This window comes from Oncorhynchus tshawytscha, unplaced genomic scaffold (assembly GCF_018296145.1).
Source record: "Oncorhynchus tshawytscha isolate Ot180627B unplaced genomic scaffold, Otsh_v2.0 Un_contig_556_pilon_pilon, whole genome shotgun sequence".
Taxonomy (NCBI): Eukaryota; Metazoa; Chordata; class Actinopteri; order Salmoniformes; family Salmonidae; genus Oncorhynchus; species Oncorhynchus tshawytscha.
This window is the reverse complement of record NW_024609752.1, coordinates 78-144256: the sequence shown is the minus strand read 5'-3', so window position 1 is coordinate 144256 and position 144179 is coordinate 78. Positions and strand designations below refer to the sequence as shown.

Here is a 144179-nt window from a genome sequence, read left to right as displayed (position 1 = left end):
AAGGAGACTAGACATCTACCACCCCACTACCACTATCAGATTAGAGCCATAAAGGAGACTAGACATCTACCACCCCACTACCACTATCAGATTAGAGCCATAAAGGAGACTAGACATCTACCACCCCACTACAACTATCAGATTAGAGCCATAAAGGAGACTAGACATCTACCACCACTACCAGATTAGAGCCACAAAGGAGACTAGACATCTACCACCCCACTACCATTATCAGATTAGAGCCATAAAGGAGACTAGACATCTACCACCCCACTACCACTATCAGATTAGAGCCATAAAGTAGACTAGACATCTACCACCCCACTACCACTATCAGATTAGAGCCATAAAGTAGACTAGACATCTACCACCCCACTACCACTATCAGATTAGAGCCATAAAGGAGACTAGACATCTACCTCCCCACTACAACTATCAGATTAGAGCCATAAAGTAGACTAGACATCTACCACCCCACTACCACTATCAGATTAGAGCCATAAAGTAGACTAGACATCTACACCCCACTACCACTATCAGATTAGAGCCATAAAGGAGACTAGACATCTACCACCCCACTTCCACTATCAGATTAGAGCCATAAAGGAGACTAGACATCTACCACCCCACTACCACTATCAGATTAGAGCCATAAAGTAGACTCGACATCTACCACCCCTACTACCACTATCAGATTAGAGCCACAAAGGAGACTAGACATCTACCACCCCACTACCACTATCAGATTAGAGCCATAAAGGAGACTAGACATCTCCCACCCCACTACCACTATCAGATTAGAGCCATAAAGTAGACTAGACATCTACCACCCCACTACCACTACCAGATTAGAGCCATAAAGTAGACTAGACATCTACCACCCCACTACCACTATCAGATTAGAGCCATAAAGTAGACTAGACATCTACCACCCCACTACCACTATCAGATTAGAGTCATAAAGGAGACTAGACATCTACCCCCACTACCACTATCAGATTAGAGCCATAAAGGAGACTAGACATCTACCACCCCACTACCACTATCAGATTAGAGCCATAAAGGAGACTAGACATCTACCACCCCACTACAACTATCAGATTAGAGCCATAAAGGAGACTAGACATCTACCACCACTACCAGATTAGAGCCACAAAGGAGACTAGACATCTACCACCCCACTACCATTATCAGATTAGAGCCATAAAGGAGACTAGACATCTACCACCCCACTACCACTATCAGATTAGAGCCATAAAGTAGACTAGACATCTACCACCCCACTACCACTATCAGATTAGAGCCATAAAGTAGACTAGACATCTACCACCCCACTACCACTATCAGATTAGAGCCATAAAGTAGACTAGACATCTACCACCCCACTACCACTATCAGATTAGAGTCATAAAGGAGACTAGACATCTACCACCCCACTACCACTATCAGATTAGAGCCATAAAGGAGACTAGACATCTACCACCCCACTACCACTATCAGATTAGAGTCATAAAGGAGACTAGACATCTACCACCCCACTACCACTATCAGATTACAGCCATAAAGGAGACTAGACATCTACCACCCCACTACCACTATCAGATTAGAGACATAAAGGAGACTAGACATCTACCACCCCACTACCATTATCAGATTAGAGCCATAAAGGAGACTAGACATATACCACCCCACTACCATTATCAGATTAGAGCCATAATGGAGACGAGACATCTACCACCCCACTACCACTATCAGATTAGAGCCATAAAGGAGACTAGACATCTACCACCCCACTACCACTATCAGATTAGAGCCATAAAGGAGTCTAGACATCTACCACCCCTACTACCACTATCAGATTAGAGCCACAAAGGAGACTAGACATCTACCACCCCACTACCATTATCACATTAGAGCCACAAAGGAGACTAGACATCTACCACCCCACTACCACTATCAGATTAGAGTCATAAAGGAGACTAGACATCTACCACCCCACTACCACTATCAGATTAGAGCCACAAAGGAGACTAGACATCTACCACCCCACTACCACTATCAGATTAGAGCCATAAAGGAGACTAGACATCTCCCACCCCACTACCACTATCAGATTAGAGCCATAAAGTAGACTAGACATCTACCACCCCACTACCACTATCAGATTAGAGCCATAAAGTAGACTAGACATCTACCACCCCACTACCACTATCAGATTACAGCCATAAAGTAGACTAGACATCTACCACCCCACTACCACTATCAGATTAGAGTCATAAAGGAGACTAGACATCTACCACCCCACTACCACTATCAGATTAGAGCCATAAAGGAGACTAGACATCTACCACCCCACTAGCACTATCAGATTAGAGCCATAAAGTAGACTAGACATCTACCACCCCACTACCACTATCAGATTAGAGCCATAATGGAGACTAGAGATCAACCACTATCATATTTGAGCCATAAAGTAGACTTGACATCTACCACCACTACCACTATCAGATTAGAGCCGTAAAGTAGACTAGACATCTACCACCCCACTTCCACTATCAGATTAGAGCCATAAAGTAGACTAGAATCTACCACCCCACTACCATTATCAGATTAAAGCCATAAAGGAGACTAGAGATCAACCACTACCAGATTAGAGCCACAAAGGAGACTAGACATCTACCACCCCACTACCATTATCAGATTAGAGCCATAAAGGAGACTAGACATCTACCACCCCACTACCACTATCAGATTAGAGCCATAAAGTAGACTAGACATCTACCACCCCAGTTCCACTATCATATTAGAGCCATAAAGTAGACTAGACATCTACCACCCCACTACCACTATCAGATTAGAGCCATAAAGGAGACTAGACATCTACCACCCCACTTCCACTATCAGATTAGAGCCATAAAGGAGACTAGACATCTACCACCCCACTACCACTATCAGATTAGAGCCATAAAGTAGACTAGACATCTACCACCCCTACTACCACTATCAGATTAGAGCCACAAAGGAGACTAGACATCTACCACCCCACTACCACTATCAGATTAGAGCCATAAAGGAGACTAGACATCTACCACCCCACTACCACTATCAGATTAGAGCCATAAAGTAGACTAGACATCTACCACCCCAGTTCCACTATCATATTAGAGCCATAAAGTAGACTAGACATCTACCACCCCACTACCACTATCAGATTAGAGCCATAAAGTAGACTAGACATCTACCACCCCACTACCACTATCAGATTAGAGCCATAAAGTAGACTAGACATCTATCACCCCACTACCACTATCAGATTAGAGCCATAAAGTAGACTAGACATCTACCACCCCACTACCACTATCAGATTAGAGCCATAAAGGAGACTAGACATCTACCACCCCACTTCCACTATCAGATTAGAGCCATAAAGGAGACTAGACATCTACCACCCCACTACCACTATCAGATTAGAGCCATAAAGTAGACTAGACATCTACCACCCCTACTACCACTATCAGATTAGAGCCACAAAGGAGACTAGACATCTACCACCCCACTACCACTATCAGATTAGAGCCATAAAGGAGACTAGACATCTCCCACCCCACTACCACTATCAGATTAGAGCCATAAAGTAGACTAGACATCTACCACCCCACTAGCACTACCAGATTAGAGCCATAAAGTAGACTAGACATCTACCACCCCACTACCACTATCAGATTAGAGCCATAAAGTAGACTAGACATCTACCACCCCACTACCACTATCAGATTAGAGTCATAAAGGAGACTAGACATCTACCACCCCACTACCACTATCAGATTAGAGCCATAAAGGAGACTAGACATCTACCACCCCACTACCACTATCAGATTAGAGCCATAAAGGAGACTAGACATCTACCACCCCACTACAACTATCAGATTAGAGCCATAAAGGAGACTAGACATCTACCACCACTACCAGATTAGAGCCACAAAGGAGACTAGACATCTACCACCCCACTACCATTATCAGATTAGAGCCATAAAGGAGACTAGACATCTACCACCCCACTACCACTATCAGATTAGAGCCATAAAGTAGACTAGACATCTACCACCCCTACTACCACTATCAGATTAGAGCCACAAAGGAGACTAGACATCTACCACCCCACTACCACTATCAGATTAGAGCCATAAAGGAGACTAGACATCTCCCACCCCACTACCACTATCAGATTAGAGCCATAAAGTAGACTAGACATCTACCACCCCACTACCACTATCAGATTAGAGCCATAAAGTAGACTAGACATCTACCACCCCACTACCACTATCAGATTAGAGCCATAAAGTAGACTAGACATCTACCACCCCACTACCACTATCAGATTAGAGTCATAAAGGAGACTAGACATCTACCACCCCACTACCACTATCAGATTAGAGCCATAAAGGAGACTAGACATCTACCACCCCACTACCACAATCAGATTAGAGTCATAAAGGAGACTAGACATCTACCACCCCACTACCACTATCAGATTACAGCCATAAAGGAGACTAGACATCTACCACCCCACTACCACTATCAGATTAGAGCCATAAAGGAGACTAGACATCTACCACCCCACTACCATTATCAGATTAGAGCCATAAAGGAGACTAGACATATACCACCCCACTACCATTATCAGATTAGAGCCATAATGGAGACGAGACATCTACCACCCCACTACCACTATCAGATTAGAGCCATAAAGGAGACTAGACATCTCCCACCCCACTACCACTATCAGATTAGAGCCATAAAGTAGACTAGACATCTAACACCCCACTACCACTATCAGATTAGAGCCATAAAGGAGACTAGACATCTACCACCCCACTACCACTATCAGATTAGAGCCATAAAGGAGACTAGACATCTACCACCCCACTACCACAATCAGATTAGAGTCATAAAGGAGACTAGACATCTACCACCCCACTACCACTATCAGATTACAGCCATAAAGGAGACTAGACATCTACCACCCCACTACCACTATCAGATTAGAGCCATAAAGGAGACTAGACATCTACCACCCCACTACCATTATCAGATTAGAGCCATAAAGGAGACTAGACATATACCACCCCACTACCATTATCAGATTAGAGCCATAATGGAGACGAGACATCTACCACCCCACTACCACTATCAGATTAGAGCCATAAAGGAGACTAGACATCTCCCACCCCACTACCACTATCAGATTAGAGCCATAAAGTAGACTAGACATCTACCACCCCACTACCACTATCAGATTAGAGCCATAAAGGAGACTAGACATCTACCACCACTACCAGATTAGAGCCACAAAGTAGACTAGACATCTACCACCCCTACTACCACTATCAGATTAGAGCCACAAAGGAGACTAGACATCTACCACCCCACTACCACTATCAGATTAGAGCCATAAAGGAGACTAGACATCTACCACCCCACTACCACTATCAGATTAGAGCCATAAAGTAGACTAGACATCTACCACCCCAGTTCCACTATCATATTAGAGCCATAAAGTAGACTAGACATCTACCACCCCACTACCACTATCAGATTAGAGCCATAAAGTAGACTAGACATCTACCACCCCACTACCACTATCAGATTAGAGCCATAAAGTAGACTAGACATCTACCACCCCACTACCACAATCAGATTAGAGTCATAAAGTAGACTAGACATCTACCACCCCAGTTCCACTATCATATTAGAGCCATAAAGTAGACTAGACATCTACCACCCCACTACCACTATCAGATTAGAGCCATAAAGTAGACTAGACATCTACCACCCCACTACCACTATCAGATTAGAGCCATAAAGGAGACTAGACATCTACCACCCCACTACCACAATCAGATTAGAGTCATAAAGGAGACTAGACATCTACCACCCCACTACCACTATCAGATTACAGCCATAAAGGAGACTAGACATCTACCACCCCACTACCACTATCAGATTAGAGCCATAAAGGAGACTAGACATCTACCACCCCACTACCATTATCAGATTAGAGCCATAAAGGAGACTAGACATATACCACCCCACTACCATTATCAGATTAGAGCCATAATGGAGACGAGACATCTACCACCCCACTACCACTATCAGATTAGAGCCATAAAGGAGACTAGACATCTCCCACCCCACTACCACTATCAGATTAGAGCCATAAAGGAGACTAGACATCTACCACCCCACTACCACTATCAGATTAGAGCCATAAAGTAGACTAGACATCTACCACCCCACTACCACTATCAGATTAGAGCCATAAAGGAGACTAGACATCTACCACCACTACCAGATTAGAGCCACAAAGGAGACTAGACATCTACCACCCCACTACCATTATCAGATTGGAGCCATAAAGGAGACTAGACATCTACCACCCCACTACCACTATCAGATTAGAGCCATAAAGTAGACTAGACATCTACCACCCCAGTTCCACTATCATATTAGAGCCATAAAGTAGACTAGACATCTACCACCCCACTACCACTATCAGATTAGAGCCATAAAGGAGACTAGACATCTACCACCCCACTTCCACTATCAGATTAGAGCCATAAAGGAGACTAGACATCTACCACCCCACTACCACTATCAGATTAGAGCCATAAAGTAGACTAGACATCTACCACCCCTACTACCACTATCAGATTAGAGCCACAAAGGAGACTAGACATCTACCACCCCACTACCACTATCAGATTAGAGCCATAAAGGAGACTAGACATCTACCACCCCACTACCACTATCAGATTAGAGCCATAAAGTAGACTAGACATCTACCACCCCAGTTCCACTATCATATTAGAGCCATAAAGTAGACTAGACATCTACCACCCCACTACCACTATCAGATTAGAGCCATAAAGTAGACTAGACATCTACCACCCCACTACCACTATCAGATTAGAGCCATAAAGTAGACTAGACATCTACCACCCCACTACCACTATCAGATTAGAGCCATAAAGTAGACTAGACATCTACCACCCCACTACCACTATCAGATTAGAGCCATAAAGGAGACTAGACATCTACCACCCCACTTCCACTATCAGATTAGAGCCATAAAGGAGACTAGACATCTACCACCCCACTACCACTATCAGATTAGAGCCATAAAGTAGACTAGACATCTACCACCCCTACTACCACTATCAGATTAGAGCCACAAAGGAGACTAGACATCTACCACCCCACTACCACTATCAGATTAGAGCCATAAAGGAGACTAGACATCTCCCACCCCACTACCACTATCAGATTAGAGCCATAAAGTAGACTAGACATCTACCACCCCACTAGCACTACCAGATTAGAGCCATAAAGTAGACTAGACATCTACCACCCCACTACCACTATCAGATTAGAGCCATAAAGTAGACTAGACATCTACCACCCCACTACCACTATCAGATTAGAGTCATAAAGGAGACTAGACATCTACCACCCCACTACCACTATCAGATTAGAGCCATAAAGGAGACTAGACATCTACCACCCCACTACCACTATCAGATTAGAGCCATAAAGGAGACTAGACATCTACCACCCCACTACAACTATCAGATTAGAGCCATAAAGGAGACTAGACATCTACCACCACTACCAGATTAGAGCCACAAAGGAGACTAGACATCTACCACCCCACTACCATTATCAGATTAGAGCCATAAAGGAGACTAGACATCTACCACCCCACTACCACTATCAGATTAGAGCCATAAAGTAGACTAGACATCTACCACCCCTACTACCACTATCAGATTAGAGCCACAAAGGAGACTAGACATCTACCACCCCACTACCACTATCAGATTAGAGCCATAAAGGAGACTAGACATCTCCCACCCCACTACCACTATCAGATTAGAGCCATAAAGTAGACTAGACATCTACCACCCCACTACCACTATCAGATTAGAGCCATAAAGTAGACTAGACATCTACCACCCCACTACCACTATCAGATTAGAGCCATAAAGTAGACTAGACATCTACCACCCCACTACCACTATCAGATTAGAGTCATAAAGGAGACTAGACATCTACCACCCCACTACCACTATCAGATTAGAGCCATAAAGGAGACTAGACATCTACCACCCCACTACCACAATCAGATTAGAGTCATAAAGGAGACTAGACATCTACCACCCCACTACCACTATCAGATTACAGCCATAAAGGAGACTAGACATCTACCACCCCACTACCACTATCAGATTAGAGCCATAAAGGAGACTAGACATCTACCACCCCACTACCATTATCAGATTAGAGCCATAAAGGAGACTAGACATATACCACCCCACTACCATTATCAGATTAGAGCCATAATGGAGACGAGACATCTACCACCCCACTACCACTATCAGATTAGAGCCATAAAGGAGACTAGACATCTCCCACCCCACTACCACTATCAGATTAGAGCCATAAAGTAGACTAGACATCTACCACCCCACTACCACTATCAGATTAGAGCCATAAAGGAGACTAGACATCTACCACCACTACCAGATTAGAGCCACAAAGGAGACTAGACATCTACCACCCCACTACCATTATCAGATTAGAGCCATAAAGGAGACTAGACATCTACCACCCCACTACCACTATCAGATTAGAGCCATAAAGTAGACTAGACATCTACCACCCCAGTTCCACTATCATATTAGAGCCATAAAGTAGACTAGACATCTACCACCCCACTACCACTATCAGATTAGAGCCATAAAGTAGACTAGACATCTACCACCCCACTACCACTATCAGATTAGAGCCATAAAGTAGACTAGACATCTACCACCCCACTACCACTATCAGATTAGAGCCATAAAGTAGACTAGACATCTACCACCCCACTACCACTATCAGATTAGAGCCATAAAGGAGACTAGACATCTACCACCCCACTTCCACTATCAGATTAGAGCCATAAAGTAGACTAGACATCTAACACCCCACTACCACTATCAGATTAGAGCCATAAAGGAGACTAGACATCTACCACCCCACTACCACTATCAGATTAGAGCCATAAAGGAGACTAGACATCTACCACCCCACTACCACAATCAGATTAGAGTCATAAAGGAGACTAGACATCTACCACCCCACTACCACTATCAGATTACAGCCATAAAGGAGACTAGACATCTACCACCCCACTACCACTATCAGATTAGAGCCATAAAGGAGACTAGACATCTACCACCCCACTACCATTATCAGATTAGAGCCATAAAGGAGACTAGACATATACCACCCCACTACCATTATCAGATTAGAGCCATAATGGAGACGAGACATCTACCACCCCACTACCACTATCAGATTAGAGCCATAAAGGAGACTAGACATCTCCCACCCCACTACCACTATCAGATTAGAGCCATAAAGTAGACTAGACATCTACCACCCCACTACCACTATCAGATTAGAGCCATAAAGGAGACTAGACATCTACCACCACTACCAGATTAGAGCCACAAAGGAGACTAGACATCTACCACCCCACTACCATTATCAGATTAGAGCCATAAAGGAGACTAGACATCTACCACCCCACTACCACTATCAGATTAGAGCCATAAAGTAGACTAGACATCTACCACCCCAGTTCCACTATCATATTAGAGCCATAAAGTAGACTAGACATCTACCACCCCACTACCACTATCAGATTAGAGCCATAAAGTAGACTAGACATCTACCACCCCACTACCACTATCAGATTAGAGCCATAAAGTAGACTAGACATCTACCACCCCACTACCACTATCAGATTAGAGCCATAAAGTAGACTAGACATCTACCACCCCACTACCACTATCAGATTAGAGCCATAAAGGAGACTAGACATCTACCACCCCACTTCCACTATCAGATTAGAGCCATAAAGGAGACTAGACATCTACCACCCCACTACCACTATCAGATTAGAGCCATAAAGTAGACTAGACATCTACCACCCCTACTACCACTATCAGATTAGAGCCACAAAGGAGACTAGACATCTACCACCCCACTACCACTATCAGATTAGAGCCATAAAGGAGACTAGACATCTACCACCCCACTACCACTATCAGATTAGAGCCATAAAGTAGACTAGACATCTACCACCCCAGTTCCACTATCATATTAGAGCCATAAAGTAGACTAGACATCTACCACCCCACTACCACTATCAGATTAGAGCCATAAAGTAGACTAGACATCTACCACCCCACTACCACTATCAGATTAGAGCCATAAAGTAGACTAGACATCTACCACCCCACTACCACTATCAGATTAGAGCCATAAAGTAGACTAGACATCTACCACCCCACTACCACTATCAGATTAGAGCCATAAAGGAGACTAGACATCTACCACCCCACTTCCACTATCAGATTAGAGCCATAAAGGAGACTAGACATCTACCACCCCACTACCACTATCAGATTAGAGCCATAAAGTAGACTAGACATCTACCACCCCTACTACCACTATCAGATTAGAGCCACAAAGGAGACTAGACATCTACCACCCCACTACCACTATCAGATTAGAGCCATAAAGGAGACTAGACATCTCCCACCCCACTACCACTATCAGATTAGAGCCATAAAGTAGACTAGACATCTACCACCCCACTACCACTACCAGATTAGAGCCATAAAGTAGACTAGACATCTACCACCCCACTACCACTATCAGATTAGAGCCATAAAGGAGACTAGACATCTACCACCCCACTACCACTATCAGATTAGAGCCATAAAGGAGACTAGACATCTACCACCCCACTACAACTATCAGATTAGAGCCATAAAGGAGACTAGACATCTACCACCACTACCAGATTAGAGCCACAAAGGAGACTAGACATCTACCACCCCACTACCATTATCAGATTAGAGCCATAAAGGAGACTAGACATCTACCACCCCACTACCACTATCAGATTAGAGCCATAAAGTAGACTAGACATCTACCACCCCTACTACCACTATCAGATTAGAGCCACAAAGGAGACTAGACATCTACCACCCCACTACCACTATCAGATTAGAGCCATAAAGGAGACTAGACATCTCCCACCCCACTACCACTATCAGATTAGAGCCATAAAGGAGACTAGACATCTACCACCCCACTTCCACTATCAGATTAGAGCCATAAAGGAGACTAGACATCTACCACCCCACTACCACTATCAGATTAGAGCCATAAAGTAGACTAGACATCTACCACCCCTACTACCACTATCAGATTAGAGCCACAAAGGAGACTAGACATCTACCACCCCACTACCACTATCAGATTAGAGCCATAAAGGAGACTAGACATCTACCACCCCACTACCACTATCAGATTAGAGCCATAAAGTAGACTAGACATCTACCACCCCAGTTCCACTATCATATTAGAGCCATAAAGTAGACTAGACATCTACCACCCCACTACCACTATCAGATTAGAGCCATAAAGTAGACTAGACATCTACCACCCCACTACCACTATCAGATTAGAGCCATAAAGTAGACTAGACATCTACCACCCCACTACCACTATCAGATTAGAGCCATAAAGTAGACTAGACATCTACCACCCCACTACCACTATCAGATTAGAGCCATAAAGGAGACTAGACATCTACCACCCCACTTCCACTATCAGATTAGAGCCATAAAGGAGACTAGACATCTACCACCCCACTACCACTATCAGATTAGAGCCATAAAGTAGACTAGACATCTACCACCCCTACTACCACTATCAGATTAGAGCCACAAAGGAGACTAGACATCTACCACCCCACTACCACTATCAGATTAGAGCCATAAAGGAGACTAGACATCTCCCACCCCACTACCACTATCAGATTAGAGCCATAAAGTAGACTAGACATCTACCACCCCACTACCACTACCAGATTAGAGCCATAAAGTAGACTAGACATCTACCACCCCACTACCACTATCAGATTAGAGCCATAAAGTAGACTAGACATCTACCACCCCACTACCACTATCAGATTAGAGTCATAAAGGAGACTAGACATCTACCACCCCACTACCACTATCAGATTAGAGCCATAAAGGAGACTAGACATCTACCACCCCACTACCACTATCAGATTAGAGCCATAAAGGAGACTAGACATCTACCACCCCACTACAACTATCAGATTAGAGCCATAAAGGAGACTAGACATCTACCACCACTACCAGATTAGAGCCACAAAGGAGACTAGACATCTACCACCCCACTACCATTATCAGATTAGAGCCATAAAGGAGACTAGACATCTACCACCCCACTACCACTATCAGATTAGAGCCATAAAGTAGACTAGACATCTACCACCCCTACTACCACTATCAGATTAGAGCCACAAAGGAGACTAGACATCTACCACCCCACTACCACTATCAGATTAGAGCCATAAAGGAGACTAGACATCTCCCACCCCACTACCACTATCAGATTAGAGCCATAAAGTAGACTAGACATCTACCACCCCACTACCACTATCAGATTAGAGCCATAAAGTAGACTAGACATCTACCACCCCACTACCACTATCAGATTAGAGCCATAAAGTAGACTAGACATCTACCACCCCACTACCACTATCAGATTAGAGTCATAAAGGAGACTAGACATCTACCACCCCACTACCACTATCAGATTAGAGCCATAAAGGAGACTAGACATCTACCACCCCACTACCACAATCAGATTAGAGTCATAAAGGAGACTAGACATCTACCACCCCACTACCACTATCAGATTACAGCCATAAAGGAGACTAGACATCTACCACCCCACTACCACTATCAGATTAGAGCCATAAAGGAGACTAGACATCTACCACCCCACTACCATTATCAGATTAGAGCCATAAAGGAGACTAGACATATACCACCCCACTACCATTATCAGATTAGAGCCATAATGGAGACGAGACATCTACCACCCCACTACCACTATCAGATTAGAGCCATAAAGGAGACTAGACATCTCCCACCCCACTACCACTATCAGATTAGAGCCATAAAGTAGACTAGACATCTACCACCCCACTACCACTATCAGATTAGAGCCATAAAGTAGACTAGACATCTACCACCCCACTACCACTATCAGATTAGAGCCATAAAGGAGACTAGACATCTACCTCCCCACTACAACTATCAGATTAGAGCCATAAAGTAGACTAGACATCTACCACCCCACTACCACTATCAGATTAGAGCCATAAAGTAGACTAGACATCTACCACCCCACTACCACTATCAGATTAGAGCCATAAAGGAGACTAGACATCTACCACCCCACTTCCACTATCAGATTAGAGCCATAAAGGAGACTAGACATCTACCACCCCACTACCACTATCAGATTAGAGCCATAAAGTAGACTAGACATCTACCACCCCTACTACCACTATCAGATTAGAGCCACAAAGGAGACTAGACATCTACCACCCCACTACCACTATCAGATTAGAGCCATAAAGGAGACTAGACATCTCCCACCCCACTACCACTATCAGATTAGAGCCATAAAGTAGACTAGACATCTACCACCCCACTACCACTACCAGATTAGAGCCATAAAGTAGACTAGACATCTACCACCCCACTACCACTATCAGATTAGAGCCATAAAGTAGACTAGACATCTACCACCCCACTACCACTATCAGATTAGAGTCATAAAGGAGACTAGACATCTACCACCCCACTACCACTATCAGATTAGAGCCATAAAGGAGACTAGACATCTACCACCCCACTACCACTATCAGATTAGAGCCATAAAGGAGACTAGACATCTACCACCCCACTACCACTATCAGATTAGAGCCATAAAGGAGACTAGACATCTCCCACCCCACTACCACTATCAGATTAGAGCCATAAAGTAGACTAGACATCTACCACCCCACTACCACTATCAGATTAGAGCCATAAAGTAGACTAGACATCTACCACCCCACTACCACTATCAGATTAGAGCCATAAAGTAGACTAGACATCTACCACCCCACTACCACTATCAGATTAGAGTCATAAAGGAGACTAGACATCTACCACCCCACTACCACTATCAGATTAGAGCCATAAAGGAGACTAGACATCTACCACCCCACTACCACAATCAGATTAGAGTCATAAAGGAGACTAGACATCTACCACCCCACTACCACTATCAGATTACAGCCATAAAGGAGACTAGACATCTACCACCCCACTACCACTATCAGAATAGAGCCATAAAGGAGACTAGACATCTACCACCCCACTACCATTATCAGATTAGAGCCATAAAGGAGACTAGACATATACCACCCCACTACCATTATCAGATTAGAGCCATAATGGAGACGAGACATCTACCACCCCACTACCACTATCAGATTAGAGCCATAAAGGAGACTAGACATCTCCCACCCCACTACCACTATCAGATTAGAGCCATAAAGTAGACTAGACATCTACAACCCCACTACCACTATCAGATTAGAGCCATAAAGTAGACTAGACATCTACCACCCCACTACCACTATCAGATTAGAGCCATAAAGGAGACTAGACATCTACCTCCCCACTACAACTATCAGATTAGAGCCATAAAGTAGACTAGACATCTACCACCCCACTACCACTATCAGATTAGAGCCATAAAGTAGACTAGACATCTACCACCCCACTACCACTATCAGATTAGAGCCATAAAGGAGACTAGACATCTACCACCCCACTTCCACTATCAGATTAGAGCCATAAAGGAGACTAGACATCTACCACCCCACTACCACTATCAGATTAGAGCCATAAAGTAGACTCGACATCTACCTCCCCTACTACCACTATCAGATTAGAGCCACAAAGGAGACTAGACATCTACCACCCCACTACCACTATCAGATTAGAGCCATAAAGGAGACTAGACATCTCCCACCCCACTACCACTATCAGATTAGAGCCATAAAGGAGACTAGACATCTACCACCCCACTACCACTATCAGATTAGAGCCATAAAGGAGACTAGACATCTACCACCCCACTACAACTATCAGATTAGAGCCATAAAGGAGACTAGACATCTACCACCACTACCAGATTAGAGCCACAAAGGAGACTAGACATCTACCACCCCACTACCATTATCAGATTAGAGCCATAAAGGAGACTAGACATCTACCACTCCACTACCACTATCAGATTAGAGCCATAAAGTAGACTAGACATCTACCACCCCTACTACCACTATCAGATTAGAGCCACAAAGGAGACTAGACATCTACCACCCCACTACCACTATCAGATTAGAGCCATAAAGGAGACTAGACATCTCCCACCCCACTACCACTATCAGATTAGAGCCATAAAGTAGACTAGACATCTACCACCCCACTACCACTATCAGATTAGAGCCATAAAGTAGACTAGACATCTACCACCCCACTACCACTATCAGATTAGAGCCATAAAGTAGACTAGACATCTACCACCCCACTACCACTATCAGATTAGAGTCATAAAGGAGACTAGACATCTACCACCCCACTACCACTATCAGATTAGAGCCATAAAGGAGACTAGACATCTACCACCCCACTACCACTATCAGATTAGAGTCATAAAGGAGACTAGACATCTACCACCCCACTACCACTATCAGATTACAGCCATAAAGGAGACTAGACATCTACCACCCCACTACCACTATCAGATTAGAGACATAAAGGAGACTAGACATCTACCACCCCACTACCATTATCAGATTAGAGCCATAAAGGAGACTAGACATATACCACCCCACTACCATTATCAGATTAGAGCCATAATGGAGACGAGACATCTACCACCCCACTACCACTATCAGATTAGAGCCATAAAGGAGACTAGACATCTACCACCCCACTACCACTATCAGATTAGAGCCATAAAGGAGACTAGACATCTCCCACCCCACTACCACTATCAGATTAGAGCCATAAAGTAGACTAGACATCTACCACCCCACTACCACTATCAGATTAGAGCCATAAAGTAGACTAGACATCTACCACCCCACTACCACTATCAGATTAGAGCCATAAAGGAGACTAGACATCTACCTCCCCACTACAACTATCAGATTAGAGCCATAAAGGAGACTAGACATCTACCACCACTACCAGATTAGAGCCACAAAGGAGACTAGACATCTACCACCCCACTACCATTATCAGATTAGAGCCATAAAGGAGACTAGACATCTACCACCCCACTACCACTATCAGATTAGAGCCATAAAGTAGACTAGACATCTACCACCCCTACTACCACTATCAGATTAGAGCCACAAAGGAGACTAGACATCTACCACCCCACTACCACTATCAGATTAGAGCCATAAAGGAGACTAGACATCTCCCACCCCACTACCACTATCAGATTAGAGCCATAAAGTAGACTAGACATCTACCACCCCACTACCACTATCAGATTAGAGCCATAAAGTAGACTAGACATCTACCACCCCACTACCACTATCAGATTAGAGCCATAAAGGAGACTAGACATCTACCACCCCACTACCATTATCAGATTAGAGCCATAAAGTAGACTAGACATCTACCAACCCACTACCATTATCAGATTAGAGCCATAAAGTAGACTAGACATCTACCACCCCACTACCATTATCAGATTAGAGCCATAAAGGAGACTAGACATCTACCACCCCACTAGCACTATTTGATTAGAGCCATAAAGTAGACTAGACATCTACCACCCCACTTCCACTATCAGATTAGGGCCATAATGGAGACTAGAGATCTACCACTATCATATTTGAGCCATAAAGTAGACTTGACATCTACCACCACTACCACTATCAGATTAGAGCCATAAAGTAGAGTAGACATCTACCACCCCACTACCACTATCAGATTAGAGCCATAAAGTAGACTAGACATCTACCACCCCAGTTCCACTATCATATTAGAACCATAAAGTAGACTAGACATCTACCACCCCACTACCACTATCAGATTAGAGCCATAAAGTAGACTAGACATCTACCACCCCACTACCACTATCAGATTAGAGCCATAAAGGAGACTAGACATCTACCACCCCACTTCCACTATCAGATTAGAGCCATAAAGGAGACTAGACATCTACCACCCCACTACCACTATCAGATTAGAGCCATAAAGTAGACTCGACATCTACCACCCCTACTACCACTATCAGATTAGAGCCACAAAGGAGACTAGACATCTACCACCCCACTACCACTATCAGATTAGAGCCATAAAGGAGACTAGACATCTCCCACCCCACTACCACTATCAGATTAGAGCCATAAAGTAGACTAGACATCTACCACCCCACTACCACTACCAGATTAGAGCCATAAAGTAGACTAGACATCTACCACCCCACTACCACTATCAGATTAGAGCCATAAAGTAGACTAGACATCTACCACCCCACTACCACTATCAGATTAGAGTCATAAAGGAGACTAGACATCTACCACCCCACTACCATTATCAGATTAGAGCCATAATGGAGACGAGACATCTACCACCCCACTACCACTATCAGATTAGAGCCATAAAGGAGACTAGACATCTACCACCCCACTACCACTATCAGATTAGAGCCATAAAGGAGACTAGACATCTCCCACCCCACTACCACTATCAGATTAGAGCCATAAAGTAGACTAGACATCTACCACCCCACTACCACTATCAGATTAGAGCCATAAAGTAGACTAGACATCTACCACCCCACTACCACTATCAGATTAGAGCCATAAAGGAGACTAGACATCTACCTCCCCACTACAACTATCAGATTAGAGCCATAAAGGAGACTAGACATCTACCACCACTACCAGATTAGAGCCACAAAGGAGACTAGACATCTACCACCCCACTACCATTATCAGATTAGAGCCATAAAGGAGACTAGACATCTACCACCCCACTACCACTATCAGATTAGAGCCATAAAGTAGACTAGACATCTACCACCCCACTACCACTATCAGATTAGAGCCATAAAGTAGACTAGACATCTACCACCCCACTACCACTATCAGATTAGAGCCATAAAGGAGACTAGACATCTACCTCCCCACTACAACTATCAGATTAGAGCCATAAAGTAGACTAGACATCTACCACCCCACTACCACTATCAGATTAGAGCCATAAAGTAGACTAGACATCTACCACCCCACTACCACTATCAGATTAGAGCCATAAAGGAGACTAGACATCTACCACCCCACTACCACTATCAGATTAGAGCCATAAAGTAGACTAGACATCTACCACCCCACTACCACTATCAGATTAGAGCCATAAAGGAGACTAGACATCTACCTCCCCACTACAACTATCAGATTAGAGCCATAAAGGAGACTAGACATCTACCACCACTACCAGATTAGAGCCACAAAGGAGACTAGACATCTACCACCCCACTACCATTATCAGATTAGAGCCATAAAGGAGACTAGACATCTACCACCCCACTACCACTATCAGATTAGAGCCATAAAGTAGACTAGACATCTACCACCCCTACTACCACTATCAGATTAGAGCCACAAAGGAGACTAGACATCTACCACCCCACTACCACTATCAGATTAGAGCCATAAAGGAGACTAGACATCTCCCACCCCACTACCACTATCAGATTAGAGCCATAAAGTAGACTAGACATCTACCACCCCACTACCACTATCAGATTAGAGCCATAAAGTAGACTAGACATCTACCACCCCACTACCACTATCAGATTAGAGCCATAAAGTAGACTAGACATCTACCACCCCACTACCACTATCAGATTAGAGTCATAAAGGAGACTAGACATCTACCACCCCACTACCACTATCAGATTAGAGCCATAAAGGAGACTAGACATCTACCACCCCACTACCACTATCAGATTAGAGCCATAAAGGAGACTAGACATCTACCACCCCACTAGCACTATCAGATTAGAGCCATAAAGTAGACTAGACATCTACCACCCCACTACCACTATCAGATTAGAGCCATAATGGAGACTAGAGATCAACCACTATCATATTTGAGCCATAAAGTAGACTTGACATCTACCACCACTACCACTATCAGATTAGAGCCGTAAAGTAGACTAGACATCTACCACCCCACTTCCACTATCAGATTAGAGCCATAAAGTAGACTAGACATCTACCACCCCAGTTCCACTATCATATTAGAACCATAAAGTAGACTAGACATCTACCACCCCACTACCACTATCAGATTAGAGCCATAAAGTAGACTAGACATCTACCACCCCACTACCACTATCAGATTAGAGCCATAAAGGAGACTAGACATCTACCACCACTACCAGATTAGAGCCACAAAGGAGACTAGACATCTACCACCCCACTACCACTATCAGATTAGAGCCATAAAGTAGACTCGACATCTACCACCCCTACTACCACTATCAGATTAGAGCCATAAAGGAGACTAGACATCTACCACCCCACTACCACTATCAGATTAGAGCCATAAAGTAGACTCGACATCTACCACCCCTACTACCACTATCAGGCAGGTAGTCTAGTGGTTAGAGGGGAGGCAGGTAGTCTAGTGGTTAGAGGGGGAGGCAGGTAGTCTAGTGGTTAGAGGGGGAGGCAGGTAGTCTAGTGGTTAGAGGGGGAGGCAGGTAGTCTAGTGGTTAGAGGGGAGGCAGGTAGTCTAGTGGTTAGAGGGGGGGGGGCAGGTAGTCTAGTGGTTAGAGGGGGAGGCAGGTAGTGTAGTGGTTAGAGGGGGGCAGGTAGTCTAGTGGTTAGAGGGGGAGGGGGAGGCAGGTAGTCTAGTGGTTAGAGGGGGAGGGGAGGCAGGTAGTCTAGTGGTTAGAGGGGGAGGGGGAGGCAGGTAGTCTAGTGGTTAGAGGGGAGGGGAGGTAGTCTAGTGGTTAGAGGGGGAGGCAGGTAGTCTAGTGGTTAGGTGGTTAGAGGGGGAGGCGGGTAGTCTAGTGGTTAGTGGGGGGGCAGGTAGTCTAGTGGTTAGAGGGGGGCAGGTAGTCTAGTGGTTAGAGGGGGGGGGCAGGTAGTCTAGAGGTTAGAGGGGGGGGGGCAGGTAGTCTAGTGGTTAGAGGGGGGAGGCAGGTAGTCTAGTGGTTAGAGGGGGAGGCAGGTAGTCTAGTGGTTAGAGGGGGAGGGGGTTAGAGGGGGCAGGTAGTCTAGTGGTTAGAGGGGGAGGCAGGTAGTCTAGTGGTTAGAGGGGGGGGGGGTTAGGTAGGTAGTCTAGTGGTTAGAGGGGGAGGGGGAGGCAGGTAGTCTAGTGGTTAGAGGGGGGGGGAGGCAGGTAGTCTAGTGGTTAGAGGGGGAGGCAGGTAGTCTAGTGGTTAGAGGGGGGCAGGCAGGTAGTCTAGTGGTTAGAGGGGGGGAGGCAGGTAGTCTAGTGGTTAGAGGGGGAGGCAGGTAGTCTAGTGGTTAGAGGGGGAGGCAGGTAGTCTAGTGGTTAGAGGGGGAGGCAGGTAGTCTAGTGGTTAGAGGGGGGGCAGGTAGTCTAGTGGTTAGAGGGGGGGGGGAGGCAGGTAGTCTAGTGGTTAGAGGGGGGCAGGCAGGTAGTCTAGTGGTTAGAGGGGGAGGCAGGTAGTCTAGTGGTTAGAGGGGGAGGCAGGTAGTCTAGTGGTTAGAGGGGGAGGGGGAGGCAGGTAGTCTAGTGGTTAGAGGGGAGGGGAGGCAGGTAGTCTAGTGGTTAGAGGGGAGGGGGGGGGCAGGTAGTCTAGTGGTTAGAGGGGGGGGGAGGTAGTCTAGTGGTTAGAGGGGGGGGGAGGCAGGTAGTCTAGTGGTTAGAGGGGGAGGCAGGGTAGTCTAGTGGTTAGAGGGGAGGCAGGTAGTCTAGTGGTTAGAGGGGGGCAGGTAGTCTAGTGGTTAGAGGGGGGCAGGTAGTCTAGTGGTTAGAGGGGGGCAGGTAGTCTAGTGGTTAGAGGGGAGGGGGAGGCAGGTAGTCTAGTGGTTAGAGGGGGAGGCAGGTAGTCTAGTGGTTAGAGGGGATGGGGAGGCAGGTAGTCTAGTGGTTAGGGGGGAGGCAGGTAGTCTAGTGGTTAGGGGAGGCAGGTAGTCTAGTGGTTAGGGGGCAGGTAGTCTAGTGGTTAGAGGGGGAGGCAGGTAGTCTAGTGGTTAGAGGGGGAGGGGGAGGCAGGTAGTCTAGTGGTTAGAGGGGGAGGCAGGTAGTCTAGTGGTTAGAGGGGAGGCAGGTAGTCTAGTGGTTAGAGGGGGATGAGGGAGGCAGGTAGTCTAGTGGTTAGAGGGGGAGGCAGGTAGTCTAGTGGTTAGAGGGGAGGCAGGTAGTCTAGTGGTTAGAGGGGGAGGCAGGTAGTCTAGTGGTTAGAGGGGGGGGGGGAGGTAGGTAGTCTAGTGGTTAGAGGGGAGGGGGAGGCAGGTAGTCTAGTGGTTAGAGGGGGGTAGTCTAGGCAGGTAGTCTAGTGGTTAGAGGGGGAGGCAGGTAGTCTAGTGGTTAGAGGGGGAGGCAGGTAGTCTAGTGGTTAGAGGGGAGGCAGGTAGTCTAGTGGTTAGAGGGGGAGGCAGGTAGTCTAGTGGTTAGAGGGGGAGGCAGGTAGTCTAGTGGTTAGAGGGGAGGGGAGGCAGGTAGTCTAGTGGTTAGAGGGGAGGGGGGAGGCAGGTAGTCTAGTGGTTAGAGGGGAGGGGGAGGCAGGTAGTCTAGTGGTTAGAGGGGGGGGGGTAGTCTAGTGGTTAGAGGGGGAGGCAGGTAGTCTAGTGGTTAGAGGGGGGCAGGTAGTCTGGTGGTTAGAGGGGGAGGCAGGTAGTCTAGTGGTTAGAGGGGGAGGCAGGTAGTCTAGTGGTTAGAGGGGGAGGCAGGTAGTCTAGTGGTTAGAGGGGAGGGGGAGGCAGGTAGTCTGGTGGTTAGAGGGGGAGGCAGGTAGTCTAGTGGTTAGAGGGGGGGGGAGGCAGGTAGTCTAGTGGTTAGAGGGGGAGGCAGGTAGTCTAGTGGTTAGAGGGGGGTGGTTAGAGGGGGGGCAGGTAGTCTGGTGGTTAGAGGGGGAGGCAGGTAGTCTAGTGGTTAGAGGGGGGAGGCAGGTAGCCTAGTGGTTAGAGGGGGGGCAGGTAGTCTAGTGGTTAGAGGGGGAGGCAGGTAGTCTAGTGGTTAGAGGGGGAGGCAGGTAGTCTAGTGGTTAGAGGGGGAGGCAGGTAGTCTAGTGGTTAGAGGGGGAGGGGGAGGCAGGTAGTCTGTGGTTAGAGGGGGGAGGCAGGTAGTCTAGTGGTTAGAGGGGAGGGGGAGGCAGGTAGTCTAGTGGTTAGAGGGGGAGGCAGGTAGTCTAGTGGTTAGAGGGGGAGGGGGAGGCAGTAGTCTAGTGGTTAGAGGGGGAGGCAGGTAGTCTAGTGGTTAGAGGGGGGAGGCAGGTAGTCTAGTGGTTAGAGGGGGAGGCAGGTAGTCTAGTGGTTAGAGGGGGAGGCAGGTAGTCTAGTGGTTAGAGGGGGAGGCAGGTAGTCTAGTGGTTAGAGGGGGAGGCAGGTAGTCTAGTGGTTAGAGGGGAGGGGGAGGCAGGTAGTCTAGTGGTTAGAGGGGGAGGCAGGTAGTCTAGTGGTTAGAGGGGGAGGCAGGTAGTCTAGTGGTTAGAGGGGGGGCAGGTAGTCTAGTGGTTAGAGGGGGAGGCAGGTAGTCTAGTGGTTAGAGGGGGAGGCAGGTAGTCTAGTGGTTAGAGGGGGGGGGAGGCAGGTAGTCTAGTGGTTAGAGGGGAGGGGGTTAGAGGGGGCAGGTAGTCTAGTGGTTAGAGGGGGGGGGGAGGCAGGTAGTCTAGTGGTTAGAGGGGAGGGGAGGTAGTCTAGTGGTTAGAGGGGGAGGCAGGTAGTCTAGTGGTTAGAGGGGGGGAGGCAGGTAGTCTAGTGGTTAGAGGGGGAGGCAGGTAGTCTAGTGGTTAGAGGGGGAGGCAGGTAGTCTAGTGGTTAGAGGGGGGGGAGGCAGGTAGTCTAGTGGTTAGAGGGGGGGGGAGGGGAGGCAGGTAGTCTAGTGGTTAGAGGGGGCAGGCAGGTAGTCTAGTGGTTAGAGGGGGAGGCAGGTAGTCTAGTGGTTAGAGGGGGGGGGAGCAGGTAGTCTAGTGGTTAGAGGGGGGGGCAGGTAGTCTAGTGGTTAGAGGGGGGGGGAGGTAGGTAGTCTAGTGGTTAGAGGGGAGGGGGAGGCAGGTAGTCTAGTGGTTAGAGGGGGAGGCAGGTAGTCTAGTGGTTAGAGGGGGAGGCAGGTAGTCTAGTGGTTAGAGGGGGAGGCAGGTAGTCTAGTGGTTAGAGGGGGGGCAGGTAGTCTAGTGGTTAGAGGGGGGGGAGGCAGGTAGTCTAGTGGTTAGAGGGGGAGGCAGGTAGTCTAGTGGTTAGAGGGGGGGGGGAGGCAGGTAGTCTAGTGGTTAGAGGGGGAGGCAGGTAGTCTAGTGGTTAGAGGGGGGGCAGGTAGTCTAGTGGTTAGAGGGGGGGGCAGGTAGTCTAGTGGTTAGAGGGGAGGCAGGTAGTCTAGTGGTTAGAGGGGGAGGGGGTCTAGGGTTAGGTAGTCAGGTAGTCTAGTGGTTAGAGGGGGAGGCAGGTAGTCTAGTGGTTAGAGGGGGCATGAGGGGTTAGAGGGGGGGCAGGTAGTCTAGTGGTTAGAGGGGGAGGCAGGTAGTCTAGTGGTTAGAGGGGGGGGCAGGTAGTCTAGTGGTTAGAGGGGGGAGGCAGGTAGTCTAGTGGTTAGAGGGGAGGGGGAGGCAGGTAGTCTAGTGGTTAGAGGGGGAGGCAGGTAGTCTAGTGGTTAGAGGGGGAGGCAGGTAGTCTAGTGGTTAGAGGGGGAGGCAGGTAGTCTAGTGGTTAGAGGGGGAGGCAGGTAGTCTAGTGGTTAGAGGGGGAGGGGGAGGCAGGTAGTCTAGTGGTTAGAGGGGGAGGCAGGTAGTCTAGTGGTTAGAGGGGGAGGCAGGTAGTCTAGTGGTTAGAGGGGGAGGCAGGTAGTCTAGTGGTTAGAGGGGGGGGCAGGTAGTCTAGTGGTTAGAGGGGAGGCAGGTAGTCTAGTGGTTAGAGGGGGAGGCAGGTAGTCTAGTGGTTAGAGGGGAGGGGGAGGCAGGTAGTCTAGTGGTTAGAGGGGGGGGAGGCAGGTAGTCTAGTGGTTAGAGGGGAGGCAGGTAGTCTAGTGGTTAGGGGGTTAGAGGCAGGTAGTCTAGTGGTTAGAGGGGGAGGCAGGTAGTCTAGTGGTTAGAGGGGGGGGGAGGCAGGTAGTCTAGTGGTTAGAGGGGGAGGCAGGTAGTCTAGTGGTTAGAGGGGGGGGAGGCAGGTAGTCTAGTGGTTAGAGGGGGAGTGGTTAGGGGAGGCAGGTAGTCTAGTGGTTAGAGGGGAGGCAGGTAGGTAGTCAGGTAGTCTAGTGGTTAGAGGGGGAGGCAGGTAGTCTAGTGGTTAGAGGGGGAGGCAGGTAGTCTAGTGGTTAGAGGGGGGGGGGGAGGCAGGTAGTCTAGTGGTTAGAGGGGGGGGAGGCAGGTAGTCTAGTGGTTAGAGGGGGAGGCAGGTAGTCTAGTGGTTAGAGGGGGAGGCAGGTAGTCTAGTGGTTAGAGGGGGAGGCAGGTAGTCTAGTGGTTAGAGGGGGAGGCAGGTAGTCTAGTGGTTAGAGGGGGAGGCAGGTAGTCTAGTGGTTAGAGGGGGAGGCAGGTAGTCTAGTGGTTAGAGGGGAGGGGGAGGCAGGTAGTCTAGTGGTTAGAGGGGAGGGGAGGCAGGTAGTCTAGTGGTTAGAGGGGGAGGGGGAGGCAGGTAGTCTAGTGGTTAGAGGGGGGCAGGTAGTCTAGTGGTTAGAGGGGGAGGCAGGTAGTCTAGTGGTTAGAGGGGGAGGGGGTGGTTAGAGGGGAGGCAGGTAGTCTGTGGTTAGAGGGGGAGGCAGGTAGTCTAGTGGTTAGAGGGGGAGGCAGGTAGTCTAGTGGTTAGAGGGGGAGGGGGGTCCAGGGTTAGGTAGTCTGGTGGTTAGAGGGGGGGGCAGGTAGTCTAGTGGTTAGAGGGGGAGGCAGGTAGTCTAGTGGTTAGAGGGGGCAGGTAGTCTAGTGGTTAGAGGGGGAGGCAGGTAGTCTAGTGGTTAGAGGGGGAGGCAGGTAGTCTAGTGGTTAGAGGGGGAGGCAGGTAGTCTAGTGGTTAGAGGGGAGGGGGAGGCAGGTAGTCTAGTGGTTAGAGGGGGAGGCAGGTAGTCTAGTGGTTAGAGGGGAGGGGGAGGCAGGTAGTCTAGTGGTTAGAGGGGGGAGGCAGGTAGTCTAGTGGTTAGAGGGGGGGGGTTAGGGAGGCAGTCTAGTGGTTAGAGGGGGGGAGGCAGGTAGTCTAGTGGTTAGAGGGGAGGCAGGTAGTCTAGTGGTTAGAGGGGGGGGGAGGCAGGTAGTCTAGTGGTTAGAGGGGGGGTAGGTAGTCTAGTGGTTAGAGGGGGAGGCAGGTAGTCTAGTGGTTAGAGGGGGAGGCAGGTAGTCTAGTGGTTAGAGGGGGAGGCAGGTAGTCTAGTGGTTAGAGGGGGAGGCAGGTAGTCTAGTGGTTAGAGGGGGAGGCAGGTAGTCTAGTGGTTAGAGGGGGGCAGGTAGTCTAGTGGTTAGAGGGGGAGGCAGGTAGTCTAGTGGTTAGAGGGGGGAGGCAGGTAGTCTAGTGGTTAGAGGGGGGGGGGAGGCAGGTAGTCTAGTGGTTAGAGGGGGAGGCAGGGGAGGCAGGTAGTCTAGTGGTTAGAGGGGGAGGGGGAGGCAGGTAGTCTAGTGGTTAGAGGGGGGGGAGGTAGGTAGTCTAGTGGTTAGAGGGGGCAGGCAGGTAGTCTAGTGGTTAGAGGGGGAGGCAGGTAGTCTAGTGGTTAGAGGGGGAGGCAGGTAGTCTAGTGGTTAGAGGGGGGGCAGGTAGTCTAGTGGTTAGAGGGGGAGGCAGGTAGTCTAGTGGTTAGAGGGGGGCAGGTAGTCTAGTGGTTAGAGGGGGGGAGGCAGGTAGTCTAGTGGTTAGAGGGGGAGGCAGGTAGTCTAGTGGTTAGAGGGGGGGGGAGGGGGCAGGTAGTCTAGTGGTTAGAGGGGGAGGCAGGTAGTCTAGTGGTTAGAGGGGAGGGGGTTAGAGGTAGGTAGTCTAGTGGTTAGAGGGGAGGGGGAGGCAGGTAGTCTAGTGGTTAGAGGGGGAGGCAGGTAGTCTAGTGGTTAGAGGGGGAGGCAGGTAGTCTAGTGGTTAGAGGGGGAGGCAGGTAGTCTAGTGGTTAGAGGGGGGCAGGTAGTCTAGTGGTTAGAGGGAGGGAGGCAGGTAGTCTAGTGGTTAGAGGGGGAGGCAGGTAGTCTAGTGGTTAGAGGGGGTAGGGGTTAGAGGCAGGTAGTCTAGTGGTTAGAGGGGGAGGCAGGTAGTCTAGTGGTTAGAGGGGGGGCAGGTAGTCTAGTGGTTAGAGGGGGGGGAGGCAGGTAGTCTAGTGGTTAGAGGGGGAGGCAGGTAGTCTAGTGGTTAGAGGGGGGGGGAGGCAGGTAGTCTAGTGGTTAGAGGGGGAGGCAGGTAGTCTAGTGGTTAGAGGGGGGGGTTAGGGGGGAGGCAGGTAGTCTAGTGGTTAGAGGGGGGGAGGCAGGTAGTCTAGTGGTTAGAGGGGGGAGGCAGGTAGTCTAGTGGTTAGAGGGGGAGGGGGAGGTAGGTAGTCTAGTGGTTAGAGGGGGCAGGGGGGAGGCAGTTAGTCTAGTGGTTAGAGGGGGGCAGGCAGGTAGTCTAGTGGTTAGAGGGGGAGGCAGGTAGTCTAGTGGTTAGAGGGGGAGGCAGGTAGTCTAGTGGTTAGAGGGGGAGGCAGGTAGTCTAGTGGTTAGAGGGGGAGGCAGGTAGTCTAGTGGTTAGAGGGGGGGGAGGCAGGTAGTCTAGTGGTTAGAGGGGGAGGCAGGTAGTCTAGTGGTTAGAGGGGGGAGGCAGGTAGTCTAGTGGTTAGAGGGGGAGGCAGGTAGTCTAGTGGTTAGAGGGGGGGGTTAGAGGCAGGTAGTCTAGTGGTTAGAGGGGGGGGGGAGGCAGGTAGTCTAGTGGTTAGAGGGGGAGGCAGGTAGTCTAGTGGTTAGAGGGGGAGGCAGGTAGTCTAGTGGTTAGAGGGGGAGGCAGGTAGTCTAGTGGTTAGAGGGGGGAGGCAGGTAGTCTAGTGGTTAGAGGGGGGGGGAGGCAGGTAGTCTAGTGGTTAGAGGGGGAGGCAGGTAGTCTAGTGGTTAGAGGGGGAGGCAGGTAGTCAGTGGTAGTCTAGTGGTTAGAGGGGAGGGGAGGCAGGTAGTCTAGTGGTTAGAGGGGGGTTAGGGGGAGGCAGGTAGTCTAGTGGTTAGGGGGGGCAGGTAGTCTAGTGGTTAGAGGGGGAGGCAGGTAGTCTAGTGGTTAGAGGGGGCAGGTAGTCTAGTGGTTAGAGGGGGAGGCAGGTAGTCTAGTGGTTAGAGGGGGAGGCAGGTAGTCTAGTGGTTAGAGGGGGAGGCAGGTAGTCTGGTGGTTAGAGGGGGAGGCAGGTAGTCTAGTGGTTAGAGGGGGGGGCAGGTAGTCTAGTGGTTAGAGGGGGAGGCAGGTAGTCTAGTGGTTAGAGGGGGGAGGCAGGTAGTCTAGTGGTTAGAGGGGGAGGCAGGTAGTCTAGTGGTTAGAGGGGGGAGGCAGGTAGTCTAGTGGTTAGAGGGGGAGGGGGAGGCAGGTAGTCTGGTGGTTAGAGGGGGAGGCAGGTAGTCTAGTGGTTAGAGGGGGAGGGGGAGGCAGGTAGTCTAGTGGTTAGAGGGGGAGGCAGGTAGTCTAGTGGTTAGAGGGGGAGGGGGTAGGTAGGTAGTCTAGTGGTTAGAGGGGAGGGGGGAGGCAGGTAGTCTAGTGGTTAGAGGGGGAGGCAGGTAGTCTAGTGGTTAGAGGGGGAGGCAGGTAGTCTAGTGGTTAGAGGGGGAGGCAGGTAGTCTAGTGGTTAGAGGGGGAGGCAGGTAGTCTAGTGGTTAGAGGGGGAGGCAGGTAGTCTAGTGGTTAGAGGGGGAGGCAGGTAGTCTAGTGGTTAGAGGGGGGGGGCAGGTAGTCTAGTGGTTAGAGGGGAGGCAGGTAGTCTAGTGGTTAGAGGGGGCAGGTAGTCTAGTGGTTAGAGGGGGAGGCAGGTAGTCTAGTGGTTAGAGGGGGAGGCAGGTAGTCTAGTGGTTAGAGGGGGAGGGGGAGGCAGGTAGTCTAGTGGTTAGAGGGGGAGGCAGGTAGTCTAGTGGTTAGAGGGGAGGGGGAGGCAGGTAGTCTAGTGGTTAGAGGGGGGGGGTTAGGCAGGTAGTCTAGTGGTTAGAGGGGAGGCAGGTAGTCTAGTGGTTAGAGGGGAGGGGGAGGCAGGTAGTCTAGTGGTTAGAGGGGGAGGCAGGTAGCCTAGTGGTTAGAGGGGGAGGCAGGTAGTCTAGTGGTTAGAGGGGGGCAGGTAGTCTAGTGGTTAGAGGGGAGGGGGAGGCAGGTAGTCTAGTGGTTAGAGGGGAGGAGGCAGGTAGTCTAGTGGTTAGAGGGGAGGGGGAGGAGGGGGAGGCAGGTAGTCTAGTGGTTAGAGGGGAGGGGGAGGCAGGTAGTCTAGTGGTTAGAGGGGGAGGCAGGTAGTCTAGTGGTTAGAGGGGGAGGCAGGTAGTCTAGTGGTTAGAGGGGGGGGCAGGTAGTCTAGTGGTTAGAGGGGGAGGGGGAGGCAGGTAGTCTAGTGGTTAGAGGGTAGGGGGGGGAGGCAGGTAGTCTAGTGGTTAGAGGGGAGGGGGAGGCAGGTAGTCTAGTGGTTAGAGGGGGAGGCAGGTAGTCTAGTGGTTAGAGGGGGCAGGGGGAGGCAGGTAGTCTAGTGGTTAGAGGGGGAGGCAGGTAGTCTAGTGGTTAGAGGGGGGAGGCAGGTAGTCAGGTAGTCTAGTGGTTAGAGGGGGAGGGGGAGGCAGGTAGTCTAGTGGTTAGAGGGGAGGGGAGGCAGGTAGTCTAGTGGTTAGAGGGGGAGGCAGGTAGTCTAGTGGTTAGAGGGGGAGGCAGGTAGTCTAGTGGTTAGAGGGGGAGGCAGGTAGTCTAGTGGTTAGAGGGGGAGGCAGGTAGTCTAGTGGTTAGAGGGGGAGGCAGGTAGTCTAGTGGTTAGAGGGGGAGGCAGGTAGCCTAGTGGTTAGAGGGGGGGAGGGGGAGGCAGGTAGTCTAGTGGTTAGAGGGGGAAGGCAGGTAGCCTAGTGGTTAGAGGGGGAGGCAGGTAGTCTAGTGGTCTCCTCCCCCTTACTCAGTGTTGGTCATTAAACCCACAGCTTGAGGGCCATTACTCAGTGTTGGTCATTAAACCCACAGCTTGAGGGCCATTACTCAGTGTTGGTCATTAAACCCACAGCTTGAGGGCCATTACTCAGTGTTGGTCATTAAACCCATAGCTTTAGAACCCTCCCATTGGCTCCTCAGTGTCTCATTAGAACCCCTCCCATTGGCTCCTCAGTGTCTCATTAGAACCCCTCCCATTGGCTCCTCAGTGTCTCATTAGAACCCCTCCCATTGGCTCCTCAGTGTCTCATTAGAACCCCTCCCATTGGCTCCTCAGTGTCTCATTAGAACCCCTCCCATTGGCTCCTCAGTGTCTCATTAGAACCCCTCCCATTGGCTCCTCAGTGTCTCATTAGAACCCCTCCCATTGGCTCCTCAGTGTCTCGTTAGAACCCTCCCATTGGTCCTCGGTGGAATGCATGATATTCACAGCCAGGACCTCAGAAACCTTGTTACATTCCGCTCATGCATACCGAGAGTGAAACAGACTATTGTTGACATAACCACTCCTTATCAGTGAGACTGGAGAGACTGGAGACGTGTGAGAGAAGCTCTGGGGTTTAATTAACATATGTATAGATCCTGAACCCAGCCACACCTCCCACTGGGGTAAAACAATAGTCATTTCAACACCCGGAACCGAAACCCGTCTATCAGGAGAGACTGAAAACAATTGGTACCCCAATGCACCACAGCAGGAGTCGTACATGTGGTTAGCATACACACCTGGGTTTGTGGTCTGATATATTCAGGATGAGGAGTTAGGGGGTGGAAACAGGTATTCTAGACAGAGTTTTGTCCTAAATACACCAGGCTACGGACTCATTTTGAGGTTCAAATCACAGTTTTCACCGCCACAGAAATACACTGAAGCAGGCCCAGGTTTGGGCTCAGACAGGTGTGGTTAATGTTTTCAATGATGTTCTCCTACTGACTGCTTCCCCTGGTGGTTGTGAGAGGAAAGAGGAGGCTGAAGGTGTACAGTGGGGGGGAAAAACTAAAACCACAGAACAATGAGCCATATATTTTGCCAGAAGTATAAATGTGATGCATCTGGTTGGCGTTTCCACTCACTACCAAATATGGTAATGAGAGGAAGTCCAGTGGTCAGCAGTGGGAGAAGATGGAACAAAATGAATTTATGCCAACATTCTGCTCATTTTCTCATCTATGAAACATTTGAACTCCATACAGTTTTCTGTTTTCAAAACTAGAATCAATATCAAACAGAGTGGACTGCGTTTTGTAGACTTTAACCTTTGCCAGCGTTTTAGTTGTTGTTGAATGGTGTTGTTTAGGAATGCAAACGAGAAATGAGTTGTTACACATGCGCACTTCATCGAGTAGGCGTTCCCTAACGGAAACATGCAAATGACTGCTTGAACGCACCAATAGAATCTCAATAGCTCTTGCTTGGCTCTGCCCACCTCCTTGCCTGTTCTGCCCCACTATGATTAATTTAGCTCCCATTTGGAACGACAAGCTTTGGTCTATCTTGGGTTAGTTATAAAAATAAATATTAGCTAAAACAGCTACTGCACGCATACTGCGAATGTCTTTATGACTCAAAAGCACAGCATCTGCACATTTTCCAGACGGACACCCTCATCAGCGGGGAGGGAAATTAACACCAGCCGAATGCTGGTAGAGTTTGGCATTGACTGATACGAATGTATATTATCACCAGCCACGTTGGCGGGTTGTCACTCAGTTCAATCCAAAACCCACATGCAAAACAACGTGCACAACCATGCGTGAACTTGTTTTACCTCAAAGACCAATGGCTGTGTTGCATTTGCTAATACCAGAAATTTGAGAGCAGCAATAGCGGTCAAACCAAGGAATATTATTTGGTAGAATTGAAGAAGAAAACAAAACAAAAAAATCAATACGTGTATTGATCAAACAGGTCTTGATTAATAAGATCTCGCGTTGATAGGATCAGATGACGCAAACCAACGAGAGAATCTGCGAGATCTGTGTTTTAAGGGGGTTCAACAGCACATGACCACATGTTCATTCCCTTCTGCGTAGCTACGCTAGAGTGTGTTCCGGAGCCTCGGCACACATTTTATTATCAAAAAAAAAACACAAAAAAAATATATAAAATAAATAAACACAAGGGAAGATTATTTTTTTGTAAGAAAAAGAAAAACTCGGTGAAGCAGGACTAACAAGTAACCCGTCGAAAATAGGACGAGATTTCGGAAGAGAAGGTCATTTTGTTCCATTTGATAACATTGTTGGAAAGGCGTGGGGTGATTTCATATTAATAGTTAACCGAGACATTTTATTCTTATTTTTTATTAGCTAGAAGCTAACGTAGCAGGGGATTTTTGTTGTTGTTGTCGATATCGCATCTGTTATTATAGTAACGTTAACTAGTCGTAGTTTAAGACATATTGTAGCTACTAGGTAACTTTTGTTGTAATTTATTTCCTCCAGAAGGTAACGTTAGCTCGCTATAGACACCAGGTAGCAGCCAGCCGGCCCGCATTGCTTATTTTGGGGCCTAAAGTGCGAAGTAGTTAAACGTCCAAAACATTTTTTTAATTTTATTTTTTTTAGCAAGCAACAAATCTTCGGTGTCATAAGACACTATTTCACAGACGTTAACCTGACAACGTAACGTGTTTATTACCCTCCCGTATTATTTAAAAAAACCAACCAAAAACCCCGATCCGGTAGACATGAATCCAAGCGCCCCCAGTTACCCGATGGCCTCCCTCTACGTGGGCGACCTGCACCAGGATATCACCGAGGCCATGCTGTACGAGAAGTTCAGCCCCGCCGGGCCCATCCTCTCCATTCGAGTCTGCAGGGACATGATCACCCGTCGATCCCTCGGATATGCCTACGTTAACTTCCAACAACCAGCCGATGGTAACTATTGATGATTTATTTTTATTTTTTTTAATTTTTTTAAATAATAATACATCGTATTTAAATCGTCATGGTAATGGAATCACCATTTAAAAAAAATATATATATATAACATGACGTGGCTCACACGTTCACGTTGCACCAAAAAAAATGTCAATCCGGTGTGATGAATAACATTAGGTCGAAGTACATAATCACGCGTCAACATTTGATTGACATGGTTTCAGTTCAGCAAGCTATGTAGGCCAACGAGTCTTTCACTGTCCTAATTTGCTGTAGTGTTAGATTGACAATGATTCAATTGGGAGTATCGGCCGCATATGGTCTGCAATGGCGCGGGTTTCCTTCAACCGCATTTTAATGGTACGGCTCCCGATATGTGTTTCTAGCTGAACGTGCCCTGGACACCATGAACTTCGACGTCATCAAAGGGAGACCTCTGCGTATCATGTGGTCTCAGCGTGACCCTTCCCTGAGGAAGAGTGGGGTGGGCAACATCTTCATCAAGAACCTGGACAAGTCCATTGATAACAAGGCCCTCTATGACACCTTCTCAGCGTTCGGAAACATCCTATCGTGCAAGGTAGGACGAGAGAGACGCTTTCTGGCTGTGTGTGGCTGCCATGTGCTGTGTTGTTCACCCCCTCCTCCCCCCCAGTGTTGGTTGAAATGTGTGTTGAATTTCGAGTCTGTTGTTTTGGTGCGCATGATGTTTTTAAAAACCACTGCCTGTTGCTCTCCGATGTCCCTTCTCCCAGGTGGTTTGTGATGAGAATGGCTCAAAGGGCTATGGCTTTGTGCATTTTGAGACCCAGGAGGCGGCTGAAAGAGCCATTGAGAAAATGAACGGCATGCTGCTCAATGACAGAAAAGTGTAAGTGTGATCAGTCCTCGTGAACTTAGAGACGTAATCAATAATAGATGGGGGTGGAAAAGGGGGGGGGGGTTAGTCAGCTGTCTACAGAGTTAAAATGCAACTCAAACCGTACAGAAATGTAACGGAGTTGTAAACGCAGACTGGTTTTCAATTTCAACTGGATTCAAAAGAATGGTTTGATTTTTAAAGCAGGATTTTGTTTTTTGTGTGAGTTCTAACTTTAATCTTACTAACTCAAGGTTTTTTTGTTTTATTTCAAGTGTCAACTAATATAGAACTGTTGCTTTGTAGCCTTGTGCTTTTCTACTCACAGCCTTATCAAACGCAATCCTCTTCCCTGGGGGTTTAGTCAAAATGGTGGTAACAAACACTACCAAGCCCCCCCCCCCCTCTACAGAACAGGTAGCCCCTTTCAACACACTATTCAACTCACAATATTATTTTATTAACATACAATAGGTTCGTCGGACGCTTCAAATCCCGCAAAGAGCGCGAGGCTGAGCTTGGAGCCAGAGCCAGAGAGTTCACCAACGTGTACATCAAGAACTTCGGAGAGGACATGGACGACGAGAAGCTGAGGGAGCTGTTCGGGAAATATGGTAAGTGTCTTCCACGCGTTGTTCCACACCCGGGGGGTGTGTTCATTAAGAAGCAAACGGCACCAAGCGAGGAGGGAGGGACCTACCCGATTAATGTCCAATAACACAATGTTTTGTCACGGCACTATGACGGAATCTCGCCCAGATTGTCGATTTGTTCCTTGTGTAGTAAATGTCGGTTCCGTAGAGTTAGAATTTGATGCCGTTTTTGTGTTGGGTTCTACTGTTCCAGGACCGGCCCTGAGCATCAGGGTGATGACGGACGACAGCGGGAAGTCCCGGGGGTTCGGCTTCGTCAGCTTTGAGAGGCACGAGGATGCTCAGAGGGTGAGTTATACCGTACATTTCCTTATTATCGCTTATCTGGATGTTGAATAGAGCTACGTGTCCTGTAAAAGACGGGGATTTTTGACCTCAGCGGGACCGCCTGTACCCGTTACGTTCTCAGGCTGTAGACGAGATGAACGGGAAGGATTTTAACGGCCGCCAGGTCTACGTGGGCCGAGCCCAGAAGAAGGGAGAGCGCCAGACGGAGTTGAAACGCAAGTTTGAACAGATGAAGCAGGACCGTATGACCCGCTACCAGGGGGTCAACCTGTACGTCAAGAATCTGGACGATGGCCTCGACGACGAGCGTCTGAGGAAGGAGTTCTCTCCTTTCGGTACCATCACCAGCGCCAAGGTAACCTTCCTACAACCTTCCTACGTCAACATCACCCTCTGATTGAGCCATTACTATAGTGTGGTGGTACGCTTGTTGCCTGTCTCTATATAGTGGTGTGGTCTATAGGCCCCTGTCTTTCTGGTTCAGAAACCCCTTTTATTTAATGTGCCTCTCTCTCTAGGTGATGATGGAAGGTGGTCGCAGCAAGGGCTTCGGTTTCGTGTGCTTCTCCTCCCCGGAGGAGGCCACCAAGGCCGTGACTGAGATGAACGGGCGCATCGTGGCCACCAAGCCTCTGTACGTGGCGCTGGCCCAGAGGAAAGAGGAGCGCCAGGCTCACCTCACCAACCAGTACATGCAGAGGATGGCCACCGTCCGGCCCGTACCCAACCCAGTCCTCAACCCCTACCAGCCTGCCCCTCCCTCCGGGTACTTCATGGCTGCCATCCCCCAGACTCAGAACCGCGCTGCCTACTACTCCACCAATCAGCTGGCTCAGCTGAGACCAGGCCCACGCTGGGCCACCCAGGGTGTCCGACCACAACGTAATGATCTATATTTTTTATTTTAGCCACAGTTTAACTCCAGACTAGAACCCAATAGCTCCATCCAGGAAGTCGTTTGATGTTTTAATGGTCCATTCTGCTTCCAGACTTCCAGAACATGCCCAACGCCATGCGTCCGTCCGCCCCCAGGCCGCAGACCTTCGGTGCCATGAGGCCCTCGTCCTCCCAGGTGCCACGCATGATGGCCGGCCAGAGAATGGGTGAGTTTACCTGGTTATCCCAGAGAATGGGTGAGTTTACCTGGTTATCCCAGAGAATGGGTGAGTTTACCTGGTTATCCCAGAGAATGGGTGAGTTTACCTGGTTATCCCAGAGAATGGGTGAGTTTACCTGGTTATCCCAGAGAATGGGTGAGTTTACCTGGTTATCCCAGAGAATGGGTGAGTTTACCTGGTTATCCCAGAGAATGGGTGAGTTTACCTGGTTATCCCAGAGAATGGGTGAGTTTACCTGGTTATCCCAGAGAATGGGTGAGTTTACCTGGTTATCCCAGAGAATGGGTGAGTTTACCTGGTTATCCCAGAGAATGGGTGAGTTTACCTGGTTATCCCAGAGAATGGGTGAGTTTACCTGGTTATCCCAGCCCTGTATATACCGTAATGCTTTTCACAACCACCTTTCAGCTGCTATTTACTTGATTTATACCGTCGGTTGAAGGATTTAAGCCTTGAGACATGGGTTGTGTGTGTGTCAGAGGGTGAATGGGCAAGACAAAATATTTAAGTGCCTTTGAACGGGGGTGTGGTAGTAGGTGCCAGGCGCCCTGGTTTGTGTTGGTCAAGAACTGCAACGCGGCTGGGTTTTTCACACTCAACAGTTTCCTGTGTGTAACAAGAATGGTCCACCACCCAAAGGACATCCAGCCAACTTGACACAACTGTGGGAAGCATTGGAGTCGACAGGGACCAGCATCGCTGTGGAACGCTTTCTACACCTTGTAGAGTCCACGTCCCGGCGAATTGAGTCTGTTCTGGGGGCGGGGGGGGTTCAACTCAATATTACGCTGTTCTTAATGTTTTGTACACTCACCATGTCTTGAAATATATGAATCTGTCTCTTGGATGTTGACCGACTTCCTCTCCTCCTCTCTCCCCTCTCTTTCCTCTCCCCTCTCCAGCCACCCAGGCCCTGGGCCAGCGTCCTGCCGGTGCGGCGGCTGCTGCAGCCCCGGTGAGGATGCCTCAGTACAAGTATGCAGCAGGCGTGAGGAACCCCCAGCAGCACATGGCCAGCCAGCCCCAGGTGCCCATGCAGCAGCCGGCTGTCCACGTCCAGGGACAGGAGCCTCTGACGGCCTCCATGCTGGCGGCTGCTCCTCCTCAGGAACAGAAGCAGATGTTGGGTGAGTCTCCGGGTCACGTCTCGTTTTACTGACCTTCCCGTCTCCTTCAGTTAAAGGTGCTTTTACTGACCTTGCCCGTCTGTCCTTCAGTTAAAGGTGCTTTCTCTGCATTGGAAGGTCAGGAAGATGTCTGTAGTAATAGTGGAATGATAGAGTTTCATAATGTTACTTAACCGGGCGGCGTTGTGGATTGGCTGATTTTCGCCTGTTGATTTCTCCCAGCCATTTCCCGGTTGCTAAAATTCGAATATTTTGGTTAACTTCAGTTTTATGTGATAAAATAAATCAGTCATTGTGTAGAGAATCATTGTTCTGTCTAAAACCGCGGTGAAATATCTTTGCAATCATAAAATATTGTCTTTTCAGTTATTTGAAGCTGGTGCACAAAAAAACGAAAGTTAAAAAAACAACTTAAGAACAGGAAGTAAAGAAATAGCAACATAGATCATATCTACCTCTTCTTAGACTTGCTTTCGATGAGAATGCCAGATCTATAACGGCCATTTCTATGTGAATCTGGTTTTGTCGTCCAAAGAGTTACACACCGTCTGCAGCTTCTTCTTTAAACGAGGATCAACCTTTTTATGTGCTCTTTGTCAATGATGCATTCAGTAACAATGTCTGAACTTATGAATTTCAGTGATTCTTATTTATTAACTGAGACAAAGAGCCCAACCTATCCGTCATGAACCACTGAAGAAGTAGCATCTGTTGTTCTGACTGCTGGCCCTGCTGAGCCTTTTTCTGGGTCCTTTTGCTGAATCCTCCCCTCCCCATTCTCCAGGCGAGCGTCTGTTCCCTCTCATCCAAAACATGCACCCCAGTCTGGCTGGAAAGATCACCGGCATGCTGTTGGAGATAGACAACTCCGAGTTGCTCCACATGCTGGAGTCTCCCGAGTCTCTCCGCTCCAAGGTGGACGAGGCTGTTGCTGTGCTGCAGGCTCACCAGGCCAAGGAGTCCGCCCAGAAGCCCACCAACCCCGCCGGAGTCCCCAGCTAAGAACTGGTAAGAACTATATTATAGAATGTATTATTTAAAGTGTTACATCGATGTTGGCATGATACTAATGTTCACGTTTGTTTGTTTGTTTTTGTTTCAGAGACGGTAATCCTTTAACTTGCTTCACCGAAGAAAATGGTAGAAAAAATTTAAACATGGAAAAAAAACCTGAAAACTCTGAAAACATTGCAAAAATGAATAAAGCATTTCTTTACAAAAAATGAATACAACATCTGCCGGGTCTAGAGAAGATTAAAGCTAGTCCTTGTTATTAAAAGTTACAAAAGTGGACAAACAAAAAAAAATAGCAAAAACTAATCTTAATTATTGAAAAATGTTTGACAAATGTGACCCATAAAAGAGAAACATTCCATTGTTTTATTTCCTCTTCCAGTATCAATACTCAGAATATCAGCTGTTGTGTTCAGAGAGGAGATAGCTGAGTACTTTGTCATTTGGATTGAAAACTGCTAAATAAAGATATCAAACACTTAAAATGGCCGTCTTTTCCTTTTGAGCTGGTGCACGAAGGTTCATCCTAACCTCTTTGTGGATGGCATTCACATTATAGTCAGTCCAAAAGGCAGAATTATTACGATGATGAGCAATAGTTCCCCCCACACTTTTTAGTGCACTGTAGTCGCTAATGGAAACGCTGACCTGTACTTTTGAGATGATGGGTACTGCAGAGCACTGGTGTGGCATAGCAGGAGCTGTGGTCTGCCACTAGGTGGTGCTGCAGGTTACAGTGATAATGGAGGTGACTCGTGAATGTGTGATGTACAGCTCCAGCTGATCACCAGTTGCCTTTACAACCTCCCAAATATGGTCTCTCTTTGTAAACTAATGAGAGTTTTCTTCTGAGGTGACCAGCAATGTTAAAGGCAGGTGTGACTGGTCAACCAGTGATCTGACATCTGTGACCCTCCAGTACTCTAAATGACTGGTCAGCCAGTGATCTAACATCTGTGACCCTCCACTCCAGTATTCTGAATGACTGGTCAACCAGTGATCTAACATCTGTGACCCTCCAGTACTCTAAATGACTGGTCAACCAGTGATCTAACATCTGTGACCCTCCAGTACTCTGAATGACTGGTCAACCAGTGATCTAACATCTGTGACCCTCCAGTACTCTGACTGGTCATGATCTGGTGACCCTCCAGTACCAGTGACTGGTCAACCAGTGATCTAACATCTGTGACCCTCCACTCCAGTATTCTGAATGACTGGTCAACCAGTGATCTAACATCTGTGACCCTCCAGTACTCTGAATGACTGGTCAACCAGTGATCTAACATCTGTGACCCTCCAGTACTCTAAATGACTGGTCAGCCAGTGATCTAACATCTGTGACCCTCCAGTACTCTGAATGACTGGTCAGCCAGTGATCTAACATCTGTGACCCTCCACTCCAGTATTCTGAATGACTGGTCAACCAGTGATCTAACATCTGTGACCCTCCAGTACTCTGAATGACTGGTCAACCAGTGATCTAACATCTGTGACCCTCCACTCCAGTATTCTGAATGACTGGTCAACCAGTGATCTAACATCTGTGACCCTCCAGTACTCTGAATGACTGGTCAACCAGTGATTTAACATCTGTGACCCTCCAGTACTCTGAATGACTGGTCAACCAGTGATCTAACATTTGTGACCCTCCAGTACTCTGAATGACTGGTCAGCCAGTGATCTGACATCTGTGACCCTCCACTCCAGTATTCTGAATGACTGGTCAGCCAGTGATCTGACATCTGTGACCCTCCACTCCAGTACTCTGTGTGGGGGTACAGGTACCGAGTCAATGTGCGGGGGTACAGGTACCGAGTCACATGCAGAAGTCTGAACTGTGCAAAGTAGAGTTCAGGAGGAAGTCATTGTGTCAGTCATCCATTCTGTTACCAACATAGGATTCTATTCAAGGTTGTTGTGAAGGGGGAGAAATCATGAGCAGAGAGCATCCAACCCTGAATACCAGCCTCCTCCACTGTTTAAAGGCCCAAACACACTGCCCATCAGGACACACCTCTCTGCTGCTGTAACGGCAGCTCTCCTCCACTGTTTAAAGGCCCAAACACACTGCCCATCAGGACACACCTCTCTGCTGCTGTAACGGCAGCTCTCCTCTTCATCTGAAGAGGAGTAAGGATCGGACCAAGATGCGGCGTGGTAAGTGTTCATGACAAATTTTAATAAGAGAAGCCTGAACACTATGAAATACAAAACAATAAACGATAACATGAAATAAACCAAACTGAAACAGTCCCGTGCGGTGACAAACACTGACACAGGAAACAAACACCCACAAACCAACAGTGAAACCCAGGCTACCTAAGTATGATTCTCAATCAGAGACAACTAACGACACCTGCCTCTGATTGAGAACCATACTGGGCCGAAACCTAAACATAGAAACACAAAACATAGACTGCCCACCCCAACTCACGCCCTGACCAACACTAAATAAAGACGAAACATAGACTGCCCACCCCAACTCACACCCTGACCATACTAAATAAAGACAAAACATAGACTGCCCACCCCAACTCACGCCCTGACCAACACTAAATAAAGACGAAACATAGACTGCCCACCCCAACTCACGCCCTGACCAACACTAAATAAAGACAAAACATAGACTGCCCACCCCAACTCACGCCCTGACCATACTAAATAAAGACAAAACATAGACTGCCCACCCCAACTCACAACACTAAATAAAGACAAAACATAGACTGCCCACCCCAACTCACGCCCTGACCAACACTAAATAAAGACGAAACATAGACTGCCCACCCCAACTCACGCCCTGACCATACTAAATAAAGACAAAACATAGACTGCCCACCCCAACACTAAATAAAGACAAAACATAGACTGCCCACCCCAACTCACACCCTGACCAACACTAAATAAACATAGGAAAATAAAGAAAAACATACATAGGAAAATAAAGGTCAGAAAACCCATCTCTATTGATCAGACTGAGTCCTTCAGCCTGATCAGACTGAACCCTCTTAGTCCTTCAGGTAAACCCATCTCTATTGATCAGACTGAGTCCTTCAGATAAACCCATCTCTATTGATCAGACTGAGTCCTTCAGATAAACCCATCTCTATTGATCAGACTGAGGCCTTCAGGTAAACCCATCTCTATTGATCAGACTGAGTCCTTCAGGTAAACCCATCTCTATTGATCAGACTGAGGCCTTCAGATAAACCCATCTCTATTGATCAGACTGAGGCCTTCAGATAAACCCATCTCTATTGATCAGACTGAGTCCTTCAGATAAACCCATCTCTATTGATCAGACTGAGTCCTTCAGATAAACCCATCTCTATTGATCAGACTGAGTCCTTCAGATAAACCCATCTCTATTGATCAGACTGAGGCCCATCTCATTGATAACTGAGTCCTTCAGATCTCTCTATTGATCAGACTGAGGCCTTCAGATAAACCTCTCTAGATAAACCTTCATCTCTATTGATCAGACTGAGTCCTTCAGGTAAACCCATCTCTATTGATCAGACTGAGGCCTTCAGATAAACCCATCTCTATTGATCAGACTGAGGCCTTCAGATAAACCCATCTCTATTGATCAGACTGAGGCCTTCAGATAAACCCATCTCTATTGATCAGACTGAGGCCTTCAGATAAACCCATCTCTATTGATCAGACTGAGGCCTTCAGATAAACCCATCTCTATTGATCAGACTGAGTCCTTCAGATAAACCCATCTCTATTGATCAGACTGAGTCCTTCAGGTAAACCCATCTCTATTGATCAGACTGAGTCCTTCAGGTAAACCCATCTCTATTGATCAGACTGAGTCCTTCAGGTAAACCCCTCTCTATTGATCAGACTGAGTCCTTCAGATAAACCCATCTCTATTGATCAGACTGAGGCCTTCAGGTAAACCCATCTCTATTGACCAGACTGAGTCCTTCAGATAAACCCATCTCTATTGACCAGACTGAGTCCTTCAGATAAACCCATCTCTATTGATCAGACTGAGTCCTTCAGGTAAACCCATCTCTATTGATCAGACTGAGTCCTTCAGATAAACCCATCTCTATTGATCAGACTGAGGCCTTCAGATAAACCCATCTCTAGATAAACCCATCTCTCTATTGATCAGACTGAGGCCTTCAGATAAACCCATCTCCATTGATCTGACTGAGGCCTTCAGATAAACCCATCTCTATTGATCAGACTGAGTCCTTCAGGTAAACCCATCTCTATTGATCAGACTGAGGCCTTCAGATAAACCCATCTCTATTGATCAGACTGAGGCCTTCAGATAAACCCATCTCTATTGATCAGACTGAGGCCTTCAGATAAACCCATCTCTATTGATCAGACTGAGGCCTTCAGATAAACCCATCTCTATTGATCAGACTGAGTCCTTCAGGTAAACCCATCTCTATTGATCAGACTGAGTCCTTCAGGTAAACCCATCTCTATTGATCAGACTGAGTCCTTCAGATAAACCCATCTCTATTGATCAGACTGAGGCCTTCAGATAAACCCATCTCTATTGATCAGACTGAGGCCTTCAGATAAACCCATCTCTATTGATCAGACTGAGGCCTTCAGATAAACCCATCTCTCTCTATTGATCAGACTGAGTCCTTCAGATAAACCCAAACCCATCTCTATTGATCAGACTGAGTCCTTCAGGTAAACCCATCTCTATTGATCAGACTGAGTCCTTCAGGTAAACCCATCTCTATTGATCAGACTGAGTCCTTCAGGTAAACCCATCTCTATTGATCAGACTGAGTCCTTCAGGTAAACCCATCTCTATTGATCAGACTGAGGCCTTCAGATAAACCCATCTCTATTGATCAGACTGAGGCCTTCAGATAAACCCATCTCTATTGATCAGACTGAGTCCTTCTAGATAAACCTTCAGATAGAACCTTCAGATAAACCCATCTCTATTGATCAGACTGAGTCCTTCAGATAAACCCATCTCTATTGATCAGACTGAGGCCTTCAGATAAACCCATCTCTATTGATCAGACTGAGTCCTTCAGGTAAACCCATCTCTATTGATCAGACTGAGTCCTTCAGGTAAACCCATCTCTATTGATCAGACTGAGGCCTTCAGATAAACCCATCTCTATTGATCAGACTGAGTCCTTCAGATAAACCCATCTCTATTGATCAGACTGAGTCCTTCAGGTAAACCCATCTCTATTGATCAGACTGAGTCCTTCAGGTAAACCCATCTCTATTGATCAGACTGAGTCCTTCAGGTAAACTCTATTGATCAGACTGATCTCTCTCTATTGATCAGACTGAGGCCTTCAGATAAACCCATCTCTATTGATCAGACTGAGGCCTTCAGGTAAACCCATCTCTATTGATCAGACTGAGTCCTTCAGGTAAACCCATCTCTATTGATCAGACTGAGTCCTTCAGATAAACCCATCTCTATTGATCAGACTGAGTCCTTCAGGTAAACCCATCTCTATTGATCAGACTGAGTCCTTCAGGTAAACCCATCTCTATTGATCAGACTGAGTCCTTCAGGTAAACCCCTCTCTATTGATCAGACTGAGTCCTTCTAGATCAGACTAAAACCCATCTCTATTGATCAGACTGAGTCCTTCAGATAAACCCATCTCTATTGATCAGACTGAGGCCTTCAGGTAAACCCATCTCTATTGATCAGACTGAGTCCTTCAGATAAACCCATCTCTATTGATCAGACTGAGTCCTTCAGGTAAACCCATCTCTATTGATCAGACTGAGTCCTTCAGGTAAACCCATCTCTATTGATCAGACTGAGTCCTTCAGGTAAACCCATCTCTATTGATCAGACTGAGTCCTTCAGATAAACCCATCTCTATTGATCAGACTGAGGCCTTCAGATAAACCCATCTCCATTGATCAGACTGAGGCCTTCAGATAAACCCATCTCTATTGATCAGACTGAGTCCTTCAGGTAAACCCATATCTATTGATCAGACTGAGGCCTTCAGATAAACCCATCTCTATTGATCAGACTGAGGCCTTCAGATAAACCCATCTCTATTGATCAGACTGAGGCCTTCAGATAAACCCATCTCTATTGATCAGACTGAGGCCTTCAGATAAACCCATCTCTATTGATCAGACTGAGGCCTTCAGATAAACCCATCTCTATTGATCAGACTGAGTCCTTCAGGTAAACCCATCTCTATTGATCAGACTGAGTCCTTCAGGTAAACCCATCTCTATTGATCAGACTGAGTCCTTCAGGTAAACCCATCTCTATTGATCAGACTGAGTCCTTCAGGTAAACCCATCTCTATTGATCAGACTGAGTCCTTCAGGTAAACCCATCTCTATTGATCAGACTGAGTCCTTCAGGTAAACCCATCTCTATTGATCAGACTGAGTCCTTCAGGTAAACCCATCTCTATTGATCAGACTGAGGCCTTCAGATAAACCCATCTCTATTGATCAGACTGAGGCCTTCAGATAAACCCATCTCTATTGATCAGACTGAGGCCTTCAGATAAACCCATCTCTATTGATCAGACTGAGGCCTTCAGATAAACCCATCTCTATTGATCAGACTGAGTCCTTCAGATAAACCCATCTCTATTGATCAGACTGAGTCCTTCAGGTAAACCCATCTCTATTGATCAGACTGAGTCCTTCAGGTAAACCCATCTCTATTGATCAGACTGAGTCCTTCAGGTAAACCCATCTCTATTGATCAGACTGAGTCCTTCAGGTAAACCCATCTCTATTGATCAGACTGAGGCAGAAACCCATCTCTATTGATCAGACTGAGGCCTTCAGATAAACCCATCTCTATTGATCAGACTGAGGCCTTCAGATAAACCCATCTCTATTGATCAGACTGAGTCCTTCAGATAAACCCATCTCTATTGATCAGACTGAGGCCTTCAGATAAACCCCTTCATCTCTATTGATCAGACTGAGTCCTTCAGATAAACCCATCGCTATTGATCAGACTGAGGCCTTCAGATAAACCCATCTCTATTGATCAGACTGAGTCCTTCAGGTAAACCCATCTCTATTGATCAGACTGAGTCCTTCAGGTAAACCCATCTCTATTGATCAGACTGAGGCCTTCAGATAAACCCATCTCTATTGATCAGACTGAGTCCTTCAGATAAACCCATCTCTATTGATCAGACTGAGTCCTTCAGGTAAACCCATCTCTATTGATCAGACTGAGTCCTTCAGGTAAACCCATCTCTATTGATCAGACTGAGTCCTTCAGGTAAACCCATCTCTATTGATCAGACTGAGGCCTTCAGATAAACCCATCTCTATTGATCAGACTGAGGCCTTCAGGTAAACCCATCTCTATTGATCAGACTGAGTCCTTCAGGTAAACCCATCTCTATTGATCAGACTGAGTCCTTCAGATAAACCCATCTCTCTATTGATCAGACTGAGTCCTTCAGGTAAACCCATCTCTATTGATCAGACTGAGTCCTTCAGGTAAACCCATCTCTATTGATCAGACTGAGTCCTTCAGGTAAACCCATCTCTATTGATCAGACTGAGTCCTTCAGGTAAACCCATCTCTATTGATCAGACTGAGTCCTTCAGATAAACCCATCTCTATTGATCAGACTGAGTCCTTCAGACTGTAAACCCATCTCTATTGATCAGACTGAGTCCTTCAGATAAACCCTATCTCTATTGATCAGACTGAGGCCTTCAGATAAACCCATCTCTATTGATCAGACTGAGGCCTTCAGGTAAACCCATCTCTATTGATCAGACTGAGTCCTTCAGGTAAACCCATCTCTATTGATCAGACTGAGGCCTTCAGATAAACCCATCTCTATTGATCAGACTGAGGCCTTCAGATAAACCCATCTCTATTGATCAGACTGAGTCCTTCAGATAAACCCATCTCTATTGATCAGACTGAGGCCTTCAGATAAACCCATCTCTATTGATCAGACTGAGTCCTTCAGGTAAACCCATCTCTATTGATCAGACTGAGTCCTTCAGGTAAACCCATCTCTATTGATCAGACTGAGTCCTTCAGGTAAACCCATCTCTATTGATCAGACTGAGTCCTTCAGGTAAACCCATCTCTATTGATCAGACTGAGTCCTTCAGGTAAACCCATCTCTATTGATCAGACTGAGTCCTTCAGGTAAACCCATCTCTATTGATCAGACTGAGGCCTTCAGATAAACCCATCTCTATTGATCAGACTGAGGCCTTCAGATAAACCCATCTCTATTGATCAGACTGAGGCCTTCAGATAAACCCATCTCTATTGATCAGACTGAGGCCTTCAGATAAACCCATCTCTATTGATCAGACTGAGTCCTTCAGATAAACCCATCTCTATTGATCAGACTGAGTCCTTCAGGTAAACCCATCTCTATTGATCAGACTGAGTCCTTCAGGTAAACCCATCTCTATTGATCAGACTGAGTCCTTCAGGTAAACCCATCTCTATTGATCAGACTGAGTCCTTCAGGTAAACCCATCTCTATTGATCAGACTGAGGCCTTCAGATAAACCCATCTCTATTGATCAGACTGAGGCCTTCAGATAAACCCATCTCTATTGATCAGACTGAGTCCTTCAGATAAACCCATCTCTATTGATCAGACTGAGGCCTTCAGATAAACCCATCTCTATCTGAGGCCTATTGATCAGACTGAGTCCTTCAGGTAAACCCATCTCTATTGATCAGACTGAGTCCTTCAGGTAAACCCATCTCTATTGATCAGACTGAGTCCTTCAGGTAAACCCATCTCTATTGATCAGACTGAGTCCTTCAGGTAAACCCATCTCTATTGATCAGACTGAGTCCTTCAGGTAAACCCATCTCTATTGATCAGACTGAGGCCTTCAGATAAACCCATCTCTATTGATCAGACTGAGGCCTTCAGGTAAACCCATCTCTATTGATCAGACTGAGTCCTTCAGGTAAACCCATCTCTATTGATCAGACTGAGTCCTTCAGATAAACCCATCTCTATTGATCAGACTGAGTCCTTCAGGTAAACCCATCTCTATTGATCAGACTGAGTCCTTCAGGTAAACCCATCTCTATTGATCAGACTGAGTCCTTCAGGTAAACCCCTCTCTATTGATCAGACTGAGTCCTTCAGATAAACCCATCTCTATTGATCAGACTGAGGCCTTCAGGTAAACCCATCTCTATTGACCAGACTGAGTCCTTCAGATAAACCCATCTCTATTGATCAGACTGAGTCCTTCAGGTAAACCCATCTCTATTGATCAGACTGAGTCCTTCAGATAAACCCATCTCTATTGATCAGACTGAGGCCTTCAGATAAACCCATCTCTATTGATCAGACTGAGTCCTTCAGGTAAACCCATCTCTATTGATCAGACTGAGGCCTTCAGATAAACCCATCTCTATTGATCAGACTGAGGCCTTCAGATAAACCCATCTCTATTGATCAGACTGAGGCCTTCAGATAAACCCATCTCTATTGATCAGACTGAGGCCTTCAGATAAACCCATCTCTATTGATCAGACTGAGGCCTTCAGATAAACCCATCTCTATTGATCAGACTGAGTCCTTCAGGTAAACCCATCTCTATTGATCAGACTGAGTCCTTCAGGTAAACCCATCTCTATTGATCAGACTGAGTCCTTCAGGTAAACCCATCTCTATTGATCAGACTGAGTCCTTCAGGTAAACCCATCTCTATTGATCAGACTGAGTCCTTCAGGTAAACCCATCTCTATTGATCAGACTGAGTCCTTCAGGTAAACCCATCTCTATTGATCAGACTGAGGCCTTCAGATAATCCCATCTCTATTGATCAGACTGAGGCCTTCAGATAAACCCATCTCTATTGATCAGACTGAGGCCTTCAGGTAAACCCATCTCTATTGATCAGACTGAGTCCTTCAGGTAAACCCCTCTCTATTGATCAGACTGAGTCCTTCAGATAAACCCATCTCTATTGATCAGACTGAGGCCTTCAGGTAAACCCATCTCTATTGATCAGACTGAGTCCTTCAGATAAACCCATCTCTATTGATCAGACTGAGTCCTTCAGGTAAACCCATCTCTATTGATCAGACTGAGTCCTTCAGATAAACCCATCTCTATTGATCAGACTGAGGCCTTCAGATAAACCCATCTCTATTGATCAGACTGAGTCCTTCAGGTAAACCCATCTCTATTGATCAGACTGAGGCCTTCAGATAAACCCATCTCTATTGATCAGACTGAGGCCTTCAGATAAACCCATCTCTATTGATCAGACTGAGGCCTTCAGATAAACCCATCTCTATTGATCAGACTGAGGCCTTCAGATAAACCCATCTCTATTGATCAGACTGAGGCCTTCAGATAAACCCATCTCTATTGATCAGACTGAGTCCTTCAGGTAAACCCATCTCTATTGATCAGACTGAGTCCTTCAGGTAAACCCATCTCTATTGATCAGACTGAGTCCTTCAGGTAAACCCATCTCTATTGATCAGACTGAGTCCTTCAGGTAAACCCATCTCTATTGATCAGACTGAGTCCTTCAGGTAAACCCATCTCTATTGATCAGACTGAGTCCTTCAGGTAAACCCATCTCTATTGATCAGACTGAGTCCTTCAGATAAACCCATCTCTATTGATCAGACTGAGGCCTTCAGATAAACCCATCTCTATTGATCAGACTTCAGAAACCCATCTCTATCAGGCCTAAGACCCATCTCTATTGATCAGACTGAGTCCTTCAGGTAAACCCATCTCTATTGATCAGACTGAGTCCTTCAGGTAAACCCATCTCTATTGATCAGACTGAGTCCTTCAGGTAAACCCATCTCTATTGATCAGACTGAGGCCTTCAGATAAACCCATCTCTATTGATCAGACTGAGTCCTTCAGATAAACCCATCTCTATTGATCAGACTGAGTCCTTCAGGTAAACCCATCTCTATTGATCAGTTATTACAACTATTTGCGAAATAAAAAGCCATTTCCACTGGACCATTTCTAATGTCAGAGAAAATCATTTGTTTTCACTTAGGCTCTCTTTCAGGATGTTAGGTCTTCGTGTGTAGGCACCTTGATCTCCCTGTTCCTGTGCGTTCTCCCGATCTCCCTGTTCCTGTGCCTTCTCCTGATCTCCCTGTTCCTGTGCGTTCTCCTGATCTCCCTGTTCCTGTGCGTTCTCCTGATCTCCCTGTTCCTGTGCGTTCTCCTGATCTCCCTGTTCCTGTGCGTTCTCCTGATCTCCCTGTTCCTGTGCGTTCTCCTGATCTCCCTGTTCCTGTGCGTTCTCCTGATCTCCCTGTTCCTGTGCGTTCTCCTGATCTCCCTGTTCCTGTGCGTTCTCCTGATCTCCCTGTTCCTGTGCCTTCTCCTGATCTCCCTGTTCCTGTGCGTTCTCCTGATCTCCCTGTTCCTGTGCCTTCTCCTGATCTCTCTGTTCCTGTGCGTTCTCCTGATCTCCCTGTTTCTGTGCGTTCTCCTGATCTCCCTGTGCGTTCTCCTGGAACCCGTTGAGGGGTCTCTCACGCAGCCCTGTCAGCCCATCAACCAGACTGTGTCTCTGGAGAAGGAAGGCTGCCCAACATGCCTAGTCATTCAAACCCCTATCTGCCCTGGCCACTGCGTCACCAAGGTACAATGAACAAACTGGCTCTAACTCTGACCACTTTCAGTGTCCTCTTTTTTAAAGGGACTCCGGGAGAGAATGGGAACAAAAGAGGAGAAAGAGTGATCTCAAATATCCACATGATCAGTTTATTGAAGGAAAGAAGTCCATATTTTTCTGAAAAGCTGCAATACGCCCAACACAGACAGTGCAATGCAGAATAGGGCTGTGTACAATACAGTATGTCATGTATTGTATATAAAAAAGCAAGGCATGTACTCTCCACATTTTAACTACAACAATAAAACAATACATTTTTTAACCCCTTTTTTCCTCACCAATTTCGTGCTATCCAATTGCGATCTTGTCTCATTGCCTCTCCCGAGCCCGTTGGGGAGTTGCAGCTAAGGTTGAGTCATGCATCCTCCGAAACATGACCAGCCAAACCGCACTCCTTAACACCCGCACGCTTAACCCGGAAGCCAGCTGTACCAACGTGTCGGAGGAAACACCGTCCACTGGCAACAGAAGTCAGCGTGCAGGCGCCCGGGCCGCCACAAGGAGTCGCTAGAGCGTGATGAGCCAAGTAAATCCCCCCCTGGCCAAACCCTCCCCTAACCCGGACAATGCTGGGAAAATTGTGTGCCGCAACTTGGGACTCCCGGTCGCGGCTGGTTATGGCACAGCCTGGAATCAAACCCGGGTCTGTAGTGACGCCTAAAGCACTGCGATGCAGTGCCTTAGACCACTGCGCCACTCGGGAGGCCCGTAAAGGGATAATTTAAACAAAGAAAAGAACAAGGCCTCTGTTTTGAACAAGGAGTTTGTTTCAATGCCGATCATTTGAACAAGAACTTTGAGTTTTGCCATTTCAGGCTTCAAACATAAAGATATAAAACTGTATTTTTTGTGAAGAATCAGCAACATTCATGAAGTGGAACAACATTTTTGGATATTTCAAACTTTTTTAACAAATCAAAAACTGAAAAATTGGGCGTGCAAAATTATTCAGCCCCTTTACTTTCAGTGCAGCAAACTCTCTCCAGAAGTTCAGTGAGGATCTCTGAATGATCCAATGTTGACCTAAATGACTAATGATGATAAATACAATCCACCTGTGTGTAATCAAGTCTCCGTATAAATGCACCTGCACTGTGATAGTCTCAGAGGTCCGTTAAAAGCGCAGAGAGCATCATGAAGAACAAGGAACACACCAGGCAGGCCCGAGATACTGTTGTGAAGAAGTTTAAAGCCGGATTTGGATACAAAAAGATTTCCCAAGCTTTAAACATCCCAAGGAGCACTGTGCAAGCGATAATATTGAAATGGAAGGAGTATCAGACCACTGCAAATCTACCAAGACCTGGCCGTCCCTCTAAACTTTCAGCTCACACAAGGAGAAGACTGATCAGAGATGCAGCCAAGAGGCCCATGATCACTCTGGATGAACTGCAGAGATCTACCGCTGAGGTGGGAGACTCTGTCCATAGGACAACAATCAGTTGTATATTGCACAAATCTGGCCTTTATGGAAGAGTGGCAAGAAGAAAGCCATTTCTTAAAGATATCCATAAAAAGTGTCGTTTAAAGTTTGCCACAAGCCACCTAGGAGACACACCAAACATGTGGAAGAAGGTGCTCTGGTCAGATGAAACCAAAATTGAACTTTTTGGCAACAATGCAAAACGTTATGTTTGGCGTAAAAGCAACACAGCTCATCACCCTGAACACACCATCCCCACTGTCAAACATGGTGGTGGCAGCATCATGGTTTGGGCCTGCTTTTCTTCAGCAGGGACAGGGAAGATGGTTAAAATTGATGGGAAGATGGATGGAGCCAAATACAGGACCATTCTGGAAGAAAACCTGATGGAGTCTGCAAAAGACCTGAGACTGGGATGGAGATTTGTCTTCCAACAAGACAATGATCCAAAACATAAAGCAAAATCTACAATGGAATGGTTCAAAAATAAACATATCCAGGTGTTAGAATGGTCAAGTCAAAGTCCAGACCTGAATCCAATCGAGAATCTGTGGAAAGAACTGAAAACTGCTGTTCGCAAATGCTCTCCATCCAACCTCACTGAGCTCAAGCTGTTTTGCAAGGAGGAATGGGAAAAAAATTCAGTCTCTCGATGTGCAAAACTGATAGAGACATACCCCAAGCGACTTACAGCTGTAATCGCAGCAAAAGGTGGCGCTACAAAGTATTAACTTAAGGGGGCTGAATAATTTTGCACGCCCAATTTTTCAGTTTTTGATTTGTTAAAAAAGTTTGAAATATCCAATAAATGTCGTTCCACTTCATGATTGTGTCCCACTTGTTGTTGATTCTTCACAAAAAAAGACAGTTTTATATCTTTATGTTTGAAGCCTGAAATGTGGCAAAAGGTCGCAAAGTTCAAGGGGGCCGAATACTTTCGCAAGGCACTGTACATAGTGAATCATACAGATACAGTCCATTACCCTGCATCTGTCCTACCTGGAGCCTTCTACTACACTATCAGTCATGGTCATAGTGTTGGTGACCTGACTCTGCTCCTCGTCACCCATCAGCTTGCCGAAGCAGGGGAAGGCCAGAGTGTCCTTAGCTCCCTTTCTCATGAACACATAGAGTAGGGGATCCACAAGGGGGCTGAATCTCTCAAAGAGGGTCCCGATCTTTACATTTTCTCTGCCTGTTATCCCTGATATCAGATATTGTATGATGAGGGGTAGGAACAGGACTGTGTAATTGCCCAGCACAAGGGCCAGGGTACCAATAATCCGTCTCTGTTCGACAGCTGGCACAGAGATGGAGACGGACAGAGCTTTCAACGTGCCCACGAGGAAGAATACGAGCAATGGAAAGGGTATGAGGAGGTTAACTGCAAACAGAATAAGTTTCATCTCGAGAGTCGTTGTGAGGTGCAACATGCAGATTTGGATGAAAGGGATAACCCAGATGACGGAGGACATTATGAGCGAGTATTTGATGTTACGGCGAAAACGGTACCAGAGAGGAAAAGCAATCACAATATATCTCTCGAGAGCAACACATACCATGAAACTAATGCTTGCACTAATACCAAAGAAATCAATCAAAATTACAATAAATTGCCAGGTACCAGAAAGGTTGAACGGCCTCATGCAGATCTGAATGAGATCTGCAATAAGAAGGTTGATAACATAGACTGGAGCGATGTGATCAGCTCTGATCAGGAAGTACATGGCATAAATGGACAGACAGATCAGAGGAAAACCAATGGTGAATGTTGTCCACTGTACGACGGTTTCAATGATGATCCAATTGGATGGGATGTCGTCCGTAACATTGTAGAGGTTTTCTCCAGCCATCCTTGATGGTGCTTGTTGTTGCAGGAACTAGTGAATGGCAGGGTTCTTCAGATTCCAAGTTCAAGGTCCTTAATATTTTCCTGTTGTGCGCCTACACTCAGAAAAAAAAGTGAAATAGCTGGTGTTTTACTCTATAACATCTAAGATCCCAGTCATGATTCTTTAAAACAGGTCTCGTTTTGACCTCAATTATGCATCTTTACTCTAAATCTAAAAGCATTTCCCTTCTAAAGAAACAGGAAGTATGCTCAATATAGTTCTACGTTCTGTGTATTTTTAGTAAAACTGAACATGTAATACCAAATAGACCTGTCAAAGTGCAATGTCTATAGACAGTAACATTCTTACATTCTTACCTTAAAACATCTCTTTTTATGCAATTAACTAATCAATTGAGCCATTACGACATTTTTTTATGAATATCATATGATAGAAAAAACTGAGAAAAACGAAGTCATCACTGTGTATTTCAGTGGCTAACATGTGAAGCACAAGAACAGTTCCAATAACCATTTAGCAACCATGGAATCTACAGTCTTACCTGGTGGTTCAATTAGATTAACTGGCGTTCGTCTTGTAGCGCCTATCAAATCAACTAATTATCAGGAAGTGGAAATGCAAGTTAGAAACATGCCTTTTTTTTTTACAGCACAGATAAAGATACAGCACAGATACTCTCAGATACTCATAGATACTCACAGATACTCATAGATACTCACAGATACTCACAGATACTCACAGATACTCACAGATACTCATAGATACTCACAGATACTCACAGATACTCATAGATACTCACAGATACAGCACATATACTCCCAGATACTCACAGATACTCATAGATACTCACAGATACAGCACAAATACTCACAGATACTCACAGATACTCACAGATACAGCACAAATACTCACAGATACTCACAGATACAGCACAGATACTCACAGATACAGCACTGATACTCACAGATACAGCACAGATACAGCACTGATACTCACAGATACAGCACAGATACTCACAGATACAGCACAAATACTCACAGATACTCACAGATACAGCACAGATACTCACAGATACAGATACAGCACAGATACTCACAGATACAGCACAGATACTCACAGATACAGCACAAATACTCACAGATACAGCTACAAATACTCACAGATACTCACAGATACAGCACAAATACTCACAGATACTCACAGATACAGCACAAATACTCACAGATACTCACAGATACAGCACAGATACTCACAGATACAGCACAAATACTCACTGATACTCACAGATACAGCACTGATACTCACAGATACAGCACTGATACTCACAGATACAGCACAGATACTCACAGATACTCACGGTGCACACCCAGTGACAATACAGCATGTACGTCTGAGCCTTAAATACTGTGAGACAGGAAGTCCAGCACTCCAGGATGTCAAAAGTCATTGCACAATTTGTGTTACTGTAGCATTTGTCAGTCTTCGATAGCTGATTGGTCAGGGAGATCACATGACATTACTACCAGTGGTTAAAAGATCCCGGACCTAATCCATTCCACACTAAGTTACTACTTCCATGTATTTCAGAATGACAACAGGAATATGACATCTGATCCCGGACCTAATCCATTCCACACTAAGTTTCTACTTCGATTCGACCTCTGACCTGTAACATAATACACTTCATGCACACATCTTATAATACGCATTAGAGGTCGCTTTCAGCTTCCTGTGTAAACCGGAAGTGTCTTAAAATGATGTCATAGGTGCTGTTTCCAAGGGTTAAAAAAGGTCAGATCGTTTCAAAACTTCATATGTGTGATTAGGCAACCCCCATGAACTGTAAGTCAGTCATTTCTCCCAACAGATGTCAAAGAAAAGCTCTCTCACACACACACACAGCAAGGATGGAGTGACAAAGTGCGGTGCTTAAAGACACACAGAGCCTGCAATGGCATTTCCATATTCTCAAGGCCGTGCCGAGTTCAACGAGATGCCCCGCTTGACTGTAGCTCGCTTTGAGTGCAGCGACCGTGAAAAACCGTAGGCCCAAAATGAAGCCTGGCCCTAAATGTAATTTGCTTTTGGGTGACAGTGAGAGAACCGTTAGGGTGAGAAGCACAATTCGACCTCGGGTACGTTCCTGAGGTCCTCCCGATCTGTGCAAGCCTAACCTTGACCGTGTGGCATTAACCCTTAACAGTAAAACAGGGTTTTTTGATCTCACAGATTACAATGACTTCTCTCCCCATAGGAATACATTGCCTGCTCCTCTAAAGTCAACCTGAAGCCTATGTAGGTTATGAATGCCTTATGAACCTGTCTTCAATGACAGTCCATCAGGCCACTATGCGGTCTACCTGTGTCGATTCTAAGCTTCCTGTAGCAACCGGAAGTGGTTAAAATCACCCTAAACGTGTATATCCATACCCTGCCTGCAGTTTGATAGAAATAGTGCATTCAACCCAGTGTAAATCAGTCAATTCTTAACGTAAACACTTACAACTCAGGATTCTGTAAAAGCATACCCCAATGAGGATATTTACTTATAGCTTCCTGTGCCAACCGGAAGTGCCATAATTGGTGTCACAGGGGCTGTTTCCAAGGGTTAAAAAAGTCAGATCTTTCCAAAACTTCATATGTGTGATTAGGCAACCCCCATGAACTGTCAATCAGTCATTTCTCCCAGAAAATTTAAAAGAAAAACACACAGCTTGGAAGGAGGGACACATTGGGGTACGTAGAGACATACACTGCCCTCATTAGTTAACCTTGTTCAAACTATTAACCTTTTGTAACTAGGGGGCAGTATTTTCATTTTTGGATAAAAAACGTTCCCGTTTTAAACAAGATATTTTGTCACGAAAAGATGCTCGACTATGCATATAATTGACAGCTTTGGATAGAAAACACTTTGACGCAAAGATATTGTCTGTGAGTGCAACAGAACTGATGTTACAGGGGAAACCCAGATAAAAATCCAATTAGGAAGTGAAACCGCCTCATGCCAATGACTCCTTATATGGCTGTGAATGAGCTACGAATGAGCTTACGTTTTCTACGTATTCCCCAAGGTGTCTACAGCATTGTGACGTCTTTTTACGCATTTATGTTGAAGAATAGCCGTAAGGGACCACATTTAGCAAGTGGTCACATGATGGCTCCCGCAGAAAATCTTGCGTAAAGTACACAAGTAGCCATTTTTCCAATCGCTTCTTATGAGAAACCAATTGTATATTATCGAATTGTTATATGAAAAACAACTTGAGGATTGATTCTAAACAATGTTTGCCATGTTTCTGTCGATATTATGGAGCTAATTTGGAAAACAGTTCGGCGTTGTAGTGACCGCATTTTCCGGTCGATTTCTTAGCCAAACGTGATGAACAAACGGGAGCTATTTCGCCAACAAAAAAAATCTTTTTGGAAAAAAGGAGCATTTGCTCTCTAACTGGGAGTCTCCTGAGTGAAAACATCCAAAGTTCTTCAAAGGTAAATGATTTAATTTGATTGCTTTTCTTATTTTCGTGAAAATGTTGCCTGCTGCCAGCAGAGCCTAGCATAGCATTATGCCATGATAAACTTACACAAATGCTTGTCTAGCGTTGGCTGTAAAGCATATTTTGAAAATCTGAGATGACAGTGTGATTAACAAAAGGCTAAGCTGTGTCTCAATATATTTCATTTGTGATTTTCATGAATAGGAAGATTTTGTAGGAAGATTTATGTCTGCTGCGTTATGCTAATTAGTTTGAGGCTATGATTACGCTCCCGGATCCGGGTTTGATAGTCGCAAGAAGTTAAAGAACCGTCAGACCTAGAGTTCTGAAACTTTAGAAACCTGTTCTAGACCTCAGTTCGATAGTGCGTGGTGAGTTACGTGGCTCTAGAAGGTTCTCGGACCGAGAAACAGCCTCGTACATTTGCAATAACTTCAATTCATTTTTGCATCACGAAAATGACGACATTTAGAAATGTCCCAGAGTCGCAAGACTAGGTGCATTGTGACCGCCTCGGCCCATATAGACGGACCCCAACGTTTCTGTCCGATAGCTCATTCAAGGAAAAAAGTGGATTTTCTGCACCAATTAGGGTCTTGCTCGGGCACCAAATGACCTATCGAGCCGAAACTTGGGATTCGGGGTCGCCTCACATAGGCCTAGACACAATGTCAGAACTGGACCCGCAGCTAGAACGTAACTACGTGTTTTCCGTTTTTATTATGGTTTGAACAGAAGACGTTGTGAATTTTGGGCCAGCTCTGAAGTATGTGATAGTTGGCTTCTAAACGAGTTGGAAAAAGTGGGTTTGGTGTCAGTTTGTATCAGTTTGGTGTCAGAATGATATCTAATTGACTGATGGACGGTGACTTGCTGGTGACTTTTGTCCATTTGCAATATGTTTAAACAGTGAGGTACCATCACCAAAGTGACATTCTGAAATCAACCCTAACGAGTGATGGAGAGGAACCAGAATCACTGCCCAGCCATCTCGAGTTCATCAGGGCAGTCAATTTCGCATTCCTGCAGGATTTTTGAGCATGCCAAATTCATGATGGTAAATGCCCATTGAAACATATTGCAAATGCACGTGCATTTGCAATATGATTCAACAGTGAAAAAAACATCACCAAATGGACATGATGAAATCAACACAACGAGCATGTCAAATTCGTGATGGTACATGGCAAATGGACATAACATCCTGATTTGGCATTTTCAAATCTTTCATATTGCATTTGGACATTTCTTATGGCATTTGGGCAAAAAAACGTGACTTTTGACTTTGACTTTTGACTTCCTATGAAATCATATTGCAAATGGACAAAACATATGCAAATGGACAAAACAAGTAACAAATATATATAAAAAAATAATGATAATAAAAGTTGACAAAAGTATATTCTACAGTTCTTACACATGTGTAATTGACAAAAATTGAAAGAATTTCAAAAAACGGTCCAGAAAGCACTTTTATAAGGGGGTGATATGTTTTTGGAAAAAAGTTCACATTTTCGACCTTTGACTTCTTATGAAATCATATTGCAAATGGACAAAACACATGCCTTATGCGCAAGTAAAAATACATTTTAAAAAATGATGATAATAAAATATGACTAAAGTATGTTGATACAGTTCTTATACATGTGTAATTAACACAAAATTCAGAAGAATTTTCAAAAAACGGTCCAAAAAGCACTTTTTAAGGGTGTGAAGTTTTTTCAAAATGTTTGCTATTTTTGACTTTGACTTCCTATGAAATCATATTGCAAGTGGAGAAAACATATTCCTTATGCACAAGTTTAAAAAAAAATAAAAAAAATAATGATAATAAAATTGGACAAAAGTACGTTGATACAGTTCTTACACATGTGTAATTGACAAAAAAAAATCGAAAGAATTTCTAAAAACGGCCCAGAAATCACTTTTTTAAGAGGGTGATAAGTTTTTGATTTTTTTTTCACTTTTTCAAAATTTTACTTTTGGATGTTGACTTGTATTACATTTGCAATATGAAAAACCACGGTGGAGCGCACTCGCCACCTGTTGGATTTTTAAAGTGTTTTTCCAGTGCCAATGACTTCCCATTCATTTTTGTCCATTTCAGGGGGGTGTTCCCTTACTTAATATAATACATCAATAAAATCAATTTAGCCTCAAATAAATAATGAAACATGTTCAATTTGGTTTAAATAATGTAAAAACAGAGTGTTGGAGAAGAAAGTAAAAGTGCAATATGTGCTATGTAAGAAAGCTAACGTTTCAGTTCCTTGCTCAGAACATGAGAAGATATGAAAGCTGGTGGTTCCTTTTAACATGAGTCTTCAATATTCCCAGGTAAGAAGTTTTAGGTTGTAGTTATTATAGGAATTATAGGACTATTTCCTTCTAAACCATTTGTATTTCATTAACCTTTGACTATTGGATGTTCTTATAGGCACTTTAGTATTGCCAGTGTAACAGTATAGCTTCCATCCCGCTCCTCGCTCCTCCCTGGGCTCGAACCAGCAACACAACGACAATTAGCGTGCGCTATCTAGCTAGCCATTTCACTTCGGTTTAAGCCTATCAACTCATCTCAGGAGTTGATAGGCTTAAAGTCATAAACAGCGCAATGCTTGACGCACAAGGAAGAGCTGCTGGCAAAACGCACGAAAGTGCTGTTTGAATGAGTGTTTACGGGCCTGCCTCTGCCTACCACTGCTCAGTCAGATACTTAGATACTTGTACGCTTGTATGCTCAGTCAGATTATATGCGATGCAGGACACGCTAGATAATATCTAGTAATATCATCAACCATGTGTGGTTAACTGGTGATTATGATTGATTGTTTTTTATAAGATAAGTTTAATGCTAGCTAGCAACTTACCTTGGTTTACTGCATTCGCGTAACAGGCAGTCTCCTTGTGGAGTGCAACGAGAGAGAGGCAGGTTGTTATTGCGTTGGACAAGTTAACTGTAAGGTTGCAAGATTGGCGAGTGGCAGCAGTGTAAAAACAATTGTTAATTGTTCTGCAGTCTTATGGCGGTAGTAGAGAGAACAGTCTTTGACATGGGTGACTGGAGTCTTTGACAATATTTTGGGCCTTCCTCTGACAACGCCTGGGTTGAGGTCCTGGATGGCAGGAAGGTTGGCCCCCGTGATGTACTGGGCCGTACGCACCACCCTCTGTAGCGCCTTATGTTCGTATGCCGAGCAGTTACCGTACCAGGCGGTGATGCAACCGGTGAGGATGCTCTCGATGGTGCAGCTGTAGAACTTTTTGAGGATCTGGGGACCCATGCCAAATCTTTTCAGTTTCCTGATGGGGAAAAGGCGTGGTCGTGCCCTCTTCACAACCTTCTTGGTGTGTTTGGACCATGATGGTTTGTTGGTGATGTGTCCTCTTCACGACTGTCTTGGTGTGTTTGGACCATGATGGTTTGTTGGTGATGTGTCCTCTTCACAACCTTCTTGGTGTGTTTGGACCATGATGGTTTGTTGGTGATGTGTCCTCTTCACGACTGTCTTGGTGTGTTTGGACCATGATGGTTTGTTGGTGATGTGGACACCAAGGAACTTGAAGCTCTCGACCCGCTCCGCTACAACCCCGTCGATGTTAAAAAAAAAGTGGGCCCTTTTCTTCACAAGGTTTGACTTCACGCTGACCTATCGCCCAGGTTCTAAGACCACCAAGGCCGATGCCCTGTCACGTCTCTACAATTTGGGAGAGGGTCCTGTCCCAGAATGCACCTATAATCCCATAATCTTATCAGGTGTCCTGTGTGAATATAAGTATGCTCTCTCTAATTTTCTCTTTCTCTCTTTCTTTGTTTCTCTCTCTCGGAGGACCTGATCCCTGGGACCTTGCCTCAGGACTACCTGGCATGATGACTCCTTGCTGTCCCCAGTCCACCTGGCCGTGCTGACCTGTTGCACCCTCGACAACCACTGTGATTACTATTATTTGACCCTGCTGGTCATTTATGAACATTTGAACATCTTGGTCATGTTCTGTTATAATCTCCACCCGGCACAGCCAGAAGAGGACTGGCCACCCCTCATAGCCTGGTTCCTCTCTAGTTTCTTCCTAGGTTTTGGCCTTTCTAGGGAGTTTTTCCTAGCCACCGTGCTTCTACACCTGCATTGCTTCCTGTTTGGGGGTTTTAGGCTGGGTTTCTGTACAGCACTTTGAGATATTAGCTGATGTAAGAAGGGCTATATAAATTCATTTGATTCGATTTGATTTAACAAGTGACATCAATAAGGGATCATAGCTTTCACCTGGAGTCAGCAGGTCAGTCTATGTCATGGAAAGAGCAGGTGTTCCTAATGTTTTGTACACCCGTATATTTAAGCAACGAGGCCGATGGGATGTGGAAGCCTGATGAAGACCTAAGGGTATGTCATGGAAAGAGCAGGTGTTCCTAATGTTTTGTACAACCGTATATTTAAGCAACGAGGCCGATGGGATGTGGAAGCCTGATGAAGACCTAAGGGTATGTCATGGAAAGAGCAGGTGTTCCTAATGTTTTGTACACCCGTATATTTAAGCAACGAGGCCGATGGGATGTGGAAGCCTGATGAAGACCTAGGGGTCAAAACGTTGTTCTAAATAAATATCACCTGGGACCGCGAGCAGCAGTGTGCAGTGTTTTCCTTTCTGTTTTCCATATTGACAATATACCACGGGTGAGGGCTGTTCTTATGCACGACGCAACGCCGAGTGCTTGGATACAGGCCTTAGCCGTGGTATATTGGCCATGTACCACAAACCCCTGAGGTGCCTTATTGCTATTATAAACTGGTTCCCAACATAAATAGAACAGTAAACAGGTAGTTTTGAGTCATACCCGTGCTATATTGTCTGATATACTATGGGTTTCAGCCAATCAGCATCCAGGACCCAAACTAGACGGTTTATAATTAAGCAATAAGGCACGAGGGGGTGTGGTATATTGCCAGTATACCATAGCTAAGGGCTGTTCTTAGGCACGACACATCGCAGAGTGCCTGGACACAGCCCTTAATTATAAACTGGGTGGTTCGAGCCCTGAATATTGATTGGCTGACAGCAATGGTATATCAGACCGTATAACATGGGTATGACAAAACATTTATATTTACTGCTCTAATTACGTTGGTAACCAGTTTACAATAGCAATAAGGGAATAAGGGATACCTAGTCAATTGTTCAACTGAATGCATTCAACTGAAATGTGTCTTCCACATTTAACCCAACCCCTCTGAATCGGTGTGGTGCGGGGGGCTGCCTTAATCGACATCTACGTCATCGGCGCCCACCTCGCGGGTTTGTGATATATGGCCAATATACCACGGCTAAAGGCTGTGTCCAGGCACTCGGCGTTGCGTCGTGCCTAAGCACTCCGCTTTACCACACCTCCTTGGGCCTTATTGCTTAAACATACGGCTCTGCTTTGTGAGTATTCAAGTTTTTATGGATCAAACGTGAGATTGATATTCTTTCTGGTGTTTACAGAACAACTGGTGCTGTGAGTTCAGGATATCAGGACCTGTTTAGACAAAGCAATGGTAACAGGGGAGCAAAGGGTCGTAATATATGGGAAAAAACGAATGGCTGCAGTGTTGCTGTTATAATGAGTTACCTGACACATGGAACACATGAAGGCATAAATGTATTGATATTTTAGCGAATGGAGATCCTAATAAAATACTACATTTTTACTTTCAGCTAGAAAACTCATCAACAGTAAACTCTGTTTATTCCAGGTCAGTTATTATAAAGACGGACTGTGCTGCAAGTTAACACCAGGGGGCGTCCTCTCTCTACTTTCCAGTTTTAACTCCTGGATATTCCTTCTGATAGACAGGCCTGTCAGATTTATGTCTGTAACATGGACAACCAAATTCCTTGAAGCCTGAAAGTTTTCCCGAAAGCATCTCTCAACTCTTGACAGTTATGAGAAGCATGTGAATAATGTAAATCATGATGGTAGGTGCAATGAAAGGACTCTTTTGTGGACTGTAACAGTAACTTACAGTAGTTCTTGATGATCGTTCTGTGTAAATTAAAGTATCACTGTATGTATTTAAAAATGACCATGACTGTTTCAAAGTTTGCTCTCTATGGGACTTTTCATGATTGATGGAAGGGTATTACTTATGTTTCATATGAAAGTAAACATAATGTCGAGCCAAACTCCAGACTTACGATGACTTGGTCGAGATCTCGCGAGAAGGTGTGAACTTTCTGTTTGGACGAGAACTCGACCCGTCTTTTGATCAGCTCAGAACGGAAGAAGGTGGGACGCGACGCAAAAGTAGATTAAAGAAGGATTTCTCGAGGGGGTGGGCATGTTGAAGAGAAATAATGTTTTGTTGACATTTGACCAGGACAGACGGAATTACAGTTGTTAAACGGTACGTTAACAACACTTGAAGGTGATTTTTCCTGTCTTTCTGAACAGTCCATGCAGTTGTTAGCTAGCTAAACATCCATCTGGCCGATTCTCCTCTGTCTGCCTCTTGTAGCGACACTGTTTCCATTTTATAGATATGTAACACAATCAATACCCTATTTGTATCTTAATTGGGGTTAGTTATATCCATGTTTGTTTGGTCAGACGGTGGATTTAAATTGTTATCCAACAAGCTGTTAACATGACTCTACTGTGCTACCATTTAGAGGAGGCATATGCTCCTAAATATTTTTCTGTGCTATCTGGAATTTTTATTTGGGAGAAACAGTGTCCAGCGCCCAGGTAATATTTGTTGTAATTGTATCGACTTTAAGTGCCGGTATGTTTGTTGTTGTGGTACTGTTGATGACGCGCTGGGCTCAGGACCAGAAGGTTGAGGGTTCGAGCCTCACAAACCTGCCTGTTTCATTACTTCGGTGTCGGACGTGAACGGACGGTGTTATCAACTAACTACGGTGTGTTTTTTTTGGCCGGTGTCCCTGTAACAGTATGTTTGAACTAGTACTTGTATTCCGCTATGCTCGCTTTAGCCCTCATGTGGGTGGGATCTAACCCATTCATAGAGGCTAACTAAACTACATAGCCAAAAGTATGTGGACACCTGCTCGTCGAACATCGTATTCCAAAATCATGGGCATTCATTTGGAGTTGCTTTCCACTAGATGTTGGAACATTGCTGTGTGCTGCAGGGACTTGTTTCCATTAATTAAGCCACAAGAGCATTAGTGAGGTTGGGCACGGATGTTGGGCAATTAGGCCTGGCTCGCAGTCTGCGTTACAATTCATCCCATAGGTGTTGGATGGGGTTGAGGTCAGGGCTCTGTGCAGGCCAATCAAGTTCTTCCACACTGTTCTCGACAAACCATTTCTGTATGGACCTCGCTTTGAGCACGGGGACATTGTCATGCTGAAACAGGAAAGGGCCTTCCCCAAACTGTTGCCACAAAGTTGGAAACACAGAATCGTCTAGAATGTCATTGCATGCTGTAGCGTTAAGATTTCCCTTCACTGGAACTAAGGGGCCCGAACCATGAAAAACTGCCCCAGACCATTATTCCTCCTCCACCAAACTTGACAGTTGACACTATGCATTGGGGCACGTAGTGTTCTACTGACATCTGTCAAACCCTGATTTTGTTCGTCGGACTGCCAGATGGTGAAGCGTGATTCATCGCTCCAGAGAACGCCTTTTCACTTCTCCAGAGTCCAATGACTTTTACACCAATCCAGCCGACGCTTGGCGTTGTGCATGGTGATCTTAAGTTGCTCCGCCATGGAAACCATTTCACTGAAGCTCCCGACAAATAGTTATTGTCCCGACTTCCAGAGACTGTTTGGAACTCTGTAGGGAATGTTGCAACTGAGGACACGCTTCCGCACCCTGCGGTCCCGTTCTGTGAGCTTGTGTGGCCTACCACTCTGCGGTCCCGTTCTGTGAGCTTGTGTGGCCTACCGCTCTGCGGTCCCGTTCTGTGAGCTTGTGTGGCCTACCGCTCTGCGGTCCCGTTCTGTGAGCTTGTGTGGCCTACCGCTCTGCGGTCCCGTTCTGTGAGCTTGTGTGGCCTACCGCTCTGCGGTCCCGTTCTGTGAGCTTGTGTGGCCTACCGCTCTGCGGTCCCGTTCTGTGAGCTTGTGTGGCCTACCGCTCTGCGGTCCCGTTCTGTGAGCTTGTGTGGCCTACCGCTCTGCGGTCCCGTTCTGTGAGCTTGTGTGGCCTACCGCTCTGCGGTCCCGTTCTGTGAGCTTGTGTGGCCTACCGCTCTGCGGTCCCGTTCTGTGAGCTTGTGTGGCCTACCGCTCTGCGGTCCCGTTCTGTGAGCTTGTGTGGCCTACCGCTCTGCGGTCCCGTTCTGTGAGCTTGTGTGGCCTACCACTTTTGCGGTTGAGTCGTTGTTGCTCGTAGACTTTTTCCACGTTCAGAATAACAGCACTTGCAGTTGACCGGCGCAGAAATGTGATGAACTGTCTTATTGGGAAGGTGGCACCCTGTGTCTTATTGGGAAGGTGGCACCCTACGACTGTGCCACGTTGAAAGTCACTGAGCTCTTCAGTAAGGCCAAATAGCCGACTCTACTAATTTGAAGGGGTGTCCACACACTTTTGAATGTATAGCGTATAACCACAGTTTTGTGGTTATGAAGCTATCGGTACGGGCGCCGCCCACCTGCCTATGTACTTTTGTGACAATTTTTGGAACGCGAAGCGAATGGCGCTCCGTAGTGCCGATTTGCACAGATTGTGAAATCACTGTGGAGAGCCCTTAAGAGGCGCTGTAAAACTGTCCTTGTGGAAGGAGGGAGTTGTGTAACAACCCAGGTTTATAAATGTGGATATCCACTCTCTCTTATAAATGTTTTTTTTTTGTGGCACAGTTGATGGCTCGCTGGGCTTGGGACCAGAAGGCTGAGGGTTCGAGCGTCAGAGGGCGGGGCGTCAGGGGTCAGGGCGGGGCGTCAGGGGTCAGGGCAGGACATCAAAGGGCAGGGCAGGACATCAGAGGGCAGGGCAGGACATCAGAGGCCCAGTGTATAAAATCCTCCATCTCCTAACCGGGATGTGTTGAGATTAAACAGGTTCTTTATATAGGCCTGCTAGGGGCCAAGCTGCTGCTAGTTTATCTGTCGTTAAACCGCTCTAAATGTGTCCAGGCACAGCACTGCCTGGTTACAGGGCTGCTATTTCTAATCAACTCCCATTGTATTTTTCACATGCTTCACCTGTAAACAGGTGTAAACAACAGGTGTAAACAACAGGTGTAAACAACAGGTGTAAACAGGTGTAAACAACAGGTGTAAACAACAGGTGAAGACTCAGTGAAATGCTTACAGGGTCCATTTCCATCAAGAGAAAATGGAAATAGTGACACCGTGAATAACGAATAAAATAAAGAGTAAAAATAATGTGGCTATATACAGGAAGTACCAGGTAATAACGTGGCTATATACAGGAAGTACCAGGTAATAACGTGGCTATATACAGGAAGTACCAGGTAATAACGTGGCTATATACAGGAAGTACCAGGTAATAACGTGGCTATATACAGGAAGTACCAGGTAATAACGTGGCTATATACAGGAAGTACCAGGTAATAACGTGGCTATATACAGGAAGTACCAGGTAATAACGTGGCTATATACAGGAAGTACCAGGTAATAACGTGGCTATATACAGGAAGTACCAGGTGATAACGTGGCTATATACAGGAAGTACCAGGTGATAACGTGGCTATATACAGGAAGTACCAGGTGATAACGTGGCTATATACAGGAAGTACCAGGTGATAACGTGGCTATATACAGGAAGTACCAGGTGATAACGTGGCTATATACAGGAAGTACCAGGTGATAACGTGGCTATATACAGGAAGTACCAGGTGATAGCGTGGCTATATACAGGAAGTACCAGGTGATAACGTGGCTACATACAGGAAGTACCAGGTGACAACGTGGCTATATACAGGGAGTACCAGGTGATAACGCGGCCTGCCCCAACCCTCGTCCCTGCCTGTCAGTGTGGTTCAGAATCGGCCTGCCCCGACCCTCGTCCCTGCATGTCAGTGTGGTTCAGGGTCGGCCTGCCCCGACCCTCGTCCCTGCATGTCAGTGTGGTTCAGGGTCGGCCTGCCCCGACCCTCGTCCTTGCATGTCAGTGTGGTTCAGGGTCGGCCTGCCCCGACCCTCGTCCCTGCCTGTCAGTGTGGTTCAGGGTCGGCCTGCCCCGACCCTCGTCCCTGCCTGCCAGTGTGGTTCAGGGTCGGCCTGCCCAGACCCTCGTCCCTGCCTGCCAGTGTGGTTCAGGGTCGGCCTGCCCCGACCCTCGTCCCTGCCTGCCAGTGTGGTTCAGGGTCGGCCTGCCCTGCCTGCTTCCCTTGGGCTGTGGATGAAAACATCCACCATGTGTTAGTTTGGCAGCTGAAAAGTTGTCCTGTGAGTGGCTGAATGACTGGCTGAATGACTGGCTGGCTGGCTGACTGACTGACTTAGGCTGGTGGCACTGGAGCTAAATTAGAATGAAACATTTGTTTGTTGTTTTGAAAGGCCAGCTGGTCTAGCTTTTCAAGGGGGCAGAGATGGCATCCTGTCAAAAGGGGGCAGAGATGGCATCCTGTCAAAAGGGGGCAGAGATGGCATCCTGTCAAAAGGGGGCAGAGATGGCATCCTGTCAAAAGGGGGCAGAGATGGCATCCTGTCAAAAGGGGGCAGAGATGGCATCCTGTCAAAAGGGGGCAGAGATGGCATCCTGTCAAAAGAACAAATGAAGGAAAGAGAATGAAATGATTTGAATTGAATTGAAGCCACTACATTCACCCAAATATTACTACCCTTCTCATATTGCATAGCTTAAGTCCACTCTCTCAGCACGAGGTCCTGGTCTGTAGTAGAGGTTCCTCCCCTCCCCGGCACGGTAACGTGGTCTGTAGCAGAGGTCCCTCCCCGACACGGTGACGCGGTCTGTAGTAGAGGTCCCTCCCCTCCCGCGGTAGTAGAGGTTCACGGTGACGCGGTCTGTAGTAGAGGTCCCTCCCCTCCCCGGCACGGTGACGCGGTCTGTAGTAGAGGTCCCTCCCCGGCACGGTGACGCGGCACGGTGGCACGCGGGTCTGTAGTAGAGGTCCCTCCCCTCCCGGCACGGTGACGCGGTCTGTAGTAGAGGTCCCTCCCCTCCCCTCCCCGCACGGTGACGCGGTCTGTAGTCCCCCCTCCCCGGCAGAGGGTCCCTCCCCTCCCCGGCACGGTGACGTGGTCTGTAGTAGAGGTCCCTCCCCTCCCCGGCACGGTCCCTCCCTCCTCCCGGCACGGTGACGTGGTCTGTAGTAGAGAGGTCCCTCCCCGGCACGGTGACGCGGTCCCCTCCCCTCCCCGCACGGTGACGTGGTCTGTAGTAGAGGCACGGTCCCTCCCTCCCCCCCGGCACGGTGACGTGGTCTGTAGTAGAGAGGTCCCTCCCCGGCAGTAGAGAGGTCCCTCCCCCCGACACGGTGACGTGGTCTGTAGTGAAATCAGTAATAACGAGCAAGTAATCTAACCAATTCCAAAAAAACTACTATCATACAGTAGAGAGGTCCCTCCCCAGTCCCGGCACGGTGACGTGGTCTGTAGTAGAGGGCACGGTGACGCGGTCTGTAGTAGAGAGGTCCCTCCCCAATTCCCATGATTAAAGTGGCTGGCACGGTGACGCGGTCTGTAGTAGAGAGGTCCCTCCCCAGCTTTGGCACGGTGACGCTGGATGGCAGGTCTGTAGTAGAGAGGTCCCTCCCTGTAGTAGAGAGTCCCTCCCGGTGACGGTGTCTGGTCTGTAGAGAGAGGTCCCTCCCCTCCCGAGGTCCATCCCCTCCCCGGCACGGTGACGCGGTCTGTAATTGTGACTACTTTCTCCATACTGACGTTTTGCTTGTTTGATTGCCTTACGGAGGGAATAACTACGCTGTTTGTATTTGGCCGTGTTTCCAGTCGCCTTGCTATGATTAAATGCGGTGGTTCGTGCTATCAGTTGTCCGTGAATGCTGCCATCAATCCACTGTTTCTGGTTAGGGAAGGTTTTAAGTCACAGTGGGTACAACATCTCCTATACACTTCCTTATAAACTCACTCACCGAGTCAGCGTAGACGTCGATGTTATTGTCTGAGGCTACCCGGAACATACCCCAGTCCACGTGATCAAAACAATCCGATTTGGTCAGACCAGCGTTGGATAGACCTTAGCACAGGCGCATCCTGTTTCAGTTTCTGCCTATAGGAGGAGAGCAACAAGATGGAGTCATGGTCAGATTTTGAGGAGGGCGGGAGAAGGGCGTTGAATGCACCGCAGAGGTTAGAGGAGCAGTGGTCGAGCGTGTTACTCGCTCATGTACTGCGATCGATATGCTGATAGAATTTAGGAAGCCTTGTTCTCAAATTAGCTTTGTTAAAATCCCCAGCTACAATAAATACAGCCTCAGGGATATATGGTTTCCTGTTTGCATCGAGTCCAGTGTATATACACGGCTGTAACTATAACCGAGGAGAGTTCTCTTGGGAGATGATACGGTTGCCATTTTATTTTGAGGAATTCTAGGTCAGGTGAACAAAAAGGACTTGAGTTCTTGTATGTTGTTACAATTACACCATGAGTTGTTAATCATAAAACATACACCCCCACCCCCTTTTTCTTACCGGAGAGATGTTTGTTCATGTCGGCGCGATGCACTGAAAATCCCGTTGGCTGTACACAGACTTCGACAGCATGTCCCCAGCTAGCCACGTCTCCGTGAAAGAGAGTATGTTACAATCCAGGATATGTCTTTGGAAAGCAACTCTTGTCCTGATTTCGTTGACTTTTTTAAAACTAGCGACTGGACATTAGCGAGTAATATACTGGGAAGCGGTGGGTGGTGTGCGTGCCTCCAAAGCCTCACTAGAAGACCGCTCCGGCACCTTCTCTTTCGACGGCGTTGTTTTGGGTCGACCTCTGGAATCAGTTATAGTGTGATTGTGAAAGAGGCCTCTAGCCTACTGGATTTATATTTTAATGCGAATAATCATCTCAGTTTTCATTTCAACCATCCTTTTTATACGTTGCTTGGCAAAGACACACTGGCCACTTTGTATTTTGTAGTCAACTATGTTCTGTTCGGCTCTACCAGAGAGACCGATAACCTTGTGATTCTATGTTGAGCAGAGATCTGTGTATTACCTAGTGGTTTCCACGTTCTGATTCCACTATATTACTGCCCCGCAGAACACGATGGTACTCTGAGAGACAAGCCAGGCTTCATCCACTCTGTTTCTCAACCCAGGTCCCATTACATTTGAATACAATTCAGGAAATCATTTGAAATTCAATTTCCTGTTAACTTTTATTTCCCGAATTGATTTACTCCAGCCCTTGTCCTAATCTAAACCGTGGACCTCACAGTGCAGTGCTTTGTTTCCCAGGCTAATATATCGTTGTCTTGTCCTAACCTAAACCGTGGACCTCAGTGTAGTGCTGTTTCCCAGGCTAATGTATCGTTGTCTTGTCCTAACCTAAACCGTGGACCTCAGTGTAGTGCTGTTTCCCAGGCTAATGTATCGCTGTCTTGTCCTAACCTAAACCGTGGACCTCAGTGTAGTGCTCTGTTTCCCAGGCTAATGTATCGTTGGCTTGTCCTAATCTAAACCGTGGACCTCGCAGTGCTCTGTTTCCCAGGCTAATATATCGTTGTTGACAGATTGTTTGTAGTGGATTTCAAGGTGGGTGTTCCACTGAACCGTAAAGTGAGCCATCCAAGCAGCTATCTGGGTACAGCTGTGGGCCTGCTGAGAGCAGGATGAGAGTGGTGGTGTCTGGGAAATATTACCAAATCTTATTATAGAGACCAAGTTGGCCGAGAAATGCTCTCCTTTTTAAATCTGTAACTTTGGTCCACCTTGAAAATGTAGTGACCTGTCAGGCAGAGATAATCCTGAACAGGCATGGTAATGATGGGGATTCAGACTGCTGTTTACAGAGGACTATATTACCTCCATATTGTGGCTCTCACTACAGAAGCAACAACATTGAGCCTATTTTGAGCTATTTAACAACTGGCAGAGAGACAAGGGTTGAAGATGGTTTTGGCAGGGTTTAGGGTCTCTTTTTTTTCAGGACTGGACCAAACAGGCGAACAGAACTTCATCTAGGGCTGGGTGATATAGCCTGGGCCAAACAGAACTTCATCTAGGGCTGGGTGATATAGCCTGGGCCAAACAGAACCTAATCTAGGGCTGGGTGATATAGCCTGGGCCAAACAGAACCTAATCTAGGGCTGGGTGATATAGCCTGGGCCAAACAGAACCTAATCTAGGGCTGGGTGATATAGCCTGGGCCAAACAGAACCTAATCTAGGGCTGGGTGATATAGCCTGGGCCAAACAGAACCTAATCTAGGGCTGGGTGATATAGCCTGGGCCAAACAGAACCTAATCTAGGGCTGGGTGATATAGCCTGGGCCAAACAGAACCTAATCTAGGGCTGGGTGATATAGCCTGGGCCAAACAGAACCTAATCTAGGGCTGGGTGATATAGCCTGGGCCAAACAGAACCTAATCTAGGGCTGGGTGATATAGCCTGGGCCAAACAACCTAATCTAGGGCTGGGTGATATAGCCTGGGCCCTGGGCCAAACAGAACCTAATCTAGGGCTGGGTGATATAGCCTGGGCCAAACAGAACCTAATCTAGGGCTGGGTGATATAGCCTGGGCCAAACAGAACCTAATCTAGGGCTGGGTGATATAGCCTGGGCCAAACAGAACCTAATCTAGGGCTGGGTGATATAGCCTGGGCCAAACAGAACCTAATCTAGGGCTGGGTGATATAGCCTGGGCCAAACAGAACCTAATCTAGGGCTGGGTGATATAGCCTGGGCCAAACAGAACCTAATCTAGGGCTGGGTGATATAGGCCAAAAATCGGTAACAAATCAAAATGTATTTTATATTCTTCAAAGTAGCCACCTTTTGCCTTGATGGCAGCTTTGCACACTCTTGGCATTCTCTCAACCGGCTTCACCTGGAATGCTTTTCCAACAGTCTTGAAGGAGTTCCCACATATGCTGAGCACTTGTTGACTGCTTTTCCTTCACTCTGCTGTCCAACTCGTGGTACTTCTGAAGGCTCTCTTCCTCCGGCCTTACAGATCCTCTGGAACAGGTGTCAGCTTTAAGGGATAACCGAAAGGCCTTGTCATGTCAACGCACGCCTGCTCAAATGTGCGTCAGTGTAAAGATGAGGCCTACTGTCTGTGTGTGAGCGTTTGAGCTGCTGGTCTGGGTTTCTTTTGGGGGGGGTTTACTTTTCCCACATTGACTTATCTGCCTTTTACTGAGGGATATTTTTAACAGCTTGGGTGGGGTTGAGTAGTGGGGGGTTCCCCCTTGCCTGATCTGCACGACACAATTTATAGGAGCTGTTAGCTGTGTGTTTATCCTGCTTCTCTGGCTGTCCCTGACTTTGCGGGAGGAGCGTTTCTTTGCGGGAGGAGCGTTTCTTTGCGGGAGGAGCGTTTCTTTGCGGGAGGAGCGTTTCTTTGCGGGAGGAGCGTTTCTTTGCGGGATCAGTCAAGTTTACCTCACGCCTTCGTTCCTCTCCTCGGCCCTCTGTTTCTCCTCCTCTTTCATTCTTCCCCAGCGGAGCAGGGCCAGGGATGCCTGGGTGCTTACCTCATTTCCTCTCCTTTACAGCCGGAGAGGAGGGAGGGAGACTGCTGTCTTTGTTGGGGTTGGAAACATTCCTGTTCTGTTGTCTGTCATAGTGGCTTTAACAACAGAACAATGGATGTGGATGTTTTCATTTGTCTTTGCTGCACGTATGTTTGTATTGTACATGTAGTGGGCAGTAGTGTGTGTGTGTGTGTGTGTGTGTGTGTGTGTGTGTGTGTGTATATCTCACACGACACTCCAAATAAGACTATGCTATTAGCCCATTATACTGACGCTATAACCCTTTACATGGCTGACAGTCAGACAGTATCTGAGTTATACTGTACATATATAGAGAACACTAACCCTGTACAGTACATATATAGAGAACACTAACCCTGTACGGTACATATATAGAGAACACTAACCCTGTACGGTACATATATAGAGAACACTAACCCTGTACAGTACATATATAGAGAACACTAACCCTGTACGGTACATATATAGAGAACACTAACCCTGTACGGTACATATATAGAGAACACTAACCCTGTACAGTACATATATATAGAGAACACTAACCCTGTACGGTACATATATAGAGAACACTAACCCTGTACGGTACATATATAGAGAACACTAACCCTGTACGGTACATATATAGAGAACACTAACCCTGTACGGTACATATATAGAGAACACTAACCCTGTACGGTACATATATAGAGAACACTAACCCTGTACGGTACATATATAGAGAACACTAACCCTGTACGGTACATATATAGAGAACACTAACCCTGTACGGTACATATATATAGAGAACACTAACCCTGTACAGTACATATATATAGAGAACACTAACCCTGTACGGTACATATATATAGAGAACACTAACCCTGTACGGTACATATATAGAGAACACTAACCCTGTACGGTACATATATAGAGAACACTAACCCTGTACAGTACATATATAGAGAACACTAACCCTGTGCGGTACATATATAGAGAACACTAACCCTGTACAGTACATATATAGAGAACACTAACCCTGTGCGGTGACATAGATAGTAGAGAACACTAACCCTGTGCGGTACATATATAGAGAACACTAACCCTGTGCCCTTCGTACATATATAGAGAACACTAACCCTGTGCGGTACATATATAGAGAACACCCTAACCCTGTGCGGTACATATAGAGAACACTAACCCTGTGCGGTACATATATAGAGAACACTAACCCTGATGTACATATATAGAGAACACTAACCCTGTGCGGTACATATATAGAGAACACTAACCCTGTGCGGTACATATATAGAGAACACTAACCCTGTGGACGGGGACATATATAGAGAACACTAACCCTGGGGCATGGTACATATATAGAGAACACTAACCCTGTGCATGGCCAGGTACATATATAGAGAACACTAACCCTGTGCAGGTACATATATAGAGAACACTAACCCTGTGCGGTACATATATAGAGAACACTAACCCTGTGCGGTACATATATAGAGAACACTAACCCACTAATAGTGCGGTACATATATAGAGAACACTAACCCTGCCCCCATATATAGAGAACACTAACCCTGTACGGTACATATATATAGAGAACACTAACCCTGTACGGTACATATATATAGAGAACACTAACCCTGTACGGTACATATATAGAGAACACTAACCCTGTACGGTACATATATAGAGAACACTAACCCTGTACATGGCTGACAGTCAGATAGTATCTGAGTTATACGGTACGTAACAAGCGATAGACTACTTGGTAGGTGTCCACGTCCTTCAGTAACAAGCGATAGACTACTTGGCAGGTGCCGACGTCCTTCAGTAACAAGCGATAGACTACTTGGCAGGTGTCCACGCCCTTCAGTAACAAGCGATAGACTACTTGGCAGGTGTCCACGTCCTTCAGTAACAAGCGATAGACTACTTGGCAGGTGTCCACGTCCTTCAGTAACAAGCGATAGACCACTTGGCAGGTGTCCACGTCCTTCAGTAACAAGCGATAGACCACTTGGCAGGTGTCCACGTCCTTCAGTAACAAGCGATAGACTACTTGGCAGGTGTCCACGTCCTTCAGTAATTCTGATAATACAGTCCGTTCAGAAAGCATTCAGACCCCTCCCCCTTTTCCACATTTTGTTATGTTATTCTAAAATGGATTAAATAAAATAAAAATAAAAGTCCATTTACACACAATACCCCATAATGACATCACAATACCCCATAATGACATCACAATACCCCATAATGACATCACAATACCCCATAATGACAAAGCAAAAACAGGTTAAGACATTTTTGCTAACGTATAAAACAAACCGAAGTATCTTATTTACATACGTTTTCAGACCCTTTGCTATGAGACTCAATTGAGCTCCGGTGCATCCTGTTCTCCATTGATCATCCTTGAGATGTTTCTACAATTTGAATGGAGTCCACCTGTGGTAAATTCAATGGATTGGACATGATTTGGAAAGGCACACACCTGTCTATATAAGGTCCCACAGTTGACAGTGCATGTCAGAGCAAAAACCAAGCCATGAGGTCGAAGAAATTGTCCGTAGAGCTCCGAGACAGGATTATGTCAAGGCACAGATCCTGGGGAAGGGTACCAAAATATTTCTGTAGCATTGAAGGTCCCCAAGAACAAAATGGCCTCCATTCTTAAATGGAAGGAGTTTGGAACCACCAAGACTTCCTAGAGCTGGCCGCCTGGACAAACTAAGCAATAGAGGGAGAAGAGTTCCAGAGTTCCTCTATGGAGATAGATACAGGGGGTACCAGTACAGAGTCAATATGGAGGTTATATACAGGGTATTACGGTACAGAGTCAATATGGAGGTTATATACAGGGTATTACGGTACAGAGTCAATATGGAGGTTATATACAGGGTATTACGATACAGAGTCAATATGGAGGTTATATACAGGGTATTACGATACAGAGTCAATATGGAGACTATATACAGGGGGTACCGGTACAGAGTCAATGTGTGGGGGCATCGTTTAGGTGAGGTAATATGTACATGTAGGTAGATGTGCAAGGTTAACCCGCCGTACCTGTAGCTGGGTTAACCCGGAGCGCCTGGTAGCTGGGTTAACCCGGAGCGCCTGGTAGCTGGGTTAACCCGGAGCGCCTGGTAGCTGGGTTAACCCGGAGCGCCTGGTAGCTGGCCTTGCTCCACACTTGGTCAGTGAGTAGTGGAGCTGAGAGGGACTGATCAACTCCATCCCTAGACCACATCAGTCAGTCTACTGTTATCTTCTTTAGGGCTAGGCTCGACAATATCCGCTGAAAAGGCAGAGCGCGAAATTCAAAAATATTTTTTGGAAATATTTCACTTGCATACATTCACAAGTGCAATACACCAAATAAAATCTTAACTTCTTGTTAATCTACCCATCGTGTCTGATTTTGAAAAAGGCTTTACAGTGAAAGCACACCATGTGATTGTTAGGTCACAAAAAAAACACAGCCATTTTTCCAGCCAAAGAGAGGAGTCACAAAAAGCAGAAATAGAGAAAATTCTCTCCCACCTCACAGTAGAAGCCTGAAACAAGGTTCTAAAGACTGTTGACATCTAGTGGAAGCCTTAGGCAGTTTACTCTGGGCTTTTCATCTGAAAGTGAAAATGCTGCCCCCTATCCCAAACAGGTTTTCCTGCCTGTCCTGGCTGTCCCCACTAAATCCCTAATGGCCTGGCTGTCCTGACTGTCCCCACTTTCCACTAATGCCCTGGCCTGCCTGGCCTGTCTGTCCCCACTAAATCCCTAATGGCCTGGCTGTCCCGACTGTCCCCACTTTCCACTAATGCCCTGGCCTGTCTGTCCCCACTAAATCCCTAATGGCCTGGCTGTCCTGTCTGTCCCCACTTTCCACTAATGCCCTGGCCTGCCTATCCTGTCTGTCCCCACTAAAGCCCGAATGGCCTGGCTGTCCTGACTGTCCCCACTTTCCACTAATGCCCTGGCCTGCCTGGCCTGTCTGTCCCCACTAAAGCCCTAATGCCTTGGCCTGGCTGTCCTGTCTGTCCCCACTAAAGCCCTAATGCCTTGGCCTGGCTGTCCTGTCTGTCCCCACTAAAGCCCTAATGGCCTGGCTGTCCTGACTGTCCCCACTTTCCACTAATGCCCTGGCCTGCCTATCCTGTCTGTCCCCACTAATGCCCTGGCATGTCTGTCCCCACTAAAGCCCTAATGCCCTGGCATGTCTGTCCCCACTAAAGCCCTAATGCCCTGGCCTGGCTGTCCCCATTAAATCCCTAATGCCCAAGCCTGCCTGTCCCCATTAAATCCCTAATGCCCAAGCCTGCCTGTCCTGTCTGTCCCCACTTCCCACTAATACCTTGGCCTGCCTGGCCTGTCTGTCCCCACTAAAGCCCTAATGCCCTGGCCTGGCTGTCCTGTCTGTCCCCACTAAAGCCCTAATGCCCAGGCCTGCCTGTCCCGTCTGTCCCCACTTCCCACTAATACCCTGGCCACGTGCCACTCCTTTCCCCATAGCAGCACAGGAATGTGCAGAAGGGCTGAATTGACCAGAGCATGATAAGAATGTGGCCACTTTGCTCTCTCCAGTTAGGTTACGACTGTGGTCTGCTGTTTGTTCTGAGGGTTTAGTGTTGCTGAGCCTGGCTGGGGCTGCTGGTCCATAACCCTGGACTATCGTCACAGACACTACATCTATTTACACTGGAATCTCTCCTGTTTGATACGGATATGTTGGTGCTTTCATTATGACACCGTCGTTGTGGTTCTGGACTGGGCCTGTCAGTCTGGTTTCATTATGTTACCGGCCGTATCGTTGTGGTTCTGGACTGGGCCTGTCAGTCTGGTTTCATTATGTTACCGGCCGTATCGTTGTGGTTCTGGACTGGGCCTGTCAGTCTGGTTTCATTATGTCTCCCTGGCCATATCGTTGTGGTTCTGGACTGGGCCTGTCAGTCTGGTTTCATTATGTCACCGGCTGTATCGTTGTGGGTCTGGACTGGGCCTGTCAGTCTGGTTTCATTATGTCTCCCTGGCCATATCGTTGTGGGTCTGGACTGGGCCTGTCAGTCTGGTTTCAGTGTCTAAGCTTGGTGGCTTGTTTGGAGCTAGTGGGCCCAACTATGTTGTCCATCGATGTATCTGGCTGCTGGAGTGTCCCTGCTCCTCATTTAGAAGGGATTTATCTGAAGGTGGAGGAGGTCTGTGTTCGTCGAGGCCTGGACCTCGTCTCACGCTGCCAGAAACTATAGAAGATGACATTATTACTGAGAGGTCATTGAGAGACTGGCCTCTGAGCTATAGGCATGACATTCTGGTTGTGGGTGGTGATTTCTCCCTGTTGTATCTGAGGCTCAGTCAGGAGACAACCCTCCCTGTTGTATCTGAGGCTCAGTCAGGAGACAACCCTCCCTGTTGTATCTGAGGCTCAGTCAGGAGACAACCCTCCCTGGCTCAGTCAGGAGACAACCCTCCCTGTTGTATCTGAGGCTCAGTCAGGAGACAACCCTCCCTGTTGTATCTGAGGCTCAGTCAGGAGACAACCCTCCCTGTTGTATCTGAGGCTCAGTCAGGAGACAACCCTCCCTGTTGTATCTGAGGCTCAGTCAGGAGACAACCCTCCCTGTTGTATCTGAGGCTCAGTCAGGAGACAACCCTCCCTGTTGTATCTGAGGCTCAGTCGGTCAGTAAATATTTAACCAGCGGTAACAGGTTTGGGAAATGTCTCTCTGGGCCTTCTAAATGTCCAGTAATCCACTGTGTGGTTTTTGAATGTGAGTCAATGTCTGTGGGCGACAGTCAACAAATTCACTTCCTACTCAGAACGACATGTTCTCTCTGTCAGGACTCCAGTCCCTCACATCATTCTTTCACAGGGAAGGCTCTTTTGACTTCTCAAGTGTTTGTGGAGCTCTATGGAGAGAAATCAAGAGCTCTTCTAGAGAATTTAAGAGCTATGGAGAGAAATCAAGAGCTCTTCTAGAGAATTTAAGAGCTATGGAGAGAACTTAACGGTCTGAGTCTCAGGGCATTTGAGATCACATGATGGGACGGGAGGCCTGGGGCGGACGGGAGGCCTGGGGCGGACGGGAGGCCTGGGGCGGACGGGAGGCCTGGGGAGGGAGGTGGACTGGGGGAGGGAGGCCTGGGGGGGGGGGGTGGACGGGAGGAAGACTGGCGGTCTGGGGGGGCGGACGGTGGACGGGAGGTCTTTAGGGGGGGTAATGGACGGGAGGTCTTTAGGGGGGTGGACGGGAGGTCTGGGAGGGGAGGTGGACGGGAGGTCTGGGAGGGGGGAGGTGGACGATGTCAGGTCTGGGGGAGGTGGGGGGAGGTGGACGATAGGTCTGGGAGGGAGGTGGACGAAATAGGTCTTTAGGGGGGTGGACGGGGAGGTCTTTAGGGGGAGTGGACGGGAGGTCTGGGGGGGCATTGGACGGGAGGTCTTTAGGGGAGGTGGACGGGAGGTCTTTAGGGAGGTGGGGGGACGGGAGGTCTTTAGGGGGTGGACGGGAGGCCTTTAGGGGGGAGGTGGACGATAGGTCTGGGGGCCTGGGAGGTGGACGGGAGGCCTTTAGGGGGGTGGACGGGAGGTCTGGGGGGGGGGAGGGAGATCTTTAGGGGGAGGTGGACGGGAGGTCTTTAGGGGGTGGACGGGAGGTCTTTAGGGGGAGGTGGACGGGAGGTCTTTAGGGGGAGGTGGACGATAGGTCTGGGGTGAGGTGGACGGGAGGTCTTTAGGGGGGAGGTGGACGGGATGAGCTCTCCGCTTGTTGAAGGGTGTTGATGCTAGACCTTATCGTCCTGCAGTAGTATGGTAATCATTCTCCCGAGGCACGCTGGGCTTCATTATTAGTTGCTGTTCCTGCGTCACGCGTCCATATTTTCCTGTGTTTATTTAAGCGGCAGATTAAGACTGGATTCCAGGAACGCAGCAGAGCCGTCTGGAGAGTAACGGCAGGAAGCAGGAGTTGGAGTCACCATCTGGTTACCTACAAGTACAAACGTAGTTGTGTTTTCGGGTTATTACATGAACTTATATCCGGAAGTTTTCTAAACTACCCACAATGCACTTTTTTTCATATGGAGGATCTAGTCTGTGCTACAGAGTTCGTATGCTAGCTCGGTAGCTAGCTCACGCTGGCTAACTATTTGCATTCCAGACCAAGTGTTGGCGGTGGTGAGCGACAGTCCTACCCTTCACAGGAAGTGTGATGTAAACCAGGAACAGGTAGGCTCGTCACCTACCTTGTGGCTGTGTTATCTAGTGGGAGCCCTTTAACACAGCAGGCTCGTCACCTACCTTGTGGCTGTGTTATCTAGAGCTGAGAGCTGAATGGGTTGGACCACAGGACTAGAGCTGAGAGCAGAATGGGTTGGACCACAGGACTAGAGCTGAGAGCAGACTGGGTTGGACCACAGGACTAGAGCTGAGAGCAGAATGGGTTGGACCACAGGACTAGAGCTGAGAGCAGAATGGGTTGAACCACAGGACTAGAGCTGAGAGCAGACTGGGTTGGACCACAGAACTAGAGCTGAGAGAGCAGAATGGGGTGGACCACAGGACTAGAGCTGAGAGAGCAGAATGGGTTGGACCACAGAACTGAGCTGAGAACAGAATGGGTTGGACCACATGACTAGAGCTGAGAGCAGAATGGGTTGGACTAGAGCTGAGAGCAGACTGGGTTGGACCACAGGACTAGAGCTGAGAGAGCAGAATGGGTTGGACCACAGGACTAGAGCTGAGAGCAGAATGGGTTGGACTAGAGCTGAGAGCAGACTGGGTTGGACCACAGGACTAGAGCTGAGAGAGCAGAATGGGTTGGACCACAGGACTAGAGCTGAGAGCAGACTGGGTTGGACCACAGGACTAGAGCTGAGAGAGCAGACTGGGTTGGACCACAGGACTAGAGCTGAGAGAGCAGACTGGGTTGGACCACAGGACTAGAGCTGAGAGAGCAGACTGGGTTGGACCACAGGACTAGAGCTGAGAGAGCAGAATGGGTTGGACCACAGAACTAGAGCTGAGAGCAGAATGGGTTGGACCACAGGACTAGAGCTGAGCGCAGAATGGGTTGGACCACAGGACTAGAGCTGAGAGCAGAATGGGTTGGACCACAGGACTAGAGCTGAGAGCAGACTGGGTTGGACCACAGGACTAGAGTTGGACCACAGGACAAGAGCTGAGAGCAGAATGGGTTGGACCACAGGACTAGAGCTGAGAGCAGACTGGGTTGGACCACAGGACTAGAGCTGAGAGCAGACTGGGTTGGACCACAGGACTAGAGCTGAGAGAGTAGAATGGGTTGGACCACAGGACTAGAGCTGAGAGAGCAGAATGGGTTGGACCACAGCACAAGCGCTGAGAGAGCAGAATGGGTTGGACCACAGGACTAGAGCTGAGAGAGCAGAATGGGTTGGACCACAGGACTAGAGCTGAGAGCAGAATGGGTTGGACCACAGGACTAGAGCTGAGAGCAGAATGGGTTGGACCACAGGACTAGAGCTGAGAGCAGACTGGGTTGGACCACAGGACTAGAGCTGAGAGCAGACTGGGTTGGACCACAGGACTAGAGCTGAGAGCAGACTGGGTTGGACCACAGGACTAGAGCTGAGAGAGCAGAATGGGTTGGACCACAGAACTAGAGCTGAGAGCAGAATGGGTTGGACCACAGGACTAGAGCTGAGAGCAGAATGGGTTGGACCACAGGACTAGAGCTGAGAGCAGACTGGGTTGGACCACAGGACTAGAGCTGAGAGCAGACTGGGTTGGACCACAGGACTAGAGCTGAGAGCAGACTGGGTTGGACCACAGGACTAGAGCTGAGAGAGCAGAATGGGTTGGACCACAGGACTAGAGCTGAGAGAGCAGAATGGGTTGGACCACAGCACTAGAGCTGAGAGAGCAGAATGGGTTGGACCACAGCACTAGAGCTGAGAGCAGAATGGGTTGGACCACAGGACTAGAGCTGAGAGCAGAATGGGTTGGACCTCAGGACTAGAGCTGAGGGAGAAGGCTGGAGCAGTATGGGTTGTACCTCTCTCTCCCTCCTTAACTCTCTCAGGCACCTTTTCTCAGGCCAGGGCCCAGCTGGTTCTAGTTTATCGTCTTAATAAAGCTGTGTGAGGAGTTTGAATAACTCCTCTCTGCTGACTTTCTTTCTTGTCCAGATGAGCTGAGTGTTTCATTCTGCGAGGCTTCTGAAACCCTGTCTGGAGACGGGCTAGCTAGTTGACCTGTCCCAAACCCCCATCAGAATAACACAGTACAACTCGACATCTGCTCCTGGTGAAGAACACAGGGCTAGCTAGTTGACCTGTCCCAAACCCCCATCAGAATAACACAGTACAACTCGACATCTGCTCCTGGTGAAGAACACATACCAGTACAGCTGTCAGGATATTCTGACTGAAATGCAATATCCTCTATTCTCCCTCCTTTTGGAAAGCGCTGTCCTTCTCACTCCTCGTTTTAAGAGAATCCTCTTGTGCTATTTCACCGTAGTAGTTAAGAGTTCAGAGCAGCCCCAAAGGAGGAAGTGCACCATGGTCTTTTGAAGTGGGTTAGGAAGTAATATCCTGGAGGAAGAGCTGAGGGCTCTTCTTGTCAGAAGGCTGTTCTGTAGAGGACTCTAGGGTAATTCCACAGTAAAGGACTGTAGGGTAATTCCACAGTAAAGGACTCTAGGGTAATTCCACAGTAAAGGACTCTAGGGTAATTCCACAGTAAAGGACTCTAGGGTAATTCCACAGTAAAGGACTCTAGGGTAATTCCACAGTAAAGGACTCTAGGGTAATTCCACAGTAAAGGACTGTAGGTTAAGGTTAGGACATCTACTTTGTGCATGACACAAGTCATTTTTCTGTTTACAGACAGATTATTTCACTTATTCACTGTATCACAATTCCAGTGGGTCAGAAGTTTACTACACTAAGTTGACTGTGCCTTTAAACAGCTTGGAAAATTCCAGAAAAATGATGTCATGACTTTAGAAGCTTCTGATAGGCTAATTTACATAATTTCAGTCAATTGGAGGTGTATTTCATGGCCTACCTTCAAACTCAGTGCCTCTGCTTGACATCATGGGAAAATCAAAATAAATCAGCCAAGACTTCAGAAAAACAATTGTAGACCTCCACAAGTCTGGTTCCTTGGGAGCAATTTCCAAACGCCTGAAGGTACCACGATCATCTGTACAAACAATAGTACACAAGTACACAACACCATGGGACCACGCAGCCGTCATACCACTCAGGAAGGAGACCCGTTCTGTCTCCTAGAGATGAACGTACGTTGGTGCGAAAAGTGCAAATCAATCCAAGAACAACAGCAAAGGACCTCGTGAAGATTCTGGAGGAAACCGGTACAAAAGTATCTTTATCCACAGTAAAATGAGTCCTATATCGACATAACCTGAAAGGCTGCTCAGCAAGGAAGAAGCCACTGCTCCAAAACCGCCATTAAAAAAGCCAGACTACGGTTGGCAACTGCACATGGGGACAAAGATCGTACTTTTTGAAGAAATGTCCTCTGGTCTGATGAAACAAATTACCATCGTTATGTTTGGAGGAAAAAGAGGGAGGCTTGCAAGCCCAAGAACACCATCCCAACAGTGAAGCATGAGGGTGGCAGCATCATGTTGTGGTGGTGCTTTGCTGCAGGGGGGACTTGTACACTTCACAAATTAGATAATTTTCCTTCCTCATGAAGCTATGTGGATATATTGAAGCAACATCTCAAGACATCAGTCAGGGAAGTTAAAGCTTGGTCGTAAATGGGTCTTCCAAATGGACAATGACCCCAAGCATACTTCTAAGGTTGTGGCAAAATGGCTTAAGGACAACAAAGTCAAGGTATTGGAGTGGTCATCACAAAGCCCTGACCTCAATCCTATAGAAATGTTTTGGGCAGAACTGAAAAAGCGTGTGAGAGCAAGGAGGCCTACAAACCTGACTCAGTTACACCAGCTCTGTCAGGAGGAATGGGCCAAAATTCACTCAACTTAGTCTGGGGTGGTACACTAGACTGTAGTCTGGGGTGGTACACTAAATCAAATCAAATCAAATTTTATTTGTCACATACACATGGTTAGCAGATGTTAATGCGAGTGAAGCGAAATGCTTGTGCTTCTAGTTCCGACAATGCAGTAATAACCAACAAGTAATCTAACTAACAATTCCAAAACTACTGTCTTATACACAGTGTAAGGGGATAAAGAATATGTACATAAGGATATATGAATGAGTGATGGTACAGAGCAGCATAGGCAAGATACAGTAGATGGTATCGAGTACAGTATATACATATGAGATGAGTATGTAAACAAAGTGGCATAGTTAAAGTGGCTAGTGATACATGTATTACATAAGGATGCAGTCGATGATATAGAGTACAGTATATACGTATGCATATGAGATGAATAATGTAGGGTAAGTAACATTATATAAGGTAGCATTGTTTAAAGTGGCCAGTGATATATTTACATTTCCCATCAATTCCCATTATTAAAGTGGCTGGAGTTGAGTCAGTGTCAGTGTGTTGGCAGCAGCCACTTAATGTTAGTGGTGGCTGTTTAACAGTCTGATGGCCTTGAGATAGAAGCTGTTTTTCAGTCTCTCGGTCCCAGCTTTGATGCACCTGTACTGACCTCGCCTTCTGGATGATAGCGGGGTGAGCAGGCAGTGGCTCGGGTGGTTGATGTCCTTGACCGCATGTTTTCATTGCAGGCCGTGGCACTGTATTGTCCTCAAAGCGGGGAAAAAAGTTATTTAGTCTGCCTGGGAGCAAGACATCCTGGTCCGTGACTGGGCTGGATTTCTTCCTGTAGTCCGTGATTGACTGTAGACCCTGCCATATGCCTCTTGTGTCTGAGCCGTTGAATTGAGATTCTACTTTGTCTCTGTACTGACGCTTAGCTTGTTTGATAGCCTTGCGGAGGGAATAGCTGCACTGTTTGTATTCGGTCATGTTACCAGTCACCTTGCCCTGATTAAAATCAGTGGTTCGCGCTTTCAGTTTCACGCGAATGCTGCCATCAATCCACGGTTTCTGGTTAGGGAATGTTTTAATCGTTGCTATGGGAACGACATCTTCAACGCACGTTCTAATGAACTCGCACACCGAATCAGCGTATTCGTCAATGTTGTTATCTGACGCAATACGAAACATATCCCAGTCCACGTGATGGAAGCAGTCTTGGAGTGTGGAGTCAGCTTGGTCGGACCAGCGTTGGACAGACCTCAGCGTGGGAGCCTCTTGTTTTAGTTTCTGTCTGTAGGCAGGGATCAACAAAATGGAGTCGTGGTCAGCTTTTCCGAAAGGGGGCGGGGCAGGGCCTTATATGCGTCGCGGAAGTTAGAGTAACAATGATCCAAGGTCTTTCCACCCCTGGTTGCGCAATCGATATGCTGATAAAATTTAGGGAGTCTTGTTTTCAGATTAGCCTTGTTAAAATCCCCAGCTACAATGAATGCAGCCTCCGGATAAATCGTTTCCAGTTTGCAGAGAGTTAAATAAAGTTCGTTCAGAGCCATCGATGTGTCTGCTTGGGGGGGGATATATACGGCTGTGATTATAATCGAAGAGAATTCTCTTGGTAGATAATGCGGTCTACATTTGATTGTGAGGAATTCTAAATCAGGTGAACAGAAGGATTTGAGTTCCTGTATGTTTCTTTCATCACACCATGTCTCGTTAGCCATAAGGCATACGCCCCTCTTCTTACCAGAAAGATGTTTGTTTCTGTCGGCGCGATGCGTGGAGAAACCCGCTGGCTGCACCGCCTCGGATAGCGTCTCTCCAGTGAGCCATGTTTCCGTGAAGCAAAGAACGTTAGTCTCTGATGTCCCTCTGGAATGCTACCCTTGCTCAGATTTCATCAACCTTGTTGTCAAGAGACTGGACATTGGCAAGAAGAATGCTAGGGAGTGGTGCACGGTGTGCCCGTCTCCGGAGTCTGACCAGAAGACCGCCTCGTTTCCCTCTTTATCGGAGTCGTTTTTTTGGGTCGCTGCATGGGATCCACTCCGTTGTCCTGTTAGTAAGGCAGAACACAGGATCCGCGTCGCGAAAAACATATTCTTGGTCGTACTGATGGTGAGTTGACGCTGATCTTATATTCAGTAGTTCTTCTCGACTGTATGTAATGAAACCTAAGATGACCTGGGGTACTAATGTAAGAAATAACACGTAAAAAAAACAAAACACTGCATAGTTTCCTAGGAACGCGAAGCGAGGCGGCCATCTCTGTCGGCGCCGGAAGTTGAGAGACGGTAGTCTGGGGTGGTACACTAGACGGTAGTCTGGGGTGGCACGCTAGAAGGCAGTCTGGGGGCGGCACGCTAGACGGCAGTCTGGGGGCGGCACGCTAGACGGCAGTCTGGGGGCGGCACGCTAGACGGCAGTCTGGGGGCGGCACGCTAGACGGCAGCCTGGGGGGCGGCACGCTGACGGCTGGGGGCGGCACGCTGGGGGGGGGCGGCACGCTAGACGGCAGCCTGGGGGGCGGCACGCTAGACGGCAGCCTGGGGGGCGGCACGCTAGACGGCAGCCTGGGGGGCGGCACGCTAGACGGTGTTTGAATACTTGTTAACAGCTTGTTCCTTCTCTCCTCAGACGGACAGAACAAGGAGCCCGAAGACCCAGGAAAGGACTGACGAGAACCACCATGGCTTAAACCCTGTGTTCCCCACTAGACCCCTGACCCCCTCCCCTGTCCCCGACCCCCTCCCCTGTCCCCAACCCCACCCCCAGTCTCTCCCCGGCCTCTCTCCCAATCTCTCCCGGCCTCCCCTCCAGTCTCTCCCCGGCCTCCCTAACCCTGTCCATGTGAGGGGTTGGGCAGCCCCCCCCTAATCCCACTGGAGCCATGATGAACCTCCAGAAGCACCAAACCATGGGCTCTGACCGGGACTTTCAGTCCTCCTCCTCAGTCAGCCTGCCCTCCGTCAAGAAGGCCCCCAAGAAGAGACGCCTGTCCATGGGGAACCTGTTCAGACGGCGCCGGGACCCCAAGAGGAAGTCCATGGAGCTCCATGGGGAAGGAGGGGTGGATGGTATCGCCAGCATAGACAGCATCCACTCAGACCTCACGCTGAACGATAAGAACTCTGCCTTCTCAGTGGCCGGAGCTGCCTGCACCTCCTCCCTCGGGGCGTCATCCTCCTCGTCCTCCTCCTCTTCCTCCCGGGGTCGAGAGCTGCTGGAGTGCCCTCTGTGCCTTCTACGTCACTCTAGGGACAGTTTCCCAGACATCATGACCTGCCACCACCGCTCCTGTGCGGATTGCCTGCGCCAGTACTTGCGAATAGAGATCAGTGAGTCGCGCGTCAACATCAGCTGTCCAGAGTGCTCTGAGCGGTTCAACCCCCACGACATACGCATCATCCTGGGAGACCAGCCCCTCATGGAGAAGTACGAGGAGTTCATGTTGAGGCGATGGCTGGTGACCGACCCCGACTGTCGATGGTGCCCCGCCCCAGACTGCGGGTAAGAACCTCCGCTCAGACACACATAGGGCAGACTGTACACCTCAGCTCAGACACACATAGGGCAGACTGTACACCTCAGCTCAGACACACAGGGCAGACTGCGGGTAAGGACCTCAGCTCAGACACACACAGGGCAGACTGGGAACCTCAGACACACACAGGGCAGACTGGGAACCTCAGACACACACAGGGCAGACTGGGAACCTCAGACACACACAGGGCAGACTGGGAACCTCAGACACACACAGGGCAGACTGGGAACCTCAGACACACACAGGGCAGACTGGGAACCTCAGACACACACAGGGCAGACTGGGAACCTCAGACACACACAGGGCAGACTGGGAACCTCAGACACACACAGGGCAGACTGGGAACCTCAGACACACACAGGGCAGACTGGGAACCTCAGACACACACAGGGCAGACTGGGAACCTCAGACACACACAGGGCAGACTGGGAACCTCAGCTCAGACACACACAGGGCAGACTGGGAACCTCAGCTCACACACAGGGCAGACTGGGAACCTCAGACACACACAGGGCAGACTGGGAACCTCAGCTCAGATACACACACACAGGGCAGACTGGGAACCTCAGACACACACACAGGGCAGACTGGGAACCTCAGCTCAGATACACACACACAGGGCAGACTGGGAACCTCAGCACAGGGCAGACTGGGAACCTCAGCTCACACACACAGGGCAGACTGGGAACCTCAGCTCAGATACACACACACAGGGCAGACTGGGAACCTCAGCTCAGATACACACACACAGGGCAGACTGGGAACCTCAGCTCAGATACACACACACAGGGCAGACTGGGAACCTCAGCTCAGATACACACACACAGGGCAGACTGGGAACCTCAGCTCAGATACACACACACACACAGGGCAGACTGGGAACCTCAGCTCAGATACACACACACACACAGGGCAGACTGGGAACCTCAGCTCAGATACACACACACACAGGGCAGACTGGGAACCTCAGCTCAGATACACACACACACAGGGCAGACTGGGAACCTCAGCTCAGATACACACACACAGGGGCAGACTGGGAACCTCAGCTCAGATACACACACACACAGGGCAGACTGGGAACCTCAGCTCAGATACACACACACACAGGGCAGACTGGGAACCTCAGCTCAGATACACACACACACAGGGCAGACTGGGAACCTCAGCTCAGATACACACACACACACAGGGCAGACTGGGAACCTCAGCTCAGATACACACACACACACAGGGCAGACTGGGAACCTCAGCTCAGATACACACACACACACAGGGCAGACTGGGAACCTCAGCTCAGATACACACACACACAGGGCAGACTGGGAACCTCAGCTCAGATACACACACACAGGGCAGACTGGGAACCTCAGCTCAGATACACACACAGGGCAGACTGGGAACCTCAGCTCAGATACACACACACAGGGCAGACTGGGAACCTCAGCTCAGATACACACACACAGGGCAGACTGGGAACCTCAGCTCAGATACACACACACACAGGGCAGACTGGGAACCTCAGCTCAGATACACACACAGGGCAGACTGGGAACCTCAGCTCAGACACACACAGGGCGTGTCTGAGCTCAAAGTGCTGTACAGAAACCCAGCCTAAAACCCCCAAACAGGAAGCAATGCAGGTGTAGAAGCACGGTGGCTAGGAAAAACTCCCTAGAAAGGCCAAAACCTAGGAAGAAACCTAGAGAGGAACCAGGCTATGTGGGGTGGCCAGTCCTCTTCTGGCTGTGCTGGGTGGAGATTATAACAGAACATGGCCAAGATGTTCAAATGTTCATAAATGACCAGCATGGTCGAATAATAATAAGGCAGAACAGTTGAAACTGGAGCAGCAGCACGGTCAGGTGGACTGGGGACAACAAGGAGTCATCATGTCAGGTAGTCCTGAGGCATGGTCCTAGGGCTCAGGTCCTCCGAGAGAGAGAAAGAAAGAGAGAATTAGAGAGAGCACACTTAAATTCACACAGGACACAGAATAGGATACCCATAATGTATTGGGCCTATAGCTTACTGAGCATAGCCAATATGCAGGGATAATGTATTGGGCCTATAGCCTACTGAGCATAGCCAATATGCAGGGATAATAATGTATTGGGCCTGCTGAGCATAGCCAATAAGCAGGGATAATAATGTATTGGGCCTGCTGAGCATAGCCAATATGCAGGGATAATAATGTATTGGGCCTGCTGAGCATACCAATATGCAGGGATAATAATGTATTGGGCCTGCTGAGCATAGCCAATATGCAGGGATAATAGACTGGGAACCTGCTGAGCATACACACATATGCAGGGCAGACTGGGAACCTGCTGAGATACCAATATGCAGGGATAGACTGGGCCTGCTGAGCATAGCCAATATGCAGGGATAATAATGTATTGGGCAGACTGGGAACCAATATGCAGGGATAATAATGTATTGGGCCTGCTGACACAGGGCAGACTGGGATAATAATGTAGCCTCAGAGCACACACAGGGCAGACTGGGAACCAATAAGCAGTGATAATAATGTATTGGGCACATAGGCAGACTGGGAACCAATAAGCAGTGATAATAATGTACCTGCTGAGCATAGCAATAGGGCAGATAATAATGTATGGGAACCTCAGCTCAGATACCACACACAGGGCAGACTGGGGCCTGCTGAGCATAGCCAATATGACTGGGAAGTGCCATACAATGTATTGGGCCTGGAGCAGACAGTGATAATAATGTAACCTGCAGCATAGCCAATAAGCAGTGATAATAATGTACACAGTGATAATAATGTAGGGCCTGCTGAGCATAGCCAATAAGCAGTGATAATAATGTATTGGGCCTGCTGAGCATAGCCAATAAGCAGTGATAATAATGTATTGGGCCTGCTGAGCATAGCCAATATGCAGGGATAATAATGTATTGGGCCCTGAGCAAGCCAAATGCAGGAAATAATGCAGGTGTGAGCAAGCACGGTGGCTAGTGAAAAATGTCCTGCTGAAAGGCCAAAACCAGGAAGAAACCTGAGAGGAACCAGGCTATAATGGGTGGGCCAGTCCTGAGCATAGCCAATAAGCAGTGATAATAATGTATTGGGCCTGGAGATTATAACAGATACATGGCCAAGATGTTCAAATGTTCAGTGAAATGACCAGCATGGGCCTCTGAGCATAATAATAAGGCAGAACAGTTGAAACTGGAGCAGCAATAAGCAGGATAATAATGTATTGGGCCTGGAGCATGGGGGATAATAATGTATTGGTCATCATGTATGCAGGATAATCCTGTATTGGCCTGGTCCTAGCAGTGATAATAATGTATTGGGCCTCCTGAGCATAGAAAAGAGAGATAATTAGGGCCTGCACATAAAATCACACAGGATAATAATGTATTGGGCCTGAATAGCCATACCCAGGGATAATGTATTGGGCCTATAGCTGAGCATAGCCAATATGCAGGGATAATGTATTGGGCCTGCTGAGCATAGCCAATAAGCAGTGATAATAATGTATTGGGCCTGCTGAGCATAGCCAATAAGCAGGATAATAATGTATTGGGCCTGCTGAGCATAGCCAATAAGCAGGATAATAATGTATTGGGCCTGCTGAGCATAGCCAATATGCAGGGATAATGTATTGGGCCTGTAGCCTACTGAGCATAGCCAATATGCAGGGATAATAATGTATTGGGCCTGCTGAGCATAGCCAATAAGCAGGGATAATAATGTATTGGGCCTGCTGAGCATAGCCAATATGCAGGGATAATAATGTATTGGGCCTGCTGAGCATAGCCAATAAGCAGGGATAATAATGTATTGGGCCTGCTGAGCATAGCCAATAAGCAGTGATAATAATGTATTGGGCCTGCTGAGCATAGCCAATAAGCAGTGATAATAATGTATTGGGCCTGCTGAGCATAGCCAATAAGCAGTGATAATAATGTATTGGGCCTGCTGAGCATAGCCAATAAGCAGGGATAATAATGTATTGGGCCTGCTGAGCATAGCCAATAAGCAGGGATAATCAAGACAAAGTTGAACGGACTGAAGCACAGAGAGATCCTTGATGAAAACCTACTCCAGAGCGCTCAGTTACCTCAGACATGGACGAAGGGTCACCTTCCAACAAGGAAAACGACCCTGAGCAGATGGTGGTCGGTGCAGATACATTTTCTTGGTAGCTGAAGAAATGCTTGGATTTCCTGACCCAGATATGACCATTTGATCAGTTATAAAACACCGTATGAATATGGGTTAGTTTGTTTTACTAAAGTAACAGATTACTTTCTGCAAGTTATTCACCTTTAAAAACAATTAAGTTCCAGCGACAACACTAGATCCGCTAGCTAGCTTAAAAACGGGCTTGTCTAGTGTTACATGGAAGCTTCCAGAACCAAAAGAAAAGAAATGGAGAAATCATCAGATGGACAATTAATAGCAAAAGATGGTTTTAGGTACTCTTCTTCAGAATGTAACTGAGGGGGGGGGATACTGCTATGGGGGATGGAGATTTAATGTGTATGGACAACAATGGTCACAACTTGCACCCCTCCAGTCCCCAGCTCAGGCCGTTACCTTACGGTCCCAGTACTCCCCCGGTCAAGCCCCAGGGGGAAAAGAAGAGGCCAAGAGGGTATGTCACTTCTTGAGATGCAAAACAATATTGTGATGCTTTTTGACAGCAACGATAGATGAAAGGGACTTGGAGGGATATGGTTAGGGAGAATACGATGAAAATTTAGGCCATGAAAAAAATCAATACCTGACTATCTTTAGAGAAGTGAAACCCCTCAAAAGTGGAAGTTATCTGGCAGGAAAATGAGAAGGGGACGAAACTCGAGCAAAAGGTGAACGAGGAGGAGAGATCCCAGCGCAGGTGGAACCTGAGGCTCCATGGAATTTCAGAGCAGGCGGGTGAGGACATCAAATCCAGAGTTGTTGACATCTGTGGAGCTGTCATTCCAGAGTTGTTGACATCTGTGGAGCTGTCATTCCAGAGTTGTTGACATCTGTGGAGCTGACATTCCAGAATCAAAAGCCAAACTTCAGGAAAATGTGGACATCGTTCATCGTTTGGGAAGACTCGAGGATCAAGACGAGACCGAGGGAAAACCATCATCCGGTTCACTAACAGATCTACACGCGATCTTCTCTGGAGACGAGCGAAGAATTGTGAGTTTCTCATCAAGCAAACATTGAGGTTCACGGAGGATCTGACCTCAGCGGATAAAGTGGCGAGAGAAACTGTGGCTGCTGGTGGCTACAGCCTGATCTCAGCGGATAAAGAGAGAAACTGTGGCTGATGGTGGCTGTCGCCTGAACGGCAGGAAAAAGGCTTTTTTTATCGGTGCAAGAACTGTCATCGACGGGAAATGTGGCCAAATCAGAACACTGGAGAGAGAGCCGAACTCTGACAGAACTGGAACGCCAAAACACTGCTGTAATTACCAGTTGAAAAGCAGCCTTTTATTCTAAAAAATGTAGACCCAACACTTGAATGAGGAAAAAGCTGACCTGAGAACTGGCTAAACTAAACACTAACTGCTTATTGTAAGGTCTACACAATGCCTCCCCCTTGTGGGAGTAAGAATTATTTTTTTGTGAACCTTTTTAATTAACTTGGCTAGTCGGTTTAAGAACAAATTCTTATTTACAAAGACTGCCTCCCCCGGACGACGCTGGACCAATTGTACACCGCCCTGTGGGACGCCCTGGGGTAACGATATCTGGTTATATGGCAACAACCACTCTGCAGGTGTAGCAGTTTTAAGAGGTGCATTTAAAGGGGAGGTCACCAGTAGTAAGACTCACCACTCTGGACGTTGGTTAATTTTAACAGTGAAATGTTTTTATATATTTATGCATCCAACAACAAACAAAACGGATTTTATTTCAAGAAGAGATGAAAAGAGTTAAAGGTGTATTTCAGGAGATCAAAAATGATCTCAGGTGGAGATTATAATTCTGTATCTAATGTGCTGATTGACAGATATCCGCCTCCTAATAACAGATCCAGCATTGTTAATCCTGAGTTTTTATCATCTATTTCTTGGGATTGGATTAGTCAATATTTGGAGATCTACATATCCTGATAAAAAGGACTTCACTTGGTGTAACAAGGACATGTCCAGACTGCCAAGAGTTGACTTGTAATTCATTAGATAACACTGTAGTCAAGGTATCCATTGAACCATCCAAATCTTACCGATCATAAAGTTATATTCTTATCTTTTTTACCCTTTATTTAACTAGGCAAGTCAGTTAAGAACAAATTCTTATTTTCAATGACGGCCTAGGAACAGTGGGTTAACTGCCTTGTTCAGGGGCAGAACGACATATTTGTACCTTGTCAGCTCTGGGGTTTGAACTTGCAACCTTCCGGTTACTAGTCCAACGCTCTAACCACTAGGCTACCCTGCCGCCTCTACACTCTAACCACTAGGCTACCCTGCCCCCTCTACACTCTAACCACTAGGCTACCCTGCCGCCCCCATTCATGGATCCTATGAATGGATCTGAAGTTAATAAACAGAGTTATTGGAAACTCAATAGTAGACTGTTGGAAGATGATCATTTCAAGATGGATGCCAAACATATTATACAAGAGAATTGGAGGGAAGCCCAACTATTTAAGTCTTATGGAAAATATTGTGAATGAATGAAGTATGAGATGAGACAAACAGCCATGAAGAGAGGTAAAGAAACTGAACTTAAAAGATTGAGGGAAGATAAACTTGTTAAGGAAAAACTTTCTCTAATCTCTATGGAGGACCTTGATGAAGAAGGAAAGGCTCAGTTATTCTCTTTACAACTAGAAACGGACCCAATGTATGAAGAGAGAGCAGGAGGAGATGGTTGGAGGGTCAGTTATTCTCTTTACAACTAGAAATGGACAGAATGTATAAAGAGAGAGCAGGAGGAGATGGTTGGAGGGTCAGTTATTCTCTTTACAACTAGAAATGGACAGAATGTATAAAGAGAGAGCAGGAGGAGATGGTTGGAGGGTCTTATTCTCTTTACAACTAGAAATGGACAGAATGTATAAAGAGAGAGCAGAAGGAGATGGTTGGAGGGTCTGTTATTCTCTTTACAACTAGAAATGGACAGAATGTATAAAGAGAGAGCAGGAGATGGTTGGAGGGTCTGTTCTCTTTACAACTAGAAATGGACAGAATGTATAAAGAGAGAGCAGGAGATGGTTGGAGGGTCTGTTATTCTCTTTACAACTAGAAATGGACAGAATGTATAAAGAGAGAGCAGGAGGAGATGGTTGGAGGAAGGTGGTGAAAAAACACAACCGTTACAATTTTAGAGAAGTTCAGAATTTCCATCTATTCATAAGCTTCATATAGATGACAAAGAAAATGAAAACCCCAAAGATATTTCCAAACTTGTTTCAGAATTCTATGGTCGCCTTTATCCCAGTAATGCCTGTCCTACTAGTGACGTATCTGCCTGTCCTGACTCTGTCAAAGACTATGCAAAATTCATAGACTTCCAAAAGTCTGGTGATTTAAGTGAAAAGAACAAATCTCCAGGGAATGATGGCATCATCAGTGAATTCTATAAATATTTTCAGAAGGATATTGTTGAATTTAATGTTTTTAAAGAGGCAGTTGATTTATGGGTCCTGCCTGTTTCAATGACAACAAGGCCTCATTTCTGTAATACCCAAATCAAACAAAGATCCTGTGATGTCAGACAATTTGGAGACCAAATCACATTGAATGAACAATGATGGAAAAGCTGCTTGCAGGTCTTGACCAAATCATTGATGAAACCCAGTCTGGTTTTATGAAGGGCAGACACATATGTCATCATATTAGACCCGTATTGGACTTGACAGACGACAACGAGAACATTGTGGAAGATGGCTGTGTTTTATTTGTGGACTTTTAAATGGCTTTTGATACAGTTAAACATTATTTTTATTTTTGAGACTCTTTTGATTTTTTGTTTTGTTTTGGTCAATATAATTAAGACACTTTATAATTATAGTAACAGCTCTGTTAAATTATCCCACGGCACTTCAGAGATTCAACATTGGATGCGGAATTAAACAAAGGTGTCCAATTTCTCATTTTTATTGGTCGCAAGTTACGGCACTTGCTATCAATAAGGATAGTTTTAGGGGTGTTATGACACTTCATATCAATAAGGACAGTTTTAGGAGTGTTATGACACTTCATATCAATAAGGATAGTTTTAGGGGTGTTATAACACTTCATATCAATAAGGATCAATAAGGATAGTTTTATTTTTTATATTTTTTATTTCACCTTTATTTAACCAGGTAGGCTAGTTGAGAACAAGTTCTCATTTACAACTGCGACCTGACCAAGATAAAGCATAGCAGTGTGAGCAGACAACACAGAGTTACACATGGAATAAACAATTAACAAGTCAATAACACAGTAGAAAACAAAGGGGGGAGTCTATATACAATGTGTGCAAAAGGCATGAGGAGGTAGACGAATAGTTACAATTTTGCAGATTAACACTGGAGTGATAAATGATCAGATGGTCATGTACAGGTAGAGATATTGGTGTGCAAAGAGCAGAAAAGTAAATAAATAAAAACAGTATGGGGATGAGGTAGGTGAAAATGGGTGGGCTATTTACCAATAGACTATGTACAGCTGCAGCGATCGGTTAGCTGCTCAGATAGCTGATGTTTGAAGTTGGTGAGGGAGATAAAAGTCTCCAACTTCAGCGATTTTTGCAATTCGTTCCAGTCACAGGCAGCAGAGTACTGGAACGAAAGGCGGCCAAATGAGGTGTTGGCTTTAGGGATGATCAGTGAGATACACCTGCTGGAGCGCGTGCTACGGATGGGTGTTGCCATCGTGACCAGTGAACTGAGATAAGGCGGAGCTTTACCTAGCATGGACTTGTAGATGACCTGGAGCCAGTGGGTCTGGCGACGAATATGTAGCGAGGGCCAGCCGACTAGAGCATACAAGTCGCAGTGGTGGGTGGTATAAGGTGCTTTAGTGACAAAACGGATGGCACTGTGGTATACTGCATCCAGTTTGCTGAGTAGAGTGTTGGAAGCCATTTTGTAGATGACATCGCCGAAGTCGAGGATTGGTAGGATAGTCAGTTTTACTAGGGTAAGCTTGGCGGCGTGAGTGAAGGAGGCTTTGTTGCGGAATAGAAAGCCGACTCTTGATTTGATTTTTGATTGGAGATGTTTGATATGAGTCTGGAAGGAGAGTTTGCAGTCTAGCCAGACACCTAGGTACTTATAGATGTCCACATATTCAAGGTCGGAACCATCCAGGGTGGTGATGCTAGTCGGGCATGCGGGTGCAGGCAGCGATCGGTTGAAAAGCATGCATTTGGTTTTACTAGCGTTTAAGAGCAGTTGGAGGCCACGGAAGGAGTGTTGTATGGCATTGAAGCTTGTTTGGAGGTTAGATAGCACAGTGTCCAATGACGGGCCGAAAGTATATAGAATGGTGTCGTCTGCGTAGAGGTGGATCAGGGAATCGCCCGCAGCAAGAGCAACATCATTGATATACACAGAGAAAAGAGTCGGCCCGAGAATTGAACCCTGTGGCACCCCCATAGAGACTGCCAGAGGACCGGACAGCATGCCCTCCGATTTGACACACTGAACTCTGTCTGCAAAGTAATTGGTGAACCAGGCAAGGCAGTCATCCGAAAAACCGAGGCTACTGAGTCTGCCGATGAGAATATGGTGATTGACAGAGTCGAAAGCCTTGGCAAGGTCGATGAAGACGGCTGCACAGTACTGTCTTTTATCGATGGCGGTTATGATATCGTTTAGTACCTTGAGTGTGGCTGAGGTGCACCCGTGACCGGCTCGGAAGCCAGATTGCACAGCGGAGAAGGTACGGTGGGATTCGAGATGGTCAGTGACCTGTTTGTTGACTTGGCTTTCGAAGACCTTAGATAGGCAGGGCAGGATGGATATAGGTCTGTAACAGTTTGGGTCCAGGGTGTCTCCCCTTTGAAGAGGGGGATGACTGCGGCAGCTTTCAATCCTTGGGGATCTCAGACGATATGAAAGAGAGGTTGAACAGGCTGGTAATAGGGGTTGCGACAATGGCGGCGGATAGTTTCAGAAATAGGGGTCCAGATTGTCAAGCCCAGCTGATTTGTACGGGTCCAGGTTTTGCAACTCTTTCAGAACATCTGCTATCTGGATTTGGGTAAAGGAGAACTTGGAGAGGATTGGGCGAGGAGCTGCCGGGGGAGGAGCTGTTGGCCGAGGTTGGAGTAGCCAGGCGGAAGGCATGGCCAGCCGTTGAGAAATGCTTATTGAAGTTATCGATAATCATGGATTTATCGGTGGTGACCGTGTTACCTAGCCTCAGTGCAGTGGGCAGCTGGGAGGAGGTGCTCTTGTTCTCCATGGACTTCAGTGTCCCAGAACTTTTTGGAGTTGGAGCTACAGGATGCAAACTTCTGCCTGAAGAAGCTGGCCTTAGCTTTCCTGACTGACTGTGTGTATTGGTTCCGGACTTCCCTGAACAGTTGCATATCACGGGGACTATTCGATGCTATTGCAGTCCGCCACAGGATGTTTTTGTGCTGGTCGAGGGCAGTCAGGTCTGGGGTGAACCAAGGACTGTATCTGTTCTTAGTTCTGCATTTTTTGAACGGAGCATGCTTATCTAAAATGGTGAGGAAGTTACTTTTAAAGAATGACCAGGCATCCTCAACTGACGGGATGAGGTCAATGTCCTTCCAGGATACCCGGGCCAGGTCGATTAGAAAGGCCTGCTCACAGAAGTGTTTTGGGGAGCGTTTGACCGTGATGAGGGGTGGTCGTTTGACTGCGGCTCCGTAGCGGATACAGGCAATGAGGCAGTGATCGCTGAGATCCTGGTTGAAGACAGCGGAGGTGTATTTGGAGGGCCAGTTGGTCAGGATGACGTCTATGAGGGTGCCCTTGTTTACAGAGTTAGGGTTGTACCTGGTGGGTTCCTTGATGATTTGTGTGAGATTGAGGGCAACTAGCTTAGATTGTAGGACTGGCGGGGTGTTAAGCATATCCCAGTTTAGGTCACCTAACAGAACAAACTCTGAGGCTAGATGGGGGGCGATCAATTCACAAATGGTGTCCAGGGCACAGCTGGGAGCTGAGGGGGGTCGGTAGCAGGCAGCAACAGTGAGAGACTTATTTCTGGAGAGAGTAATTTTCAAAATTAGTAGTATGGGTGTTATGACACTTCATATCAATAAGGATAGTTTTAGGAGTGTTATGACACTTCATATCAATGAGGATCAATAAGGATAGTTTTAGGGGTGTTATGACACTTCATATCAATATGGATAGTTTTAGGGGTGTTATGACACTTATCAATAAGGATCAATAAGGATAGTTTTAGGGGTGTTATGACACTTCATATCAAAATGGATAGTTTTAGGGGTGTTATGACTCTTCATATCAATAAGGATAATTTTAGGGGTGTTATGACACCTCATATCAAGAAGGATCAATAAGGATAGTTTTAGGGGTGTTATGACACTTCATATCAATACGGACAGTTTTAGGGGTGTTATGACACTTCATATCAAGAAGGATCAATAAGGATAGTTTTAGGGGTGTTATGACACTTCATATCAATACGGACTGTTTTAGGGGTGTTATGACACTTCATATCAATAAGGATAGTTTTAGGGGTGTTATGACACCTCATATCAATAAGGATAGTTTTAGGGTGTTATGGCACTTCATATCAATGAGGATCAATAAGGATAGTTTTAGGGGTGTTATGACACTTCATATCAATAAGGATCAATAAGGATAGTTTTAGGGGTGTTATGACACTTCATATCAATAAGGATAGTTTTAGGGGTGTTATGACACCTCATATCAATAAGGATAGTTTTAGGGTGTTATGGCACTTCATATCAATGAGGATCAATAAGGATAGTTTTAGGGGTGTTATGACACTTCATATCAATAAGGATAGTTTTAGGGGTGTTATGACACTTCATATCAAGAAGGATCAATAAGGATAGTTTTAGGGGTGTTATGACACTTCATATCAATACGGACTGTTTTAGGGGTGTTATGACACTTCATATCAATAAGGATAGTTTTAGGGGTGTTATGACACCTCATATCAATAAGGATAGTTTTAGGGTGTTATGGCACTTCATATCAATGAGGATCAATAAGGATAGTTTTAGGGGTGTTATGACACTTCATATCAATAAGGATAGTTTTAGGGGTGTTATGACACTTCATATCAATAAGGATAGTTTTAGGGGTGTTATGACACTTCATATCAATAAGGATAGTTTTAGGGGTGTTATGACACTTCATATCAATAAGGATAGTTTTAGGGGTGTTATGACACTTCATATCAATAAGGATAGTTTTAGGGGTGTTATGACACTTCATATCAATAAGGATAGTTTTAGGGGTGTTATGACACTTCATATCAATAAGGATAGTTTTAGGGGTGTTATGACACTTCATATCAATAAGGATAGTTTTAGGGGTGTTATGACACTTCATATCAATAAGGATAGTTTTAGGGGTGTTATGACACTTCATATCAATAAGGATAGTTTTAGGGGTGTTCTGACACTTCATATCAATAAGGATCAATAAGGATAGTTTTAGGGGTGGTATGACACTTCATATCAATAAGGATAGTTTTAGGGGTGTTATGACACTTCATATCAATAAGGATAGTTTTAGGGGTGTTATGACACTTCATATCAATAAGGATAGTTTTAGGGGTGTTCTGACACTTCATATCAATAAGGATAGTTTTAGGGGTGTTATGACACTTCATAAGGATAGTTTTAGGGGTGTTATGACACTTCATATCAATAAGGATAGTTTTAGGGGTGTTATGACACTTCATATCAATAAGGATAGTTTTAGGGGTGTTATGACACTTCATATCAATAAGGATAGTTTTAGGGGTGTTATGACACTTCATATCAATAAGGATTTTAGGGGTGTTATGACAATAAGTAGTTTTAGGGGTGTTATGACACTTCATATCAATAAGGATAGTTTTAGGGGTGTTATGACACTTCATCATCAATAAGGATAGTTTTAGGGGTGTTATGACACTTCATATCAATAAGGATAGTTTTAGGGGTGTTATGACACTTCATATCAATAAGGATCAATAAGGATAGTTTTTTAGGGGTGTTATGACACTTCATATCAATAAGGATAGTTTTAGGGGTGTTATGACACTTCATATCAATAAGGATAGTTTTAGGGGTGTTATGACACTTCATATCAATAAGGATAGTTTTAGGGGTGTTATGACACTTCATATCAATAAGGATAGTTTTAGGGGTGTTATGACACTTCATATCAATAAGGATAGTTTTAGGGGTGTTATGACACTTCATATCAATAAGGATAGTTTTAGGGGTGTTATGACACTTCATATCAATAAGGATAGTTTTAGGGGTGTTATGACACTTCATATCAATAAGGATAGTTTTAGGGGTGTTATGACACTTCATATCAATAAGGATAGTTTTAGGGGTGTTATGACACTTCATATCAATATAGTTTTAGGGGTGTTAGGATAGTTTTAGGGGTGTTATGACACTTCATATCAATAAGGATAGTTTTAGGGGTGTTATGACACTTCATATCAATAAGGATAGTTTTAGGGGTGTTATGACACTTCATATCAATAAGGATAGTTTTAGGGGTGTTATGACACACTTCATATCAATAAGGATCAATAAGGATAGTTTTAGGGGTGTTATGACACTTCATATCAATAATGACACTTCATATCAATAAGATAGTTTTAGGGGTGTTATGACACTTCATATCAATAAGGATAGTTTTAGGGTGTTATGACACTTCATATCAATAAGGATAGTTTTAGGGGTGTTATGACACTTCATATCAATAAGGATCAATAAGGATAGTTTTAGGGGTGTTATGACACTTCATATCAATAAGGATAGTTTTAGGGTTATGACACTTCATATCAATAAGGATAGTTTTAGGGTTATGACACTTCATATCAATAAGGATAGTTTTAGGGGTGTTATGACACTTCATATCAATAAGGATAGTTTTAGGGGTGTTATGACACTTCATATCAATGAGGATAGTTTTAGGGGTGTTATGACACTTCATATCAATAAGGATAGTTTTAGGGGTGTTATGACACTTCATATCAATAAGGATAGTTTTAGGGGTGTTATGACACTTCATATCAATAAGGATAGTTTTAGGGGTGTTATGACACTTCATATCAATAAGGATAGTTTTAGGGGTGTTATGACACTTCATATCAATAAGGATAGTTTTAGGGGTGTTATGACACTTCATATCAATAAGGATAGTTTTAGGGTGTATGACACTTCATATCAATAAGGATAGTTTTAGGGGTGTTATGACACTTCATATCAATAAGGATAGTTTTAGGGGTGTTATGACACTTCATATCAATAAGGATAGTTTTAGGGGTGTTATGACACTTCATATCAATAAGGATAGTTTTAGGGGTGTTATGACACTTCATATCAATAAGGATAGTTTTAGGGGTGTTCTGACACTTCATATCAATAAGGATCAATAAGGATAGTTTTAGGGGTGGTATGACACTTCATATCAATAAGGATAGTTTTAGGGGTGTTATGACACTTCATATCAATAAGTAGTTTTAGGGGTGTTATGACACTTCATATCAATAAGGATAGTTTTAGGGGTGTTATGACACTTCATATCAATAAGGATAGTTTTAGGGTGTTATGACACTTCATATCAATAAGGATCAATAAGGATAGTTTTAGGGGTGTTATGACACTTCATATCAATAAGGATAGTTTTAGGGGTGTTATGACACTTCATATCAATAAGGATAGTTTTAGGGGTGTTATGACACTTCATATCAATAAGGATAGTTTTAGGGTGTTATCAATAAGGATAGTTTTAGGGGTGTTATGACACTTCATATCAATAAGGATAGTTTTAGGGGTGTTATGACACTTCATAGTTTTAGGGTGTTATGAAGGATCAATAAGGATAGTTTTAGGGGTGTTATGACACTTCATATCAATAAGGATAGTTTTAGGGGTGTTATGACACTTCATATCAATAAGGATAGTTTTAGGGGTGTTATGACACTTCATATCAATAAGGATAGTTTTAGGGTGTTATGACACTTCATATCAATGAGGATAGGATTTTTAGGGGTGTTATGACACTTCATATCAATAAGGATAATAGGGATAGTTTTAGGGGTGTTATGACACTTCATATCAATAAGGATAGTTTTAGGGGTGTTATGACACTTCATATCAATAAGGATAGTTTTAGGGTGTTATGACACTTCATAATCAATAAGGATAGTTTTAGGGGTGTTATGACACTTCATATCAATAAGGAGGGTGTTATCAATAGTTTTTAGGGGTGTTATGACACTTCATATCAATAAGGATAGTTTTAGGGGTGTTATGACACTTCATATCAATAAGGATAGTTTTAGGGGTGTTATGACACTTCATATCAATAAGGATAGTTTTAGGGGTGTTATGACACTTCATATCAATAAGGATAGTTTTAGGGGTGTTATGACACTTCATATCAATAAGGATAGTTTTAGGGGTGTTATGACACTTCATATCAATAAGGATAGTTTTAGGGGTGTTATGACACTTCATATCAATAAGGATAGTTTTAGGGGTGTTATGACACTTCATATCAATAAGGATAGTTTTAGGACACTTCATATCAATAAGGATGTTTTAGGGTGTTACACTTCATATCAATAAGGATAGTTTTAGGGGTGTTATGACACTTCATATCAATAAGGATAGTTTTAGGGGTGTTATGACACTTCATATCAATAAGGATAGTTTTAGGGGTGTTATGACACTTCATATCAATAAGGATAGTTTTAGGGGTGTTATGACACTTCATATCAATAAGGATCAATAAGGATAGTTTTAGGGGTGTTATGACACTTCATATCAATAAGGATAGTTTTAGGGGTGTTATGACACTTCATATCAATAAGGATAGTTTTAGGGGTGTTATGATTCATATCAATGGATAGTTTTAGATCAATAAGGATAGTTTTAGGGGTGTTATGACACTTCATATCAATAAGGATAGTTTTTAGGGGTGTTATGACACTTCATATCAATAAGGATAGTTTTAGGGGTGTTATGACACTTCATATCAATAAGGATAGTTTTAGGGGTGTTATGACACTTCATATCAATAAGGATAGTTTTAGGGTGTTATGACACTTCATATCAATAAGGATAGTTTTAGGGGTGTTTTATGACACTTCATATCAATAAGGATAGTTTTAGGGGTGTTATGACACTTCAAATCAATAAGGATTCAGGATCAATAAGGATAGTTTTAGGGGTGTTATGACAATAAGGATAGTTTTAGGGGTGTTATGACACTTCATATCAATAAGGATCAGGATTTTTAGGGGTGTTATGACACTTCATATCAATAAGGATAGTTTTAGGGGTGGTATGACACTTCATATCAATAAGGATAGTTTTAGGGGTGTTATGACACTTCATATCAATAAGGATAGTTTTAGGGGTGTTATGACACTTCATATCAATAAGGATAGTTTTAGGGGTGTTATGACACTTCATATCAATGAGGATAGTTTTAGGGGTGTTATGACACTTCATGTCAATAAGGATAGTTTTAGGGGTGTTATGACACTTCAAATCAACAAGGATCAATAAGGATAGTTTTAGGGGTGTTATGACACTTCATATCAATAAGGATAGTTTTAGGGGTGTTATGACACTTCATATCAATAAGGATAGTTTTAGGGGTGTTATGACACTTCATATCAATAAGGATAGTTTTAGGGGTGTTCTGACACTTCATATCAATAAGGATCAATAAGGATAGTTTTAGGGGTGGTATGACACTTCATATCAATAAGGATAGTTTTAGGGGTGTTATGACACTTCATATCAATAAGGATAGTTTTAGGGGTGTTATGACACTTCATATCAATAAGGATAGTTTTAGGGGTGTTATGACACTTCATATCAATAAGGATAGTTTTAGGGGTGTTATGACACTTCATATCAATAAGGATAGTTTTAGGGGTGTTATGACACTTCATATCAATAAGGATAGTTTTAGGGGTGTTATGACACTTCATATCAATAAGGATAGTTTTAGGGGTGTTATGACACTTCATATCAATAAGGATAGTTTTTAGGGTGTTATGACACTTCATATCAATAAGGATAGTTTTAGGGGTGTTATGACACTTCATATCAATAAGGATAGTTTTAGGGTGTTATGACACTTCATATCAATAAGGATAGATAGTTTTAGGGTTTTAGGTTATGACACTTCATATCAATAAGGATAGTTTTAGGGGTGTTATGACACTTCATATCAATAATAAGATAGTTTTAGGGGTGTTATTAGATCAATAAGGATAGTTTTAGGGGTGTTATGACACTTCATATCAATAAGGATAGTTTTAGGGTGTTATGACACTTCAGGTATCAATAAGGATAGTTTTAGGGGTGTTATGACACTTCATATCAATAAGGATCAATAAGGATAGTTTTAGGGGTGTGTCTGACACTTCATATCAATGCTTGGATCAATAAGGATAGTTTTAGGGGTGTTATGACACTTCATATCAATAAGGATCTGGCTAAGGATAGTTTTAGGGTGTTATGACACTTCATATGTCTGGCTCAGGCTAGTTTTAGGGATATTCTGATACCAGATAAAGAGAACTTGTTCTTGCTCAGGCTGCTTGGTGCCAATATTAGGATATTAGGAAATGTGAATTATTTGTGTTGATGAGATGACGGCTCAGGCTGGTTGGTGTCTGGCACGATAACTTGCTGCCTCTGACTCTATAGTTCCCCACGGCTCAGGCTGGTTGGTGTCTGGCACGATAACTTGCTGCCTCTGACTCTATGTTCATTTCTCAAGTATTGGACCACGTTTCATGTCATGTCTACTACTAACAACAACAGCTCTGTAGTGAGACTGTTCTGTACTACTGTCCTGTTACACCGTGCAGCTCTGTAGTGAGACTGTTCTGTACTACTGTCCTGTTACACCGTGCAGCTCTGTAGTGAGACTGTTCTGTACTATACTGTCCTGTTACACCGTGCAGCTCTGTAGTGAGACTGTTCTGTACTATACTGTCCTGTTACACCGTGCAGCTCTGTAGTGAGACTGTTCTGTACTATACTGTCCTGTTACACCGTGCAGCTCTGTAGTGAGACTGTTCTGTATTACTGGCCTGTTACACCATGCAGTTGAACGCACTGCTGGTCAGAGGGGATTTGGGAACGTCAGTCCAGAGTCCAGCCTGTGGAGAGGGACTGAGAGGAGAACACACACATGTTGGAGTAGCCAGCTCTGGGAGGGACGGGGCCAATGGTTCCAGCTGAACTTTAGCCCTGCTGGGCTGGGTGGGGCTGTGAGTCAAGAGTAGAGGGACTGATTGAGAGGAGAACACACACATGTTGGAGCAGACAGCTCTGGGAGTGCGGGGGCCAATGGTTCCAGCTGGGCTGGGTGGGGCTGTGAGTCAAGAGTAGAGGGCTGGAGCAGGAGAGAGACTGGCTCCACTATGGGCCACACCCCCACACTCAACCCTCCCTGTCTCACTATGGGCCACACCCCCCACACTCAATCCTCTGTGTCTCCCTATGGACTAAACCCCACACTCAACTCTGTGTCTCACTATGGGCCAAACCCCCCACACTCAACCCTCCCTGTCTCACTATGGACCAAACCCCCCACACTCAACCTCCCTGTCTCACTATGGGCCAAACCCCCACACACTCCATCCTCCCTGTCTCCCTATGGGCCAACCCCCCACACCCCATCCTCCCTGTCTCCCTATGGGCCAAACCCCCACACTCAAACCCCCACACTCAACCTTCCCTGTCTCCCTATGGGCCAAACCCCACACTCAACCCTCCCTGTCTCACTATGGGCCAGACCCCCACATTCAACCTTCCCTGTCTCCCTATGGGCCAAACCTCCACACTCAACCCTCCCTGTCTCACTATGGGCCAAACCTCCACACTCAACCCTCCCTGTCTCATTATGGACCAAACCCCCACACGCAACCCTCCCTGTCTCCCTATGGACCACACCCCCACACTCAACCCTCCCTATGGACCAAACCACCACACTCAAGCTTCCCTGTCTCCCTATGGGCTAAACCCCCACACTCAACCCCCCGTGTCTCCCTATGGACCAAACCCCCACACTCAACCCTCCCTGTCTCCCTATGGACCAAACCCCCACACTCAACCCCCCCTGTCTCCCTATGGACCAAACCCCCACACTCAACCCCCCCTGTCTCCCTATGGACCAAACCCCCACACTCAACCCTCCCTGTCTCCCTATGGACCAAACCCCCACACTCAACCCTCCCTGTCTCCCTATGGACCAAACCCCCACACTCAACCCTCCCTATGGACCAAACCCCCCACACTCAACCCTCCCTGTCTCACACAAGCTTCATAATGTTATTAACATGAGACATTAACATCCAGTTCTGTCAGGCCTTTTTAAACACACATTTCCCCCCTAAACCTGCTGACTGAGTAAGAATGGACTTCGACTGGAGCCGTGGCTGCTGTCTCTCTGTCATTGACCTGCTGGAGAGGAGAGGAAGGAGAGACGAGGCCTCACTCAGTGGTGTGAGATGGTCCATCGATTAGCCTACTGTCTCTAAATCCATCACATAACATTTACATTTTGTTGTCATTTAGCAGATGCTCTTATCCAGAGCGATGTACAGAAGTAATTAGGGTGAAGTGCCTTGCTCAAGGGCACATCGATATATTTTTGTATACCTAGTCTGCTCGTGGATTTGAACCAGCAACCTTTTGGTTACTGGCCCAACGCTCTTATCCGCTAAGCTACCTACCGCCCTATATTATTACATCAGCATGATGTTGCAGGCTGGCCTGGCTCCTATATATTACATCCGTGTGATGCTGCAGGCTGGCCCGGCTCCTATATATTACATCCGTGTGATGCTGCAGGCTGGCCCGGCTCCTATATATTACATCGTCAGTGTGATGCTGGAGGCTGGCCTGGCTCCTATATATTACATCAGTGTGATGCTGCAGGCTGGCCTGGCTCCTATATATTACATCAGTGTGATGCTGCAGGCTGGCCCGGCTCCTATATATTACATCGTCAGTGTGATGCTGGAGGCTGGCCTGGCTCCTATATATTACATCGTCAGCGTGATGCTGCAGGCTGGCCTGGCTCCTATATATTACATCAGTGTGATGCTGCAGGCTGGCCCGGCTCCTATATATTACATCCGTGTGATGCTGCAGGCTGGCCCGGCTCCTATATATTACATCAGTGTGATGCTGCAGGCTGGCCCGGCTCCTATATATTACATCGTCAGCGTGATGCTGCAGGCTGACCTGGCTCCTATATATTACATCGTCAGTGTGATGCTGGAGGCTGGCCTGGCTCCTATATATTACATCAGTGTGATGCTGCAGGCTGGCCTGGCTCCTATATATTACATCGTCAGCGTGATGCTGCAGGCAGGCCTGGCTCCTATATATTACATCGTCAGCGTGATGCTGCAGGCTGGCCCAGCTCCTATATATTACATTGTGATGCTGCAGGCTGGCCTGGCTCCTATATATTACATCAGTGTGATGCTGGCCTGGCTCCTATATATTACATTGTGATGCTGCAGGCTGGCCTGGCTCCTATATATTACATTTTTAGCGTGATGCTGGCCCTGCTCTTATATATTACATTGTGATGCTGGAGTCTGGCCTGGCTCCTATATATTACATCGTCAGTGTGATGCTGCAGGCTGACCTGGCTCCTATATATTACATCGTCAGCGTGATGCTGGAGGCTGGCCTGGCTCCTATATATTACATCGTCAGCGTGATGCTGGAGGCTGGCCTGGCTCCTATATATTACATCGTCAGCGTGATGCTGCAGGCTGGCCTGGCTCCTATATATTACATTTTTAGCGTGATGCTGCAGGCTGGCCCGGCTCCTATATATTACATTGTGATGCTGGAGGCTGGCCCGGCTCCTATATATTACATTGTCAGTGTGATGCTGCAGGCTGGCCCGGCTCCCATATATTACATTGTGATGCTGGAGGCTGGCCCGGCTCCCATATATTACATTGTGATGCTGGAGGCTGGCCCGGCTCCTATATATTACATTGTCAGCGTGATGCTGCAGGCTGGCCCGGCTCCTATATATTACATCAGTGTGATGCTGGAGGCTGGCCCGGCTCCCATATATTACATTGTGATGCTGGAGGCTGGCCTGGCTCCTATATATTACATTGTCAGCGTGATGCTGCAGGCTGGCCTGGCTCCTATATATTACATTTTTAGCGTGATGCTGCAGGCTCTATAGTTCCCCCAGTCTCTCTCCTCTGTCTCTATAGTTCCCCCAGTCTCTCTCCTCTGTCTCTATAGTTCCCCTCCTCAGTCTCTCTCCTCTGTCTATATAGTTCGCCTCCTCAGTCTCTCTCCTCTGTCTCTATAGTTCCCCTCCTCTGTCTCTCTCCTCTGTCTCTATAGTTCCCCTCCTCTGTCTCTCTCCTCTGTCTTCATAGCCGTTGGTCTGGCGCTTGGTCGTACGCCGTTCAGTCCTCCTTGCTTGGCTGTTTTCATACTGCTGCTGTTAAGTTGTTGGCAGCCACATTTCCTTTGGAACTTTCCCTTCCCTCAGCAGAGCAGTTAGAGCTACTCAGACATTCATCTGGCAATTAGTGTTGAATCCTACTGCTGTTTGTTACAGTCAGTCTGGCTCTTAGTGTTGAATCCTACTGCTGTTTGTTAGTCAGTCTGGCTCTTAGTGTTGAATCCTACTGCTGTTTGTTACAGTCAGTCTGGCTCTTAGTGTTGAATCCTACTGCTGTTTGTTACAGTCAGTCTGGCTCTTAGTGTTGAATCCTACTGCTGTTTGTTACAGTCAGTCTGGCTCTTAGTGTTGAATCCTACTGCTGTTTGTTAGTCAGTCTGGCTCTTAGTGTTGAATCCTACTGCTGTTTGTTACAGTCAGTCTGGCTCTTAGTGTTGAATCCTACTGCTGTTTGTTACAGTCAGTCTGGCTCTTAGTGTTGAATCCTACTGCTGTTTGTTACAGTCAGTCTGGCTCTTAGTGTTGAATCCTACTGCTGTTTGTTACAGTCAGTCTGGCTCTTAGTGTTGAATCCTACTGCTGTTTGTTACAGTCAGTCTGGCTCTTAGTGTTGAATCCTACTGCTGTTTGTTACAGTCAGTCTGGCTCTTAGTGTTGAATCCTACTGCTGTTTGTTACAGTCAGTCTGGCTCTTAGTGTTGAATCCTACTGCTGTTTGTTACAGTCAGTCTGGCTCTTAGTGTTGAATCCTACTGCTGTTTGTTACAGTCAGTCTGGCTCTTAGTGTTGAATCCTACTGCTGTTTGTTACAGTCAGTCTGGCTCTTAGTGTTGAATCCTACTTACAAAATCTACCAGCCGCTCACATTTTTTTTACCAGCCCAAATATCTGTTCGCCCATAATTACATCAAAAAACAAGAAATGTAAGGAGACAATGTTTAGCTGCCCAGAGGTAACGGGACCGGTCGAGGTGTGTGTGTGTGTGTGTGTGTGTGTGTGTGTGTGAGAGAGAGATTAGGGAACTGACTGAGGTGTCGCGTTCACAATCAGTTAAAGCAGCAGACTCAAACTAACACGGAAAAACAGCTTGTGTACAAAACAAAGTAAATATCCAAGAAACACGAGGACAAAGTCTCACCTTGTAAACTTTCCAGTAAATCAGACCAACATTTAAGGTGTGTGTGTGTGTGTGTGTGTGTGTGTGTGTGTGTGTGTGCAGCGCCTCCAAAAATGAATCTATCATTGCGCACAGCTCCCCTGTCAGGCAGTGTTGCTGTGTGAGGTGGGGATCTAGGATCTGTATTTCTATGTGCAATTAGCATCTATGAAACAAAACGGCAGAAACACTTTTGAAAACAGACAGTGAGACAAAGATACAGCATTCTAACCTGACTCATGTGTGTTCATACATTATTTGTTGTCTGTTTTTATTCGTAGTGCCTTGCAAATTGACCCCCCCCCCGTCAACGTGGCTGGTGAAACAGACCGTCTTAACGGCCAATCGCTAAACTGACCCGTATCTGATGGGTGTTAAATGTTATGACCTGCCTCTGATAAAGCCTGGAGACTTTCTGACAGGCTGTTGTCTTTCTGGCCAGGTGAGAACGACTGATTCTCATCGAAGCCTCAAAGTTCAGGGCTGACCGTGGTACTGCAGGCTAGCTCAGTGCTGCCCCCCCTCTCATTGAATAACTCCAGTTGAAGGTCGACCAGGGTACTGCAGGCTAGGTCAGTGCTGCCCCCCCTCTCATTGAATTACTCCAGTTGAAGGTCGACCGTGGTACTGCAGGCTAGCTCAGTGCTGCCCCCTCTCATTGAATAACTCCAGTTGAAGGTCGACCGTGGTACTGCAGGCTTTGTTAGCAGAAAACAGGATCCCCCCGTTATAGTGAAGAAGAAAATGGACATCTTCATGGTCAATCTTTTGTGTGAATAAATACTCATTTCAAAGACAATCATGGTGCCAATAACTGCTTCTAATACACCAGATGTATGTCCTTGCATTGATTGTTTTCAAAATTGCACACAGAAGTTCTAAGTTCTAGTTCTGCAGTACCCTGGTCGGCCTTCAACCGGAGTTATTCAATGAGAGGGGGGCAGCACTGAGCTAGCCTGCAGTACCCTGGTCGGCCTTCAACCGGAGTTATTCAATGAGAGGGGGGCAGCACTGAGCTAGCCTGCAGTACCCTGGTCGGCCTTCAACCGGAGTTATTCAATGAGAGGGGGGCAGCACTGAGCTAGCCTGCAGTACCCTGGAGAGAGAGAGAGAGAGGCAGGCAGGGGACCACTGTCTGAGGGTCCTGTCTGAGGGTCCTGTCTGAGGGTCCTGTCTGAGGGTTCTCAGGGAAAGAGAGAGAGAGGCTGACAGGCAGGGACAACTGTCTGGGCTGAATTAGTACAAGCTATATTTTTTGGAAGCTGAATGAATGAACATCGCTAGAAACAGGGGGTGTTCTGACGACTCAGGCAGAGACTCCTGGACATTGAGCACAGAGAGTGTTGTCCCTTTCTGTCCTGGAAGATGGAGCCCTGACCTGTTTCTCCCTCTGGTTTTGTAGGTATGCAGTCATTGCCTTTGGCTGTGCCAGCTGTCCTAAGATCACGTGTGGGCGTGAGGGGTGTGGCACGGAGTTCTGTTACCACTGTAAACAGCTGTGGCACCCCAACCAGACGTGTGATGCCGCCCGGCAGCAGAGAGCCCAGAGCCTGAGGCTACGCACCTTCAGCTCCTCGTCTCTTAGCTACAGCCAGGAGAGTGGTGCTGCAGGTAACACATACACACACACACACACAAGATGATAAACACACACACAAGATGATGAACACGCACACAAGATGATGAACACGCGCACAAGATGATAAACACACAAGATGATAAACACACACACAAGATGATGAACACGCACACAAGATGATGAACACGCGCACAAGATGATAAACACGCGCACAAGATGATGAACACGCGCACAAGATGATGAACACGCGCACAAGATGATGAACACGCGCACAAGATGATGAACACGCGCACAAGATGATGAACACGCGCACAAGATGATGAACACGCGCACAAGATGATGAACACGCACTCCAGTTTAGGTTTAAGAGAGAGAAACACACTCCAGTTGAGGTTTAGGTCTAAGAGAATGCTTTGGACCAAATACAAACTTTGAAAACAAGTATGTAAATCTGTTGTTTTAAACTTGCTAAAGTTCGTTGAATGACTTTAAAACCAGTCGTCTATGTTTAACCGTACGCGAGCAGTCTGCTGCTAAAGGTCTGGTGGAAAGTATCCAAGCGGAGACTCTCTTCGGTGAAAACCACGCCGCTGGTATAGTGAACGATAGGAAGTTGTTCAATGGACAAGCAAATAAACAGGAAGGTGAACGGTCTCCATGACGACCTGGAGAAGCTGCTCATAGAACATCGATTTGGAGCAGAAAACTAAAGAAATCTGTGATTGGTATTGACCCGGGGGGTCCAAGAATGGATAGCATTGTGGAAAAAATTTGAACGACCCCAAAATAGAACCCAACGAACCGGTTGTACCCAGACGTACAGTATCTATATTAGTCCTGTCTGATGAGGACAACGAAGACACAGCAGAAAAGATGAGGGAGCTGCTGGCCAACGGGCTGTGAGCTGGTGTCAGAGCTGCTGGCCAATGGGCTGTGCTGTGAGCTGGTGTCAGAGCTGCTCGCCAAGGGGCTGTGCTATGAGCTGGTGTCAGAGCTGCTCACCAAGGGGCTGTGCTGTGAGCTGGTGTCAGAGCTGCTCACCAAGGGGCTGTGCTGTGAGCTGGTGTCAGAGCTGCTCACCAAGGGGCTGTGAGCTGGTGTCAGAGCTGCTGGCCACCGAAAGGATGAGAGAAGAGGGCCCGGGACCCAGGAGTCTGGCCACTGAAAGGATGAGAGAAGAGAGGCCGGGACCCAGGAGTCTGGCCACTGAAAGGATGAGAGAAGAGAGGCCGGGACCCAGGAGTCTGGCCACTGAAAGGATGAGAGAAGAGAGACCGGGACCCAGGAGTCTGGCCACTGAAAGGATGAGAGAAGAGAGGCCGGGACCCAGGAGTCTGGCCACTGAAAGGATGAGAGAAGAGAGGCCGGGACCCAGGAGTCTGGCCACTGAAAGAATGAGAGAAGAGAGGCCGGGACCCAGGAGTCTGGCCACTGAAAGGATGAGAGAAGAGAGGCCCGGGACCCAGGAGTCGTGAAGGTTACATTTCGGGGGCTGGTGTCGACTGAAAAGTGGATGTCCTCCCAGCTGAAGCAACATCTGAAGAGCAACCAAACATTTTGAGAGGGTGTTTGTCAGATCGGCCAAGTCCCACACAGATTGAGTCATAACTCCACTTCAGAACCTCTCTCCTACCAGAGATCCCGGCTGGGAGAGGTTTCTACGTTTCAGGGAATGGAGCCTCTCTCCTACCAGAGATCCCGGCTTGGAGAGTTTCTACATTTCGGGGAATGGAACCTCTCTCCTACCAGAGATCCCGGCTGGGAGAGGTTTCTACGTTTCAGGGAATGGAACCTCTCTCCTACCAGAGATCCCGGCTGGGAGAGGTTTCTACGTTTCAGGGAATGGAACCTCTCTCCTACCAGAGATCCCGGCTGGGAGAGTTTCTACATTTCGGGGAATGGAACCTCTCTCCTACCAGAGATCCCTTCTGGGAGAGTTTCTACATTTCGGGAATGGAACCTCTCTCCTACCAGAGATCCCGGCTGGGAGAGGTTTCTACGTTTCAGGGAATGGAAGGATGATTCACCAGTCTCCTGATCCCGAGGGGCAAACACAGGGGGCCGGGGGTGTCAAGCTGGACCTCCTGATCCCGAGGGGCGAACACCGGGGCCCGGGGAAGCTGGACCTCCTGATCCCGATGGGCGAACACCGGGGTCCGGGGAAGCTGGAACTCCTGATCCCGAGGGGCGAACACCGGGGCCCGGGGAAGCTGGAACTCCTGATCCCGAGGGGCGAACACCGGGGCCCGGGAAAGCTGGACCTCCTGATCCCGAGGGGCGAACACCGGGGCCCGGGGAAGCTGGACCTCCTGATCCCGAGGGGCGAACACCGGGGCCGGGGAAGCTGGACCTCCTGATCCCGAGGGGCGAACACCGGGGCCGGGGAAGCTGGAACTCCTGATCCCGAGGGGCGAACACCGGGGGGCCGGGGAAGCTGGAACTCCTGATCCCGAGGGGCGAACACCGGGGGCCGGGAAAGCTGGACCTCCTGATACCGAGGGGCGAACACCGGGGGCCGGGAAAGCTGGACCTCCTGATCCCGAGGGGCGAACACAGGGGCCCGGGGAAGCTGGACCTCCTGATCCCGAGGGGCGAACACCGGGGGCCGGGGAAGCTGGACCTCCTGATCCCGAGGGGCGAACACCGGGGGCCGGGAGGCTGGACCTCCTGATCCCGAGGGGCGAACACAGGGGCCCGGGGAAGCTGGACCTCCTGATCCCGAGGGGCGAACACCGGGGGCCGGGGAAGCTGGACCTGCAGGCTGGGAACCATCTGCCCAGTCAGTCCATAAGTGCTCAACAAATTTCTTGAATTCACAGGAACGTTAATGGATGGATGACCACAAACACGAACAACATTACTACTGCAGGCCGTAAACCCAGGCCGTAAACCCAGGCCGTAAACCCAGGCCGTAAACCCAGGCCGTAAACCCAGGCCTTAAACCCAGGCCTTAAACCCAGGCCTTAAACCCAGGCCTTAAACCCTGACTTTATTTATTTGAATGAAACTCCACTGTTGACTTGGATGGTGATTCTTGATTTGGGCACAATGTTCATATGAGAGTCCCTAAAGCTTCAGGTTGTGTCAGATTTCTTGTTTGGAACAAATGATTGGAAAAATATAGAGTAAACATTGTGGACCAGTCAATGGATGGAATAATTGGTGTAAGATTTGAACACAGTGTGTTGCAACAATTTTTTATTTTATCTTGTGATCTACCACTGGGAGGGTTCTACAAGGGGACCTGACTCACCTGGTGCAGGTGTCTTCTGGACACTGATTTACCACTGGGAGGGCTGTACAAGGGGACCTGACTCACCTGGTGCAGGTGTCTTCTGGACACTGATTTACCACTGGGAGGGCTCTACAAGGGGACCTGACTCACCTGGTGCAGGTGTCTTCTGGACACTGATGATTTACCACTGGGAGGGTTCTACAAGGGGACCTGACTCACCTGGTGCAGGTGTCTTTTGGACCCTGATGATTTACCACTGGGAGGGTTCTACAAGGGGACCTGACTCACCTGGTGCAGGTGTCTTCTGGACACTGATCTACCACTGGGAGGGCTCTACAAGGGGACAGGACACACCTGGTGCAGGTGTCTTCTGGACACTGATGATTTACCACTGGGAGGGTTCTACAAGGGGACCTGACTCACCTGGTGCAGGTGTCTTCTGGACACTGATTTACCACTGGGAGGGTTCTACAAGGGGACCTGACTCACCTGGTGCAGGTGTCTTCTGGACACTGATCTACCACTGGGAGGGTTCTACAAGGGGACCTGACTCACCTGGTGCAGGTGTCTTCTGGACACTGATTTACCACTGGGAGGGCTCTACAAGGGGACCTGACTCACCTGGTGCAGGTGTCTTCTGGACACTGATGATCTACCACTGGGAGGGCTTTGGTGCAGGTGTCTTCTGGACACTGGGGACCTGACTCACCTGGTGCAGGTGTCTTCTGGACACTGATCTACCACTGGGAGGGTTCTACAAGGGGACCTGACTCACCTGGTGCAGGTGTCTTCTGGACACTGATGATCTACCACTGGGAGGGCTCTACAAGGGGACGGGACTCACCTGGTGCAGGTGTCTTCTGGACTCTGATATCTCTGGCTCTTTCTAGAAACTAGGGTACAAGTCATTTCCTGTACTGGACAACTTGTTACATCTGAAGTTATTGATAATAATCAGCCATTTCTTTTCATGCCATTACATTAAGAGAAACACCAGAAGAAAGATGCCCAGGGTCCCTGCTCATCTGCATGAACGTGCCTTAGGCATGCTGCAAGGAGGCATGAGGACTGCAGATGTGGCCAGGGCAATACATTGCAGTGTCTGTACTGTGAGACGCCAAAGACAGCGCTTCAGGGATACAGGGCGGACAGCTGATCGTCCTCGCAGTGGCAGACCACATGTAACAACACCTGCACAGGATCGGTACATCCGAACATCACACCTGCGGGACAGGTACAGGATGGCAACAACAACTGCCTGAGCTACACCAGGAACACATAATGCCTCCATCAGTGGTCAGACTGTCCTCAATAGGCTGAGAGAGGCTGGACTGAGGGCTTGTAGGCCTGTTGTAAAGGCAGGTCCTCACCAGACATCACCTATGGGCACAAACCCACCGCCGATGGACCAGACAGGACTGGCAAAAAGTGCTCTAAAATTGATTAAATTAGTTTTTTCCCCCCTCGTCAATCTACACACAATACTTCATGACAAAACAAAACAGGTTTTTAGAAATGTTAGCAAATGTATTAAAAAATTTAAAAACAGAAATACCTTATTTAAAGGTCCCACAGTTGACAGTGCATGTCAGAGCAAAAACCAAGCCATGAGGTCGAAGGAATTGTCCGTAGAGCTCCGAGACAGGATTGTGTTCGAGGCACAGATCTGGGGAAGGGTACCAAAATATTTCTGCAGCATTTGAAGGTCCCCAAGAACACAGTGGACTCCATCATTCTTAAATAGAAGGAGTTTGGAACCACCAAGACTAGAGCTGGCCGCACAGCCAAACTGAGCAATCTGTGGAGAAGGGCCTATACAAATATTTACACATGTTAAGTTTGCTGAAAATAAAGGTAGTTGACAGTGAGAGGACGTTTTTATCTCTCCTGGCTCCTGTGGAAGGAAACATGGAATGAAGCCCTGTGAAATAAGACGCTGGTGAAATGATTTTATATTATATTTAGGTTTTATGGAACCGTCTTATATGTCAGAGAAGAACAAACCAAAAGGTTTTCAACTGGGATACGTTCATTCAGAAAGTTTTCAGACGCCTTGACGTTTTTCACATTTTATTACGTTACAACCTTATCCTAAAATAGATGACATAGTCTTTCCCTTCCCTCCTCTCCCACCGAGCTCCTTGTGTGGCCAGATGGGAACCGGGAATACTGCCTCTGGCAGGTTGGGAATGTTCTAGACGAAGAAGAGGGTGTATGTGCTGTCTGGGATTTTAAGGGGAGGTGTGGTCCACTGTTTCTGTTTTAACAACAAACACAGCGTTTTCTATTCCTTCATCCCCAGCCGATGACATCAAGCCCTGTCCGCGCTGCGCTGCTTACATCATCAAGATGAACGACGGCAGTTGTAACCACATGACCTGCGCCGTGTGCGGCTGTGAGTTCTGCTGGCTCTGCATGAAGGAGATCTCTGACCTGCACTACCTGAGGTGAGAGGCAGAGGGGTGAGGAGTCTGTCAACACTCAGGGAGGAGTACATCACTATCTATACAGTAACCACAGTGTTCTGCCTCTGAATAGCCAGAGTTCTGCTAGGCTATATGCCCTAGACTGTCCCCTGGTCAGCCTGTCAGGGTTGGGTTGTAATCATCTCTGTCCAGCCTGTCAGGGTTGGGTTGTAATCATCTCTGTCCAGCCTGTCAGGGTTGGGTTGTTATCATCTCTGTCCCCTGGTCAGCCTGTCAGGGTTGGGCTGTAATCATGTCTGTCCCGTGGTCAGCCCGTCAGGGTTGGGTTGTAATCATCTCTGTCCCCTGGTCAGCCTGTCAGGGTTGAGTTGTAATCATCTCTGTCCCCTGGTCAGCCCGTCAGGGTTGGGTTGTAATCATCTCTGTCCCCTGGTCAGCCCGTCAGGGTTGGGTTGTTATCATCTCTGTCCCCTGGTCAGCCTGTCAGGGTTGGGTTGTAATCATCTCTCCGTCCTCCCCAGCCTGTCAGGGTTGGGTTGTAATCATCTCTGTCCCCTGGTCAGCCTGTCAGGGTTGGGTTGTAATCATCTCTGTCCAGCCTGTCAGGGTTGGGTTGTTATCATCTCTGTCCCCTGGTCAGCCTGTCAGGGTTGGGTTGTAATCATCTCTCTCCGTCCTCCCCAGCCTGTCAGGGTTGGGTTGTAATCATGTCTGTCCCCTGGTCAGCCTGTCAGGGTTGGGTTGTAATCATCTCTGTCCCCTGGTCAGCCTGTCAGGGTTGGGTTGTTATCATCTCTGTCCCCTGGTCAGCCTGTCAGGGTTGGGTTGTTATCATCTCTGTCCCCTGGTCAGCCTGTCAGGGTTGGGTTGTTATCATCTCTGTCCCCTGGTCAGCCTGTCAGGGTTGGGTTGTAATCATCTCTGTCCAGCCTGTCAGGGTTGGGTTGTTATCATCTCTGTCCCCTGGTCAGCCTGTCAGGGTTGGGTTGTAATCATGTCTGTCCCCTGGTCAGCCTGTCAGGGTTGGGTTGTAATCATCTCTGTCCAGCCTGTCAGGGTTGGGTTGTTATCATCTCTGTCCCCTGGTCAGCCTGTCAGGGTTGGGTTGTAATCATGTCTGTCCCCTGGTCAGCCTGTCAGGGTTGGGTTGTTATCATCTCTGTCCCCTGGTCAGCCTGTCAGGGTTGAGTTGTAATAATCTCTGTCCCCTGGTCAGCCCGTCAGGGTTGGGTTGTAATCATCTCTGTCCCCTGGTCAGCCTGTCAGGGTTGAGTTGTAATCATCTCTGTCCCCTGGTCAGCCTGTCAGGGTTGGGTTGTAATCATCTCTGTCCCCTGGTCAGCCCGTCAGGGTTGGGTTGTAATCATCTCTGTCCAGCCTGTCAGGGTTGGGTTGTTATCATCTCTGTCCCCTGGTCAGCCTGTCAGGGTTGGGTTGTAATCATGTCTGTCCCCTGGTCAGCCTGTCAGGGTTGGGTTGTTATCATCTCTGTCCCCTGGTCAGCCTGTCAGGGTTGAGTTGTAATCATCTCTGTCCCCTGGTCAGCCCATCAGGGTTGGGTTGTAATCATCTCTGTCCCCTGGTCAGCCTGTCAGGGTTGAGTTGTAATCATCTCTGTCCCCTGGTCAGCCTGTCAGGGTTGGGTTGTAATCATCTCTGTCCCCTGGTCAGCCCGTCAGGGTTGGGTTGTTATCATCTCTGTCCCCTGGTCAGCCTGTCAGGGTTGGGTTGTAATCATCTCTGTCCAGCCTGTCAGGGTTGGGTTGTTATCATCTCTGTCCCCTGGTCAGCCTGTCAGGGTTGGGTTGTAATCATGTCTGTCCCCTGGTCAGCCTGTCAGGGTTGGGTTGTTATCATCTCTGTCCGTCCTCCCCAGCCTGTCAGGGTTGGGTTGTAATCATCTCTGTCCCCTGGTCAGCCTGTCAGGGTTGGGTTGTTATCATCTCTGTCCGTCCTCCCCAGCCCGTCAGGATGTACCTTCTGGGGCAGGAAGCCGTGGAGCAGGAAGAAGAAGATCCTGTGGCAGCTGGGCACGCTGGTGGGCGCTCCGGTGGGCATCGCTCTGATCGCTGGCATCGCCGTCCCCGCCATGATCATAGGCATCCCTGTGTACGTGGGGAGGAAGGTGAGCTGACCCTAAACACACGGCAGACTGAGGTCATCAGATGACCTCAGCCGTCGTGTTGACAGATAGATGACCAGACCACAGAGAAGCCGTTCATCAGTAATGGGTCTGTGCTGTAAACGGGATGATCAGGTGGAAGTCTTGTCTTCTGTTCAACCAGAAAGATGATAATAAGCTCGTGGCCTAAAGATGGAGGAATGTACTGGAAAACTTAACCTGCAGCGTTGTTCCCAACAACTACTGTGTACGAGTCAATGATTACACAGGCTTGTTTTATATGAACACAGAATAATACAGTTTTATATGAACAGACAGAATAATACAGTTGTTTTATATGAACACAGAATAATACAGTTGTTTTATATGAACACAGAATAATAGTTGTTTTATATGAACACAGAATAATAGTTGTTTTATATGAACACAGAATAATACAGTTGTTTTATATGAACACAGAATAATAGTTGTTTTATATGAACACAGAATAATAGTTGTTTTATATGAACACAGAATAATACAGTTGTTTTATATGAACACAGAATAATACAGTTGTTTTATATGAACACAGAATAATAGTTGTTTTATATGAACACAATAATACAGTTGTTTTATATGAACACAGAATAATAGTTGTTTTATATGAACACAGAATAATAGTTGTTTTATATGAACACAGAATAATACAGTTGTTTTTTATGAACACAGAATAATACAGTTGTTTTATATGAACACAGAATAATACAGTTTTATATGAACACAGAATAATACAGTTTTATATGAACAGACAGAATAATACAGATGGTTGTTTTATATGAACACAGAATAATACAGATAGTTGTTTTATATGAACACAGACAGAATAATAACGTTAGCCAATAGATGGAACCACTGCATCACTCCTGATGTGTTTTCAGTAAGTCGAGAGTCATGGTTCTCCTCACAGTACGGTGACCCCTGACCTAACCCTGTCTGTCAGATCCATGACCCCTGACCTAACCCTGTCTGTCAGATCCATGACCCCTGACCTAACCCTGTCTGTCAGATCCATGACCCCTGACCTAACCCTGTCTGTCAGATCCATGACCCCTGACCTAACCCTGTCTGTCAGATCCATGACCCCTGACCTGTAACTTCCATCTGTCAGATCATGACCCCTGACCTGTAACCCCCATCTGTCAGATCCATGACCCCTGACGTTTAACCTCCATCTGTCAGATCCATGACCCCTGACCTGTAACCTCCATCTGTCTGTCAGATCCCTGACCTTTAACCCAGTCTGTCTGATCTATAACCTCTAACCCAGTCTGTCTGACCTATAACCCCTGTATGTCTGTCAGATCTATAACCCCTGACCTTTAACCCCTGTATGTCCGTCTGTCTGTCTGTTAGATCTATAACCGCTATGAGGGGAAGGACATCTCTCCTCACAGGAGGAACCTGGTGATAGCAGGAGGAGTCACTTTGTCTGATCTATAACCTCTGACCTCTAACCCGTCTGTCTGTCTGTCTGTCTGTCTGTCTGTCTGTTAGATCTATAACCGCTATGAGGGGAAGGACATCTCTCCTCACAGGAGGAACCTGGTGATAGCAGGAGGAGTCACTCTGTCTGTCATCATGTCTCCTGTGGTGGCAGCAGTCTCTGTCGGTCAGTATACTGTACTCTGTCTGTCATCATGTCCCCTGTGGTCAGTATACTGTACTCTGTCTGTCATCATGTCCCCTGTGGTCAGTATACTGTACTCTGTCTGTCATCATGTCCCCTGTGGTCAGTATACTGTACTCTGTCTGTCATCATGTCCCCTGTGGTCAGTATACTGTACTCTGTCTGTCATCATGTCTCCTGTGGTCAGTATACTGTACTCTGTCTGTCCATCATGTCCCTGTCATGTGGTCAGTATACTGTACTCTGTCTGTCATCATGTCCCATGTCCCCTGTGGTCAGTATACTGTACTCTGTCTGTCATCATGTCCCCTGTGGTCAGTATACTGTACTCTGTCTGTCATCATGTCCCCTGTGGTCAGTATACTGTACTCTGTCTGTCATCATGTCCCCTGTGGTCAGTATACTGTACTCTGTCTGTCATCATGTCCCCTGTGGTCAGTATACTGTACTCTGTCTGTCATCATGTCCCCTGTGGTCAGTATACTGTACTCTGTCTGTCATCATGTCCCCTGTGGTCAGTATACTGTACTCTCTGTCATCATGTCCCCTGTGTTCCTCTGCTGGTTGTTTAGATGAGCTAGTAGTGACCGACTGCTCTTAGGAGACACAGTGGTCTCTGGTTGTTTAGTTGAGCTAGTAGTGACCGACTGCTCTTAGGAGACACAGTGGTCTCTGGTTGTTTAGATGAGCTAGTAGTGACCGACTGCTCTTAGGAGACACAGTGGTCTCTGCTGGTTGTTTAGATGAGCTAGTAGTGACCGACTGCTCTTAGGAGACACAGTGGTCTCTGCTGGTTGTTTAGATGAGCTAGTAGTGACCGACTGCTCTTAGGAGACACAGTGGTCTCTGGTTGTTTAGTTGAGCTAGTAGTGACCGACTGCTCTTAGGAGACACAGTGGTCCTCTGCTGGTTGTTTAGATGAGCTAGTAGTGACCGACTGCTTTTAGGAGACACAGTGGTCTCTGCTGGTTGTCTGGTGTCCCTCCCCAGGGTGTGAGGTGGTTAACTCTGTGTGTGTGTGTGTGTGTCCAGGCATCGGCGTGCCCATCATGCTGGCGTACGTGTATGGCGTGGTGCCCATCTCTCTGTGTCGCAGCGGGGGCTGTGGGGTCTCCACTGGTAATGGGAAAGGGGTCCGCATCGAGTTCGATGACGAGAACCAGATGACCGCAGGGAGCGGGGCGCAAGCTACTGGTACGTCTCTCTCCACACACACACACACACACACACACACACACACACAAACAGAGACACAGAGACACACACACACACACAGAGACAGACACACACACAGAGACAGACACACACACAGACACACACACACTGTGAGTAACCTGGTGTTTAGTCTGAATGAGTTGTGTTAGCTGCCTCATTGTGACTGGACTCTGATGACCTCTGACCCTCCTAGAGGAGGAGAATGTTCAGAAGGTGAGGTTTGACTACAGGCCTTCTGGAAAAGACGAGGCCGTAGAAGAGAGAGAACCAACAGGAGAAAGACCTTGTTACAGACCTTCTAGATAAGACGAGGACAGGAGAAAGACCTTGTTACAGACCTTCTAGATAAGACGAGGCCGGAGAAGGGAGAGAACCAACAAGAGAAAGACCTTGTTACAGACCTTCTAGATAAGACGAGGCCGTAGGAGGGAGAGAACCAACAAGAGAAAGACCTTGTTACAGACCTTCTAGATAAGACGAGGCCGGAGAAGGGAGAGAACCAACAAGAGAAAGACCTTGTTACAGACCTTCTAGAAAAGACGAGGCCGTAGGAGGGAGAGAACCAACAAGAGAAAGACCTTGTTACAGACCTTCTAGATAAGACGAGGCCGTAGGAGGGAGAGAACCAACGAGAAAGACCTTGTTACAGACCTTCTAGATAAGGCGAGGCCGTAGGAGGGAGAGAACCAACGAGAAAGACCTTGTTACAGACCTTCTAGATAAGACGAGGCCGGAGAAGGGAGAGAACCAACAAGAGAAAGAGCTCGTCTTTTAGTTTATAGAGCGGCTCTGATGAACTCCTGCTCTCTCCCCTGTCTCCTCAGACACGACCTCTGTGGCGGACACCAGGAACAACCCCAGCATCGGAGAAGGTAGCGTGGGGGGCATGACGGGCAGTCTGAGTGCCAGCGGGAGTCACGTGGACCGGATGGGCGCCATGAGGGACAACCTGAGTGAGAACGCCTCCACCATGGCCCTGGCTGGGGCCAGCATCACCGGATCTCTGTCTGGCAGCGCCATGGTCAACTACCTGAACAGGTCAGTACTTTTGGATTGGTTTGAACCTTTATTCAACCAGGTTAGTCTCGTTGAGATAAAAACAGAGAGAGAGAGACAAACGGTCACATGACATCAATATGATAGGTGTTGTTGTACAGGGTCAGTCATAGTAGTATGATAGGTGTTGTTGTACAGGGTCAGTCATAGTTTTACAGGGTCAGTCATAGTCGTATGATAGGTGTTGTTTAACAGGGTCAGTCATAGTTTTACAGGGTCAGTCCCAGTAGTATGATAGGTGTTGTTTAACAGGGTCAGTCATAGTTTTACAGGGTCAGTCCCAGTAGTATGATAGGTGTTGTTTAACAGGGTCAGTCATAGTTTTACAGGGTCAGTCCCAGTAGTATGATAGGTGTTGTTTTACAGGGTCAGTCATAGTAGTATGATAGGTGTTGTTTTACAGGGTCAGTCGTAGTAGTATGATAGGTGTTGTTTTACAGGGTCAGTCATAGTAGTATGATAGGTGTTGTTTTACAGGGTCAGTCATAGTAGTATGATAGGTGTTGTTTTACAGGGTCAGTCATAGTAGTATGATAGGTGTTGTTTTACAGGGTCAGTCATAGTAGTATGATAGGTGTTGTTTTACAGGGTCAGTCATAGTAGTATGATAGGTGTTGTTTTACAGGGTCAGTCATAGTAGTATGATAGGTGTTGTTTTACAGGGTCAGTCATAGTAGTATGATAGGTGTTGTTTTACAGGGTCAGTCGTAGTAGTATGATAGGTGTTGTTTTACAGGGTCAGTCGTAGTAGTATGATAGGTGTTGTTTTACAGGGTTAGTCCCAGCAGTATGGTAGGTCCAGTGTAATGTGTTGTAGGGTTACATGCCTTGCTCAAGGGCACATGGACTTATTTTTCACTTTGTTGTCTTGGGAATTTGAACCAGTGACCTCTGTCTCAAACCGCTCGTCTACCTGCCATCAGTATCAAAAAGACCAAGTACGCATCACGCTTTCTTACCATGGCAACGCGGACTAGTGACATCAGGTGACAACCAGAAACAACTACATCTCAACAACCTGTTCGTCTGTAGGTGGTTTGAACTCCTAGTGACCCCCGGTCCTGGTGCTTTAGGTTGGCTTGGAGGGAATTCCAAGACCCGATCAACTACCTCAACAGGTCAGTGTTGGGGTCAACTACCTCAACAGGTCAGCGTTGGGGTCGGCTTCCTCAACGGGTCAGCGTTGGGGTCGGCTTCCTCAACGGGTCAGCGTTGGGGTCGGCTACCTCAACGGGTCAGCGTTGGGGTCGGCTACCTCAACGGGTCAGCGTTGGGGTCGGCTACCTCAACGGGTCAGCGTTGGGGTCGGCTACCTCAACGGGTCAGCGTTGGGGTCGGCTACCTCAACGGGTCAGCGTTGGGGTCGGCTAATGAGAGACTGGACAGGATGCCAACCTTACTGTCAGGTGGCTGTGTGCACCTTGTATTGTGACTGGAAAAATAAAGTAGGTCTGATCTCCTCCCCCGGTCCTGTCCTCTCTCCTCCCCCCGGTCCTGTCCTCTCTCCTCCCCCCGGTCCTGTCCTCTCTCCTCCCCCCGGTCCTGTCCTCTCTCCTCCCCGTGTCCCCTGCTCCAGGTTGGAGGTCCAGGCTGATGTTCAGAAGGAGAGGTGTAGTCTGAGTGGGGAGTCGGCCACCTTCAGCTTGGGGACCATCAGTGACAACGCTAGCATCAAAGCAATGGCTGGATCCCTTCTCAACTACAGGTCAGGGCCGTGTCTTTTAGAGACATTAACATTACAATGATATCTCCAGAGGACTTGTTGTGTCTCTCTCCGGCCGTGTCTTTTAGAGACATTAACATTACAATGATATCTCCACAGAGGACTTGTTGTGTCTCTCTCCGGCCGTGTCTTTTAGAGACATTAACATTACAATGATATCTCCAGAGGACTTGTGTCTCTCTCCGGCCGTGTCTTTTAGAGACATTAACATTACAATGATATCTCCACAGAGGACTTGTGTCTCTCTCCGGCCGTGTCTTTTAGAGACATTAACATTACAATGATATCTCCACAGAGGACTTGTTGTGTCTCTCTCCCGTGTCTTTTAGAGACATTAACATTGCAATGATATCTCCACAGAGGACTTGTTGTGTCTCTCTCCGGCCGTGTCTTTTAGAGACATTAACATTACAATGATATCTCCACAGAGGACTTGTGTCTCTCTCCGGCCGTGTCTTTTAGAGACATTAACATTACAATGATATCTCCAGAGGACTTGTTGTGTCTCTCTCCGGCCGTGTCTTTTAGAGACATTAACATTACAATGATATCTCCAGAGGACTTGTTGTGTCTCTCTCCGGCCGTGTCTTTTAGAAACATTAACATTACAATGATATCTCCACAGAGGACTTGTGTCTCTCCGGCCGTGTCTTTTAGAGACATTAACATTACAATGATATCTCCACAGAGGACTTGTTGTGTCTCTCTCCGGCCGTGTCTTTTAGAGACATTAACATTACAATGATATCTCCAGAGGACTTGTTGTGTCTCTCTCCGGCCGTGTCTTTTAGAGACATTAACATTACAATGATATCTCCACAGAGGACTTGTTGTGTCTCTCTCCGGCCGTGTCTTTTAGAGACATTAACATTACAATGATATCTCCAGAGGACTTGTTGTGTCTCTCTCCGGCCGTGTCTTTTAGAGACATTAACATTACAATGATATCTCCAGAGGACTTGTTGTGTCTCTCTCCGGCCGTGTCTTTTAGAGACATTAACATTACAATGATATCTCCACAGAGGACCTGTCTCTCTCCGGCCGTGTCTTTTAGAGACATTAACATTACAATGATATCTCCACAGAGGACTTGTTGTGTCTCTCTCCGGCCGTGTCTTTTAGAAACATTAACATTACAATGATATCTCCACAGAGGACTTGTTGTGTCTCTCCGGCCGTGTCTTTTAGAGACATTAACATTACAATGATATCTCCACAGAGGACTTGTTGTGTCTCTCTCCGGCCGTGTCTTTTAGAGACATTAACATTGCAATGATATCTCCACAGAGGACTTGTTGTGTCTCTCTCCGGCCGTGTCTTTTAGAGACATTAACATTGCAATGATATCTCCACAGAGGACTTGTTGTGTCTCTCTCCGGCCGTGTCTTTTAGAAACATTAACATTGCAATGATATCTCCACAGAGGACTTGTCTCTCTCCTGTAGACGTGTGTTCCACTTGTCTCTTCCTTTCTGTCTGGTGGTGTTTTGTGTAGAGACGGGACCAGTATGGAGGTGCAGGTGGACATAGAGCCGGGTAAGTCTGCTGGTCAACTACACGACCACCCTATGGATGATGGGAGAGACGCTGGGCGCTGTGGCTGGTCCTGCCACTCTGGATGCCCCTCAGAGGGCCAGGATGGCACCGCCAAGTCCTCCTCTTCCTCGGGGAAGAAGAGTAAAAGCAAGCTGAAGAAGGGAGGAGGCTGTAAGATCCAGGAGACGAGGGAGGATATGGACGCTCGTCTCCTTGAGCAGCAGAGCACCAACTCCTCAGAGTTTGACTCTCCCTCCCTCAGCGGCTCTCTGCCCTCCGTAGCTGACTCTCACTCCTCCCACTTGTCAGAGTTCAGCGGCGGCTCTGACCTGGAGATCATGAAGACATCCTGCAGCCATGGATCCTCGTCTGACTACCACAGCCGCTTCGCCACAGTCAGCCCTCTGCCTGAAGTAGAGGGAGACCGGCTGGAGGCGTTACCCTCACCCCGAGGTGTCCTCTCCCAGCCTCACTCCCCAGTCTCCTCGCCCTGTCCCGAGGTGTCCGTCTCCCCTCTGTGTCTGATAGCAGAGGAAAACATCAACCAGGTGTGTCCTACGAAGGCAGATTGTGACTGTATTACAGGAGGAGCCCTTCCCGTTGGACAGCTGCTGCAGGAGAACAACGACAACCTGTAGGCCCGTCCCTCCAGCCTGTTCCAGACCTCCTGTATTCAGACTGACATCTGACCTAAAAACACCAGTTTTGGTTTCACAGAATTATAATTTTTTTCTTCCCCAGAAGACAAAAGCTTTGAATGGACATTTCTGTCGTCCAGAAGTGTGGAAATGGAGCAGTGGAAGAACCTCAGCTCAGTCAGTAGGACTTGTTTTAATAACAGCAAGGTGAAGGCTGTTGTTTCCTGTCATGTGACCCCTATTGCAGTGTTCCGACTGGCTGCTGTCCCTCCTCACAAGCAGGAGTGAAAGAGACCCGTCACTGACCCCCCGGGCGGACTGTCAGTCAAGCTGGGGATCAGGACGCAACGTTCAGGAACCTTCAAGCTCTCAAAACGCCAAGTTGAACTTTAATATGAACCAGGCAATACTATCCTTAGTTCTTTTCAGTTTTAAAATGAGTTTATAATTAAGCCACTTCTGTTAAGTGATGATTTGTACTTATTATAATTCAATACTAGTCCGCTGGAAGGAATTTAAAAGCCTGGTAGTAGTTTATCTACGGCTAGCTGAGAGGGACAAACTATTCTATCTACGGCTAGCTGAGAGGGACAAAGTACTGAAGCAGAGTACTGTTGCGAGGTAGAAGTAGAGCTGGGTCTCTGGAAGGCCATGGTTTAAACATCCCAAAGATGGATGAAGGGTTAATTATAATAGCCACAACCCACCAATGAGAGAGCCACTTCCTTGAAATTGAGAGCAGAGTACTGTTGCTAGGTAGAAGTAGAGCTGGGTCTCTGGAATGTTAATTATAATAGCCACAACCCACCAATGAGAGAGCCACTTCCTTGAAATTGTTTAACAAATATTTTTCAACCGTCGGTAAAATAAAATTGTGTTTTTTTTTTTTTTCAGGCTGAAGAAGCTTTCACCTCACATAATAAGATAACTTTCATACCTGTTATAACCAATGGTTTATATATACACTAGATGACTGACAGGGGGCGCTGTGTTGAAGCCACCATGCCTCCATCTTGGCTCTCCCCCCTCCATTGTATAAAACGATGTTTTGGAAGCTAAAGAAATGTATTTATTAATTGGTTTTAACAACATGAATTCCACTACAGACACCTTAATACTTTTACATTATATAATGTGAGCTAAACGTACAAATAAAAGAATATATAACATTTTCCTTTTTAGATTAATGTTACTGTCCGCACTAAAACAAAACAAAAACTTAAATGCATGTAATGTTGTCCTGGAAACATTTGATTGAAACACTGTAGAATTCCATTCATTCCTATGGAGACCTGCTCCTAATGGGGAGAGCCAAAATGGCCGACCGGTGGCTTCAAAGCATCTCAATGGCCAATACATAACATCAGTAATCCATCCCCTACTGGGGAGAGCCAAAATGGCCGACCGGTGGCTTCAAAGCATCTCAATGGCCAATGCATAACATCAGTAATCCATCCCCTACTGGGGAGAGCCAAAATGGCCGACCGGTGGCTTCAAAGCATCTCAATGGCCAATACATAACATCAGTAATCCAGGGTTTATATACGTTGGTTATTACTCATTGTGCCTTTTTGAAAAGGAAAATCTGTTTTTCCTCTTTCTAATCGTCTGCATCTCTCCACCTCTTCTAGACTTTAAAAAGCTAAAACAGATTTCAGATGGTCTCTCTTGACCATGCCAGGAGAGATACTAGACGAGTAGGGCTTCATAATACTGTGGTAGACTTACACGTCTTGTTCAATTGCCTACCAAAGACAGCACTCAGGCTCTTGAGAACTCTTGTTCCTGGTAACCCTTGACGACGTCTGTTTTGTCATCCCCCAGACTCCACCTGGTGCAGCATGTCTACACCATGTGGTTAAACATGTCAAAATAAACACAGGAATGTATACAGACTGCTTTGTTGTTGTTGTCTAATACGCTTTACAAATGCTACGCAAATAACAGGAGGCCAGAGTCTCCTGCTGTTAACCAGACTGGTTACATAAATGTACTGCAGTGCTCAGAGTGTATGTATGGGGATATCATCAGTGCCCCCCCCAATTCCTGTCTGTGTCCCAAATGGAAGTCTGTTCCCCGACACAGTGCACAGGTAGTGTACTATCTAGAGAGTAGTGTGCCATCAGGACCGCATGGCGTCTGTTCCGTGTCTCCTGCCGGTCTGTGCACTGTCCATTTCCTGTTGGTTTAATTCTCTGCCCTGTCCATTTCCTGTTGGTTTAATTCTCTGCCCTGTCCATTTCCTGTTGGTTTAATTCTCTGCCCTGTCCATTTCCTGTTGGTTTAATTCTCTGCACTGTCCATTTCCTGTTGGTTTAATTCTCTGCACTGTCCATTTCCTGTTGGTTTAATTCTCTGCACTGTCCATTTCCTGTTGGTTTAATTCTCTGCCCTGACCATTTCCTTTCCTATACTTTAAACACTAGTGCCAGTTAGATTTTCTAATTTGTGCAGAATGACATTATCCTGTCCCCAGATCTGTGTTTGATGTGGTAATGACCAAAGGAGATGGACAGAGGACACACACAGATCTGGGACCAGGCTAGAATGGCATTTAAAGGTATCTGTATATTAGTTTGCTAATTTCCTTTTACAATGTGTGTAAAAATGCATATCTAAAAAAATAAATATCTCTTAAACTTTTCCTGGTCGGTCTCCTCCCTAAGGTTGTTGTTAATGGTGGTGACTCAATGTGGAGACTGATCGACTGAATGACTGACTCTGTGTTCTAGAGGCTTAGAGAAGGAAACTGAAATGCAGTGTAGAGACATGAAACTGCCGATCTAGTTTAATGAATCACAGACCAGCATGTGAGTCTTCAGCAGGTTCTACTAAGCGGACATGTGGAATTGTTTTAATAAGATGGTCATATGGAATTGTTTTAAGAGGGTCATACCATGGATCATTTAGTTATTTCATTTAGAATTCTATTACCCCTGTAGGTATCAAAAAACAAATATAATTAAATTATTTAATAAAATACTGCATTTGGCCTTTACTGCTATAGCCCAGAGAAATGCAATTTATTTTTATTTTTACTATCTTAAGGAATGAGGTTTTGAGGTGTCCTCTGTCTATGAGATATAAGAAAGATCAGGAACTATATTTTTTTCTACATTTGAACCCCTTTTGGGGTGCATAAAACTACTATGATCATTTTTAAAGGTTACCTTTTAGGTTTTTAATTTTTAACGGTTACCTTCGGGTTTTTAATTTTGAAAGGTTACCAGGTTACCTTCAGATGAGAACACCCATCGTGTTCGTGAGAGTCTCCCCTTTCTATAGGAGGGCCACATTTAGTCTGTAGGGGAGAACTTTCAGACGTGTTCGTGAGAGTCTCCCCTTTCTATAGGAGGGTCACATTTAGTCTGTAGGGGAGACCTTTCAGACGTGTTCGTGAGAGTCTCCCCTTTCTATAGGAGGGCCACATTAGTCTGTAGGGGAGACCTTTCTAACGTTACAGACGTGTTCGTGAGAGTCTCCCCTTTCTATAGGAGGGCCACATTAGTCTGTAGGGGAGACCTTTTAGACGTTTCCCGGGATGTCTCCTGGTCGGACAAACAGCCTTGTAGCTCTTCCATTTTTCACCGCAGGTACGGAAGGAAGGCTGACGAACGAGGATCCGGTGGATTGAGACTTGCATTAATATGGAGCTGTTTTCCCCCTTTGCTGCTATAATAGCCTCCACTCGTCTGGGAAGGCTTTCCACTAGATGTTGGAACATTGCTGCTATAACAGCCTCCACTCTTCTGGGAAGGCTTTCCACTAGATGTAGGAGCATTGCTGCAATAACAGCCTCCACTCTTCTGGGAAGGCTTTCCACTAGATGTAGGAACATTGCTGCTATAACAGCCTCCACTCTTCTGGGAAGGCTTTCCACTAGATGTAGGAGCATTGCTGCTATAACAGCCTCCACTCTTCTGGGAAGGCTTTCCACTAGATGTTGGAACATTGCTGCTATAACAGCCTCCACTCTTCTGGCAAGGCTTTCCACTAGATGTTGGAACATTGCTGCTATAACAGCCTCCACTCTTCTGGGAAGGCTTTCCACTAGATGTAGGAGCATTGCTGCTATAACAGCCTCCACTCTTCTGGGAAGGCTTTCCACTAGATGTTGGAACATTGCTGCTATAACAGCCTCCACTCTTCTGGCAAGGCTTTCCACTAGATGTAGGAGCATTACTGCTATAACAGCCTCCACTCTTCTGGGAAGGCTTTCCACTAGATGTAGGAGCATTGCTGCAATAACAGCCTCCACTCTTCTGGGAAGGCTTTCCACTAGATGTAGGAACATTGCTGCTATAACAGCCTCCACTCTTCTGGGAAGGCTTTCCACTAGATGTAGGAGCATTGCTGCTATAACAGCCTCCACTCTTCTGGGAAGGCTTTCCACTAGATGTTGGAACATTGCTGCTATAACAGCCTCCACTCTTCTGGCAAGGCTTTCCACTAGATGTTGGAACATTGCTGCTATAACAGCCTCCACTCTTCTGGGAAGGCTTTCCACTAGATGTAGGAGCATTGCTGCTATAACAGCCTCCACTCTTCTGGGAAGGCTTTCCACTAGATGTTGGAACATTGCTGCTATAACAGCCTCCACTCTTCTGGCAAGGCTTCCCACTAGATGTTGGAACATTGCTGCTATAACAGCCTCCACTCTTCTGGGAAGGCTTTCTACTAGATGTTGGAACATTGCTGCTATAACACCCCCCACTCTTCTGGGAAGGCTTTCTACTAGATGTTGGAACATTGCTGCTATAACAGCCTCCACTCTTCTGGGAAGGCTTTCCACTAGATGTTGGAACATTGCTGCTATAACAGCCTCCACTCTTCTGGGAAGGCTTTCCACTAGATGTTGGAACATTGCTGCTATAACAGCCTCCACTCTTCTGGGAAGGCTTTCCACTAGATGTTGGAACATTGCTGTGGGGACACTGATATTGGGTGATTAGGCCTGGCTCGCAGTCGACTTTCCAATTCATTCCAAAGGTGTTCGATGGATTTGAGGTCAGGGCTCTGTGCAGGCCAGTCAAGTTCTTCAACACCGATCACGACAAAACATTTCTGTATGGACCTGGCTTTGTTCATGGGGGCATTGTCATGCTGAAACAGGAAAGGGCCTTCCCCAAACTGTTGCCACAAAGTTGGAAGCACAGAATCGTCTAGAATGTCATTGTATGCTGTAACATTAAGATTTCCCTTCACTGGAACTAAAGGGCCCGAACCATGAAAAACAGCCCCAGACAATTATTCCTCCTCCACCAAACTTTACAGTTGGCACTATGCATTGGGGCAAGTAGTGTTTTCCTGGCATCTGCCAAACCCAGATTCGTCCGTCGGACTGCCAGATGGTGAAGCGTGATTCATCACTCCAGAGTCCAATGACGGTGAGCTTTACACCACTCCAGCCGAGGCTTGGCATTATGCATGGTGATCTTAGGCTTGTGTGCGGCTGCTCGGCCATGGAAACCCATTTCATGAAACTCCCGACCAACAGTTCTTGTGCTGACGTTGCTTCCAGAGGCAGTTTGGAACTCGGGAGTGAGTGTTGCAACCGAGGACAGACGCGCTTCAGCACTCAGCGGTCCAGTTCTGTGAGCTTGTGTGGCCTATGTTGTTGCTTCTAGATGTTTCCACTTCACAATAACAGCACTCAAAGTTGACCGGGGAAGCTCTAGCAGGGTAGGAATTTTACAAACTGTCTTGTTGGAAAGGTGGCATCCTATGACGGTGCTAGACTTGGCGCTCCGGTACCGCTTACCATGTGGTAGCAGAGAGAATGGTCTATGACTTGGGTGATTGGAGTCTCTTGACAATTTTATCGGTTTGTCTCTGACACCGCCTGGTATATAGGTCCTGGATGGCAGGAAGCTTGGCCCCAGTGATGTACTGGGCCGTACGCACTACCCTCTGTAGCGCCTGGCGGTCAGATGCAGAGCAGTTGCCATACTAAGCGGTGATGCAACCGGTCAGGATGCTCTCGGTGGTGCAGCTGTAGAACCTTTTTGAGGATCTGAGGACCCATGCCAAGTCTTTTTAGTCTCCTGATGGGGAATAGTTTTTGTTGTGCCCTCTTCACAACTGTCTTGGTGTGTTTGGACCATGATAGTCCGTTGGTGATGTGGACACCAAGGAACTTAACTCTTGACCCGCTCCACTACATCCCCGTCGATGTGAATGGGGGCCTGTTCGGCCCTCTTTTTCCTGTAGTCCACGATCAGCTCCTTTGTCTTGATCACATTGAGGGAGAGGTTGTTGTCCTGGCACCACACTGCCAGGTCTCTGACCTGGCCCACACTGCCAGGTCCCCTATAGGCTGTCTCATTGTTGTCGGGGATCAGGCCTGTCTCATCGTTGTCGGGGATCAGGCCTACCACCAGGTCTCTGACCTCCTCCCTATAGGCTGTCTCATCGTTGTCGAGAATCAGGCCTACCACTGTTGTGTCGTCAGCAAACTTAATGACGGTTTTGCAGTCGTGGGTGAACAGTGAGTACAGGAGGGGACTAGCACACACCCCTGAGGAGCCCCAGTGTTGAGGATCAGCGTGGCAGACGTGTTGTTACCTACCCTCACCACCTGGGGGCGGCCCGTCAGGAAGTCCAGGATCCAGTTGCAGAGGGAGGTGTTTAGTCCCAGGATCCTTAGCTTTGTGATGAGCTTCGTGGGCACGATGGTGTTGAACGCTGAGCTGTAGTCAACGAACAGCATTCTGAGGCAGATATCAGTTTTTAGTAACAATAAGAATCAAGAGGACAATTGGTCTTCACTTTTATTCAGTTTTTCATAACATTAATATATTCACAATCATTGTGATTTGTATAGTATCAGAGAAATAAGCATGTATAAACTATTTATCCCAGTTTTATTGTTAAAGAACCATTTACATTTTTGACTTAAAACACATTTTTACATATTTTTTATTTTGCTATAGAATGGTTAAACCAAGCGACTCCCTCACTGAGCCGCTAGCCCGCTGACCGTGCAGCTATATTGCTATAGAATGGTTAAACCAAGCGACTCCCTTAAACCAAGCGACTCCCTTAAACCAAGCGACTCCCTCACTGAGCCGCTAGCCCGCTGACCGTGCAGCTATATTACTATAGAATGCTTAAACCAAGCGACTCCCTCACTGAGCCGCTAGCCCGCTGACCATGCAGCTATATTACTATAGAATCGTTAAACCAAGCGACTCCCTCCCTGAGCCGCTAGCCCGCTGACCATGCAGCTATATTACTATAGAATCGTTAAACCAAGCGACTCCCTCACTGAGCCGCTAGCCCGCTGACCATGCAGCTATATTACTATAGAATGCTTAAACCAAGCGACTCCCTTAAACCAAGCGACTCCCTTAAACCAAGCGACTCCCTCCCTGAGCCGCTAGCCCGCTGACCGTGCAGCTATATTGCTATAGAATGCTTAAACCAAGCGACTGGTACATTCAGATCACTGAGGTTGACACAGAAAGAAAGAACACACTAACATTTTGACAAGTCATTTTAAATGTACTATTGTCTTCTGCAACGAACAGAACATCTGAAATGGGTTCACAACAGAACATCTGAAATGGGTTCACAACAGAACATCTGAAATGGGTTCACAACAGAACATCTGAAATGGGTTCACAACAGAACATCTGAAATGGGTTCACAACAGAACATCTGAAATGGGTTCACAACAGAACATCTGAAATGGGTTCACGACAGAACAGTGTAGATCCATTAGACTGCTGGATGGAAGGGTGCTCTGCTGGCTGACTGACTGACTGACTGGCTGGCTGACTGACTGACTGGCTGGCTGGGGCATTTTGCATTAGACTGCTGACTACTGCAGATGGAAGGGTGCTCCGCTAGCTAGCTGGCTGACTGGCTGGCTGACTGGCTGGCTGGCTGACTGATGCTGGGGCATTTTGCATTAGGCTGCTGACTACTGCAGATGGAAGGGTGCTCCGCTAGCTAGCTGACTGACTGGCTGACTGGCTGGCTGGCTGGCTGATGCTGGGGCATTTTCATAACTTCTGGTCATTTCTTCAAAAGATAAATGTTTTTACACACTTACTTTGCATTTACCTGGACTTCCTGTATAATTCCCCGTTAGTATTGCATTTACCTTGACTTCCTGTATAATTCCCCGTTAGTATTGCATTTACCTTGACTTCCTGTATAATTCCCCGTTAGTATTGCATTTACCTTGACTTCCTGTATAATTCCCCGTTAGTATTGCATTTACCTTGACTTCCTGTATAATTCCCCGTTAGTATTGCATTTACCTTGACTTCCTGTATAATTCCCCATTACTATTGCATTTACCTGGACTTCCTGTATAATTCCCCATTACTATTGCATTTACCTGGACTTCCTGTATAATTCCCCATTAATATCGCATTTACCTGGACTTCCTGTATAATTCCCCATTACTATTGCATTTACCTGGACTTCCTGTATAATTCCCCGTTAGTATTGCATTTACCTTGACTTCCTGTATAATTCCCCGTTAGTATTGCATTTACCTTGACTTCCTGTATAATTCCCCGTTAGTATTGCATTTACCTTGACTTCCTGTATAATTCCCCGTTAGTATTGCATTTACCTTGACTTCCTGTATAATTCCCCGTTAGTATTGCATTTACCTTGACTTGCAGTCCTGTATAATTCCCCGTTAGTATTGAGCACATTGGTAGTTGCTTCATCATTGTTTTCAGACAAATGGGGGTTATACACAGAACTGAGACGACTGGCCCAAAACTAGCATTGTGTTTCTAGACAGAGAATGGATGGTCAAATACTCCTTGAACCCCAGAGGAAAAATACTGCTTGAACCCCAGAGGAAATATTCTCCTTGAACCCCAGAGGAAATATACTCCTTGAACCCCAGAGGAAATATACTCCTTGAACCCCAGAGGAAATATACTCCTTGAACCCCAGAGGAAATATACTCCTTGAACCCCAGAGGAAATATACTCCTTGAACCCCAGAGGAAATATACTCCTTGAACCCCAGAGGAAATATACTGCTTGAACCCCAGAGGAAATATACTCCTTGAACCCCAGAGGAAATATACTCCTTGAACCCCAGAGGAAATATACTCCTTGAACCCCAGAGGAAATATACTGCTTGAACCCCAGAGGAAATATACTGCTTGAACCCCAGAGGAAATATACTGCTTGAACCCCAGAGGAAATATACTGCTTGAACCCCAGAGGAAATATACTCCTTGAACCCCAGAGGAAATATACTGCTTGAACCCCAGAGGAAATATACTGCTTGAACCCCAGAGGAAATATACTCCTTGAACCCCAGAGGAAATATACTCCTTGAACCCCAGAGGAAATATACTCCTTGAACCCCAGAGGAAATAGTGCTGTTTGGATCGTTTATACGCTTGGCTAATATTGTGATTTATGAATCATGCATTAATCTAGTTTAATATCAGCATGATAAAGCTGTACAACAACAATAGCCTCTGGGGCTAACGCTAGCCCGGTCAATTCAAGTCGTTATGTCTTCCAAGCTTGGAATTCATTGTCCCTTCCACATTTTTTTAAAATTTCAAACCCGGGAAACAAATCAACCATCCTATTGGCCAGTCAAAGCAGCCTGGGAAAGTAGTCATTCATTGTTATGGTTGTTATCTGATTTGAAAAGGTTCTGCAGGCTGGAGAATGGACCTGGCCCGCAGAACACGGACCCAGCAGGGAAATGCTGACAGATATCTTGGAACATTGGACCTATGCATTAATGTTTTTTAAAAGCTAAATAGTTCACAACATTTCAACATTTACTGTCGGTCAACTAACGCTAAAACAGATCAGGGTGAAAAAGGTCTTTGGAGAGAGAGAAATACCTAGTAGCGGTCGGTAGAGATGTGATATATTACATAGAGAGAAATAAACGGGTCGGTTTGGGTCCGTAATGCTCTGAGCACGTTCAGCATCTTCTGAGTCGGTTTGGGTCCGTAATGCTCTGAGCACGTTCAGCATCTTCTGAGTCGGTTTGGGTCCGTAATGCTCTGAGCACGTTCAGCATCTTCTGAGTCGGTTTGGGTCCGTAATGCTCTGAGCACGTTCAGCATCTTCTGAGTCGGTTTGGGTCCGTAATGCTCTGAGCACGTTCTTCTGAGTCGGTTTGGGTCCGTAATGCTCTGAGCACGTTCAGCATCTTCTGAGTCGGTTTGGGTCCGTAATGCTCTGAGCACGTTCTTCTGAGTCGGTTTGGGTCCGTAATCTCTGAGCACGTTCTTCTGAGTCGGTTTGGGTCCGTAATGCTCTGAGCACGTTCTTCTGAGTCGGTTTGGGTCCGTAATGCTCTGAGCACGTTCTTCTGAGTCGGTTTGGGTCCGTAATGCTCTGAGCACGTTCTTCTGAGTCGGTTTGGGTCCGTAATGCTCTGAGCACGTTCTTCTGCGTCGGTTTGGGTCCGTAATGCTCTGAGCACGTTCAGCATCTTCTGAGTCGGTTTGGGTCCGTAATGCTCTGAGCACGTTCAGCATCTTCTGAGTCGGTTTGGGTCCGTAATGCTCTGAGCACGTTCAGCATCTTCTGAGTCGGTTTGGGTCCGTAATGCTCTGAGCACGTTCTTCTGAGTCGGTTTGTGCAGCGTTGCATAGATCCAGTACGGCATGTTGGGAGCTTCACGCAGGACAGAGTGAAGGGTCGCATTGGAGAACATCAAAACCGTGCTGTATCGTGGGTAAATTGTGACTTGACCTACAAAAATAATATTGAGTAGTTATTTCGGACGCAAAGTGATTTGCAGTCTGGACTCGTGTTTAAAGTCGGCTGTTTCCAAATGGTGCCTTATTCCCTCCCATAGTGCACTCGGTAATAGGGACCTATTTGGGATGCGCTCCAGCAGGCCAGACAGGGTCAGAGGTTAGAGGTCAGTTGTACTTGTTGGCCAGGTTCTGCACATCGTTCTTACTGAAGGCATCACTGTCTACAGCAGACAGACGGTCAAACAGTCGCGTCATCTGATCATGTTCACTCTTTAGCAGCATCATGACGACCTGGTAACACACAGAGACGAGAGGTTAACACACAGAGAGGTTAACACGCAGAGACGAGAGGTTAACACGCAGAGACGAGAGGTTAACACGCAGAGACGAGGGGTTAACACGCAGAGACGAGGGGTTAACACGCAGAGACGAGAGGTTAACACGCAGAGACGAGAGGTTAACACGCAGAGACGAGGGGTTAACACGCAGAGACGAGGGGTTAACACGCAGAGACGAGGGGTTAACACGCAGAGACGAGGGGTTAACACGCAGAGACGAGGGGTTAACACGCAGAGACGAGGGGTTAACACGCAGAGACGAGGGGTTAACACGCAGAGGCGAGGGGTTAACACGCAGAGACGCAGAGAGGGGTTAACACGCAGAGACGAGGGGTTAACACGCAGAGACGAGGGGTTAACACGCAGAGACGAGGGGTTAACACAGAGGCAGAGGCGAGAGGCGGGTAACACGCAGAGGCGAGGGGGTTAACACGCAGAGGCGAGGGGTGAACACGCAGAGGCGAGGGGTGAACACGCAGAGGCGAGGGGGGTGAACACGCAGAGGCGAGGGGTGAACACGCAGAGGCGAGGGGTGAACACGCAGAGGCGAGGGGGTGAACACGCAGAGGCGAGGGGGTGAACACGCAGAGGCGAGGGGTGAACACGCAGAGGCGAGGGGTGAACACGCAGAGGCGAGGGGTGAACACGCAGAGGCGAGGGGTGAACACGCAGAGGCGAGGGGTGAACACGCAGAGGCGAGGGGTGAACACGCAGAGGCGAGGGGTGAACACGCAGAGGCGAGGGGTTAACACGCAGAGGCGAGGGGTTAACGCGCAGAGGCGAGGGGTTAACACGCAGAGGCGAGGGGTTAACACGCAGAGACGAGGGGTTAACACGCAGAGGCGAGGGGTTAACACGCAGAGGCGAGGGGGGGTTAACACGCAGAGGCGAGGGGTTAACACGCAGAGGCGAGGGGTTAACACGTCAGAGGCGAGGGGTTAACACGCAGAGGCGAGGGGTTACACGCAGAGGCGAGGGGTTAACACGCAGAGGCGAGGGGTTAACACGCAGAGGCGAGGGGTTAACACGCAGAGGCGAGGGAGTTAACACGCAGAGGCGAGGGGTGAACACGCAGAGGCGAGGGGTGAACACGCAGAGGCGAGGGGTGAACACGCAGAGGCGAGGGGTGAACACGCAGAGGCGAGGGGTGAACACGCAGAGGCGAGGGGGTGAACACGCAGAGGCGAGGGGTGAACACGCAGAGGCGAGGGGTGAACACGCAGAGGCGAGGGGTGAACACGCAGAGGCGAGGGGTGAACACGCAGAGGCGAGGGGTGAACACGCAGAGGCGAGGGGTGAACACGCAGAGGCGAGGGGTGAACACGCAGAGGCGAGGGGTGAACACGGCATCACGACTACCTGTTAACTTCACTAGGGGGCAGCATTAGGACATTTGGATGAAACGCGTGCTCAGATTAAACTGCCTGCTACTCAGGCCCAGAAGCTAGGATATGCATATAAGGTTAACACGGCATCACGACTACCTGTTGATACACAGTGGCCTTTAAAACAGCTGTTTCCCTGATCGGTATCAATAAACAATACAACAACACAGTGGTCAAAACAGCAGCGTCAGTACTACAACCTGACAGCAGTAGAGACACACAGTGGTCAGCACTACAACACACAGTGGTCAGCACTACAACCTGACAACAGACTGTCTAGCTAAATAAAAAGATCATACCGAGAACCTGTCAGCAGTGTGTAGATGGTTGAGGTGCTGGTAGACGAGGTTCGGGTCCTTCTGTAGGAGCTGTGTGTCCAGGGTCTGCAAAATGAAGCTGACCGTGTGTCCATCCAGCTGATTACTGAGGTAGACGGGCAGAGTCTCAGGGGGAACACGGCTCAGCAGCTCAGCACAGGCTGGGAGGTTGGACTGGGCCCGCGCTGCGTTCAGGGACTGGTTGAACTCATAGGCGTTCGAGGGCTGGAGGTTGATGGTTATTGCCTCCTCCTCTCCTCCTCTTCCTCCTCCTCCACAGTGGTTCTCTGCTGGGCCTGGGGTTGACGTGGATGTTGTTGATGTTTCTGCTGTCTCTGATTCTGCTGCTTTGGTCCTGTCTGGCTCTGCAGCCTGCTGGTCTTCGTCCTCAGTCCCCTCAACCTGACGGAAGACAGGAGGACAGGAAGACAGCTTGTGACCATCTAGACACCGCTTTGTGCCCCCTAATTACATTATCTAGTGTCCTTCCCCATTATTACATTATCTAGTGTCCTTCCCCATTATTATTACATTGCCTGGTCTTTCCCCAGTATTACATTATCTAGTGTCCTCCCATTATTACATTATCTAGTGTCCTTCCCCATTAGTACATTATCTAGTGTCCTTCCCCTGTTATTACATTATCTAGTGTCCTTCCCCGTTATTACATTATCTAGTGTCCTTCCCCGTTATTACATTATCTAGTGTCCTTCCCCATTATTACATTATCTAGTGTCCTTCCCCGTTATTACATTATCTAGTGTCCTTCCCCATTATTACATTCGCCTGGTCCTTCCCCAGTATTACATTATCTAGTGTCCTCCCATTATTACATTATCTAGTGTCCTCACATTATTACATTAGCTGTGTCCTCCTCCATTATTACATTAGCCGTGTCTTAACCCATTATTACATTAGCTGTGTCCTTACCATTATTACATTAGCTGTGTTCTTCTCCATTATTACATTAGCTGTGTCCTCCTCCATTATTACATTATCTAGTGTCCTTCTCCATTATTACATTCACCTGGTCCTTCCCCAGTATTACATTATCTAGTGTCCTCCCATTATTACATTAGCTGTGTCCTCCTCCATTATTACATTAGCCGTGTCTTAACCCATTATTACATTACCTGTGTCCTTCCCATTATTACATTAGCTGTGTCCTTCTCCATTATTACATTAGCTGTGTCTTAACCCATTATTACATTAGCCGTGTCTTAACCCATTATTACATTACCTGTGTCCTTCCCATTATTACATTCGAACTCATAGGCGTGAGGGCTGGAGGTTGATGGCTCCTCCTCCTCTCCCTCCTCTTCCTCCTCCTCCAGCTGTGTCCTTCCCATTATTACATTAGCTGTGTCCTTCTCCATTATTACATTAGCTGTGTCTTAACCCATTATTACATTAGCTGTGTCTTAACCCATTATTACATTAGCTGTGTCTTAACCCATTATTACATTAGCTGTGTCCTTCCCCATTATTACATTAGCTGTGTCTTAACCCATTATTACATTAGCTGTGTCCTTCCCATTATTACATTAGCTGTGTCCTTCTCCATTATTACATTAGCTGTGTCTTAACCCATTATTACATTAGCTGTGTCCTCCTCCATTATTACATTAGCTGTGTCTTAACCCATTATTACATTACCTGTGTCCTCCATTATTACATTAGCTGTGTCCTCACCCATTATTACATTAGCTGTGTCCTCCCCCATTATTACATTAGCTGTGTCTTAACCCATTATTACATTAGCTGTGTCCTTCTCCATTATTACATTAGCTGTGTCTTAACCCATTATTACATTAGCTGTGTCTTAACCCATATTACATTAGCTGTGTCTTAACCCATTATTACATTAGCTGTGTCCTTACCATTATTACATTAGCTGTGTCTTAACCCATTATTACATTAGCTGTGTCCTTCTCCATTATTACATTAGCTGTGTCCTTCTCCATTATTACATTAGCTGTGTCCTTACCCATTATTACATTAGCTGTGTCCTGCTCCATTATTACATTAGCTGTGTCCTTACCCATTATTACATTAGCTGTGTCCTTCCCATTATTACATTAGCTGTGTCCTTCTCCATTATTACATTAGCTGTGTCCTTCTCCATTATTACATTAGCTGTGTCTTAACCCATTATTACATTAGCTGTGTCCTTCTCCATTATTACATTAGCTGTGTCCTCCTCCATTATTACATTAGCTGTGTCCTCCATTATTACATTAGCTGTGTCCTTCTCCATTATTACATTAGCTGTGTCCTAACCCATTATTACATTAGCTGTGTCCTCCTCCATTATTACATTAGCTGTGTCCTCCATTATTACATTAGCTGTGTCCTCCTCCATTATTACATTATCTAGTGTCCTTCCCCATTATTACATTCGCCTGGTCCTTCCCCAGTATTACATTATCTAGTGTCCTCCCATTATTACATTATCTAGTGTCCTCCCATTATTACATTAGCTGTGTCCTCCTCCATTATTACATTAGCCGTGTCTTAACCCATTATTACATTAGCTGTGTCCTTCTCCATTATTACATTAGCTGTGTCCTCCTCCATTATTACATTAGCTGTGTCCTCCTCCATTATTACATTATCTAGTGTCCTTCTCCATTATTACATTCGCCTGGTCCTTCCCCAGTATTTCATTATCTAGTGTCCTCCCATTATTACATTAGCTGTGTCCTCCATTATTACATTAGCCGTGTCTTAACCCATTATTACATTACCTGTGTCCTTCCCATTATTACATTAGCTGTGCCCTTCTCCATTATTACATTAGCTGTGTCTTAACCCATTATTCATTAGCCGTGTCTTAACCCATTATTACATTACCTGTGTCCTTCCCATTATTACATTAGCTGTGTCCTTCCCATTATTACATTAGCTGTGTCCTCCTCCATTATTACATTAGCTGTGTCTTAACCCATTATTACATTAGCTGTGTCTTAACCCATTATTACATTAGCTGTGTCCTTCTCCATTATTACATTAGCTGTGTCCTTCTCCATTATTACATTAGCTGTGTCCTCCTCCATTATTACATTATCTAGTGTCCTTCCCCATTATTACATTAGCTGTGTCCTTCTCCATTATTACATTATCTGTGTCCTCCTCCATTATTACATTATCTGTGTCTTAACCCATTATTACATTAGCTGTGTCCTCCTCCATTATTACATTAGCTGTGTCTTAACCCATTATTACATTAGCTGTGTCTTAACCCATTATTACATTAGCTGTGTCCTCCATTATTACATTATCTGTGTCCTCCTCCATTATTACATTAGCTGTGTCCTTCTCCATTATTACATTAGCTAGTGTCCTTCTCCATTATTACATTAGCTGTGTCCTTCCCCATTATTATATTAGCTGTGTCCTCCATTATTACATTAGCTGTGTCTTAACCCATTATTCCATTAGCTGTGTCTTAACCCATTATTACATTAGCTGTGTCCTTACCCATTATTACATTAGCTGTGTCTTAACCCATTATTACATTAGCTGTGTCCTTCTCCATTATTACATTAGCTGTGTCTTTCTCCATTATTACATTAGCTGTGTCCTTCTCCATTATTACATTAGCTGTGTCTTAACCCATTATTACATTAGCTGTGTCTTAACCCATTATTACATTAGCTGTGTCTTAACCCATTATTACATTAGCTGTGTCTTAACCCTTTATTACATTAGCTGTGTCTTAACCCATTATTCCATTAGCTGTGTCTTAACCCATTATTACATTAGCTGTGTCCTCCTCCATTATTACATTATCTAGTGTCCTTCCCATTATTACATTAGCTGTGTCCTCCTCCATTATTACATTAGCTGTGTCCTCCTCCATTATTACATTAGCTGTGTCCTCCTCCATTATTACATTAGCTGTGTCCTTCTCCATTATTACATTAGCTGTGTCCTTCTCCATAATTACATTAGCTGTGTCTTACCCATTATTACATTAGCTGTCCTTCTCCATTATTACATTAGCTGTCCTTCTCCATTATTACATTAGCTGTGTCCTTACCCATTATTACATTAGCTGTGTCCTTCCCATTATTACATTAGCTGTGTCCTCCTCCATTATTACATTAGCTGTGTCCTTCCCCATTATTACATTAGCTGTGTCCTTCTCCATTATTACATTAGCTGTGTCCTTCCCATTATTACATTATCTGTTTCCTTTGTTTTTACTTGGCTGTTGTTGAATCTCATTCCTGTACAGCACGTTGTACTGTAACTATGTCTGGGTCGAGAGAACTGGCCCAAGGTGTAGAACAAGTGTTGGCTAGCTACGGTACCTCAGTGATGGGTCCAGTCCTCCTCCAGTGATGGGTATGGTAGTATAGTGTATGTATTAATGTGTAGTATATTCTACCTCAGTGATGGGTATGGTAGTATAGTGTATATATTCATGTGTAGTATAGTGTATGTATTAATGTGTAGTATATTCTACCTCAGTAATGGGTATGGTAGTATAGTGTATGTATTAATGTGTAGTATATTCTACCTCAGTGATGGGTATGGTAGTATAGTGTATATATTCATATGTAGTATAGTGTATATATTCATGTGAAGTATAGTGTGTATATATTCATGTGTAGTACAGTGTATATATTAATGTGTAGTATATTCTACCTCAGTGATGGTTATGGTAGTATAGTGTATATATTAATGTGTAGTATAGTGTATATATTAATGTGTAGTATAGTGTATATATTAATGTGTAGTATAGTGTATATATTAATGTGTAGTACAGTGTATATATTAATGTGTAGTATAGTGTATATATTAATGTGTAGTATAGTGTATATGGTGTAGTATAGTGTATATATTCATGTGTCGTATAGTGTATATTGTGTAATATAGTGTATATATTCATATGTAGTATAGTGTATATATTCATATGTAGTATAGTGTGTATATATTCATGTGTAGTATAGTGTGTATATATTCATGTGTAGTATAGTGTATATATTCATGTGTAGTATATTCTATCAGTGATGGGTATGGTAGTATAGTGTATATATTAATGTGTAGTATAGTGTATATATTCATGTGTATATAGTGTATATTAATGTGTAATATAGTGTATATATTCATATGTAGTATAGTGTATATATTCATGTGTAGTATAGTGTGTATATATTCATGTGTAGTATAGTGTATATATTCATGTGTAGTATAGTGTGTATATATTCATGTGTAGTATAGTGTATATATTCATGTGTAGTATAGTGTGTATATATTCATGTGTAGTATAGTGTGTATATATTCATGTGTAGTATAGTGTATATATTCATGTGTAGTATAGTGTATATATTCATGTGTAGTATATTCTACCTCAGTGATGGGTATGGTAGTATAGTGTATATATTAATGTGTAGTATAGTGTATATATTCATGTGTCATATAGTGTATATTAATGTGTAATATAGTGTATATATTCATATGTAGTATAGTGTATATATTCATGTGTAGTATAGTGTATATATATTCATGTGTAGTATAGTGTATATATTCATATGTAGTATAGTGTGTATATATTCATGTGTAGTATAGTGTATATATTCATGTGTAGTATAGTGTATATATTAATGTGTAGTATATTCTACCTCAGTGATGGGTATGGTAGTATAGTGTATATATTAATGTGTAGTATAGTGTATATATTCATGTGTCATATAGTGTATATTAA

At 46.5% G+C, this 144179-nt stretch overlaps 5 protein-coding genes, 2 long non-coding RNA genes and 1 other non-coding gene across 11 annotated transcripts; 3 read left to right on the top strand and 5 right to left on the bottom strand.

The window, feature by feature from the left end:
- Positions 1 to 31308: 31308 nt before the first annotated feature.
- Positions 31309 to 37723, top strand: LOC112240016 (polyadenylate-binding protein 1A). 2 transcript variants are annotated; one of them, XM_024408395.2, is made up of 11 exons: positions 31309 to 32176; positions 32566 to 32759; positions 32935 to 33050; positions 33513 to 33652; positions 33879 to 33979; positions 34101 to 34334; positions 34498 to 34861; positions 34969 to 35082; positions 36000 to 36224; positions 37009 to 37232; positions 37327 to 37723. In XM_024408395.2, the coding sequence occupies exons 1-10, from the start codon at positions 31984 to 31986 to the stop codon at positions 37224 to 37226; spliced, it is 1899 nt and encodes a 632-aa protein (XP_024264163.1). In that variant the 5' UTR covers positions 31309 to 31983; the 3' UTR covers positions 37227 to 37232; positions 37327 to 37723. The 2 variants fall into 2 exon arrangements, with proteins under 2 accessions (XP_024264163.1, XP_042173507.1); XM_042317573.1 differs by lacking the exon at positions 37327 to 37723 and having other exon boundaries at positions 36000 to 36280; positions 36321 to 37031.
- On the top strand, positions 36815 to 36893 carry LOC112240018. Its single transcript, XR_002951944.1, has one exon. It is a non-coding gene; the product is annotated as a small nucleolar RNA SNORD72 (small nucleolar RNA).
- Positions 37724 to 48191: 10468 nt separating the features above from the next.
- LOC121845733 (high mobility group nucleosome-binding domain-containing protein 5-like) lies at positions 48192 to 49094 on the bottom strand. The gene is made up of 2 exons (XM_042317577.1): positions 49086 to 49094; positions 48192 to 48788 (listed from the first exon to the last, which is right to left on the bottom strand). The coding sequence occupies exons 1-2, from the start codon at positions 49092 to 49094 to the stop codon at positions 48219 to 48221; spliced, it is 579 nt and encodes a 192-aa protein (XP_042173511.1). The 3' UTR covers positions 48192 to 48218.
- A 2069-nt stretch (positions 49095 to 51163) lies between these two features.
- LOC112240015 (ovarian cancer G-protein coupled receptor 1) lies at positions 51164 to 53982 on the bottom strand. 3 transcript variants are annotated; one of them, XM_042317579.1, is made up of 3 exons: positions 53490 to 53982; positions 52684 to 52737; positions 51164 to 52233 (listed from the first exon to the last, which is right to left on the bottom strand). In XM_042317579.1, the coding sequence occupies exon 3, from the start codon at positions 52140 to 52142 to the stop codon at positions 51285 to 51287; it is 858 nt and encodes a 285-aa protein (XP_042173513.1). In that variant the 5' UTR covers positions 52143 to 52233; positions 52684 to 52737; positions 53490 to 53982; the 3' UTR covers positions 51164 to 51284. The 3 variants fall into 3 exon arrangements, with proteins under 3 accessions (XP_042173513.1, XP_042173514.1, XP_042173515.1); XM_042317580.1 differs by having other exon boundaries at positions 53500 to 53982; XM_042317581.1 differs by having other exon boundaries at positions 53480 to 53491.
- Positions 53983 to 61864: 7882 nt separating this feature from the next.
- Positions 61865 to 128359, top strand: LOC112241247 (E3 ubiquitin-protein ligase RNF19A-like). Its single transcript, XM_042317576.1, has 10 exons — positions 61865 to 62025; positions 84858 to 85730; positions 109922 to 110130; positions 115612 to 115780; positions 117722 to 117884; positions 119415 to 119529; positions 120580 to 120741; positions 121587 to 121800; positions 123395 to 123523; positions 125037 to 128359. The coding sequence occupies exons 2-10, from the start codon at positions 85111 to 85113 to the stop codon at positions 125713 to 125715; spliced, it is 2460 nt and encodes an 819-aa protein (XP_042173510.1). The 5' UTR covers positions 61865 to 62025; positions 84858 to 85110; the 3' UTR covers positions 125716 to 128359.
- On the bottom strand, positions 115281 to 119421 carry LOC121845731. The gene is made up of 2 exons (XR_006082752.1): positions 118943 to 119421; positions 115281 to 118843 (listed from the first exon to the last, which is right to left on the bottom strand). It is a non-coding gene; the product is annotated as an uncharacterized LOC121845731 (long non-coding RNA).
- LOC121845732 lies at positions 119841 to 121587 on the bottom strand. Its single transcript, XR_006082753.1, has 2 exons — positions 121215 to 121587; positions 119841 to 121088 (listed from the first exon to the last, which is right to left on the bottom strand). It is a non-coding gene; the product is annotated as an uncharacterized LOC121845732 (long non-coding RNA).
- A 4108-nt stretch (positions 128360 to 132467) lies between the features above and the next one.
- LOC112241245 (sperm-associated antigen 1) lies at positions 132468 to 142795 on the bottom strand (the record flags this gene model as incomplete). The annotated part of the gene is given in 3 exon segments (XM_042317572.1): positions 132468 to 136717; positions 138449 to 138868; positions 142783 to 142795. Coding segments are annotated over 3 exon segments (559 nt in total), but the record flags the coding sequence as incomplete, so codon positions are not given.
- Between the last annotated feature and the right edge of the window lie 1384 nt (positions 142796 to 144179).

Bases quoted from the DNA above. Each gene is read 5' to 3' on its own strand.
- LOC112240016 (XM_024408395.2), top strand. From the start codon at position 31,984: ATGAATCCAAGCGCCCCCAGTTACCCGATGGCCTCCCTCTACGTGGGC. The intron at 33,980-34,100 runs GTGAGTTATACC...TTACGTTCTCAG, and splicing joins GGCACGAGGATGCTCAGAGG to GCTGTAGACGAGATGAACGG. The intron at 34,335-34,497 runs GTAACCTTCCTA...CTCTCTCTCTAG, and splicing joins GTACCATCACCAGCGCCAAG to GTGATGATGGAAGGTGGTCG.
- LOC112240015 (XM_042317579.1), bottom strand. From the start codon at position 52,142: ATGGCTGGAGAAAACCTCTACAATGTTACGGACGACATCCCATCCAAT.
- LOC112241247 (XM_042317576.1), top strand. From the start codon at position 85,111: ATGATGAACCTCCAGAAGCACCAAACCATGGGCTCTGACCGGGACTTT. The intron at 120,742-121,586 runs GTACGTCTCTCT...CTGTCTCCTCAG, and splicing joins GAGCGGGGCGCAAGCTACTG to ACACGACCTCTGTGGCGGAC. The intron at 121,801-123,394 runs GTCAGTACTTTT...CCCCTGCTCCAG, and splicing joins ATGGTCAACTACCTGAACAG to GTTGGAGGTCCAGGCTGATG.